This window comes from Schistocerca gregaria, chromosome 1 (genome assembly GCF_023897955.1).
Source record: "Schistocerca gregaria isolate iqSchGreg1 chromosome 1, iqSchGreg1.2, whole genome shotgun sequence".
Classification (NCBI taxonomy): Eukaryota; Metazoa; Arthropoda; class Insecta; order Orthoptera; family Acrididae; genus Schistocerca; species Schistocerca gregaria.
In genome coordinates this window covers 555,051,208-555,195,386 of record NC_064920.1, presented here as the reverse complement: position 1 = coordinate 555,195,386, position 144,179 = coordinate 555,051,208, and the positions used below count along the sequence as shown (strand labels likewise).

The window sequence follows — 144,179 nt, the reverse complement described above, 5'->3', positions numbered from 1 at the left end:
TCTTGCCTTGAAGCATGAATGCACCAATAATTCTAATATTTTCACTAAAAGGTGAAAAGTTCTTCTGACTCTGCTGTGGTATTTACAAAACGGGGCATTCCCATTACAAAACAGAGTGGAACAATATTTTCTGCTATTGATGAAATTGGGACACTACTGTTTCGCAACACGAAAAACCGATTTTTCGTCAAAAACAGAAAAGGTTGTTAATACAAATAGTGCACATAACTGGTGTAGTTTTCCGATTTTGTTAAGTCTGTTGTGGCAATGTCTGCTAAATAAAACGAAACAGTTCTTTTCGCTACTGCTGCAGTCGTACAAACGCCAATAAACAAGATTATTTTTGCACGAATCGTGATGTTAATGTGACCGACTTACATAAATAACACCCCTGAGTACTGAAATCAATTGCATATTTCTACAAATAAACAGTATCATTTAAAGAGACACAGAAATAGCCCCACCTTTGCGTCATATGTTCCAGATTCTCATGTACAATGTTGGCAGGACGAAGTACTGTTTCCTTTGATACACAAAATCTGGATATAAATTTGAAATTGGCGTCGTCTCTATTTCTTTTCCTTCATCATTCTCAAGGACAGTTCAGGCAAAATCTCGTCTACGCTACCTGTTCTGCCACTATCCCTCCAATCTTGAAAATTTATTCCCCGGTTATGTTCGCTAACAGGCCACAAATCGGCGATAAAGTTGTCTCGAATTATTTCTCTGGTTTGACGTTATTTCGGGGTTCCTACAACGCGTTTCTCGCACTATTACGAGAATAGAGCTTAACTGGCTGCTTACCCGAGATTGTACAACTGGCCCTTAATTTGATTAAAAAGTCTTGCACTCTCAGTTTTACCTCCGAGATACTTTTTTTCACTGTTACAAAGACAGATAGCGCCAATCGACGAAATTAAACTCTTTGTAAAAATTACCATTACAACTGCTTCCCTGCACACGGTTGGTAGCTCCGTTGGTAGAGTGGTGGATGATCGAATATTGAAAGACGAAATACATAGGTCACTTGTTCGAATCTACTCTGCAACAATACTTTAACTTATTTATAAAACAAATCGGCAGTCCTTTCAATATGAAAACCAAATCGCAATTACAAAACTTCACCACACCGATTAGTTAACAGACTATTATTTTGTTTTCCTTGGCATTTACATGCGCTTGCCAATTGCATTAGCTGTTCGCACATGTCATCTTCAAGGAGATATTTTCTAGTTAATGAAACCACACACTTTTCACTTTATTACAAACAATTTTTTTTTCGCCATGCAAAACTTCATCGTCTTTGTGATAAATCTTTTGCATTTCTTTTATGTTCTCGTCTTCTTTAAAGGCAAAGAGAAAAGATGAAGCGGTAGCCCATCATAGAGCCTATGCCTATCGTCAGGTATTTTTGATTTTCAGTTGTTAAAAAACAGAGGAGTTTTTCTTGTACCAGTATGAGGAAGGGAGGATTCGCGTTCAGCTAGTGAACGAGTGAGAAGCACGCCAGTTTTAGCGAGTAATTGTAGACCGCCATTTTGGGGTCGCTATGAATAAGTGAGGAGTATGTATTTCATATGTGCACCGTTTAGAAAAGTACAGTATTGTTTTATTTACAGAAAGGTCGTGTGAGCTGTTATTTCAAATAGTACGATGATTACAAAAACTGAAGCCCACCTGTGTACTTTGGAAAATTACGAAGATCCGATAAGCTTAATGGGAACACGGTCAAGACTTCGAAGGTGAACACGGCGACCAGACGTAGCATTATAAAGAATGGTAAGCACAAATTTATAGCGGAGAAAGAAACTACTTTGTCCTGCAAAATAATATGAACTAATACGAACTTATTTCCAGGGATAGCTCAGCTTATTGTGCTTGTCATTCATGCCGAAAAATTAATCTCATTAATTCAATACATTTTAAAAAGCCACACATTTCAACATTTTATTATCATTTCTTCCATTATTTTACTATATTATAAAGTGGCGACCGTGACAAGACGATACATAGTGGGCAAAACTGTGAGTACTAGTACTGTTAGGAAAATTAATATACATGTATGTTAACAATTTCTTTGTGTTCCATGTACGCTGACGATGTGACGGAGACTGTGATGTGTTGTTGTTGTTGTTGTGCTCTTCAGTCCTGAGACTGGTTTGATGCAGCTCTCCATTCTACTCTATCCTGTGCAAGCTTCTTCATCTCCCAGTACCTACTGCAACCTACATCCTTCTGAATCTGCTTAGTGTAGTCATCTCTTGGTCTCCCTCTACGATTTTTACCCTCCACGCTGCCTTCCAATACTAAATTGGTGATCCCTTGATGCCTCATGTCCTACCAACCGATCCCTTCTTCTGGTCAAGTTTTGCCACAAACTTCTCTTCTCCCCAATCCGATTCAATACTTCCTCATTAATTATGTGATCTACCCATCTAATCTTCAGCATTCTTCTGTAGCATCACATTTCGAAAGCTTCTATTCTCTTCTTGTCAAAACTATTTATCGTCCATGATTCACTTCCATACATGGCTACACTCCATACAAATACTTTCAGAAATGACTTTCTGACACTTAAATCTATACTCGATGTTAACAAATTTCTCTTCTTCAGAAACGCTTTCATTGCCATTGGCAGTCTACATTTTATATCCTCTCTACTTCGACCATCATCAGTTATTTTGCTCCCCAAATAGCAAAACTCATCTACTACTTTAAGTGTCTCATTTCCTAATCTAATTCTCTCAGCATCACCCGACTTAATTCGACTACTTTCCATTATTATCGTTTTGCTTTTGTTGATGTTCATCTTATAGCCTCCTTTCAAGACACTATCCATTCCGTTCAACTGCTCTTCCAAGTCCTTTGCTGTCTCTGACAGAATTACAATGTCATCAGCGAACCTCAAAGTTTTTATTTCTTCTCCATGGATTTTAATACCTACTCCAAATTTTTCTTTTGTTTCCTTTACTGCTTGCTCAGTATAGAGATTGAATAACATCGGGGAGAGACTACAACCCTGTCTCACTCCCTTCCCAATCACTGCCTCCCTTTCATGTCCCTCGACTCTTATAACTGCCATCTGGTTTCTGTACAAATTGTAAATAGCCTTTCGCTCCCTGTATTTTACCCCTGCCACCTTCAGAATTTGAAAGAGAGTATTCCAATCAACATTGTCAAAAGCTTTCTCTAAGTCTACAAATGCTAGAAACGTAGGTTTGCCCTTCCTTAATCTAGCTTCTCAGATATGTCGTAGGGTCAGTATTGCCTCACGTGTTCCAACATTTCTACGGAATCCAAACTGATCTTCCTCGAGGTCGGCTTCTACTGGTTTTTCCATTCATCTGTAAAGAATTCGCGTTAGTATTTTGCAGCTGCGACTTATTAAACTGATAGTTTGGTAATTTTCACATGTGTCAACACCTGCTTTCTTTGGGATTGGAATTATTATATTCTTCTTGAAGTCTGAGGGTATTTGGCCTATCTCATAATTCTTGCTCACCAGATGGTAGAGTTTTGTCAGGACTGGCTCTCCCAAGGCTGTCAGTAGTTCTAATTGAATGTTGTCTACTCCAGGGGCATTGTTTCTACTCAGGTCCTTCAGTGCTCTGTCAAACTCTTCACGCAGTATCATATCTACCATTTCATCTTCATCTACATCCTCTTCCATTTCCATAATATTGTCCTCAAGTACATCGCCTTTGTATAGACCCTCTATATACTCCTTCCACCTTTCTGCTTTCCCTTCTTTGCTTAGAACTGGGTTTCCATCTGAGCTCTTGATATTCATACAAGTGGTTCTCTTATCTCCAAAGGTCTCTTTAATTTTCATGTAGGCAGTATCTATCTTACCCCTAGTGAGATAAGCCTCTACATCCTTACATTTGTTCTCTAGCCATCCCTGCTTAGCCATTTTGCACTTCCTGTCGATCTCATTTTTGAGACGTCTGTATTCCTTTTTGCATGCTTCATTTACTGCATTTTTATATTTTCTCCTTCCGTCAATTAAATTCAATATTTCTTCTGTTACCCAAGGATTTCCACTAGCCCTCGTCTTTTTACCTACTTGATCCTCTGCTGCCTTCAGTACTTCATCCCTGAAAGCTACCCATTCTTCTTCTACTGTATTTCTTTCCCCCATTCCTGTCAATTGTTGTGATACTGAAGAAATACTATCAAAAAGAAAGAAATAAATTAGAAGGGAGAAGACGACATTACCAAGAGTCCACAACAAAGCACAATAGAGGAAGTACCATTTCCAAGACAGCAATCAGGTAGAACCGCGCAATGCATATAGGGAATGCGTTCCAGTAGACCTATTAGAAAATCCAACTACCTACTTACTAAAATGCAGAACCTAAAGCTTCAGAGATTAACGCTGTTGTAGTCAAGTAGAGACAATGACATTTCTTTATTAGTACGGAAAATATATTGATTGAACAACAATTGAAACTACAATTGCATACAGTTGTATATGCATTTTCTCGCGTGAGAAGTAGCGGGGAAGTAAAATCTAAAGGGAGAAAATTTTGATTTTTATAACTGCAGTGCCATAAGGATTTCTACAATGGAGGGACAAAACAATAAGGAAATGTCATTCGAAAATCAAAATGCCAATGTAGTCAATGTTGATTTGCTAAATGCAACAATGAGTGGTTTGGAACCGTTAATCGGTGATTATTTGGATGCTGGGCGCGACATGCCATTGTTGAATTCGACGCCCGTGAATATGGAATATTTAATTACAAGCAATACGTTGATCACAATAGACGTAACTAATGGCACCTCGAGGCAAGAGAATATTTTAAATGAGAGTAGTACGCGTAGTACGGACGCAGATGCTGACAGGCGTAGGCCGGAAGTGAATACGGAAGATATGCAAGCCTTATTTCGAGCCTTAACAGAAACCATACAAACAGGCATTAATACAATGAAAGCCTACATAAATTCAAAAATCTCGGGTTTAGAGACTAAAATGTCAAGTTTAGAAACGATACAAGCAGACATGATCACAGAAAAGTCCGAGATCGGGAAGGTTAATACAAACATGACACACATGTCAGTCGAGGTAAAATATTTGCGCACAGAACTCAATAGTCTGAATACGAAGATCACTCAGCAGATTTCGCAAATCTCCAAGGAGGTGGATAGGAAAATTAATGAACAAGTACAAATTTAGGTTCACGATATGGATGAGAAATTAAAAGGCATAATAGGAGAAAAATTTGAAACACTAACACACACATATCGACAGGAGCAATCTGGAATTAGAGAAACCCAAGAGAATTCACAGGCAATGCAAAAGAATACGCAGGTCAACTTAGACAATGTACAATCAGAAGTAGCGAAGCTACATTCTTTCTGTGACGAATTGCCAGAAAATGTAGAAAAAATCACATTGGAGATAGGATTACTCAAGTTAGAACACAAGAGAATTAACTCATTGTGCAGCTTTATGAATCGGTAAAGAGCAATGCAAAGGACGAAAATACAACATTCGCAGAAAAATGCGTACTTGAACAGGGTACTTATGTGGAAGCGGTAAAGGAAGTAATGGGGGACAAGGAAGACAGTAATATCATGTCCTCTAGTTTGTGCTTCATTTAAAAACAGATAAGGATATCGTACACTTCATGTTTGTGCTAAAGAAAGAAAATTCGACGAAGTTTATTGAAATCGTCTTTAAATACATAATATCGAGCACCTCCAAACGACACTGTACTGATTGGTCCATTGACATCTGCGTGAATTAATTTTCCAGTAATTGTGGAGCGGTTTGTTCGTTGTTTGAATGGTATTCTATGCATCTTTCCTAATGCGCAACCGTCACAAAATTCATCATTAGAACCTTCTACACTGATGTTAAGTTTCTCCAGAATGTTCTTGATGCGTTGCTTATTTTGATGACAGAATCCTACAGCCATAACTCTTTTATAATCGAATGTTATGCTGTAGCCGTTACCTGCAGCTGCTCTGGCAGAGAACAAATGAGCGGTTGCATCGGGCACATACAAAATATTTTCCAACCTGGCCCTATACCATTCATTGTTTCGTCTTATTTCGATGTAAACTGTGCCTTTACCAAGTGCATGCATGTTAGTACCTTGTATTCTTAATGAAACCACTTCAGGAACATCAAATTCGCTGTGCAAGACGAAGTATTTTTTAATCGGGGGTGATATGCTTCGTAGCACCACTATCACAATACAATTTATTTACGTCAATATAATTTACAGTAGATGAACCCATAGCACACGACGTAAACACAGCGTTTTCACTCACCTTCCCTTCTTGCCGCTCGTTATTGCAGTCATGCGGGTCCTGTAGACACTCCGCTGCCCAGATCCTAGTTGTTTACATTTGTTACACGGAAATTTTTGTTTTGCTCGCTCTTTTGACATCATCTTTTTTCGTGAGTTATACGCAACCAATGCAGTTACATCCATTGTACTTTGTTCATGCAGTTCAATAGTACAAAGTTTTCAATAAGTAAGTTCAAATCTTGGTTTTCAGCCGGTATTGTGTGGCAGAGATCTTTAAAATTATCATATTCCTTTCTCATGGTAGATAAAATTCGACCATTTAATATTCTTCCAGACAAAGTATTCTCTTCATGTTTCGTTGATTCATCATTTAAATCTACAATTAATTTTTGTAGCTTAGCAACATGTGAGCTCATATCTTCTGCTTCGTCACGTTTGACACGGAAGAATGTTTCAATTAACATGTTCCAGCGTTGTGTGCTACTACGTTCAAATCTCGCATGCAGTTTGTCTCATATTTCTTTAGCGTTTCTGCACATCAATACAAGTTCAGCTACTGGTTTGCTTAGCGCACTTGTATCAAACTTGCCGCTTTCGCGTCATTCTTTTGCCATTCTGCGTGCGCCGTCTTCTGTTCACTTGATGGTTCCCGAGGCAGCACCGCGGGTTTTCGCGTACCGATAATGATGTCTTCTAGTTCATAGTTAGATAATAGAATTTATGGTCTAAGAGTTCATATGAACAGAGTACCATAGAGATATGCCATTTCCACGCACTGAATTGAATCAAACTTGAAAAAACGTATTTTGTTCAGTTTTACGTAGCCTGGGCCCATAGCCTGTTGCAAATTATTAAGTCTGAACAAAACAGTTTCATTTAAAACGGTATATTTCTTTAGGATACAGATTTGGCACTTAACTGATAAAACGAACTTCAAGGAGATCCTGTATACACAAAATATACTTCATTAAAATACCAAGGAATACTATATTGAACGTTAAAAACATTTTTACTTTTTTTACAGCAATATATTTATATTTCCCAGATATATTTCAAAAATATGTAGCCTTTGTCTGTGTGAAAGTATACTAGGGTACTGCGTAAAAATAGGAAATAAATTGGTCAAGAAAGTCTCAAGATATACAATGTTTCCCTTTTATGTCCTCTACATGTATTAATGTACCACATATATTTCAACTATACACATCCTATGTCCACCTGAATGTTTATTAGGGTAAGTTATCATTCAAAATTCGAAGTAAATCAGTTAAGAACTTTTTGCTAACAACTTTTCCTCTTCATGTACTACACATAAATTTATATACTACATACATTAATGAAACATACAGCCTATTTCCATCTGAAAATATAATAGAACATTTGAATTAAATTGGTCAAGAACTGTTCTAGATTTTTTCTGTCTAAAGTTTCCCCTTTATGTATTACATATATATTTATATACCATATACATTTAAAAAGTGTGTAGCGTATGTCCATACAAAGATTATTGGAATTTGCGTAAAAATAGGAAAACGTTTCGTCAAGAACTTTCGAGATATATATTAACAATGTTTCCACATTGTGTATTACATAGATATTTATGTACCATATATATTAAAATATGTAGCCTATTTTCACCCAAATGTTTATTATGGTGTACCATTTCTGATTGTTTGGTAACAATGTGAACCCGTGACTTACATTTATATAGGAGTATAAGTGTATGCTTTTACATACCATATAATTAAACAAATGTGTAGTCTATGCCTGTCTGAATGTTTATTAGGGTACTGTGTGAAAATTTGAAGTGAATCAGTTATAAACTTTTGGAGAATTTTGCTAACATTTCTCTTTTATATAGTATATAAATATATATTTATTCACCATTTTTCTAAAAGTAGCAAATATCTTTCTGTGCATTTATTGCAGTTTCATGTAAAATTTGAAGTAATTCCATCAAGAACTTTTTGAAATTTTTATTAACGACTTCCACCATTTATAAAGTGTTTATATACATATATACCACATATATTATAAAAATGTAGCTTATGTTCGTCTGAGTGTTTTTTAGGGTATTGTGTAAATCGGTCCAGAACTTTCTGAGATTTTTGCTAGATTCCTTGGCTTTTCCTTTAATATGACACACACAAATATACTCTATTGGTGTTTTTGTTGTTGTGGTCTTCAGTCCTGAGACTGGTTTGATGCAGCTCTCCATGCTACTCTATCCTGTGCAACCTTCTTCGTCTCCCAGTACCTACTGCAGCCTACATCCTTCTGAATCTACTTAGTGTATTCCTCTCTTGGTCTCCCTCTACGATTTTTACCCTCCACGCTGCCCTCCAGTACTAAATTGGTGATCCCTCGGTGTCTCAGAATATGTCCTACCAACCAATCCCTTCTTCTAGTCAAGTTGTGCCACAAGCTCCTCTTCTCCCCAATTCTATTCAATACCACCGAGCGAGGTGGCGCAGTGGTTAGCACACTGGACTCGCATTCGGGAGGACGACGGTTCAATCCCGTCTCCGGCCATCCTGATTTAGGTTTTCCGTGATTTCCCTAAATCCCTCCAGGCAAATGCTAGGATGGTTCCTTTGAAAGGGCACAGCCGATTTCCTTCCCCATCCTTCCCTCACCCGAGCTTGCGCTCCGTCTCTAATGAACTCGTTGTCGATGGGACGTTAAACTCTAATCTCCTCCTCCTCCTATTCAATACCTCCTCATTAGTTATGTGATCTACCCATCTAATGTTCAGCATACTTCTGTAGCACCAAATTTCGAAAGCTTCTATTCTCTTCTTGTCCAAACTATTTATTGTCAATGTTTCACTACCATACATGGCTACACTCCATACAAATACTTTCAGAAACGACTTCCTGACACTTAATTCTATACTCGATGTTAACAAATTTCTCTTCTTCAGAAACGCTTTCCTTGCCGTTTCCAGTCTACATTTTATATCCTCTCTACTTCGACCATCATCAGTTATTTTGCTCCCCAAATAGCAAAACTCCTTTACTACCTTAAGTGTCTCATTTCCTAATATAATTCCCTCAGCATCACCCGACTTAATTCGACTACATCCCATTATCCTCATTTTGCTTTTGTTGATGTTCATCTTATACCCTCCTTTCAGGACACTGTCCATTCCGTTCAACAGCTCTTCCAAGTCCTTTGCTGTCTCTGACAGAATTACAATGTCATCGGCGAACCTCAAAGTTTTTATTTCTTCTCCATGGATTTTAATACCAACTCTGAACTTTTCTTTTGTTTCCTTCACTGCTTGCTCAATATACAGATTGAATAGCATTGAGGATAGGCTACAACCCTGTCTCACTCCCTTTCCAACCACTGCTTCCCTTTCATACCTCAACTCTTATAACTGCCATCTGCCCTCCGTACAAACTACAAATAGCCCTCCACTCCCTGTGTCCTACCCCTGCTACCTTCAGAATTTGAATGAGAGTATTCCAATCAACATTGTCAAAAGCTTTCTCTGAGTCTACAAATGCTAGAAATGTAGGTTTGCCTTTCCTTAATCTTTCTTCTAAGATAAGTCGTAGGGTCAGTATTGCCTCACGTGTTCCAGCATTTCTATGGAATCCAAACTGATCTTCCCCGAGGTCGGCTTCTATCAGTTTTTCCATTCGTCTGTAAAGAATTTGCGTTAGTATTTTGCAGCTGGGACTTACTAAACTGATAGATTTTCACATCTGTCAACACCTGTTTTCTTTGGGATTGGAATTATTATATTCTTCCTGAAGTCTGAGGGTATTTCGCCCGTCTCATACATCTTACACACCAGATGGTGGAGTTTTGTCAGGACTGGCTCTCCCATGGCTGTCAATAGTTCTAATGGAATATTGTCTACTCCGGGGCCCTTGTCACGACTCAGGTCTTTCAGTGCTCTGTCAAGTTCTTCACTCAGTACCGTATGTCCCATTTAATCTACATCTACATCCTCTTCCATTTCCATAATATTGTCCTCAAGTACACTGCCCTTGTATAGACCCTCTATATACTCCTTCCACCTTTCTGCTTTCCCTTCTTTGCTTAGAACTGGGTTTCAATCTGAGCTCTTGATATTCATGCAAGTGGTTCTCCCTTCTCCAAAGGTTTGTTTAATTTTCCTGTAGGCAGTATCTATCTTACCCCTAGTGAGATAAGCCTCTACATCCTTACATTTGTCCTCTAGCCATCCCTGCTTAGCCATTTTGCATTTCCTGTCGATCTCATTTTTGAGACTTTTGCAGTCCTTTTTGCCTGCTTCATTCACTGCATTTTTATATTTTCTCCTTTCATCAATTAAATTCAATATTTCTTCTGTTACCCAAGGGTTTCTACTAGCCCTCATCTTTTTACCTATTTGATCCTCTGCTGCCTTCATTATTTAATCCCTCAAAGCTACCCATTCTTCTTCTAATGTATTTCTTTCCCCCAGTCCTGTCAGTTGTTCCCTTATGCTCTCCCTGAAACTGTGTACACCCTCTGGTTCTTTCAGTTTATCCAGGTCCCATCGCCTTAATTTCCACCTTTTTGCAGTTTCTTCAGTTTTAATCTACAGTTCATAACCAGTAGATTGTGGTCAGAGTACACATGTGCACCTGGAAATGTCTTACAATTTAAAACCTGGTTCCTAAATCTCTGTCTTACCATTATATAATTTATCTGATACCTTTTAATATCTCCAGGGTTCTTCCATGTTTACAACCTACTTTCATGAGTCTTGAACCAAGTGTTAGCTATGATTAAGTTGTGCTCTGTGCAAAATTCTACCAGGCGGCATCCACTTTCATTCCTTACCCCTATTCCATATTCACCTACTTTTTTTCTTTCTCTCCCTTTTCCTACTCTCGAATTCTAGTCACTCATGATTATTAAATTTTCGTCTCCCTTCACTACCTGAATAATTTCTTTTATCTCATCATACATTTCATCAATTTCTTCATCATCTGCAGAGCTAGTTGGCATATAAACTTGTGCTACTGTAGTAGCATGGGCTTCATGTCTATCTTGGCCACAATAATGCGTTCACTATGCTGTTTGTAGTAGCTTACCTTTACTCCCATGTTTTTATTCATTATTAAACCTACTCCTGTATTACCCCTGTTTGATTTTGTGTTTATAACCCTGTATTCACCTGACCAAAAGTCTTGTTCCTCCTGCCACCGAACTTCACTAATTCCCACTATATCTAACTTTAACCTATCCATTTCCCTTTTTAAATTTTCAAACCTACCTGCCCGATTAAGGGATCTGACATTCCTCGCTCCAATCCATATAATGCCAGTTTTCTTTCTCCTGATAACGACATCCTCTTGAGCAATCCCCGCCCGGAGATGCGAATGGGGGACTATTTTACCTCCGGAATATTTTACCCAAGAGGATGCTATCATCATTTAATCAAACAGTAAAGCTGCATGCCCTCAGGAAAAATTAAGGCTGTAGTTTCCCCTTGCTTTCAGCCGTTCGCAGTACCAGCATAGCAAGGCCGTTTTGGTTATTATTAGAAGGCCAGATCAGTCAAACATCCAGACTGTTGCCCCTGCAACTACTGAAAAGGCTGCTGCCCCTCTTCAGGAACCACACTTTTGTCTGGCCTCTCAACAGATACCCCTCCATTGTGGTTGCACCTACGGTATGGCTATCTGTATCATTGAGGCACGCAAGCCTCCCCACAAATGGCAAGGTCCATGGTTCATCGGGGGAGGCTATTGATGTAAGGTCTGCATTTATCAATGTCATTTTGAAGTAGAAAATATGCATGTTTCAACCAGAGGGCATTAGTGATAGTATAGGAAGTGTGTGTAAATAACTGAAGGGTGTTTTGGGATTAAAGCAAGCCTCAGAATGCTGACATGAATGTCTCGCTAAATTTCTTACTGAATGTAATTGAGGAGAGAACTGTTAGATCCATATACATTCTATGGTGAGAACCTGGTACTGCTGCTTTATATTAATTTTGTATTTGCTATGAGCTCTATTGATGCAACTACAAAGTTTATTGAACAGTAGAGTAAATATTTTCAGATCACTATAGAAAACGATGGGCTTACAAATACAGAAGTCTGACAATTGTATTCAAGTAAATCACTCTGCATATGCGAAGAGAATTTTAGAGAAATATGGTATGATGGATGCAAAAACATTATATCTTTACTGATTGATCCAGGATGGATTCCATATGAGTCACCTCCTTTTAGTAATACTGAATTCTGTCAAGAAACTGTTCAAAGTTTTATGTATTTAACACGATGTGCAAGACCAGATTTATCATATGCTATTAATGTTACATCAAGAGTTCAACACTCACCAACACAGGCACATTTTGTATTGCTAAAATGAATATTCACATATCTTAAATCAGCAATTACCGATGGGATTAACTTTGAGAAGAATGAAATGCTGTAATACTGAAGCTTATAATGATGCTGACCATGGTGGGGACAGGAAACTGGCATCCTACTCAAGTTCTGTGAAGGACAAATTGTGTGGTAAAGTAAATTACAGCAATGTGTAGCTGTTTTTTCAATTAAGGAAAAATATGTGGCTACAAGAGAAGCCTGCAAGTCACTTGTACAGTTAGGTAAACTTCTGAAAGAAATTGCAGCTGTTGGTGAGTCCTCAGTTCCTATTTTGCTAATAGATTACTAAACTGCTATGAAATTTATTAACTGATCAGGATTTTATGAATATGTTTCCTTCATCATCTGCTGCTGAGTAAATGGCAACCCTTTTGTCAGAATGTGCTGCTTTTATTATGTGATGAATGTAATGATATCTTGTCTCTATGTGTTTTGATTGTTCAGCAATATTATAAGCTTCAATATTTCTTTTCAAAGTTAATCCCATCTGTTTTGAATCCATCAAACCATATTTCTCTAAATTTCTCTTCACATATACAGAGTGATTTATTTGAATACAATTGTCAGATTTCTGTACTTGTAAGCCCATCGTTTTCTACAGTGATCTGAAAATGTTTACCCTACTGTTCAATAAACTTAGTTGTCGCATCAATAGAGCTCATGTGGCAAATACAAACTTAATATAAAGCAGTAGTACCAGGTTTTCTCCACAGAACATATGTGGATTCTCCCCTAAATTACATTCAGAATGAAATTTAACAAGACATTTGTATCAGTCGTTTGAGGCTTGCTTTCCATCATACAGACTCAACAGTAATTTACACACACTTCACACACCATACCCATGCCCTCTGGTTGATACATGCATATTTACTCCTTCAAAATACCTCAGATAAATGCAGTCCTTACATCAAATTGTCTTCAACATCAATTACGTTCAGTTGCAACACTCAAGAGGGTTCTCAAATCTTGTAATGAGATTAAATCGCAAAAGTTAGGCATATCCTTTTGTCACCTATCAAGCCTTATAATGAACCTGTTGTGAATCTCCAATCTTTCAAAGTGCCGCCGTGCAGTTACGCGCGTCCTCTACATGCGGCGCTGTCTGCCAGCCATGCATCAGCAGTGCCACCTAAGCGGCCAGGCAGCCAGCGGCCGCTAGATTTGGACTCAGTTATGATTTAAATGTTGAATTGTACACACGTTTTACTCTGTTTACTTGATCTGCGACTTTCAAGTATTGCGTCTTCCTTGGAATATATTTGTTCAACTTGAAGTTATTACAATTGGCGATGAGGTAGTGATTTTTCTTTTCCATCGTTGACCCATATGTTTCCATGGATACTTTAGAGCAACTACTGCAAGGTCTCGTAGAACAGCAAACGCTTCTCACAAATGCGATTCATGATTTCGTTGCAGCATCAGATGTGGGTTGTCTCTCGTCATTGTCTCTACCTACTTTTCCTCCTTACAATGAGACAGCAGAAGACTGGTCTGATTACAAAAAACCGTCTTCGACAGCATTTCTTGGCATTTCATGTCGTGGACGAACAAACGTGTAAGTCTCTGTTCCTTTCATGGATTTCATGTCGTGGATGAACAAACATGTAAGTCTCTGTTCCTTTCATGGATTTCACCTCAAATGTATCGGTTGTTGTCGCAATTGGCTCCTTTGAAAGATCCTGCATCTTTGTCCTTCGCTGAAATGTGCTCACTTCTGTCCATCTATTTTCAAATGCAAATGCATGTGGTAGCCACTCGTGTTGCATATTACCATTGTCAAAAACAACTGAATCAATCCTATCGTGCTTGGGCTGCTGAACATCTAAACCTCAGCAGAAAGGGTCAATTTGTTACTGAAGTTCACAAAGAATCCTACGCCGATTCCCTGGTACGGGATGCTATTATCCGATCAGCGCCCGACAAAAAAGTTAGGCAATGTGCCCGTCAGTTGGCAAATCCAACTCTAGCCCGTCAGTTGGCAAATCCAACTCTAGATGAAGTCCTATCCATCGCTCAGTCTTTTGAAATTTCTCGTGCCACTGGAGCGCAAATAGAGGCATGGGGCAACGTCGGGGAAATACAACCTCTGTGCAATGTTGACGAAGCGTGTGGCATGTCCCCGCCGGCCGACGTGGCCGCAGTACGCTCCCAAGTGCAGCCTCGGCCTAACCATAAACAAACCTCTAAGAATCTGCAGCAAAACCCACGGCGACTTCCTTCATGTCCGCGGTGTTTTACGAAACATTCAAGAGAAGATTGTCCACAACGTTGGGCCATGTGTCACAAATGCAAAAAAAAAAAAGGTCATGTGTCATCCGTTTACAAATCCGACCACATACATTATGTTCATGAACATGATTCTGATTCTGTGTTGTCTGTCAATTGTACTTCTTCCTTTCAGGGAAGTTAGTCCTCACTGTCCAAATACTTGGTCGAGATGTTCGCATGCAGGTGGATACTGGTTCTGCTGCCACTATCATCAATTCTCAGATGTATCTTCAGCTGGGTTCTCCAATCCTGTCACTTGTCACTAGGCAATTACGGACTTACAATAAACACAAGATTTCTCTCTTGGGACAATTTGATGCTGAAGTATCTTACAAATCTGTCATTCGCACTGTTCCCATATTTGTGGTCGACCATAGTAACGTGGAGAATCTTTTTGGTTTCGATGACTTTCATGTTTTTGGCTTCTCCATAGATGACTCTGTCAATATCGTCTCTGGTGCTATTCCTTATGCTGAATTGGATTCCTTGTCAACGAGATTTTCATCCCTTTTTTCTCCTGGGTTAGGCTGTGCAAACAACTTTGAAACTCATGTCATGCTCAAACCCACTTCTTGGCCTAAGTTTTTTTGGGCTCGGCCCATTCCTGTGGCCCTTTGTGATCAGGTCAAACGGGAGATGGATCATCTCACTGCTTCAGGTGTCTTGCTTCCTGTCACTCCCAATGAGTGGTCCTCTCCTGTCATTGTCGTTGCTAAGCCAAATGGTCATATTCATCTCTGTGGCGATTTCAAAGCCACTGTAAATGCTCAATGCCTTATCGACACTTACCCTATGCCTTGACCTGAAGAATTGTTCACCAAACTGCTTCCCGGCAGTTTCAGCCTCTATCAATACCAATGATTGCCTTTCGGGGTTGCCAGCGCCCCTGCTCTCTTTCAGCGATTCTTGGAACAATTATTGCTCATTGTCCCTGGGTGTATAAACTACATGGACGGCATTGTTGTCACTGGCTCCACCACTGACGAACATCTTCAGAATCTCTACACACTTTTTCATGTCTTACAGACAGCCGGTCTTAAGTGTAATCTTCAGAAATCAAAATTTTTTCAGGCTATCATGTACTTGGGGTTTCAACTCTCTCGGGATGCTATTCATCTGCTTCAGCAAACCGTTGCTGCGATCGATGCCCTTCCTCGCCCTACATCTGTTAAGGTACTGCAGGCCTTCTTGGGGAAAATAGCATACTATCACAAATTTGTACAGTCTGCTGCTTCGGTGGGTCAGCCTTTGCATCGCCTGTTGCATAAAAATGTGACTTTCCACTGGTCCGCATCATGCGATGCGGCTTTCCAGAAATTGAAGACTATGCTAAAACAGGCCCTGTGCCTGACTACTTATCGACCTGGCCAACATCTTGTTCTTGCCATGAACGCCTCTCCGTACAGGATTGGTGCAGTTCTTGCGCACCGTTTTTCTCGCGGTTTTGAACAACCCATTGCTTATGCCTCCAAAACACTCATGGATGCCCAACAAAAGTATTCTCAAATTGAAAAAGAAGCTTTGTCCATTATTTATGCTCTTCATAAGTTTGGTGTTTTTCTCTACAGATCCAAATTTCATCTTGTTACAGATCAAAAACCACTTGTTTCCTTGTTTCATCCATCAACGTCACTTCCCGACAAGGCTGCACACCACCTCCAGCTTTGGGCTCTTTACTTGTCTCGTTTCAATAATGAGATTCATTTCCAGCCGACAGCTCAACATGCGAATGCTGATGCACTGTCTCGCCTTCCCATGGGTCCTGATCTGGCATTCAATAGGGATGAACTTTTGTGTTTCCACCTGAATGTTGCCGAGCAGCAGGTTGTGGACAGGTTCCCCATCATCGGGGACCGGCTGGCGGCTGTTACGGGTTCTGACCCTACCCTCTCCCGGGTTTTACCCTGTATTCAGAAGGGATGGTCAGATTGTCCGTCCGCTAATACTTCTGATCCATTGTGGAACTACTAGGCTTTGCATTACCACCTCAAGGCCAGGGGTGGTGTTATCCTCCTTTCCACCGAAAATACTTTGCCGTGTATCGACTCTGAAATCACACACATGGTCGCTGCAAGCGGCCCTTGTACATCACAGGCCGCCGCCCCAAAGTCACCTTTGTCACCGTGGCCTTCACCTGAGAAGCCCTGGGAGCATATTCATGCTGATTTCGCAGGACCTTTTTTAAGTACTTATTGGCTTTTCGTTATTGACTCCTACTGTAACTTTCCTTTCATTGTACGTTGCATGTCGCCTATCAACGCAGCAACCACAAATGCTCTAGCTCCCATTTTCTCTTTGGAGGGGCTTCCCTCTACTCTTGTTACTGATAATGGTTCGCAATTTGCCTCTTCCGATTTTGCGGAATTTTGTGCCCATCACGGCTTCATACACGTCACGGCCCCTCCGTTCCATCCACAGTCAAACGGTGAGGCTGAACTTCTGGTCCGTACATATAAGGCTCAGATGAGGAAACTCCTGACTTCTTCTGCTGCTGATGATGCGCTTCTCCAATTTCTGGCTTCTTACCATTTCACCCCCATGGGCGACCACAGCCCGTCTGAGCTCTTACATGGCCGACAGCCCCGCACACTACTTCATCTTCTGTGGCCTACCACGTCAGGTGCCTTCGCTTGGATGGTTCACCGCTGATGATCTTGTATGGGTACGGGTATGTGGCAGGCGGCCAAAATGGAGTCCTGGCCGCATCTGACGACACCATGGCCGACGCATGTATGAAATCAAAACGGACATGGGTGTTGCAGTGCATCATTCGGACCAGCTCCGGCCTCGTGTGCCGGCAACGCCTGTTCTGGATGCCGCTACACCACCTTCGGCTCTACCTGATGCTCGGGATACTGGAAAATGTCTGCTTGTGTCTGTGAATTTGTGGATAGATATGTGTGTGTGTGCGAGTGTATACATATCCTTTTTTCCCCCTAAGGTAAGTCTTTCCGCTCCCGGGATTGGAATGACTCCTTACCCACTCCCTTAAAACCCACACCCTTTCATCTTTCCCTCTCCTTCCCTCTTTCCTGACGAAGCAACAGCCGGTTGCGAAAGCTCGAATTTTGTGTGTATGTTTGTGTTTGTTTGTGTGTCTATCAACCTGCCAGCACTTTTGTTTGGTAAGTCACATCATCTTTGTAAGATTCCAAGACTTACCAAGCAGGAAAGCGCTGGTAGACAGGCACAATAAAAAAACACACAAAATTTCGAGCTTTCGCAACCGGCGGTTGCTTCGTCGGGAAGAGGGAAGGAGAAGGGAAGATGAAAGGATGTGGGTTTTAAGGGAGAGGGTAAGGAGTCATTCCAGTCCTGGGAGTTGAAAGACTTACCTTAGGGGGAAAAAAGGATAGGTATATACTCGCGCACATACACACACATATCCATCCATACATATAGACACAAGCAGACATATTTAAGCAGACATATCTGCTTGTGTCTATATGTATGGATGGATATATGTGTGTGTGTGTGTGCACAAGAGTATACACCTATCCTTTTTTCCCCCTAAGGTAAGTCTTTCCGCTCCCGGGATTAGAATGACTCCTTACCCTCTCCCTTAAAACCCACATCCTTTCATCTTCCCTTCTCCTTCCCTCTTCCCGATGAAGCAGCCGCTGGTTGCGAAAGCTCGAAATTCTGTGTGTGTGTTTTATTCATTATGCCTATCTACCGGAACTATGGGTCAAGCTTAAAACAATAGTTGACCATGAAGTTCATACATATGTACCCAGTACAACAGTTCGTAATGGGAGGGAACCTCCATGGTATACAGTCACTATGAGGAAACTTCTAAAGAAACAGAGATTGCTACAGAATAAGTGTAAAACCAAGTGTAAGGCTGTAGATAGAGAGATGCTGATTGAAATGCGTTTGGCAGTCATGAGAGCAATGCGTGATGCCTTCAGTAACTCCCACAGCAGAATATTGTCAAATGATCTCTCGCAAAACCCAAAGAAATTCAGGTCATATGCAAAGGCTGTTAGTGGTACCAAAGTTAAATTCCAGTCCCTAGCAAATGAGACAGCAACTGAAACTGAGTGAAGCAAAAACTGAAATGCTTAACTCCATTTCCTTTACAAAGGAAAACCCACGAGAACTGCACATATTTAATCATCATACCACTGAAAAGGTAGCAGTAGGTTTAATAATGAATAAAAAAAATAGGAATGCAGCTAAGCTACTACAAACAACATAGTGAACGCATTATTGTGGCCAAGATAGACGTGAAGCCCATGCCTACTACAGTAGTACAAGTTTATATGCCAACTAGCTCTGCAGATGATGAAGAAATTGATGAAATGTATGGTAAGATAAAAGAAATTATTCTGATAGTGAAGGGAGACAAAAATTTAATAGTTATGGGTGACAATAGTAGGAAAAGGAAGAGAAGGAAACATAGTAGGTGAATATGGAATAGGGGTAAGGAATGAAACTGGATGCCGCTTGGTAGAATTTTGCACAGAGCACAACTTAATCATAGCTAACACTTGGTTCAAGACTCATGAAAGAAGGTTGTATGCATCGAAGAAGCCTGGAGTTACTGACAGGTTTCAGACAGATTATATAATGGTAAGACAGAGATTTAGGAACCAGGTTTTAAATTGTTAGATATTTCCAGGGACAGATGTGGACTCTGACCACAATCTATTGGTTATGAACTGTAGATTAAAACTAAAGAAATTGCAAAAAGGTGGGAATTTTAGGAGATGGGACCTGGATAAACTGACAGAACCAAAGGTTGTAGAGAGTTTCAGGAGGAGCATTGGGGAACAATTGACAAGAATGAGGGAAAGAAATACAGTAGAATAAGAATGGGTAGTTTTGAGAGATGAAATAGTGAAGGCAGCAGAGGATCAAGTAGGTAAAAAGATGAGGGCTAATAGAAATCCTTGGGTAACAGAAGAGATACTGAATCTAATTGATGAAAGGAGAAACTACAAAAATGCAGTAAATGAAGCAGGCACAAAGGAATACGAACGTCTCAAAAATGAGATCGACAGGAAGTGCAAAATGGCTAAGCAGGGATGGCTAGAGGACAAATGTAAGTATGTAGAGGTGCATATCACTATGGGCAAGATAGATACTGCCTACAGCAAAATTAAAGGGATCTTTAGAGAAAAGAGAACAAGTTGCATGAATACCACGAGCTCAAATGAAAACCCAGTTCTAAGCAATGAAGGGAAAGCAGAAAGGTGGAAGGAGTGTATAGATTGTCTATACAAGGGTGATGTTATTGAGATGGAAGAGGATGTAGATGAAGATGAAATGGGAGATATGATACTGCGTGAAGAGTTTGACAGAGCTGTGTCGAAACAAGGCCCTGGCAGTAGACAACATTCCATTAGAATTACTGACAGTCTTGAGAGAGCCAGTCCTGACAAAAATCTACCATCTGGTGAGCAAGATGTATGAGACAGCCAAAATACCCTCAGACTTCAAGAAGAATATAATAATTCCAATCCCAAAGAAAGCAGGTGTTGACAAATGTGAAAATTACCGAACTATCAGTTTAATAAGTCACCGCTTCAAAATACTAACGTGAATTCTTTACAGACGAATGGAAAATCTGGTAGAAGCGAACCTTGGGGAAGATCAATTTGGATTCCATAGAAATATTGGAACACGTGAGGCAATACTGACCCTACGACTTATCTTAGAAAATAAATTAAAGAAACGCAAACCTATGTCTCTAACATTTGTAGACCTAGAGAAAACTTGTGACAATGTTGACTGGAATACTCTCTTTCAAATTCTGAAGGTGGCAGGGTCAAATACAGGGAACAAAAGGCTATATACAATTTGTACAGAAACCAGATGACAGTTATAAGAGTTGGGGAGCATAAAAGGGAAGCAGTGGTTGGGAAGGGAGTGAGACAGGGTTGTAGCATATCCCCTATGTTATTCAATCTGTATTTTGAGCAAGCAGTAAAGGAAACTAAAGAAAATTTGGAGTATGAATTAAAATCCATGGTGAAGAAATAAAAACTTTGAAGTTTGCTGATGGTATTGTAATTATGTCAGAGACAGCAAAGGACCTGGAGGAGCAGTTGAACAGAATGGACAGTGTCTTGAAAGGAGGATATAAGATAAACATCAACAAAAGCAAAATGAGGATAGTGGAATGCAGTCAAAATAAATCAGGAGATGCTGAGGAAGTTAGATTAGGAAATAAGACCCTTAAAGTAGTAAATGAGTTTTGCTATTTGGGGAGCAAACTAACTGTGATGGTCAAAGTAGAGAGGATATAAAAGGTAAACTGGCAATGGCAAGCAAAGCGTTTCTGAAGATGAGAAATTTGTTAACATCGAGAATAGATTTAAATGTTAGGAAATCTTTACTGAATGTATTTTTATGGAGTGTAGCCGTGTATGGAAGTGGAATATGGATGAGAAATAGTTTAGACAAGAAGATTAGATTAGATTAGATTAATACTTGTTCCATAGATCATGAATACGACACTTCGTAATGATGTGGAATGTGTCAGGTTAATGAAAGATGTCTGTACAAGAAATTACATTACACAAAATATTGCATGACACTAATGATTAAGTGTTTTTTTTTTTTTTTTTTTTTTTTTAACTTAGTTTATATCTAAAAATTCAGCCAATGAGTAGAAGGAGTTGTCATCTAGAAATTCTTTTAATTTATTTTTAAATGTTAGTTGGCTATCTGTCAGGCTTTTGATGCTGTTTGGTAGGTGCCCAAAGACTTTTGTGGCAGCATAATTTACCCCTTTCTGTGCAAAGTCAGATTTAACCCTGCATAGTGAAGATCATACTTTCTCTTGGTGTTATAGCTATGCACACTGCTATTACTTTTGAACTGGGTTGGATTATTAACAACAAAATTCGTAAGTAAATATATATACTGTGAGGTTACTGTGAGGATCCCTAGATCCTTAAATAGATGTCTGCAGGATGACCGTGGGTGGGCTCCAGCAATTATTCTGATTACACGTTTTTGAGCAATGAATACTTTTCTACTCAATGATGAATTACGTCAGAATATGATGCCATACGAAAGCAGTGAATGAAAGTAGGCATAGTAAGCTAATTTACTGAGATTCTTATCACCAAAATTTGCAATAACCCTAATAGCATAAGTAGCTGAACTCAGACGTTTCAGCAGACCATCAATATGTTGCTTCCAGTTTAACCTCTCATCAATGGACACACCTAAAAATTTTGAAATTCTACCTTAGCTACAGACTTCTGTTCAAAGTCTATATTTATTACTGTACGGAACTGTATATCCTGTGTTTTATCAAAATTTAAAGAGAGTACGTTTGCTGAGAACCACTTAATAATTTTGTGAAAAATATCATTTACAATTACATCACTTAGTTCTTGGTTTTTGGATGTTATTACTATACTTGTATCATCAGCAAAAAGAACTAACTTTGCATCTTCATCAATATGGAATGGTAAGTCATTAATGTATATCAAGAACAGTAAAGGACCTAAGACCGAACCCTGTGGGACCCCGTACTTGATAGCCCCCCAGTTTGAGGAATCAGTTGTTGTTTTAACATTACATGAACCACTTATTTCAACTTTCTGCATTCTTCCAGTTAAGTATGAATTAAACCATTTGTGCACTGCCCCACTCAAACCATAATGATTTAGCTTATCTAAAAGAATTCCATGATTTACACAATCAAAGGCCTTTGAGAGATCACAAAAAATACCAATGGGTGATGTCCGGTTATTCAGAGCATTTAATATTTGATCAGTGAAAGCGTATATAGCATTTTCTGTTGAAAAGCCTTTCTGAAAACCAAACTGACTTTTTGTTAGTACTTTATTTTTACAACTATGGGAGGCTACTCTTGAATACATTACTTTCTCAAAACTTTTTGATAGAGCTGTCAGAAGAGAGAATGGGCGATAGTTGTTGACATCTGACGTATCCCCCTTTTTATGCAATGGTTTTACAATGGTATATTTCAGTCTATTGGGGAAAACACCCTGCTCCAAAGAGCTATTACATACATGGCTGAGAATACTACTTATCTGTGGGGAACAAGCTTTAAGTATCTTGCTGGAAATGCTATCAATTCCGTAAGAGCTTTTACTTTTCAGTGAGTTTATTATTTTACTGATTTCAGAGGGAGAGGTTGGTGGAAATACAGTTGTTTCAAGCTGCACAGATATGGCCTCTTCTATTAGAAGCCTTGCCTCTTCTAGTGAAGATCTAGATCCTATTTTCTCCACAACAATCAAAAAATGATTATTGAAAATATTTCCAATTTCTGATTGTTTGTTAGCACACTTGTCATTCAGTTTTATGGCACTAAAGTCTTCCTGTGCTCTTGGTTGGCCTGTTTCCCTTTCAATAATATTCCAAATTGCTTTAATTTTATTATCAGAATTACTGATCTCAGACATGATACACATGCTTCTGGACTTTTTAATAACTTTTCTTAGTACGGCACAATAGTTTTTATAATATTGAACAATTTCGGGGTCAGTACTCCCTCTTGCTGTTAGATACAGTATGGAAGCTTTTGAAGTGTGGTGCTACAGAAGAATGTTCAAGATTAGAAGGTTGATCACCCAAGTAATGAGGAGGTACTGAATAGAATTGGGGAGAAGAGCAGTTTGTGGCACAACTCAACTAGAAGAAGGCATTGTTTGGTAGGACACATTCTGAGGCATAAAGGGATCACCAATTTAGAACTGGAGGGAAGCGCAAAGGGGAAAAAAAAAACCATAGAGGGAGACCAAGGGATGAACGCACTGAGCAGTTCAGAAGGATGTAGGTTGCAGTAGTTACTTGGAGATGAAAAAGCTTGCACAGGATAGAGTACCATGGAGAGTTGCATCAAACCGGTCTCTGGACTGCATCAAACCGGTCTCTGGACTGAAGGTCACAACAACAATAAACAACCACTGAAAAAAGTCAATGAAATAAGTGTTAGTGTCAGTGGGATTGAGAAACAGCTGAAATAATTAAATTTGAACAAAACTGCAGGACCTGATGGATTGCCTGTTAGATTCTATATTGAATTTGTAGCTGAGTTAGCCTCTCTTCTAATTGTAATCTGTCATAGATCCCGCAAACCAAAACCCGTGCTCAGTTTTTGGAAAAAAGCATAGGGCAGACCCGTATACAAAAGGAGTAGTAGAAGTGATCCACTAAACTACCGTCCAATATCCTTGATATTGATTTGCTGTAGAATCTTAGAACGTATTCTAAGCTCAAATACAATGAGATATAGCAAACAGTTGACCTCCTCCATGCCAAGCAACATGGATTCCAAAAACATCGATCATGTGAAACATAACTCACACTTTTCTCACATGACATACTCAAAGCTTTGTATTAAGGCAATCAGGTAGATTATCTATTTCTTGATTTCTGGAAAAGCATTTGACTCAGTGCCACATTATTGTCAAAAGTATGATCAAATGGGTTATCAGGTGAAAGTTGTGGCTGGATTGGGGGCTTTTTGGCAGGGAGAATGCAGCATGTAATTTAAATCGAGAGTCATCGTCAGACGTAGAAGTAACTTCAGGTGTGTCCCAGGGAAGTGTATTGGAACCCTTGCTGTTCATGTTGCAGAGTATTAATAGTAACCTCAGACCTTTTGTTGGTGATTCAGTTATCTATAATAAAGCACTGACTGGAAGAAGCTGCATAAATATTCAGTCAGATTTTGATAAGATTTCAAAGTGGTGAAATATTGGCAACTTATTTTAAATGTTCAGAAATATATTATTGTGCACTTCACAAAACGAAAAAATGTAGTAACCTATGACTACAACATTAATGAGTCACTCTTAGAATTGGCCAACTCAGACAAACATCTGAGTGTACCACTTTGTATAAATATGAAAGGGAATGATCCCACAGGCTCAGTCATGGGTAAAGCAGGTGATAGATTTGGTATTTTGGTAGAATAGCCCTCCCGCAATGAACATTGGACCTTGCCGTCGGTGGGGAGGCTTGCGTGCCTCAGCTATACAGATAACCGTACCTTAGGTGCAACCACAACGGAGGGGTATCTGTTGAGAGACCAGACAAATGTGTGGTTCCTGAAGAGGGGCAGCAGCCTTTTCAGTAGTTGCAGGGGCAACAGTCTGGATGTTTGACTGATCTGGCCTTCTAATAATAACCAAAACGGCCTTGCTGTGCTAGTACTGCGAACGGCTGAAAGCAAGGGGAAACTACGGCCGTAATTTTTCCCGAGGGCATACAGCTTTACTGTATGGTTAAATGATGATGGCGTCCTCTTGGGCAAAATATTCCGGAGGTAAAATAGTCCCCCATTCGGATCTCCGGGCGGGGATTGCTCAAGAGGATGTCGTTATCAGGAGAAAGAAAACTGGCATTATATGGATCGGAGCGAGGAATGTCAGATCCCTTAATCGGGCAGGTAGGTTTGAAAATTTAAAAAGGGAAATGGATAGGTTAAAGTTAGATATAGTGGGAATTAGTGAAGTTCGGTGGCAGGAGGAACAAGACTTCTGGTCAGGTGACTACAGGGTTATAAACACAAAATCAAATAGGGGTAATGCAGGAGTAGGTTTAATAATGAACAGGAAAATAGGAATGCGGGTAAGCTACTACAAACAGCATAGTGAACGCATTATTGTGGCCAAGATAGATATGAAGCCCACAACTACTACAGTAGTACAAGTTTACATGCCAACTAGCTCTGCATATGATGAAGAAATTGAAGAAATGTATGATGAAATAAAAGAAATTATTCAGATAGTGAAGGGTGACGAAAATTTAATAGTCATTGGTGACTGGAACTCGGTAGTAGGAAAAGGAAGAGAAGTAAACGTAGTAGGTGAATATGGACTGGGGGTAAGAAATGAAAGAGGAAGCCGTCTGGTAGAATTTTGCACAGAGCACAAGTTAAACAACCTCACTCCCATTTACTCTTCAGTCTTCTCCTCTCTCCCTTTCCTCTTTAGCCATTCATGCATCTTTTCATCATACATCTTTATACTATTTACCTCTTTATTTCTGTATGCATCTTCTTTGTTTTGAAGCTGGCTCACTACTTACAGTAGCATATCTTTGGCTTCCCTCTGACAACCATGCCTCCATCCTTGCTACCCTCCCAGTTTTCCTTTCCCTGTTGCTTCATAACCTGGGTTGTGAGTAACTAAATCCACTTTCCCTTCTTCCCTTTCTTTCCCCTCTCTCCTCCCTGATGAAGGAACATTTATTCCGAAAGCTCGGAACGTAAATTTCGGTTGTTTTTTGTGTATCTATCGGCTGTACTGAGCTGAGGTAGGTACTAGCCAGCCCCTCTATCTCTTTGTTAGTATTTGTTTCACATCTTTATATGAGATTTTCCATTAATTATGTAAATTATGATTTCTAAGATCAAATGCTGTGGAAAGGTCCAAAAACAACTCACAGATCAGTTCCTTGTCCTCAATAGCTTTGTAAACAAGTTTTAGAGAAACTTAAGAGCCATTTGTGTAGATTTGCCTTTTCTGTGCTTTTACAAGAATTTTATATTTGTTTAGAAAGTCTAGCAATCTGTCATACATTATTCTTTCAATTATTTTCGAAAATACAGATAATAATGATAGTGGGCTGAAATTTTTAATGTCAAACTTTTCGCACTTTTATAAACTGGTATCACTGTTGGCTGCTTAAGTTTACTTGGAAACTCACCAGTTTCAAAGGAGTCATTGATTATGTCCTCAAGTTGAGAGACAACATTATTGGTACTATATTTAATCATTTTGTCAGGGATAACATCAAATCCGCAGGTCATTTTACTCTTTAGTTTGCTGATAGCCGTTTGTACTTCTTTGGGTGTTATTGGAGTTGTTACATTTGTCTTTAGATTATATTTAGTGGTGATCAGTTTTTGGGCTACATTAATGTAATGACCATTAAATATATTAGAAGTGGATCATCATCAATTTCATTTCTGTTTTTTATGGTGATTTTATTACTTGCATTCCCATGTTTGCCTGTATGGTTATCAATAACTTTCCACATAGATTTCATTTTGTTGTTACCCTTTTTCATACATGAATCATCGTGCTTCTTTTTTGCAACAACTATAGCTTCTCTGTGCTTTTTCCTATAACACTTTACATATGGTTTCAATATAGTATTTTGCTTTGCACACTTATATAGCATTCTAAGGCTTTCTAATGACTCTTTGATTTCGCTTGTTATCCATGAATTTGATTTTTTGTTTATTTTCATTCTCTTCAGTGGGAATGAAATATACCAGTATTTATAATTTGACAAGAACTTGTTGAGTTTTATATCTATAGAATTATTGCTTTCCATGTCCCAGTTTACATTTTTTAACATTAGATTAAAGACCCTATGCTGTCATCATTCATTAATCTTCTCTCAATATATCTCCTGTTGTAACTTTCCTCATGAGATTTCTCTAAAGTCAATTCTACCCATTCTAGAATAGTACTCAAGTGTGTAGGACTCATACCAGATAGACATAATGGGAGATATGGAATGAATACAGAAGAGGGTAGCACGAATGGTCACAGGTTTTTTTAATCTGTGGGAGAGTGTCAGAGATACTGATGGATCTGAATTGGAGATAGACATAAACTATCATGAGACAGTCTATTAAGAATGTCTCAAGAACCATCTTTAAATGATTACTCTATGAATATACTATTATATGTGCAAATAAAGTGGACACTCAGCCCGATGGCTGATGGGAGTGACTGTAAATGCATTTCCCATTTACAGTCACTCCCATCAGCCACTGTGCCAAGTGTCATCTTTGCTTGCGCAAATATTACAGTCCCCTATGTATTGCTCTCACAGGAATCATGAATATAAGATTAGAGTAATTACAGCGCACACAGAGGCATTCAATCATTCTTCCCATGCTCCATATGTGAATGGAACAGGAAGGAACCCTAATAATTGGTACAATGGGATGTACCCTCAAGTATGCATTTCACAGTGGTCTGCACAGTTTTTAAGGTACAGAACACTATTGTGACCCAATCTTGAGTACTGTTTGAGTGTTTGGGGCCTCAACAGGTCAGAGTAAAGGAAGACATTGAAAAATACAGAGCTTTCTGCCACATTTGTCACCAATATTTTCGATCAGTACATGAGTACGTAGCTGACTGCAGAATGATTCGATTGCTAGCAATGCATTTCATGTAAGGACTGTGAAGCAAACTTACGGCTTGTATGAAGGCATGTAAACACCACCACCATACAGAGCCCAAAACCTCAACAGACTTGGAACACAGTCATGAACCTTTCCTCCAAAAGCCTTAGTTCCACATACATATCAACTGTTTCCAAAGGCCATACTTTTTGCCTCACTCCTAAATTCAGTCATGCTGGACTAGTCAAAGATCATCTCTATTTCTCCCAGTCCTACAGTGGAAACACTTTTTCGCCACCAACCCTACCATCAGTGTCAACCCAAAACCCATGCTGAACCCTGCCTGACTCAGTTCTTTCCTCCATGATCCATCCACACTGCCCGTAGATCACCTCCTGTTAATGTTCCAGAATTTCTTAACCTCAATCTCTCCTTACCATCATTACGCAAATTCTTCAACATGGAAGCTAACCTTCCGTCAACAGAGAGAACAGCAATCCACCATCTAAAAACTGATCCTGACTTCATAATCCTACCTGCTGACAAGGGTTTCACCAATGTGGTTTTCAACTGCAAGGATTATCTGATGGGAGGACTACACCAGATATATCCTCCTACAAACCCTGCTACAGTGATCCCATTCCAGAAATACAATAGGATATCCAGTCTCTCCTCAAATCCTTAGGAACATCTCCTCTGTGTCTATCTCTCTCCTCATCCCTATCACTCCCACACTTCTACCTTCTACATGCTTCCTATTTCCATAAACCTAATCACTGTGGCTAGTTACTATATGACCACTGAGAGAATCTCTGCTCTCACAGAACAACACCTTAAGCCTATTACCTGTAACCTACCTTTCTATGTAAAGGAAACCAACATTTTCCTGTACCAACTCTCCACAGTTCTGTTCCTTTACCACATGGTTCCCTGCTGACTGGTGCCACCACTTTTTACACTAACATTTCTAATGCCCACAGCTTTGCCATTATTGAACACTTGTATTTTCCAATGCCCAATGGGTTATAGATCTACAGCCTTCTTCCTGGTCACTATGACCAACTATATCATCACCCACAATTATTTCACTTTTGAAGGCACTACCTACAAGAAATCTGTGGTACAGGAATGGGCACCTGCATGGCACAATCCTATGTCAATACATTCATGGGCCATCTATTGTCTACACCTACAATTACATCTGTACTCTGCAAACCACTATGAAGTGCTTTGCAAAGTGCACATGTAATTGTCCCATTGAGAGGAATTGTTCCCAAACACCCAGAATCCCATATCCCTTATCTGGTTCAGATTCACCGATAACATCTTTGTGATTTGGATTACAGGTGAGGATACCCTATCCAGATTGCTCCAGAACCTCAAAACCTCCTCTCTCCTTTGCTTTGTCTGGTCCTCCTCAACCCAACAAGCCACCTTCCTTGATGCTGAGCTCTACCTCGAAGATGACTACTACATCAGCAGCCTCATCCATGTCAAACCTACCAACCACCAGCAACACCTCCACTTTGACAGCTCCACCCTTTCCATACCAAGAACACCCTTTCATACAGCCTAGACACCTGAGGCCATTACATACATAGTGATGAATAGTCCCTCTCCAAATATACCAAGGGGCTCACTGAGGCCTTCACAGAACGAAATTCCACTCCCAGCATTGTACAGAAACAGATCTTCTGTGCCTCATCTCTCGTCACACAACACATCACAAAGTCCCATCATCTTGTCACAAGGGAACATTCCTCTCATGACTCAGTACAACCCAGGATTGGAGCAAGCCTGTCACATTCTCCTTCAGGGTTTCAAGTACCTCTCATTGTCCCTGAAATGAGGAATATCCTACCCCTATCCTTCCCACCCCCTCCACAGTGGTATTTCACTGCATACAGAACCTTGTCTATCCCTACTCTACCATTGCTCCCTATCCCTTGGCTCGGAGCTCATGTCCATGTAATAGACCTAGATGCAAAATTTTGTGGTTGGCAGGAGGCCAACACCGTATTACTAAGGGAGGCCGAAATGCACACGTCTCAGCTCACGCAGGTTGGCGTGAGGTCTGGAACATGACAAGGGAATTAGAATTGAGAAAAATGTACGTAGCTGGTGGAATACTTAACTTTAATCCATTAATGAAGAACGTCACTCTTGTCGTTACATATTTCACAATATCAATAGTACTAATAATGGCGCCTTGCTAGGTCATAGCAAATGACGTAGCTGAAGGCTATGCTAACTATCGTCTCGGCAAATGAGAGCGTAGAAGTCAGTGAACCATCGCTAGCAAAGTTGGCTGTACAACTGGGGCGAGTGCTAGGAAGTCTCTCAAAACCTGCTGTGTGGCGGCGCTCGGTCTGCAATCACTGATAGTGGCGGCACGCGGGTCTTACATATACTACCGGACTGCGGCCAATTTAAAGGCTACCACCAAGCAAGTGTGGTGTCTGGCGGTGACACCACACAAAACCTGTCCCATACATCCTCCCACCACCACCACCACCACCTACTCCAGTCCAGGCACAAACATTACCCATCCCATAGAAGTCAGGGCTACCTGTGAAAGGAATCATGCGATCTACAAGCTAAGCCACAACCACTGTGCTGCATTTTACGTGGGTATGACAGTCAATAACCTGAATGGCCACTGACAAACTGTGGCCAAGAGACAGCTGGATCACCCAGTTGCTGAGCATGCTGCCCAGCACAACATTCTTCACTTCAGTAACTGCTTCACAGCCTGCCATCTGGACCCTTCCTACCAACACCATCTTTTCTGAATTGTGCAGGTGGGAACTCTCCCTGCAATATATTCTACATACCTGTAACCCCCATGTCCTCAACCTTTGCCCCTGTCCTTCAATGACCTAACCCATCCCTTAGTCTCACCCCAGCATTACACAGACTTCTATTCAGCCAAAGCACCCACGACTTTTTTCCCCTCATCTACTTCTCTCCTCTCCCACTCATCCCCTCTCCCTACCGCCTAATCTCCCAACTGCAACCTAGCTGCCCTACCATGTCCCCACTACATCCCTGCATGCTCCTGCAAGCGGTACTTGATCCCCCACTTCTACCCTGCTATCTGTCTCCCCGCCCCCCCCTCCAGCATCCTCTTTACCCCCATCACCCAGATTGTTTGCCACATCACGCGCAGCTCAGTGTCCAGAGATAGTCGTCATGTGTTTGTGAGTCATACTTGTGTGTGTGTGTGTTTTGTCTGCTTCAGAAGAAGACATTTTGGCTGAAAGTTCACATGTTTAGCCTCTTTTTGTTATAGTTGTCTGCAAGTCAACATCTCCTGTGTATGGTGAGTGATTAGTGTCACTTACTCAGACCAATGCCCTGTACACAACGATGTGCTATGGGGCAAGTTTCTGAGTGTTACTGTTGCTTCCTGGCACAATATAATTTAATTTGACTCTTAATTGTGCTTCTTCAAGGTGTTGTTCCTGTAAGTTGTCTCTTAACATAGTGACAAAGTCATTGGTTGTATTGTGTCTAGAAATCCTGCATACTCAGTTTGCTAGACAAACAATCAAACAACTCGTATTAATGAGTTTTATTACAACAAGACAAGTAAAAATACTTAACTCTGATCTGGGAATTCTTGTAGTTCTTTATACATGATCACAACAAGTGCAATTACACAGATGTGTCGCAAGCAAAAGGCGACATACAAAATAGTCTGTCTTCTTCAGAACAGACAAGCACAAGTAACACTCCTGGTCCTAGTGACCACTTCTAACAAAAGTCTGTCATGAAGAGGCTACGATGCATCGGCTAACGAAGTGGCTAATGTTGAAGCTGCTATCGAAGTGGGCTGCCACCAGTCGGATGCTTATGCCGTCTTCACTTAGGGGCCGCTACTGTCGCATTGTCATCCTGGAGGGAGGTTGGTCAGCTTGTGATTGGTTGATCTCTTCTCACGGCCTTCTCTTCTCTGTTGTTTCCAAGTGGTGCGCTGGCACTCACTTCATGCCATAACATCCCCTCCCCCCCAAAGCAATGGGCCATGATTGTATATGGAGCATGACAATGAGGGGGGGGGGGGGGGAGAAGTGTGGATGCTCTGATGGACCGGAAGCTGTGGCTACAGGGGACATCAGACTACTGGGCATACCCCGCCATCCATCCTTTGATGTGGTGGAAATGTCCATGCAAAACACGCATTGACTTCCTGAGGCCTATACCAAGATGTAGAAGGTGTCGGCTGCTACAGCGTGGGTGGGTTCAGCTCCATCGGTAGGATGATGGGTCCAGCTCCATCGCAAGGATGAGAGGAGGCAGAGGAGGTGAAGGCTCCACCTCCATGGGGTCATCGTGCTGTGTGATGATGACACCCTCTGGTGGTTGCTGTGGCTGCGCTGTCCTCAGGATCCGTGAATCTGGGGGAAGAGATACAAAAGGGTTACCATGGACATGGTAGTGGCGGATTTGATGGTGATGTCCATGCAACAATCCATCTGGGCCTGAAATAAGATACAGGCATACACCAAGTCAACGAAGGATCTCACCTTTCACCCACCGTCTGCTGCTGCTAAAAACCCAGAAAAACACAATATCGTGCAGCGCGAAGGGATACTTGAGGCCTTCCTTCAGTGCCAGATGCTGAGGAGGTTGAAGCAGGTGGAACAACGTCCAATGGTGGCAGCCGTGAAGCAATTCTGCCAGCGATGGTCCATCTTGTGGATGAGAATGATAGGAGATGAGAAGCAGTTGCAATGCTTGATCCCTGGTGGGTGTGATGCAACATTTGGCCATCTGCTGCTTGAAGGTTCTGACAAAACGTTCCACTTTGCCATTTGTCTGGGAATGGAATGGTGCACTAGTTAGATGCTGTATGCCATTGCATTCACAGAATGTTTCAGATTTATTTGACGTGAATTGAGGGCCATTGTCTGACACTATGGCTTCAGGCAAATCTTCGAGACAAAAAATAGAGAACAATGCCTGAACTGTGCTATGTGACATTGCCGAGTTCATTGGCACAGCAATAGGAAACTTGCTATAAGAGTCTACCACAATCAACCAACGAATGTTCCGAAAAGGACCCGCAAAGTCTGTGTGCACATGTTGCCATGATGATAGTGACTTAGGCCAAGCAGAGAATTTTCTGGTGGACTGATTTCCCGCACATGTATGACACTGTGATGTCATATGTTCTATTTGTGTTACTGTATCCTGCCAAGTACAGTGTCCCCCTCTCCGAGGGTACCACCTTGAAGTAGCATTGTCCATGCGGGTGGTGATGCTTGTGTTTGCATGCAGCAGAGGGCTATACTGGCTGTGTGAACCTATGGTGGGTAAGGTCTTGGCCAATGGAACAGACTAAGTGTGTCCCACAATGACCTGTCATTCCACATCCACTCCTTGTCCTTTCCCAACTCCTCAATACCCTACACAAGGTGTGACGCGATTTGTGCTGAGGGTTGTGTGGCATGTGGGAAGATGTGTCATGAATGGAGCCTCAGGGATACTGGGTGACTTCCTGAGTAATTAGACTTGCACCATGTGGGGTTCTGTGCTGTGGACTGATTAGATCCCCAACATTCATAGGATGAAACTGCACATGAGAGAAAATAGCAGTACTGAGTGGCAAGTTGAGAGCTGAGACACCCAAACATTGGGACTGGAACCAATAGAAAACATCCCCTCAGCTGAACTGGGGTACATATCTGTTCAAGAAGTGGGAATGGTTACTAAGAAGTTGGACCAGATTAAGATCAAAGACTTGTCTCGGGCTCAGAGGATGAAACTTCCTAGAGAACAAAAGCTAAAGGAAGGAAAAGTGTGGCTTCAAAAGACTGTCCCAGGGCAAATTGGGCATACAAACCTCTTCTACATTGAGGGCAGGCATTAAGAGAACAAGGGAGGAATGTAAGACTCCCACTTCTCAGGATAAGCATATCCAGAAAAAGCCAAGGCAAGAAATAGGGAAACAGACCTATAGCACTGCAGTCTCAGTTTTTAGGATGGCTTTTATGCAATAAGGCTATCCACTGGTCAAGATCATCTCGCAGCAGGAGGAGCTAGTGCAGATGGCTCTCTTTGAGAAGACGGAGGGAGGAGGGGGGGGGATGCTGATTCAGGACCCAAATTCAGGAGTGTCTATCTGGATCACAGTGCTCTTATCTTTTGTCTGCGAGGGGGTGGCTACAGTGGACTGGCTTAAGTAAAAGATGACAATAATATCACCTTGGGAAGATGCTGAGCTGCTGGTAAAGATAGTGGCTGAGCTCTTCAAGAACGCAAAGATATTAATCTGGGTGCCAAAACACTTTAAGGATACCTCTCTAGAGACTCTGATTGAGAAAATAGGATCCCAAAACCCGAAAGTCTTGACAGAGGATTGGGAGGTAATCAACTGGAAGGTTGCATCAAACAACCAAACCCTTGTAGTGGAAGTCAGATAGAAGTCCCTGAGGGCAATATAGAAACAGAACCTGAGACTATTCTTGGGGTTCTCACAGGTTGCCATCAGGATAATCAAAGACATCAGAAGTGACAATGGTGGCAAGATTGGAGACTGAATGTGCTGCAGATAAATCTGCAACACAGTAAAGAATGCTGCCCTGAGTCGTCTTCTGGGAAGACAAGAAGTGGTTGTGGCTCTGATTCAACCCTATTTCTATAAAAAGGGTGTATCGGGCCTCGGTGGCACTGAAGATAAGCTGGTTTATGCTAGAAATATAAGGAACTCCAGAATGTGCATTTATGTAAAAAATTGAATTCCCTTCAAGCTGATGGTGGACTTTTGTTACAGGGGCTTAGAGAGCATCAGGATGCGGCAGTATCAGAAAGGTATCATGAGGGAGTTTGTAATGGCCTTGACATACCTTCCTTACAAGCAGTGCTCCTCCTCCTCCGGAGGTTCGGAGACTGATGGAACCTGTGCACAATAGGGCGATCAACTATTGGTTGGATGCAATGCTAATGCTCATAACTTTGTGTGGGGCACCACTGACACCAACAGGAAGTGAGTACCTTCTACAATTTCTTTTAACTAATAACTTGGAGATCCTCAATAGGGACAAGGAACCTTCATTTAGGAATATAAGGGAAGAGGTAATTGATATAATCTTCGGTTCCACTTTGATGGGTAGTTATGTCAAACAATGGCATGTGGCTTTAGAGCCATCCTCATCAAACCAAATGTATATTAAGTTTGTGGTTGAAATGGGCATTAAACAGATCATGTGCTATAGGAATCCCAGGAAAATGGACTCTGAGGCATATAGGAGGGACTTCGACTCAAGCCTATCGGAAGTCAGTACTTTGATAAGGAATCCAGTAGCATTTGGGGAGGTGGCAGAGGTAGTGACCTCTGCCATCATGACCTAATACCATGACAACTGCTCAATCACCAAGAAGTGCACAAATACAAATGTATCTTGGTGGAACAATAACCTGGAATCACAGAGAAAACGTACAAAGACTGTTTAACCTTGCGAGAAGGAAAAGACAATGGGCAGAATATCAGGGGGCCCTTGTCGAATACAATCTTACAATTAAGCAAGCAAAATAGGCGCCCTGGAAGTTGTTCATTGAGGAGATAGAGGGTATGGTTGTTCAGGCCAGACTTCACAAAATCCTCACTAGTATATCAACTAACCCAGGAGGAACTTTAAGGAAAGAGAATGGGGAGTATACTAGGACAACACATGAAACACTGGAACTACGCCTCAAGACTTGTTTTCCTCAATGTACTCTGACAGGCAACATAGACCAGGACGAGATCCCTGTGAGATATTGGTTTTCAGGTATTGAAAGGAAGAAATGGGAATCTGCCAGGGAATGTGTTGACCATAGTAAAATGCAATGGGTGGTGGGAACATTCCAACCATTCAAGACACCTGGTCCAGATGGAGTTTTTACAGTGCTCTTGCAACAAGCAGGACGGAACTTAATAAGATTCCTATGCAGGTTATGTAGGTTTAGCCTAGCAGTAGGAATCATTCCCAACATCTGGGGGGCAGTGAAGGTTGTCTTCATTCCAAAGCCATGGAGAATTCATTATACCAAGACCAAGGATATGAGACCAATCAGTCTATCCTCCTTTCTTCTTAAAACATTAGAAAAACTGGTCAATGTGCATGTTAGGCAGAGGAGGTTAACTAGGACCCCTCTACACATAAGACAACATGCATACCAACCAGGAAAATTGTGTGAAACTACACTGCATCAACTTGTTGGGAAGGCGGAGCAAGCACTACACTTTCATGAAATCCCTCTGCATCTTCTTGGGCATTGAAGGGGCTTTTAGCAACACGACCTTCAAATCCATGGTTAAGGCAGCAGAGGTGTATGGCTTGGAGACCACCATTTTCAGGTGGATTAGAGCCATGCTTAGCAGTGGAAAGGTAGAAGTGACTACGATGCAAGAAAAAATGGTAATCAATACCACCAGAGGCTTCCCACAAAGAGGGGTCCTGTCCCTTCTACTGTGGAACCTTGTGGTAAATGAACTCATTGAAGAATTAAATTCTACACAATACTTTTGCCGAGGATATGCAGATGATCTTCAGTTCATAGATAACAGAACGCAGCATGTCATTCTCAATGGAGAGAAGTCTTCCGAAGTAAGAGTGATTTCAGGTGTGCCACAGGGGAGTGTCATAGGACTGTTGCTATTCACAATATACATAAATGACCTGCCATCAGTAGTTCACTGAGGCTTTTTGCAGATGATGCTGCGGTGTATCGAGAGGTTGTAACAATGGAAAATTGTACTGAAATGCAGGAGGATCTGCAGCGAATTGACGCATGGTGCTGGGAATGGCAATTGAATCTCAATGTAGACAAGTGTAATGTGCTGCGAATAGATAGAAAGATAGATCCCTTATCATTTAGCTACAAAATAGCAGGTCAGCAACTGGAAGCAGTTAATTCCATAAATTATCTGGGAGTACTCATTAGGAGTGATTTAAAATGGAATGATCGTCGGTAAAGCAGATGCCAGACTGAGATTCATTGGAAGAATCCTAAGGAAATACAATCCGAAAACAAAGGAAGTAGGTTACAGTACTCTTGTTCGCCCACTGCTCTAATACTGCTCAGTAGTGTGGGATCCGTACCAGATAGGGTTGATAGAAGAGATAGAGAAGATCCAACGGAGAGCAGCGTGCTTCGTTACGAGATCATTTAGTAATCGCAAAAGTGTTACGGAGCTGATGGATAAACTCCAGTGGAAGACTCTGCAGGAGAGACGCTCAGTAGCTCGGTACGGGCTTTTGTTTAAGTTTCGAGAACATACCTTCACCGAAGAGTCAAGCAGTATATTGCTCCCTCCTACGTATATCTCGCGAAGAGACCATGAGGATAAAATCAGAGAGATCAGAGCCCACACAGAAGCATACCGACAATCCTTTTTTCCACGAGCAATACGAGACTGGAATAGATGGGAGAACCGATAGAGGTACTCAAGCTACCCTCTGCCACACACCGTCAGGTGGCTTGCGGAGTATGGATGTAGATGTAGATAGTAATACTAGGCAAATTTTCAAGTACAGTCAGAGGTATGGCACAAGGAGTATTGAACATTGTGCAAAACTTGTGCAGGAAACAGGATTAAGGGGCTCAGACCTAAGAAGACTGTTGTAGTACTATTTACGAGGAAGCAGATCCAACACACATATTGGAATCTCAAGCTCCTCGATGGAACTCTATCAGTGAAGGGAATCTATGGGTAATCCCAAATGAGAAACTATTGTGGACCCTTCATGTAAGGAGCACTTGTTCCAAGGTGAAAGTTCCTCTAATGAGTACCAGGAGAGCTTGTGGTAAAAACTGGGGCTTAAACCCCAAGAATATGTACTGGATATCCACCACAGAAGTAAGACCTATAATCATTTATGGGGCTATAGTGTGGTGGAAAAAGGTAGAACAGCGGGTAGCTGCTAAGGAGCTTGCTAAGGTGCAGAGATTGACCTGCTTTGTCATTAAAGGCAGAATTAATAGCACTCCCTTTCCTGTGATGGAAACCATGCTGGACATGCCCCCATTACACCTATGAATAAAGAAAGAGGCAGCAGCTGGAGCACACAGGTTAAAGACTGGCAAAAACTGGAACTCACTGGGGTATCCAGGATCTCACACTAAAATACTGAGTGAGGTAGACATAGATATGTTTGGGGAAATGCCAGAGAACTATATAATAACTACCAGCTACTTCAACAAGTCTTTCAATGTAGTAACTGGAAGAACAAATTTTGACACTATACTGGGGACATAGTCTGGTTCACTGACATTCAAAAACAGACCAAGGTGTTGGGGCCAGGGTATGCAGGGTGCAGCCAAGGCTGGAGAGTGCAAACTCTCTAGGGAAGATGGCCACTGTGCTTCAAGCAGAAATATCTCCTATCAGGTTGTGTGTGGAGGAGAATTTGCAGAGGTGCTACAGAGGTCATAGCATTTTCATTTATTCAGACAACCAAGCAGCCCTGAAAGCTCTGGCAGCCTCTGCAACAAGATCAAACATTGTGGCAGAATTAGTGGTAATGAGTAAGCTGATAGGTTGGCCAGGATAGGGACGATGACACCATTTACTGGACTGGAACCTGTCCTGACAATTAGCAAGGCGATGGTCAAAATAAAACTACAAGACTGGACTAGGAGACAGCATGCAGAATATTGGGCTAAGGTCCAAAAGCAAAAACATGGCAAGATATTGATGCCGAAGCCATGTTCTAAAAGAAGTCTCTCCATCTTCGGCTTGAACAGGAAAGAAATGAAAGTCATGGTTGGACTATTAACAGGCCATCGGAATTTCAAAAAACACATACATACAATGGGGATAATAGAAGAAGACCCTAAATGTAGGATGTGTAGTATTAGCGAGGAAACTGCATCACACTTGATCTTCGAATGCAAGGAATTGGAGATTAAAAGACACAGAATATTCAGGCACTGTTCAAGGGCATTGGTTGGCTTCACTGGAGACACAGGGAATGATACTGGACAATACCGGTAAACCCTGTCTTGGCACAGCAGCAGCAGGCTTGACCAAAGTTGTTTTTGCTTCCCTGATAAAATCAATCAATCAATCAACAGTTTCATAGGAACAATCCCCCAGTGTCTTTGATGAAGTAACTGTAACACTTCTTTTTGCAAAGCTTTGGGGATCAACACCTGTGGCTGTTCACTGTCATTTTGAACAAGAATCACACCTTGCTGTATAGCGAGGCTATGCTGACGTGCAAAGTATCAGCACAATACAGAGTTCTTAATGCTATACAATGAGCGAGGCCAAGATGTGCTAATGTATTTTAGCAAAATGTTCAAAATCTGAATCAGCTTCCATGGCCTGTGCAATTTTCCTCGAGTTCAGAGGAAAGGATTGAAGCAATTCAGAATCGTGAGCATCGATGTGACAACAAGATGCAGCAGAAGTGTCATAGTCTGTATCAGGGCCAATTGGAAGACGTAAAAGTGTATCCACATTACCATGTTGAGCTGTTGGATGATACAAAATATAAGAGGTATTAGAGATAAAGTTAGTTAACTACTTATAGATGTTGACTATGAAATTATTGGTATATCAGAACACCACTAAAATAACTTGACAATTCAGAGGCTTCCTTTATCAGGCTACAGATTAGCTGGCTGTTTCTCAAGGAGTTCCTTGTGGTGTGGGGGAGTGGCTCTGTACATAAAAAACCGTATTCCATTTGAGTCTGTAGATGTATCTCGACACTGCACTGAGCAGATATTTGAATGTTGTGCAGCGGTAGTTGAATTTAGTGAAACTAGACTTCTTATTGCTGTTGTTTATAGGTCCCCTAACTCTGACTTCAGAGCATTTCTGCTCAAGCTAGAGGTGGTTCTTGATTCACTTTGTAGGAAGTACCAGAAACTAGTTATATGTGGTGACTTCAATATAAAGTTTGTATGTGATGATGCAAGAAAAAGGATGTTGGTAGATCTCCTAAATTCATATGATCTGATGCAAACTGTGTTTTTTCTAACTAAGGTGCAGGGGAACAGTAGCACAACCATAGACAATATTTTTAATCATTCTTCATTAATAGATAGGCATCCTGTTAATAAAAGCGTGAATGGACTTTCAGACCTTGATGCACAAATTTTAACACTAAAAGGCTTTTGTACTCAAACCAAGGTCATATTTAACTACAAACTATATAGGAAAGTTAATCCAACAGCAATAGAGAGTTTTTTAAACCTTGTCAAGGAACAAGAGTGGCAGGATGTTTATAGTGCTGATAACATCGATGATTAATACAATGCTTTCATTAACACATTTCTCATGCTCTTTGAGAGTTGCTTTCTATTAGAACATTCTAAATGGGGTACTAGTAGTAATGGGCAGCCCGGGTGGCTGACTAGTGGGATAAGGATATCATGTAGAACAAAGTGGGAATTATATCAAAATGTTAGAAGTAGTCACAATCAAGCTAAAGTAGTCCATTACAAACAGTATTCTAAGGTGCTTAAAAATGTTATCAGGAAGGCAAAGAGTATGTGGTATGCAAATAGAACAGCTAATTCACAGGATAAAATTAAAACCTTATGGTCTGTTGTGAAGGAAGTGTCTGGTGATCAGCACAAGGTCGACAATATAAAGTCAGTTCACAGTAAAAATATTTCTGTTACTGATAAATCAGATATATGTACAGTATTTAACAATCATTTTCTGAGCATTGCTGGTGAATTAAATAAAAATTTAGTTTCTTCAGGAAATCATATAACTTTCTTACCAAATGCCTTTCCGAGATGGATGTCTGAAATACTCTCTGTGTTACAGACAAGAGGGAGATCGAGTCAATAATTAAATCACTGAAGACCAAGGACTCTCATGGTTATGATGGAGTGTCTAGCAGAATAATAAACTACTGTGCTGCACATGTTAGCCCTGTATTTAGCCATATTTGTAATTTTTCCTTTAGGAATGGTCAGTTTCCTGAGTGATTAATGTACTCAGTAGTAAATGCTGCAGATGTTGAAAAAGTATTCAGAATAAAAAAATGAGCAAAGACACTAATATGAGGGGTCCCTAATGGGACATCTTGCAGAGGTCTCTTCAAATCTCTCAGGATACTTACGATCACAGGTTTGTATATATACTCACTGATGTTATTTGTCGCCAACAACGGGGAACTGTTTCAGAAAAATTGTGGCATCCACAACCATGACACAAGACACATAAAAAATTTTCATCAAGGCTCTGCACCTCTCACTAAAGTACATAGGGGAGTTACTGAGTCAGGTATAAAGGTCTTCAATAAGCTCCCCATCAATATAAAAAAGGAAATAAATAATGTACAGGTTTTCAAAAGGAAACTAAAATTATTTCTCATTGAACAAACTTTCTATAAAATGAATGAATACTTAGAGTTATGATGTACAAGAGTGGGGGAAACTGCTTAAGAAAAGCACTCCCTTAAAGATAAAGTGTTGATGCTGTTACTTGTAGTTTAACTGAAATTGTGGTGATAAAATGTAAATTTATCTGTTTCATTATGAGAAAATGTGAACTCCCATGTATCCCACTCTCTTGAGCATTCACTAAAACCTCTTCTTAAGGAATGCAGTTAAAACTTGTATTCATTCAAACCATGGCCATGAAGAAAATTTACTTCCTTATATATGTCAGTAGCATAAAAATATGCACTGTCACTTATTATACTATTTTAAACAATCACTTAAACTGTTTTTGGCATAATGCACGCTTTAATACTGCATGCAAGTAATTGTTCTTGTAAAATAAACCAATGTCTGGGCAATGTGATGTATAAATGTTAATGTACTACTGTAATGGCATCAATTGACTTGTCCTGTATTACTTGTACACTGGCTGTATAATATGTAATCAACAGGACCAAATAAAAAAATAAATAAAAAAAATAAAGCCAATTTATAAAAAGGGAGGAAGGGATAATGTAGATAATTTTAGACCTATTTTTATGCCATCAGTGTTTGCAAAAGTTATTGGAAAGGCTGTTATGTAAGGATCATTGATCATCACACAATTTGCTATCAAATGTACAGTTCAGCTTTAGAAGTCATTTAACAACTGAAAATGCTATATTCTCTTTTCTCTGTGAAGTACTGGATGGGTTAAACAAAAAGTTTCAAACGCTTGGCATATTTTTTGATTTAACTAAGGCATTTGATTGTGTTGATCACAAAATATTGCTCCAGAAGTTGGGCCATTACGGAATATGGGGAGTAGCTCACAATTGGTTCACCTCTTACTTCAGCAACAGGCAGCAATAGGTCACTATTCACAATGTTGATAGTGGCTGTGATGTGGGGTCTGAGTGGGGTACTGTCAATTGGGAGGTGTCCCAGGGATCAGTGTTGGGGCCACTCCTGTTCCTTATTTATATAAATGATATGCCCTCTAGTATTAGGGGTAACTCTGAAATATTTCTGTTTGCTGATGACACTAGCTTGGTAGTAAAGGATGTTGTGTGCAACATTGGCTCGGTTTCAAATAGTGCAGTACATGACCTCAGTTCATGGCTTGTAGAAAGTAAACTAACACTAAATCACAGTAAGACTCAGTTTTTACAGTTTCTAACACACAATTCAACAAAACATGACATTTTAATTTCACAGAATGGGCATATGAATAGTGAAACTGAACAGTTCAAATTTCTAGGTGTTCAGATAGATAGTAAGCTGTCATGGAAAGCCCACATTCAGGTCTTGTTCAAAGACTTAATACTGCCATTTTTGCTATTCAAACTGTATCTGAAGTGAGTGATCGTTCGACACAAAAATTAGTCCTCTTTTGCTTATTTTCATTCACTATTGTCATATGGTATTATATTTTGGGGTAACTCTTCCCATTGTAAAAGGATATTTTTGGCTCAGAAATGGGCAGTTCGTGCAAAATGGTGTTAGTTCATGAACCTCTTGTTGACCTCTGTTCACGAGTCTGGGTATTTTGGAATTGGCCTCTCAATATGTATATTCCTTATTGTCGTTTCTTGTTACTGATATTAGTTTATTCCCAAGAATAAGCAACTTTCACTTGGTTAATACTCAGCAGAAATCAAACCTGCATTTGGATCGGACTTCCTTAACTCTTGTGCAAAAAAGTGTGCAGCTTACGGCTGCATCCATTTTCAATAAGCTGCCACTCGAATTCAAAAATCTTAGCAGTAATACACGCGCTTTCAAATTGAAACTGAAGAGTTTACTCAAGGGCCATTCCTTCTATTCTGTTGAGGAGTTCCTTGAAAAATTACGCTGATTTTTATTGATTTGCCGATAGCGTTTACTTAAACTTATGAACTGTCTTTTTTAAAGTTCATGAAAATTTATTTTTAACTATTATTATGTTTATGTTGTAATTTCATGTACTGACATGTTCCATGACCTTGGAGATTTGCTCCTCAATTTGGTCCTATGGAATTTGACAACTAAATAAATAAATAAAAATAAAAAATACACAATCTCATACTGATATTAAGATAACAACAAAGCCCATCATTGCAATTTTTGGGCAGTTTGTACAGGAACCAGTTTCATCAGATGAAACAAGGACTGCAATGGCTTGTGATCCATTGCTAAGCAGAATTTTCTGTCATGCAAATAGTGGTGGAATTTTGTGTCACCATACACAATAACCAATGCCTCATTCTCTATTTGTGAATAGTTACACTGTGCTTTGGACAACACTTCTGATGTGAAAGCAGCAGGCCTGTCTTTATCACTAAATCTGCGCAAAAGCACTGCACCAATTTTGTAAGAGGAAGCATCAACTTGCAACACAACTGGCTTGACAGGATCAAACTGAACCAAGCATCGATCACTGAGCAATGCATCTTTAAGTTTTTGAAAAGCTTCTTGGCACTCATCTGTCCAAAAAAAAAGGGACGTTCCTGTGACACAAGTGATGCAATGGAGCTGTGATTTGTGAAGCATTTGGTATGAACTGAATATAATAGTTCATTTTCCCTAAGATTGACTGCAATTCTGTGACATTATGAGGAACTAGCAGGTCATGTATGGCTAACAAAGGTGACTGAAGAGGATGTACACCTTGATTGTTTATGACATGACCAAGATACTGCAACTCAGGTTTAAAAAAATTACACTTGTCCAGTCTACACTTTAGTCCTCCATCAGATAACACACGAAAGAAAGCACACAAATTTGCAATGTGTTCTTCAGGTTTAAGACCTGCTATGACAATATCGTCCAAATACTTTGAACAATTTGGTCAGTGAGCTGTTCCAAATACCATTGGAAAATGGTGAGTGAGGAAGCACTGTCAAAAGGCAAACGAAAATATTTAAACAAGCCCAAATGAGTATTCACAGCACACACAGTTCATCTAGTGGTATTTGAAGATATGTGTCGTGCAAATCAATTTTTGAAAAGTAGCGAACAGTGCCTAATTTATCCATGAGATTCTCTGGGTTTGGCAATTAATAAGTATCAACCCAGTTTGTGTGTTGATTGTAGAGTTAAATTCAACACAGAAGCGAATGCAACCTGAAGATTTGGGGAGCAAAACCAGTGGACTTGCCCACTGACAAGCTTGTATGGACGCAATGGCTCCACTATCTTGCAATTCTTAAAGTTCAGCAGCCAAATTGTGCTGTAATGCAATGGGAACAATTCTGACTGGCAAAATTTTGGTTGAGCATTGTCTTTCATAGAAATATGTGCAACAAAATTGTTAGCCTTGCCTAAACCTTCGGAAAAGAGTTAAGGGAATTCTTTCAGCAAGGGAGCTACACTGTCTTTGGCATTGAATGCAATTCACTGACAACACATTGTCCTGAATTTGAAATCCAAACAAATCAAATGAATCAAGACCAAATATGTTCTCACAATTGCATGATTGTAGCACTGTGAAAGTCACAGTATGTGTCTGCAATTGATATATGTCAGGCAAAGTACATTTTCTGAGAATGGGAATGTCTTGTTCACTATCAGATGTGCGCTAGTTTTAAGTAGGCGCAAGGAGCCTAACAGTTAATTTGTGTTTGACAATGTAACAGAGGCACCCATGTCCAACTGAAATTTCACACCTTTTCCCACTAAGATGCAATGAAACAAAAAGTTTGTTGGACTGGTGTAGCACTGAAGAAACTGTCCACTAAGATGCAATGAAACAAAAAGTTTGTTGGACTGGTGTAGCACTGAAGAAACTGTCTGCTTACTAGTTTTACTAATGCCTGCAGCAGGCTTTGAATACACTGCATTGATAATGTGGGCCTAGTGACTAGATTTTTGTTAGTGGGCGGAATTCTTATGTTTTTTCCATTGTAAACATATGGATTGTACGTGACCTTTTTTGCCACAGGCGTAACACTGTGCTTGTCTGGATGGGCAATCTTGGTGTTTGTGCCTTGAATAGCACTGAGGGCATGACTTAATTCTGTTCATTGATGTAGCTGCCTGTTTAGAGAACTGTTTACGTGGCTTGGCATGTACGTGCTGTTGCTACCTGCTGGGCTTATCATGAGCAAGGGATGACTCAACTTGACAAATTGGTGGCTGCTCATATTTATCGGTTGCTACAGCACACGGATCATACTGATCTAGAATTTGCACTATGTGATGAAATGATGGATCTGATTGTTTCAAAAGCTGTTCTCTAAGTTTGACATCAGTGACACTATACATGATCACATCATACAACATAACATCTGAATATAAAGCACCACAAGCACATCTGAATTTGCATTTACTTGTCATACCCTTCAAATCTGTTACCCACTCACAATAAGTTTGTTCCGACCTTTTCTTGTGATAAAAGAATTGGTACCTAACTGCCACCACATTCACTTGGTGGTCATAATAGTTAGTTAGAGAACCTACAATCTGATCACAGGAAAGACCACTTGGAGTGGCACTGGGATACAATTTCTGAATGAGGCAAAAGACTGCACCTCCTATGCTGACAAAAAGTAATGTACAGGTAAGAGACGGATACTGGCAGAAGTATAGCTGTGAGTACCGGGCGTGAGTCGTGCTTCGGTAGCTCAGTTGGTAGAGCACTTGCCCGCGAAAGGCAAAGGTCCCGAGTTTGAGTCTCGGTCGGGCACACAGTTTTTATCTGCCAGGAAGTTTCATATCAGCGCACACTCAGTGCACACTCTGCTGCAGAGTGAAAATCTCATTCTGCAAAGTAATGTAGTTTCACAGTATCTGATAGTTTGAAAGCAATGATATGGGCTTCATACTGCTGTACCCACTTGAGCCATTCCTCTTCTTTTTCGTTAAATTAATGAAAAGGCAATGTGGCACTTGGAGCTACAGTTGTTGCATGTTGGTCGGGTGGTGACGCTGCATTTGTTGCTTGCTGTACTGTGTTTAGAAGGCTTGCATTCAGCTATGTCTGAAACTGAAACATCTGTGTTAGCTGTGTTGCATCTATCACTTGCAGCTGAGGTGACTGAGAAGGGAGTGGGAGAGCTGGGTTGCTCATTTTGGAACAGGCAAATGCAATAAACAGATAATGCAAGCAAGAAAAATAAGCACACTAGCAAAGAAAGTTTCTGCAATGCCCACCTGAAAACACTGAATAGAAAAAACACTATAAGAGACACTGGTAAAAAGTAAACACACCCCCACAAAGAAAAGACAAAATAGAATTAAGGTGCCAGCAAAACACAAAATCCCACAACAAAACAAAACAGAGACAAGCTGTGTAAGCTGGATGGCTCTGGGTTTGAAGCATTAACAGGTTGTTACTATGTTATTGCTCCTATATCATCAGTGCCATGTTATTCGTACATTTCATCGCCATGTTGTTGTGTCTACGAACTTTGCATACTTGGTTCGCTAGACAAACAATCAAACAACTCATATGAATGAGTTTTATTACAACAAGACAAGTAGAAATACTTAACTTTGAACTGAGAATTTTTGTAGGTCTTTATACATGATCACCCACAAGTGCAATTGCACAGAAGTGTCGCAAGCAAATGGTGACCTACAAAATAATCAGTCTTCTTCAGAATAGACAAGCACAAGTAACACTTCTGGTTCTAGTGACCACAACTGAACTGCAGTGACTGCTGATCTCTAACTGAGCTGCATAGAGATTGCTAATAAAGAGGCTACGATGCATCAGCTAATGAAGTGGCTAATGTTGAAGCTGCTATCGAAGTGGGCTGCCACCAGTTGGGAGCGGCACTTATGTCGTCTTCACCTAGGCGCTGCTGCTGTTGTGTTGTCATCCTGGAGGAATGTCGGTCAGCGTGTGATTGGCTGACCTCTTCTCACAGCCTTCTCTTCTCTGTTGTTCCCAACTGGCGTGCGGTTGCTGACTTTATACCATAACACTTAGGATCCTGTTATACAATGTTTTACTTTTATAACCTAACTGATCTACACATTTTATTGTTAACATTTTCACACATATAAACTGCTTAATGCAGCTGGCTGTTGAAACAAGCTGAGGAGCCAGATGAAGTGTGTCCCACAACATAGGGCAGGGAGGGCTCTAGAGACGAAGTGAAGCCAGCTTCTCTAGAGGAGTAAACCTAACACAAATCTTGGTCCTCCAGGTTAGAGGTTGGGCATGGGGCTAATAACACCACACTGTAAAAAAAGAATGTTACAGAAATTCAACAGAAGCTTTGGAAACTGGATAGAAAATAAGTATTATTACCCCAGCAAAGGAAAAGAATGAAGGATCTGACAGTAGCATGATGGAGTGTGAGGACATTGCTTCAGCCTGGAAAAATGAAAGAAATAGCCAATGAAATTTTGAAATTTAAATATGATGTCGTACAGCTACAGGAAATAAGACAGCAAGGGAATGGGCAGAGAGATAAACTGGAGTACTCATTGGTGTATAGTGGACCAGAAGAGCGAACAGGCCAACTTGGAACAGGATTTATAGCAACTAGGGAAATTAGAAAAGCCTATTAGAATTTGAACCCATAAATGAAAGGATGTGCAGACTCAGACTAAGAGGGAGATTTAAGAATATATCAATAGTGAATGCACACACACCAACAGAGTAGAAAGAGGATATAATTAAAGAATTGTTCTACGAAGACTTGAAAAAAGTATGCTGTGCAGTACCTAAATACGATCTGATGCTATTAATAGATTTTGACACAAAAATAGGGAGGAATGAACATCTATATGGAGTTCCTGGAAAATATTCACTATATGAAGAAAACAACAAGAATGGAGACTTACTATGCCAGTTCACAGCAAGAAATAATATGATTATCAAAAGTACCTGATTCCCACACAAAAGAATCCATCTGGGTACTTGGAAGTCTGCAGTTAATGGAGTAGTCAATCAGACTGACCACATTTTAGTGACTGCATGTCACTCCATGTCAGTTATGGATGCACAGAGATGCAGAAGACCAAACTGTGACTAAGACCACTTTGTGATAAAATCAATCTTGAGAGAGAAACTGTCACAAATAGATGGCAACAGAATAGGACAGATGTTGAAGTGGAACACTGACAAAATGAAATTCCCTGATGAAGTAAAAAAATACCAAGTAACACTTACCAGAAAGCTGAGCACTGAAGAGACCACAGTAGGAGTAGACAAAAGGTGGAGGACGATTGAAAAAGCCATGAAAGATGCTGCAGAAGAAATAATAGGCATAAGAAGAAACAAAAGACCCCAGGAATGGTTTGACAAAGACTGCATGTCAGCAATAGAGGAAAAGGATGCAGAAGTGCACAGAAGACACACTGGGAGAATATCAATGTGGCTTTCAACCAGACAGAGGGAACTCTCGATCAAATATTTGTGATAAGACAAGTGATGGAAAAGTTCTATGAATATGATATAGATCTGCATTTCCTGTTCACTGACTTCAAACAAGCCTTTGACAGCATAAACCAGAAAGAACTTTACAGAGTACTGGAAGAAGTTGGTATATGTGCTAAACTAATAAGACTAATCAGAATGACAATGACAGACATGTCAGCAAAAGTAAAGGTCTTAACAGAACAAGTGAAAGCTTCAATTTTTAAAAAAAAGCATGAAGCAAGGTGATAAGTCTCTTGACTGTCCTACTGAATATAGCTCCACATAGTGTAGCAAATTGTTGTGACTCGCCGATCTTTCAATGTGCCGCCGCGCAGTTACGTGCGTCCTCTACATGCGGCGCTGTCTGCCAGCTATGCAGCAGCAGCGCCATCTAAGTGGCCAGCCAGCCAACGGCCGCTAGACTCGGACTCAGTTCTGATTTGACTGTTTCAGTGTACACGTCTTACTTTGTTTACTTGATCTGTCACTTACATGTATTGTGTCGTCCTTGAAATATATTAGTTCAACTTGAAGTTATAACAATTGGCGACAAGGTAGTGAATTTTTCTTATTCATCATTGACCCACAGGTTTCCATGGCTGCTTTAGAGCAACTGTTGCAAGGTCTCATTGAACAGCAAACACTTCTCACAAATGCGATTCGTGATTTCATCGCAACATCCAATGTGGGGCGTCTCTCATCGTTGTCTCTCCCTCCTTTTCCTCCTTACGACGAGATGGTGGAAGACTGGTCTGATTATGAAAAACGTCTTCGACAGCACTTCTTGGAATTTCATATCGCGGATGACCAAACATGTAAGTCTCTGTTCCTTTCATGGATTTCACCTCAAAAGTATCGGTTGTTGTCGCAATTGGCTCCTTTGAAAGATCCTGCATCTTTGTCCTTTGCTGAAATGTGCTCACTTCTGTCCGTATATTTTCAAAAGCATACGCATGTGGTAGCAAATAGAGGCATGGGGTGACGTCGGGGACGTACAACCTCTGTGCGCTGTTGAGGAAGCGTGCGGCGTGTCCCCGCCGGCCGATGTGGCCGCAGTATGCTCCCAAGCACAGCCTTAGCCTAACCGTAAACACACCTATAAGAATCTGCAGCAAAACCCACGGCGACTTCCTTCAAGTCCGCAGTGTTTTACAAAACATTCACGAGAGGATTGTCCCCAACATTGAGCTGTGTGTCACAAATGCAAAAAGAAGGGTCATGTGTCATCCGTTTGCAAATCTCGCCACATACCTGATGTTCATGAACATGACGCTGATTCTACTTCTGTGTTGTCTGTCAATTGTACTTCTTCCCTTTCAGGGAAGTTATTCCTCACTGTCCAAATACTTGGTCAGGATGTTCGCATGCAGGCGGATACTGGTTCTGCTGCCACTATCATCAGTTCTCAGACGCATCTTCAGTTGGGTTCTACAATCCTGTCACTTGTCACTAAGCAATTATGGACTTACAATAAACAGAAGATTTCTCTCTTGGGACAATTTGATGCTGAGGTATCTTACAAATCTGTCATTTACACTATTCCCATATTTGTGGTGGACCATAGTAATGCGGAGAATTTTTTTGGTTTCGATGCCTTTCGCGTTTTTGGGTTCTCCATAGATGACTCTGTCAATATCGTCTCTGATGCTATTACTTATGCTCAATTGGATTCCTTGTCGAGGACATTTGTGTCCCTTTTTTCTCCTGGGTTAGGCCATGCAAATGACTCTGAAGCTCATATCACGCTCAAACCCACTGCTCGGGTCTCGCTGCTTCAGGGGTCTTACACCCTGTCATTTCCAGTGAGTGGTCCTCTCCTGTCATTGTTGTTACTAAGCCATATGGCCATATTCGTCTCTGTGGCGATTTCACAGCCACTCTAAATGCTCAGTGCCTCATCAACACTTACCCTATGCCTCGACCTGAAGAACTGTTCACTAAACTTGCTGGAGGCCAGTATTTTTCTAAACTTGACCTGTCAGAAGCTTATCATCAACTTCCTCTCGACGCTGCTTCCCGGCAGTTTCTGGTCCTTAACACACCTTTCGGCCTCTATCAATATCAAAGATTGCCATTCAGGGTTGCCAGCTACCCTGCTCTCTTTCAGCTATTTTTGGAACGATCATTGTTCACTGTCCTTGGGTTACCAGGACGACATTGTTGTCACTGGCTCCAACACTGAAGAACATCTTCAGAATCTCCTCTCACTTTTTCATGTCTTACAGAATGTCGGTCTTAAGTGTAATCTTCAGAAATCAAAATTTTTTCAGGCATCTATCACGTACTTGGGGTTTCAACTCTCTCGGGATGGTATTCGTCCACTTCAGCAAACGGTCGCTGCGATCGATGCCCTTCCTCGCCCTACCTCTGTTAAGGAACTGCAGGCCTTCTTGGGGAAAACAGCCTACCACCACAGGTTTTTACCATCTGCTGCTTCTGTGTCTCAGCCGTTGCATCGCCTGTTGCATAAAAACATGCCTTTTGTGATGCGGCTTTCCAGAAAGTGAAGACTAAGCTAAAACAGGCCCCATACCTGGCTACTTATCGACTTGGCCAACATCTTGTTCTTGCCATCGACCCTCAATATGGGCTTGGTGCAGTCCTTGTGCACCGTTTTTCTGACGGTTTTGAACAACCCATTGCTTATGCCTCCAAAACACTCACGGATGCCCAATGAAAGTATTCTCAAATTGAAAAAGAAGCTTTGGCCATTATTTATGCTCTTTATAAGTTTGGTGTTTTTCTCTATGGATCCAAATTTCATCTTGTTACGGATCACAAACCACTTGTTTTCTTGTTTCATCCATCAACGTCACTTCCCGACAAGGCTGCACACTGCCTCCAGCGTTGGGCTCGTTACTTCTCTCGTTTCAATTATGAGATTCATTTCCGGCCGACAGCTCAACATGCAAAGGCTGATGGACTGTCTCGCCTTCCCATGGGTCCTGATCTGGCATTCGATAGGGACGAACGTTTGTGTTTCCACCTGGATGTTGCCGAGCAGCGGATTGTGGACGGGCTCCCCATCACCGGGGACCGGCTGGCAGCTGCTACGGGTTCTGACCTTACTCTCTCCAGGGTATTCAGAAGGGTTGGACAGAGAGTCCATCCGCTACGACATCTGATCTGCTGCAGAACTACTACACTTTGCATTACCGTCTCAAGGCTACGGATGGTGTTATCCTCCTTTCCACCGAAAATACTTTGCCGCGTGTTGTGGTACCTGCGTCTTTGTGTGCTTTGCTCTTGCACCTCCTTCACCAAGGGCACTGGAGTGTCTCTCGCACAAAATCTCTGGCACGCCGGCATGTGTACTGGCCCGGCATCGACTCTGAAATCGCACACATGGTCGCTGCCTGCGGCCCTTGTACATCACAGGCCGCCGCCCCAAAGTCATCTTTGTCACCATGGCCTTCGCCTGAGAAGCCCTGGGAGTGTATTCATGCTGACTTCGTGGGACCTTTTTTAGGCAATTATTGGCTTCTCGTTATTGACGCCTACTCTAACTTTCCTTTCATTGTCCGCTGCACGTCGCCTACCACCGCGGCAACCACAAATTCTCTAGCTCCCATTTTCTCTTTGGAAGGGCTTCCCTCTACTCTTGTTACTGATAATGGTTCGCAATTTGCCTCTTCCGATTTTGCGGAATTTTGTGCCCATCACGGCTTTATACACGTCACGGCCCCTCCGTTCCATCCACAGTCAAACGGTGAGGCTGAACTTCTGGTCCGTACATATAAGGCTCAGATGAGGAAACTCCTGACTTCTTCTGCTGCTGATGATGCGCTTCTCCAATTTCTGGCTTCTTACTGTTTCACCCCCATGGGTGACCATAGCCCGGCTGAGCTCTTACATGGCCGAAAGCCCCGCACGCTACTTCGTCTTCTGCGGCCTTCCACCTCACGGCCACGCGCGCCTTTGCTTGGCCGGTTCACCACCGGTTACCTTGTATGGGTACGGGAATATGGCAGGCGGTCAAAATGGAGTCCTGGCTGCATCTTACAACACTGTGGCTGACGCCTGTATGAAATCCAGATGGACATGGGTATTGCAGTGCGTCATTCGGACCAGCTTCGGCCTCGTGTGCCGGCAACGCCTGTTCTGGATGCCGCTACACCACCTTCGGCTCTGCCTGATGCTCGGGATCATGGAATCTCTCATTACTCGCAACGCAGTCCTCTCACCACCATCTCGATGCCAGCACAAGAACTGACGCCAGCAGGAGACGTGCCCATGCAGGAACCAGATGACCATCATATGTCGGAACAACTCTACTCGCCTCCTTCTCCTACGGACGTGCACACATCGTCCATGTCTCCTGTTATAACAACCGGACTTGCCACAATGGGCAGATTGGTGCACGGGGCCCCAGCAGATGCGACCCCCACGTTTCCTGTCATTTCGACCCGTTATCATTGGGGACACGTATGTCCATATGGGAAGCCTCCTACTCGAGACTTTACGGCCAGTCAAACAACACCTATGGACGTTAGCCATCTACAGGCCACCTCCATCAAGACATGTGCAAAAACTTCAAAGGGGGGAAAAGTGTTGTGACTCGCCGATCTTTCAAAGTGCCGCCGCGCAGTTACAAGCATCCTCTACATGTGGCGCTGTCTGCCAGCCATGCAGCAGCAGCAGCACCACCTCAGCAGCCAGCCAGCCAGCGGCCGCTAGACTCGGACTCAGTTCTGATTTGCCTGTTTAAGTGTACACACGTCTTACTTTGTTTACTTGATCTATGACTTACATGTATCGTGTCATCCTTGAAATATATTAGTTCAACTTGAAGTTATAACACAAATAAAATCAACAAAAGAGGCATCATATTTACGAAAACTAGCCAGGTATATGCATATGCTGATGACATTGCTAGAATAGGAAGAAATATCACTACATTCCAAGAAACATACTGGGCAATGGAAACAGAAGCCTTAAAAATTGGCCTCATAGTAAATGAAAACAAAACAAAATATATGGTAATGTCACACTCTGAGGCCAGACAAACCCCTAAAGACCTAAACATCAATGGGAAATGCTTCAAAGGAGTGTCCTCTTTTTAACTACTTGGGAGCCCTAACAACAAATGATAACAGTATTGGAAAGGCTATAAGAGAAAGAATACAACTAGGAAACAGAGCTTGTTTTGCAAATATGCAATTTTTCAGAAATAGCCTTGAAACAATAAAAACAAAACTGATAATATGTAAGTCCCTAGTCTGCCCAAGTTATCACATATGGGACAGAGATATGGGTGTTGACAGAACATGACAAAAACGTACTAAGAACCTTTGAGCAGAAAGTACTATGCAAAATCTATGGTCCAATATGGGAGGAAGAAGGCTGGAGATTATGTTACAATGTCGAATAATAAGTATTAATACAAGGTAGAGACACAGTAAAATTTGTGAAATCACAGTGAATACAATAGCTAGGACACATGGAGGGAATGGCAGAGGATAGAATTCCAAAGAAAATCATGAAAGGTGTGATCCTTTCAGCTAGGCGAAAAGGGAGAGCTAGAAGAAAATGTATTGATGACATAATAGTGGATCTCACCAGTATGGGAGTCCACGGGTGGAAAAGAGCAGCAAACAACCGAGAAATGTGGAGGAAGATCATTAGACAAGTCAAGGCTCACCAAGGGCTGTAGTGCTACTGAACAAGAAGTGTTAACACTACGTCTAAATTGCTTAATGCAGCTGGCTGTTGAAACAAGGTGGCCATGGCTACTATGTTATGACCTTCAGCCATAAGTGGGAACACGATTGTGAAAATGAAGAACAAATATTCTAGTTGTCTTCAATAAGTACTAGTACCTGTTAGAAAGTCTCCACAAGTAACGAGTCTTTAGTTCACTCTGAATAATCTTATAGGTACTCTTTCTCACTGATAGTATGTTTTTTAGCTTCTAGCTAAGTTAACAATTCCTCAACTTAGCTAAAAATAAAAATAAAAAAACAAATACATGCCATCAATCTATGGCATTGAGACAACTTCAGAAATCAAATTCTGCAACTGTTTAATGAGATTTAAGATAGTTCCTGCTGGCGACTTGTAAAAATTCAGCACTATAATCTTGTGTGTTTGTAAACCTGATGCTGTGGAGTAGAATGTAAAGAGTTGTTAAACACAATATTCCTGATCTGTAACTTCTCCGACTTAACTGCAGTTTTTTGTATATAAGTTAGTGTCTCTTTCTTTTTACTGATTCTATAATGGCATTCTATTAGGTCTTGTCCATCCATAAATAACTGTTCAATTTCAGTTACTACCAAGTGATGTTCAGAGTATACAGTACCTGTTAATATTCTCTTTGCACTAATATTTCTTGTATTTGTATTAGAAGTTCATCTTTTTTATTTAAGAATACTTCTTAAGTTTTGATGAAAAATACTTAATTAGATTCTTTCTGATCCACAATTTCATCTTACTGTAGGACAAGTGACTGTTTTAACTCTGACTACATTTATTTTTCAGTTCGTCTTTCAGAAAAATTTATCCCAAAAACACAGAGTGAAAACAACTGAAATTTCTGGGATATGATGGCTAGCACTTTGATCAGACCAGATGCTTCTGGGCAATTAGGCAACAAACAGACTCTTACAAGAATTATTCAGATACAGTCTATGCTGCATGAGATGTGACCAAATGAGAGGAGAAGAATCAATCTCCCTGTGTCTGAACACCCCTCCCTTACAAAGGCTTCATAAAAGGAATTGGAGGTTCCTGTTAGCTACATGGCAAGTAGCGAAGTTAAATGTAAATTGACCTGTGTTGTTATAAGTGTAGTTAACTATTCTTCCATGGTAAACATAAGTGTGGTGATGCAGACATTTACACCTATGGGGTGGGTGCAATGAAAGTATCTATTCTTAATACTTTTCCCCTTGTAAAATGGTGTAGGCTTAAACACAGTTTTTTCCACACTTATAGTTTATTATATGTCATTATCATTCCAAAAGGTAAAACTCAATATATGCTTCAGTATTTTCTAGACACTATCTTAAACGAACAGGTTCATTTGCTACTACCTTCCTCAAGAACCTTGTGAAGAATTGCACATACAAACAGGGTGAAATGCTACTTCCTCTTGCAGCTTGCCTTATTGATTTTGAAGAGTTTTGCTTGAACTTTCACCTCATTGTGGCCACCTTCTCCTCTGATACCAAAGTTGAGGACATCCCTAATCTTTTCATGACCACAACACTTCTGGTAGTCACTAATGTTCAGTGGAAATTTTAAACTGAAATTTTGGCTTTCTCCTCAAGGCTTAATCATCCTGACCTAGGCTTCAAAAGCTTCACATGATCCAAGAAAAATGTGAAAAAAATGACATATTTTAATCTCTAAAACAAGGTAACTTTCATCGCTATCTACACATAGCTCATAAATGGAAATTCAAAATAGGGAGCTACATTCTGTCAACCCTGTATATCTATATTCTATAGGCCACCTTATGCCATGTGGTGGAGGGTACTTTGTGTATCACTGTCACTTCGCCCTTTCCTGTACAAGTCACAAAAAGTTTGTGAAAAACTTTGTTGGTAAACCTCCACAAGAACTTAAATTTCTCTAATTTTACATTCATGGCCTTTTCATGACATACATGTAGGAGGAACCAATATACTGATTGACTCTTCTAGTACCTAATTTATGGAACAACTTCACCAGATGCTAAAAAGTTCTTCATTTTAGTTCACAGCTGAGTTTGACTTTTGTACTGAAGCTATTTTCTAGTGGATCTGAAAATTGTGCTACGGTAATGCAATAATAAATAATTCTCCAAACATGAAGAAATTAATAATCTTCTAGAAAATATGCTTTTGGAATTTTAATTGTAAACCACAACATGATGCAGAACACTTCTCTTCTAGTATCTGTGACTGGAGTTGGTTGACCATCTCCATAACACTTTTGCATTTAGTAAATGATCCTGCAATGAAAAATGCTGCTCTTCTTTGGATCTTCAGTCTCAGACTGATGAGCAGTATCAAGTTTTGGTCTAATAAGCTTTTTTAACCTACTTCCTTTGGGGTACACTATCTGAGAACTCTTCCATAAATCTGTCTGGCATCTGCCTTACCTGCAATCATTGCCACCCCTCCCACAGTGGTATTCTGCCATCCACCGAACCTACACAATATATTCATTCTTCCTTACACAATCCCTGCTCCCCATCCCTTGTAATCAACCTAGATGCAAGACCTGTCCCATACATCTTCCCACCCCCACCTACTCCAGTCCGGTCACTGACATCACCTATCCAATTAAAGGCAGGGCTACCTGTGAAACCAGTCATGTGGTCTACAGGCTAAGCTGCAACCAATGTGCTGCATTCTATATAAGCATGACAATGAACAAGTTGTCTGTCCACATTCAATGTGCTGTGTTCTATGTAAGCATGACAACCAACAAGCTGTCTGTCCACATGAATGGCTACTGACAAACTGTGGCCAAGAAACAAGTGGACCAGCCTGTTGCTAAACATGCTGCCAAACATGATAGCCTTCATTTCAATGACCGCTTCACAGCCTGTGCCATATGGATCCTTCCCACCAACACCAGCTTTCTGAATTGCACAGGTGGGAACTTCCCCTACAATACATCCTACATTCCCGAAACCTCCTGTCCTCTCCCATCCAGCCTGTTCCCATTCCAGCACTACACAGCCATCATTCCACCACCACGCCCAGTACTTTTTATTTCTTTCTTTCTATTGATCTCCTTTTCCACTACTTCCTCCCCCCCACACCTGCCCACTGCCCAACCTGCAGCACTTCACTGTCTGCCAGTCCCACCATACTATCTCTCCCCTCCCCGCCCCAGCCTCCTCCTTTGCCTCACCCAGTCGCCATTCGCATCATGCACTGGTGCTGCTGCTCGCAGTGTGGTTTCAGTTGCCTGAGACTGCAGCTGTGTGTGTGAGTTGCATTTGCACGAGTGTGTGTGTGCGTGTATGTGTGTCTATTGTTGACAAAGGCCATTGGCCGAAAGCTTTAAGTGCGAAAATCTTTTTGTTGTGCCTATCTGCAACTCAGCATCTCCACTATATGATAAACAGCAATTTTCCTTCTCTAATATTGTTTCATTACATCCTGGATTTTCCATTGTTTTATTTTTACTTGCAAATAGTTTTATGTGGTTGTTCCACTTTAAATTGGTTCATACACATAATCCTAGATATTTTAAAAACAAAGATTCCAAGACTTACCAAGCGGGAAAGCGCCGGTAGACAGGCACAATAAATAAAACACACAAACGCACACACAGAATTTCTAGCTTTCGCAACCGACGGTTGCTTCTTCAGGAAAGAGGGAAGGAGAGGGAAAGACGAAAGGATGTGGGTTTTAAGGAAGAGGGTAAGGAGTCATTCCAATCACGGGAGCGGAAAGTCTTACCTTAGGGGGAAAAAAGAACAGGTGTACACTCGCACACACACACATATCCATCCGCACATACACAGACACAAGTAGACATTTATAAAGGTAAAGAGTTCGGGCATGTCTGCTTGTGTCTGTCTATGTGCGGATGGATATGTGTGTGTGTGTGCGCGAGTGTACACCTGTTCTTTTTTCCCCCTAAGGTAAGTCTTTCCGCTCCCGTGATTGGAATGACTCCTCACCCTCTTCCTTAAAACCCACATCCTTTCGTCTTTCCCTGTCCTTCCCTCTTTCCTGAAGAAGCAACCGTCGGTTGCGAAAGCTAGAAATTCTGTGTGTGTGTTTTATTTATTGTGCCTGTCTACCGGCGCTTTCCCGCTTGGTAAGTCTTGGACTCTTTGTTTTTAATATATTTTTCCCATGTGGAAGTTTCTTTATATTTTATTTAATCCTAGATATTTTGTAGATGTGATTATTCTGCTTCCATGTAATGCAATAAAGGGTCTTTCTACCTATTTATGCACAATACATTAAATTTATTTATGTAGAGGGTCAACTCTCAGTCCCTACACCAAGTGCTGATCCTTTGCAGGTCTTTCTGGATTTCAGTACAATTTTGTAGTGATGACTTCGAAACAACAGTATCAGACATGCAACATCTCACAGAACTATCAATGTTATTCACTAGGTCATTTTTATATACTGTGACCAGTGCTGACTTACCTCAGGTTAACCCGAAGTTACTTCTATGACTGTAACTTATTCTCTGTTAAGACTGACATGCTGTGTTCCAGCTACCTACAAAACACTGCTACCAAAAGAGGAGCAACTCCCTTTGCATACACTATGCAGAATCATACAAGTATGCCATCACCCATAGTCTTTTCTCCATTGAGTGAGGTCACTCCAATTTCTTTCCGTAGTCACTTAGTTAGATATATGTCATTTTGAGGTTTGTGCAATGATTTAGAGGAGGAAATGCCGTACAATGTTCTTCCTTGAAACAGTTTTGGGAAAAGGAATTCAGTATTTTGGTCTTCTGTCAATCTTACACAATTTCAATGCCATTATGGCAACAGAGTGTCTGGATATGTGACTTTGATCTGTTTATTTATTTAACATAATATCAAAATGTCTTAGGGTTTTCTGTCAGTAGAGAGAATTTTACTTTCAAATTCACTGAACACTTTATGCATGGCTCTCCTTATGCTAATTTTGGCTTCATTCAGTTTTTGTTTGTTTATGGGACTTTGGCTGTGTTTAAATCCCTTTGCTTTCAGAAGCAGCTCTGTAATGCTGTCGAACCATTTTGGATGCATCCCAAGCAGAATTAGTAGGAGTAAGTGGTGTTGCAGGTAATTGGCTACTGTCATATCTCCAAGACAGGAAACAAAAAGTTGTCTTGAATAGCTCAGGTGGAGTATGTGATGTTTCTGCACTTTCTTACGGAGTTCCATTACATGTGTAGTGCCTCAGGGCTCAATTCTTGGGCTGCTATTATTCTTGATTATTATAAATGATCTACCATCATGTACAAGACTGCCATGTAAATTTACTTTATTTGATACAACACCACAATTTTTATGAGCAGTAGAACAAATAGTAATCTTGAGGGATCCATTACTCACATACTCTCGGATGTGGTTAATTGGTTCAAGGTAAACTATCTCTCATTAAATTCCAGTAAGACCAATTTTATTAATTTCTGTACAAAAACAGAAAAAGATAGAGAACAAGTGTAACATGTGGTAATCAGCCAATAGAAAGAATGGAAACAACAAATTTTCTTGGAGTGCACATTGACAAGAAAATGAACTGGTCTTGGATATTATAGATCTCTGTAAGAGGCTTACCTTTGCTACATATGCTTTATGGGTTGTCATTACATGTGTTGAACTTAACATTGAAAAAGTGGCATACTATGGCTATTTTTACTCACTCATTGAATACAGCATTATTTTTCGGGGTAACCAGCCATTAGCAAGGAAAGTATTCATTTCTCAGAAGTGAGCTTTAAGAGTTATATATGGACTGTGCTTAAGAGACTCATGTAGAAATAGCTTCCGAAAACTTAAAACATGCACAACTACATGCCAAAATATGTTTTCTCTTATTTGTTTTGTCTTTAAAAATACAGATATGTTCCAACCAAACAGTAATTATCATGAAAAGAATGACATACACAGCGTGCCTAGAATGTCCACTACACTGGAACAAAACTCTTCAGTGCTCTTCCTCCTGAAATAAGGACAGAGATTTATAATAAGAATAAGTTTAAGAAAGCATTAAAAATATTTCTGCTAGAAAAAGCTTTTTACATTATAAATGAATTTTTAAATAAATTAATTGTAAGATTTTAATATTATATAATACAAGTTGAAATAATGCCACTTAGAATGTTATTTAACTTGAGCTCTATATCCGTTTGATACCCTGTATCTGTTTTTCTGTTGCACTTTAATGATTCTACGAAAATATGTATCTTCTTTTATCTGTACTGCTGCCCAAAGAAATTACCGTGTCAATTTTTATATAATTATATACTCAAATGTCTGTATATGTTATAAGATCATAATTTTGTATCTGTAAAAAACTGACTCATTCCATGTCCTAGTGAACCCAACACAGTTGGACCTATGGAACACAAAATAAAATAAAATAAAATCATAACTTTGATCGGCACATTGTATAGCATTCATGAACTCTGCTAACTTCAGTATCTTCAGTGCCAGAGGTGAATGTTTTATGTTAACTATTCAGGTAATGTGTCTTTTTTTTTGTGACAATTGCTAAGCAAAAATATCTTCCTACCTTTCTTAACATTCTTATTTACAGTTGCATTCAGTGATAAAATAATGACTTTATAATCACTGGTTCGGTGTTCTACAATGAGTCAGGAAGTTCAGGCCTATTGGTAAACAGAGATCTAAGAAGTCACCTACTTGAGTTGGTTCTCTGGTTAATTGTTTAAGGTAATTTTCTGAAAACAATTTCACATGATTCCCAGTACCGCCTACTTGCCAGATGACTCTACAAGTCTATACCTGGTAAGTTGAACTCTCCCCTTAATATCATAACATGACCAGGAAATTTATGTGCAGCTTTCTTCAAGTTTCCTGTGAAATGTTTGCCATTTTTGATTCCCTTTAAGATTTACCTTTACCCATACTGCTTCACATTCAAAATCTGTACTACGTTCACTAGATATTTGCACATTATTTACATGCTATATACACACCTCCACAAATGGTGTCCAACCCATCTTTGCCTTATATGTTCTAACCAGAATTTAGAATTACATTGCTATCAACTTCTGGTTTCAGCCAGCCTTCCATCCTTAGTACTATGCAGGTATTATTACCGTTTCCCATTGTGATTAGTTCTGAGACATTTCATGGACACTTCTGCACTTAGCTAATACAATATTAACACTTTCTTTCTCCAATCTGCCATGAAGAATGTTACTCTCTGCAGTTAATGAGGCTGATATTCTTCCCTGTCTGAAAGGCAATGGAAGGATTTCCCTAACCTAAGAAAACCCACTTAATCATGCCATGCATACTCCATTATTCTAGAACTACTTCCTGTGTGTTGTGCATGCCTGACCTATTAGGGGGGTTCTACAATTCTCTATCTGAGAGCAGAGGCCAAGAAATCCACAACCCCGATTGCCTCTGGCTTAAGCCTATCACTTAGCTCCAAACCAGGACCATGCTCAGTTCTAGGAATGACGTTGCAAAATACTAGTTCTGCTTCCATGCCACAGCCAATGTTAACTGTCTTCATCAATGCAGCCAGCATTTGAATCCTGGCAGCAGGTGCCATTCGTGCCAGCATTAGTCACGATTTACTGCTGGGTGCACTCAGCACGTATTACCAGCAGGGCCTATACCATGTCTTGAACAATACGGCTTCCCCCCCCCCCCCCCCAACACGGATGTAAACAGTGGCCTTCCTTCCCAACGTGCCCACTAATACCCTAACAGGTTCCATCACCTGCCTCAAAAGACATGGTGTTCTGTGCTGCCTCAGATGTACTTTAGGCATTAGGCAATAACTCAGACTTGTTTTTAAGGCGGAAGGGGTCACCTGTGTAGCCAGTACTTATTTTGATCTTCTGCCCAGAGATTTGCAATCCCATCACTGTTTGCCATTCACAGTGACTTTGCATCTACCAGGACGAGTACATGAGAACGAAGACTAGTCTAAATGCTGAGTATAAACAGGAACTGTGGCTGCCGCTCGCATATCCACTTGATTCCACAGCTCCATTACACAAACTGTAACAAATAAGCAACAGCTTTTTAAAGTAACTGAAAAAGCAGCAGCTTTTTTTTCAAAATAAGATGTTATGTTTAGTCTCCTAAAGTAGAAATAATTTACATCAGTTTAATGACAGTTGATCATTGTTACAGTTCCTCACAGTAGCTTTTTCTTGTTAAGATACAACTTAACCCATTCCACATTTTTGGAGGCATTTCTTCAAAATCTAGATCTAGAGCAGACGAAGAGTCAGTGACATTGATAAACTTATGTCATAAATTTTAACATTTGGCAACCATTTGAAGCAGAGGTTTCCATTGCTACGCTTTGCACAGTGAAGATGAAATGGCAACATGCCAACTTGATTATATTACTCTTGCTACTTCAAAATGTATTCACTACCAGTACATATGTTTCCCCTAATCCTCAAAAAAGAAGGGTCACTCTCATCTTGTGTAAAGAGTGACCTTCCTTCTTTTTAAAATTTTTCCCTGTCTGTCACTCTTTGGCCCTGAGGAAAGAACAAATAGTTCCAAAGCACCGAGGATAAAATTACGTTTTTTTCACTTGTAAATGCTCTAAGTAGACTACCTATTCCGTTTCTTTGTAACTTTCTCGAGCATATTTTCCCTAGGATACAATGTGGTGTTGAGTTTGTTATAAAACTAGGGTATCGTAATTAGTACCGCTCTTCCTCTGGGAGGCAGTTATCCACATCCAAGTTTCAGGTTAGCACACAACATAAAAGTAGGCCCTCTCTTACTGTGAAAACAGCCGGAACAGGTATTAATGATCTTCACAAGAGATAATTTAAATAATGCAATTCCTGTTCAGAGAATGATTGATGAGGATGTCCACTGAACTGTTACCAACATAGTTATTCTTCTCACTCTGAATACATTAAAAGACTGGGAAGAAACTCTAATATGTGGTACACTGGCAAGTATCCGCTGTCATGCAATTCACTGTACCTTGCCAAAAATGGATTTAGCAGGGCCTACACATTCTAGAGCCACACATTATTCCTCTACTTCCAAAGAAGACGGCTTCTTGTAATTTTACAAGGCCGACGTGAAACAGTAGGAGTATTTCCTGGAGTTCTTATCAAGCCAGTCTTTTCAGCATTTGTTGTAACTAACGTCCAACAAGTTGTGGTAAAATTGTCTTCCTGTCTCATCGACATTTGGATCGCAAACCGTCATACCTGAGCACTTTCTCATTTACAATCAGGTCATCGACGAAAATCTTCGGATTGCAAATAGTTTTAAGTGCCAAGTTCCAAAGTAATTGCTGTGCAGAAAAACGCCAAAAACATAATAGTTTCGCTGGTTCCTCCATCAGAATCCCCGCTCCTACCTTATGAAGAGGTCTTTCTCGCACGACAATGTTTCCCCTTTATTACATGGTGCTTTACTGCTCCTTTAATATAATTGACACCAGGCAGCTGCTCATAGTATTATTTCTCGAATCAATTAGCAATATATTGTTACTGGTGTTGTGTTAAAAATTCAGGTACTTCTATCCACATCTCCCTTTCTTTTAACCCAGCTTAGCGTTTGGGAAGCAGACATCTTGTGAAGACAGAGACTTTACTTCCTTGAAACGCATATTTACTTTATTTTGTTCTCAGGATATAATCATTCTAGAATTTATTCTAAAACAGAAAAATAATTATTTTCTTCCTGATATTTGTCTATTCTTTAATTTTAACTTTAGTAATCGATAATGTTATATTATGGCAATCGATACGAGATCTCGTTATTTGCCGGTTAACATTGACCCGCCCAAATTTTGAATCTGGCGCCCGTGTTTGTCAACGTAGACGCCATCTTGTTTAGTTTGTTTACGAATCAAGTGAGTGTGATACTGTGATGCAACGAGAATGATGCGAAGCAGCTGAAGTGCAAGTTTTCGGTATTTTTCTTGTAAGTTTGCTTTATCTCAAATGTAGTGAGGTGCCGTAATCACTGTTGTAAATCCATGTCTACTTCAATTACATAAACGATAACTGTATTTTGTGTAACAATTAGGCGCCAAATACGTGTTCACCAAAGTGTACGAAAGATTCCAGGTGTGCATTTAGGATAAAATTATGTCGTGGTTTTATCTGTATTCTGGAATTAGTATTGGCAGCTGAAGTGAATGTGTTAAGTGGTATGTACAAGTTTATGTGGCAGTTGTAAGTAGGAAAGTGATGTTACATTTTTGAACATCCTGATCAGCGTTACATTTTAATAAAGTATTATTTTAGTATATATCTCTTTATTAGATCGTGTAATATTCGCAGGAAGATAAATTTATAGCCCTATTAAAAATTTCGATGGTTAACTTGTTCAGATTTGATAGAACATTGTATATTCTGTTAGTGTTGGAACGAGGAAGTGCCCGCAAGCTATGAAATAATTCATGTTTACTTGCTGTAGCTACGATCAGTGAATAATTTGAGCGCCCTACAGGAAACATAAGTGATGAATTTCAGTGCCAAGTCAGGTGTGTTGCTTCTATGGCAATTGTTCGGTCAAGTCATGTGGTTTTCCAGCAAAACGTTATAAATCTTTTGTAGCTCATTTAGAATTATTTACAAATAAAAAACGTAAAAAAATTGTTGTCGCCCTTTGTTTGTGGCTATTATAAATTTTAGTTGTTGTTTGTTAACTATAATTCTCACAAAGTACTTAATGTATTGACAATGCCCTTAGTTGCATGCTTCTCCCCAGTAACCCCCTTTCTACAGATCCGATTTAATAGCATGGTGCATGTAATGTACATGTAGCTTATCTGCTGTAGATATATAACTACATGTAATGCGTGTGATGAGTTACCAGTGTAAACTGTACACAGGTAATTGCTATCCGTGATAGATTCCTCAAATATTTTCTTCAAACAGCCCTTATTATGTTATTTTTTATGCTGTGGGAGAGCATTTATGCAGAAAATTTACATAAATGTGTTACTAACTTTTATTGTGTTTTGTTTCAGTGTGAGAGACTAAGTGGCAGCCACATATTTTGCTGTCATGTTTTACGCTCATTTTGTTTTGGCCAAGAAGGGCCCATTGGCCCGCATATGGCTGGCAGCGCACTGGGACAAAAAGTTGACAAAAGCTCATGTATTTGAAACTAATATTGAGAAATCAGTTGATGGAATTCTACAACCAAAGGTATGCTGTTTGACAGAGGAACGAAATGTAGTGTTGTTTATCTGTGATTATTTTCTGAATTAATGCCAGTGTTGCAAACTTCAGCAGAGTCCCCCTAATCCGAATCCCGACAATCTGAACATGAAAAATGTTACTGTAGATATGGAAAACTGTGATGTAAACTGTTTTAGTTTGAAGTGTACAGGGAACATGTATTAGAAAAATTGGCAAGAAAACATTATGTTCAAACAATGTAAGAAAAGCTGTGAAACTAAAATACAGTGGGCATTTATCCCTACTTTTTTAATGACAAAAGCTCATTGTTTTTTGGCATAATGAAGACAGTCTGTTATATGACACATAGTTGTGCAATCATCTCATAAACATCAAATCAGCAAGTGTTGCAATGCGCTGTCGCTCCAAATAACGTAGTGCAAGGTCAAGGGCTTCTGTTGTGGCACTGTATGGCACTAGCTCTCCTGTGTTGCTTTCAGCCTTATTGTCACAGCAGTCCACTTCTTCCTGGTCTTGAACCACAGCAGCAACTAAATCAGCATCATGGAGATCCTCCACACATGCCCCATACACTCATCTATGTATCCTTCATTAGGTTCTTCACATCCAGGGGTTATCTGTATCATATTCAAGAGATGTCCACAGTTTCCTCCACGATTTTCTCAAGAGTATTTTCTGAAATATTCAGCCATGCTTCAGCGGCCCAATAAACATCTTTCACATTGGTCTTTTTTTTTGTGCACTAAAGGAATACTGTCATCCTGGATCAGCATTCTTAAAAATTGTTTTCTGTAAATTAGTTTTAATGTTTGCAGTACACCCTGGTCCATCGGCTGTAGAAGCAGTGTAACATTTGGTGGTAAAAACATCAGCACTATTTCTCATCACATAATTCGTGCTGGGGTGAGATGGCACGTTATTAATCAAAAGGATTGCACGGGAAGACAAATGATTTTCCTTAGAAAACCATCAAACAGAGGGAACAAACTGGCCGTGAAACCATTCTTTCAGCAGCTTACAATCCATCCATGTTCTTTTTTGGTTGCAATAATATACAGGCAGGGACTTCATGTTGCAGTTTTTAAAAGCACTGGGCCTATCAGATTTGCCAATCAGCACACTAATAAAGTCACACAATCTTTGCACATTTTAAAACCAGGAGCATGGTCTACTGCTTTTGGTGCCAGGCTTTTTGTTGGCAATGCCCTAAAATTAAGGCCAGTCTCGTCAGCATTACAAATTTGTCGGGAGAGTACTTTCCCTCTCTGATCATTTTTTTCAAACTCACCCAAGTATTCCTTCGCTGCATCATGGTCAGAAGAAAGCTTCTCTCCAGTAATTGTTAGCTGATGGATTCCATGACGTTTTTTTGAATATGTCCAACCAACTCGTACTCTCACTAAAAGACTCATCACCATTCTTTAACTTATTCAGGTAAACAGTCGTATCCTGAACCAGTGCTCCACTCAAAGGAGTCCCCCTTTCCTGTGTAAATCAGAGGAAAAGAGCTTCATCCACTTTATCGTACTGGGACTGTTTCAGAGTCTGCCGAATTTCGAGTTTTTCCCCAGAGACATTGTACAAGACTGTTAAAGCTTGACTCGGTTCTTCTTCCAATCACAAATGGTTGCATTACCAGCACCCAGTTCCTCAAAGCATTCAGTTTTTCTTTGCAAGTTAACGTTGTATGTTTCCGTTTACTCGTGATTAAAATATGTACACCACTACACCTGAACTAATACAATACAACTGTTATGCATGCCAGCGATTAATAGGTAACATAACCAAACACTTTGCGAGCCAACTGGCAGTCCAGTGACCTCAGACACTACAAAGGTCTCAACAATGCACAACCTCAAGGGCAGGGAGTGAGAGGGAGCCATTGTTCCTACACTTGTTCCCATTTGTTACCATGGTGTACGTACTTATCTGCTTGGTATATTTGATTCTAGAAACTTGTCACCGTAATTCCGGCTAATCCGAACAAGGTACAGATCAAATTATAATTTCATATCTTATTCTTCTTTCGTGATTATGATCTGCCTTGGTAAGAAAAGAGTTATCGAATTTTATTTGTGGTGTGTTTTGCTATTTTGTGTCATGGATTTACAAGGAACACTCACTATTTTATTTTGTTTGAGCAGTGTGCTTTTCCAATGTGTATCTGGTTGAGACTGTTTTTTAGTGCAACTGCTCTCAGTCAGTTGTAAACAGTCAGTTCTCTGTTTACATCCATAATCTGCAAGTGACTAATGCACGTTTCAGAGAAATTAATTTGTTTTTGGGTAGGTTTCATCTTGAGGAAGCACAATTTTTTCTTCTTTTCACCCTAGCGATGTTTCACAGAGGTTGCAGAGTCTTAAGTTCTCGTAACCACATGTCCGAGAGTAGTGCCATTCCATTCTCAGTTAATACTGTGCCAGTACCAGCAAAACATTGCACTTGAAAGTTCGCATTATGTCACTTTAGGTTCGCTGTGCTGCAATATCAATGTCGCAACAGGAGCCTCTGTACACATAACAGACAATATGGTTTTATGTTCCATCTCTTAAATGTAAGCTATTGAGCAATGATGGTATATATAAGATTTATTTTTTGACTTGCTACCATAATGACAGCAAATAAATAATTGAATAATTAGTAGATACAATAATAGTGAAACACGTGCTTTTGATAATGGAGGAAAGAAATACAGAAAATAAACATTTTATAATGACTGATATGTCGAAAACAATACGATAAATAGTTTGCAAAATAAACAATAACTGAGATTGTAACTTCTCGTTCTATGTTTTATAGTGACAATGCCACAATAAATAACTGATATTCATAGCTTTCCACTCACCACTATATGACGACGATGGTGCAATTCCATCTAACTCATCATTGTCACTGTAATAGGAATCAGTGCCAAAACCGTCTTTACAGTCGTTATCACAAACACAAATCGAATTGATGTGTTTGGGAGCAATTTTGTGCAAGAATTTGCTTTGAGCCTTAACAATATTAGCCATATCTAACAGGACTTGGAATTTCTCTAGCACTTTGTAATATAGATCTGTACTTCTCAGCATGCTGTTTGGTGATGTTTTCCTACCCCTGAAAAGTTTGTTGCCGTAGATACTCTTTCCTGCTGTAGTAAGCTTAAATATGCCTACAAACTGCACCAGTCTTAAAAGAATCTTAAGTGGGTGACAGGGTGAAGCTGGTGTTTCTTCTTTCCTTGTCACACTTAATATATATTATCTTACCCACCCGGCTCAGAATCTCAGCAGCTCACATCCACATCTTTCAACTTTTGAAATAACACTCCATTGCTTACTACTGTTTTTGTTCCAATTTCAAGAGCTTTTGATGTTCGTTCGTTTGTCTATGAATACTTGCGTAATCTTTCTCCTGCTCTTAAAACCCACGAGTTCTCTGTAGTAACTGCAATGCATCGCTTTCTAGCGGCATACCTTGATGCAAAAGATTGTCAGGTATGCAAACGAAGTTTTTCTTGAGTATCAGAATTTCTAAACCACAGCGAAACATATTACAGTACAACACAAGCACACAGTAGACGCCATGCTTAATGCGTGTTGTTTTTGTTCACATAAAACAAAGCCAGCAATGTGGGAGCTTTGACATTACGACTGGCTGGGATTAGTGCACACCCCACACCCAGTGCCTCGTTCATCACTTGTTTAGCTGTTAAGCTGCCAACTTGAAACGCTTATGTCAATTGAAAAGTTTTAGTGGCCTAGGTATGGTTCTTAAATTTCCTTGACACAATCCCTGAATCAAACAAACCAGGGACAATTTGTGCTGCCCTTTGTATGTGTTCAATGTCTCATGTTGATATCGTTTGGTATGGGTCCCAATGCTTCAGCAATATTCTAGGATGAGTTGCACAAGTGTTTTGCAAGTAATTGTCTTTGTAGGCTGACTGCATCTTCCTAGTAGAAGTCTGCCACTTTGCTTTACCTAAGTTTAGCCTATGTGATCATTCAATTTGTTATACCCAAAAAAGTTATAGCCAGATATGTCTCTGATTTAATGCGTTTCCAGTTTCAGTCATTGGTACTATAGTCACAGGATACTAGTATTCTGCAACTGGGTAAGTGCGCAGTGGTAGGTTTCTGTGCTTATAAAGCAAGTTGCCAGTTTTCATACAACTGTGAAATTGTTGCTAGATCTAGCTAAATATTTCTAGAGCCTAATTCAAATAGTACTTAATTTTAGATAACTGCATCATCTGCATAAAGTTAGAGGTTACTGTTAGTGTAACCTGCAAGGTCATTAACGTACAACAGGGACAGCAAGGGCAGCAATACACTTCCCTGTGAGACACTTGTTACTTTTACATCTGTTCATTACTCTCCATCGAAAGTTACTTGCTGTTTTCTCAGTATCAGGAAATCTTCAATCCAGTTGCAAACTTTGTTTCATACTCCATTGATTGCACTTTCTTTCTGAGTGATGTACTTTTTTTGAAGCCAAATAATACTGCATTTCCTTGATCCTCATGTTCTGTGAGACAGTGCATGCTCATGATTGGTAATGAGCACCCACACAGTTTTCTTATTATTCCCATGTTAGTTGTAGAGGAAGCATCAATCATCATTATGACTGCTAAAATTGTTAGTTTTTTCTGGTTTTACTGAGTTAATTTTGTTTTCAAATATTGAGTACTTAGAACATGAATTTTTTTTCTAGATTAAAACCGTTTTCTTTGTGTATTTACTGTTATCTATTACTTTCATTTACTTCTTAATGTTGTCATTTACATCTTAGATCTACGGACTGGTTTTCTTTTGTAGAAGATGTGATTCATTACTATAACTCTCTCCCCTGTTTCGTTGTGTGTGGTACAATATTTGTTAGTAAAAAAGTGAGAGAGCCACAAGACAATTAATTTAGTTTACATCTAACAACTTTCCTGGCTTATGCTGCTGACAAAACTTTCTCAGGCTTCCATCCAAGTGACTGTGTTGAAATTCTGCAACATTTTAATGAGCGTGAATGGAACATCTCGCAGCATTTTTATGAGTGCCATAAAATCAGATTAACAGTAAAATATGCAAAGTGCGACAATATCATAAAGAAATCAATGCAACAGCTTCAAAAAACACACAGTAACAGGAAAACACTGTAACTGGTATCGTAACATTGATTGAGCTATATTGTTCAACTTGAAAGACCAATACTAGTGGAAAAACTCTTAAAACAGATTGCACTACAAAGTGCCATGTAACAAACATACGTATAAGACTCCTTACCCTCTCCCTTAAAACCCACATCCTTTGGTTTTTCTCTCTCCTTCCCTCTTTCCTGACGAAGCAACCGTTGGTTGCGAAAACTTGAATTATGTGTGTGTATTTGTGTGTCTATCGACCTGCCAGCACTTTCGTTTGGTAAGTCACATCATCTTTGTTTTTAGATACAAAAATAGTGTTACTAGTACAGGAACCCTAAAATATGTAGCACAGCAACAAGCCAAAAGGTGAGGCCAATACACATAATGAGCCAAATGGCGAGAGCAATACACATAATGAAAGCACGAAAATTAACAGAAGGCAGTATCAAAAACATCAGTTAACATGTCTACAATACCACGAAACCAAAACTTGCTCAGGTAACTAATACCGAAAAGCTAACTTTGCTGTTGTGGGTAAAGCAACTCCTTGATACCTACCAATCACAATCCAAAGCAGTTATCAGAAATGTAACCCAAAAGTTCATTTTAAAAAATTACATGAACACTAGTTTCAGTACACAAGAAACGCAAAGTTAGGTGTATAAAGACACATACCATACATACAGGGTGCGTTCCGAAAGTAATGCAATTATTATTTTTTTTTTAAGTAATTTATTGAACAGATTTGCACAAACACTTAAAATTCTTCAAAGTACTGTCCTTGGGCCTCTACACATTTTTTCCAGCGACTCTGCCATGACCGGTACGCGCCCTGGAAGGCGTCTTCTGGGACCTCTCGCAAGGTCTTCATCATGGCGGATTGGATCTCGTCTATGGACGAAAAACGGGTTCCTTTCAGGGCTGACTTAATCCTAGGAAACAAAAAGAAGTCAGCTGGGGCGAGGTCAGGACTATAGGGGGGGGGTGGGGCAGCGTTGGCACCTGGTGTTTGGCCAGGAACTCGCGGACTCGTAGCGCGTTGTGGCAAGGCGCGTTGTCGTGATGGAGTTGCCAGGTAGCGGAGATGTCCTTTCTCGTCCTGACGACCCTTTTGCGGAGTCTTTCCAGCACATCCACGTAGTAGGCAGCGTTAACTGCCTGTCCTTGAGGAACAAACTCCTTATGGACCACTCCTTTGCTGTCGAAAAAGACAATGAGCATTGTTTTCACTTTTGATTTGCTCATTCTTGCCTTTTTGGGCTTGGGGGATTGATCAGTGTGCCACTCAGAGCTTTGGCGTTTTGTTTCTGGGTCGTATTCAAAAACCCAGGTTTCATCACCAGTGATGACGTCCAAATAATCAGGTTCAATTTCAACACGTTGCAAAAGTTCACTTGAAATTTCCGCTCGGTTGGTCTTTTCGTCGTCTGACAACACCTTGGGCACGAGCTTGGCGCACACTTTCCTCATCGCTAAATCTTCAGTAACAATGCGAAAAACAACAGTAGACGACAAGTTCAGTTCATTGGCAACCATCCTGATACTCAATTGAAGGTCAGAGTCCAACAGTTGTCGCACACGAGCCACATTGTTGTCGGTTTTGCTGGTTGACGGCCGCCCAGAGCGTTGTTCGTCGTGAACCTCTTCCCGGCCTTCCTTAAAGGCCTTTAACCACCTCGAAACTTGTGAGCAGGACAGAGCAGAGTCCCCGTAAGCCTCATGAATCATTTTGTTAGTCTCCTCAAAAGATTTGTTCAGTTTAGCACAAAACTTAATCGCGTAACGTTGCTCGATCGTCGATTCCATTTTTTCCGTGACACGGTCGGCGCGCAGAGGTTTACAATAACAGACGTCCTGCTGCTTCCACAGCTCGGAGAGCACTGAAACCGGTTTTGCGGCAAAGCTTAGCTTTCCCCCCCCCCCCTCCCCCACCTACTCCATGTGGCCCGCTCCCACTCCGACTACTAGGAGCGGCGCGGGAAATTCAATTGCATTACTTTCGGAACGTACCCTGTACACAGTAAAAAATTGCAACCACAAATATATACTTACCAACCAGTGCCATCCAACACATCAATCTAATGATAGCAAAAATAATGTGTCATCAACACAGTCTCTCAAATAGCAAGCCTAGACATCTCAAAACAGGAATCCCTCCAGATAGAACTCCACACATTCTCTTATCAGCAACACCACACTCTCTGGCCCAAGGTTTTTGGTACAACTTTGGTCAATCCCATGCCTTCTCCACAAAAATACCACTTCATGAACTTGGCAATTAAATTCCGCATAGCTATAGGAATTTAATTGTTCTCAGTATCTCATCCCCATATGTGGCATGCAGCACCATACTCGTGAACTTCGTTGTGATATCCTTGATTAAGAAAAAATGATATGTGAAAGTAAATATCCGACCGTAAGTAATTCACCTAACTAATATTCCAAATGCTAAAACGAGTCTAATGCCCTCAACTGTCAACATCAAAGTAACTCACTAAAAAACTGCCACAAACACTTCCAACATCATCATCACAAAGAGGATTCAAGGCGTCTGGTATAACTAAAAACACACTCAAACAGTTTAGAAAGACAAATGTTGTACACTAGAGAGTTCTGCTGCATACATGAGCCATTTCAAATACATATGCCACCTCGATGTTACACAATGTAGTTACACTATGAGTGTTATTGATCAATCGAGTTGACACTTTATTGTTTCTCCTGTGAATGAAGAGTAACTTCTGTGTCGATGATTAATGTTTCATGTTGTCTGCTAACTATGGGGAAACAAGCCAAAATTTCCTGTAGTGCAAAGATGTACAAGCAGTTCAAACTGCATTCATGCCAGAACTAAATTACAGATTATCACATTCTGTGAAATGTCCGCAAATTTTTAAATCTACAGGTACCTTTTCCTAAAGTGATTGGCTGTTATTTCTCTTACATTGGCTGTTGCCTTATAACTGTATGATTTTTTTTATTTTCTATTTAACAGTAGGCCTGTTTGGTTTGTCAACTGAGAATTTTTGTGCAGAAAGTGGAAGCTTTGGTCGCAAACACTCAAAATATTACTCTGTTTTTATCGGTTGTACTTAATCTTTTTTGCTCACATGTGGTACAAGCATAAAAGCTTTCACAAAATGAAAAACTCTATCAGTGGAGTTAGCAGTGGGGATTAAGGATTTAATGTTGTAATGTGAGAAATTACTTGTAATTATTATGCTGTGTGTTATGCATGCCGAGTGTTTCAGTGCAAGTACCTTATTTTAAAATAATGAAACCATTGTTTTACACAATCAGTGCTGTGTATGTCGGTGCCTTCAATATTTCAACTGTTATTTAATTTCGTGGACTTTTTCTTGTTCCCTTTATCAGTATTATTTCATTGAGCTAATCCAGACGTAAATCATTTGTTGTATTTGTATGAATGTCGTTATCCCCCCACCCCCCCCCCCCCCCCACACACACACACAAAATTTTAAAAAAATCAGAAATTACACTGTAAAAGTTAAAACTGTTTCACAGGTAAAAATGGCGTTGCGAACTTCTGGTCACTTGCTTCTTGGAGTAGTTCGAATTTATTCACGCAAGGCAAAATATTTGCTTGCTGACTGCAATGAAGCTTTTGTGAAAATAAAGATGGCTTTCCGCCCTGGGATGGTGGACCTACCTGAAGAACATCGCGAGGCTGCTGTGAATGCCATTACATTACCTGAAGTTTTCCATGACTTTGACACTGCAATGCCTGAGTTGAAGTAAGTTTTGTATTGCATAATTCTCTTTACAGTTTCTTGTTATTTTTTCCTTTTTTAATGTTAATTTACTTATTTTAAGTTAGTGTTGCCATATCTAGATATTACTGACTGAGAATTATTTATAATTTTAGTTCGTCCTTTTAGATGGTATAGCTTTCATTTTTGTGTACGTTGGTGAGTTGTGATATTTCTTCTCTACTGTCATAATGATATTAGACAGCAACATGAGGCAAGTGCAGTTGTACATAGGTGTGTAGCTGTCTAGATACCATTTGAAAATTGGTCAGTACTTCCAGCTGCTGAAAGTCTTTTGAATACTTATGACTGGGAGCCTCTGTATATACCAAGGAGGTTAAAATAAAGGGAGATGGTGTTACATATGTAGTTACGACCAAGGCAAGAGTTCCTTCATTAAAACCCTATGTGAAACTTGCCCTCTCTACGTAGAGCCTAGTTCTTCTTATGCAGGATCATTATCACGATTCAAATGAATATTTTGCTGATTGAGGCGAGTTCAGCTGCAGAAGAAACTTGATTTTTTCCCCCGTTTATTGCATGCATGTTCCACAAATGCTATACAACTTTTTCTTGATAAGAATACCATGCCCACGAAGTGGTGTGTCTCGATTGAGGCAAACATCTTTTGGCAATGATAGAAAATAAACAGATGTATAAAATAACAAAATTAGCAGTTTATGTCAAGTTTGTGATACATAGAAACTATTACTACTTTCTGGAACAGCAGTTCCCAAAAGTAAAGAAAAGTCTTCCAACACAATTAGCACAGAACGGGATAGTCATGCATGAATGAAAAAGAACCGTAAACATTAAAATCAAATATAAAAGATGTGGACAGCTGCTGTGACACCAGCTGCCAACAGCAAAGGAAACAAGTTCAACATCAAATTCTGCCAAATAAATAGGTATCATACATGGAAACATTAAAATCATTTATTATAAATCAAAGTGCAAATAGCATTCTGTATGTACGAGACAAAGAGTGAAAAAATAAATTGAGCTTCACGGGAATGCTCTCAGCATATTGCTACATTTGATGGGTGTGCTGTATTTCATCACAATGCCTTTGTGCACCAGCTTTTCCTTGCACAGTCCTTTGTGAACATAAATATTACATGGAATTGGGGACCTAAAAACGACGGAGAGGCTTCGTCCCTGCTGTAGCCTCAGTGGTTCACAACTGCGCAACAGGCTACAGCAGTCCACTCACCCCACCGCTGTCCCACACTATTCCCAGGGTTATTGTGCAGTTCGGCCCCCAATGGACCCCTCCACCTCCCACAGGAACATCTCACACCATATGAGTGTAACCCCAATGTTTGCGTGGTAGAGTAATTACGGTGTGTGCTTACGTCAAGAAATGGTTCGCACAGCAATCACCGACATAGTGTAAATGTGGCAGAATAAGGGGAACCAGACCACATTCGCCGAGACAGATGGAAAACTCTTAAAACCGTCCAAAGACTGGCCGGCACACTGGACCTCTACACTAATCCGCCAGATGGCTTTGTGCCGGGGACTGGCACGCCTTCACGCCCAGAAAGCTGTGTGTTAAATTGCACGGGTAACCGGGCTTGCAACCTACATATTTTTAAGCATCAAAGTTTTTGAAGCCAGTTGAAAACATTGAAGTGAGTAGTCCACATTTAAACCAAAAGTATTATTTTAGCTTAAGCATTTACTGGTAGAAACAGCAGGCATTTCACTTCCATTTGTGCATCCTTAGATAGAGCAAGTAAGCATTTCTACACAGATTTACATTTTTATTTCAGTGAATGACACTATACAATATGTGTGTGCTACTCACAGTGTTCTGGTCTCCACAGTATGATGGAGTGCAGGGCTTTATGTCAATGGGACTAGAACATCCCGTATATTCTAACCTTCTTGGTGTAAACTTAAAAGTCTCTTTGCTGGGACACTGAGAGCAACTTGCTAAAATACATTTTGGCTATAAACTGATGATTTGCCTCCAGCAGAAATTATGTTTGTTGTGTTGCAGTGTTTTACCTGAGTTTCTAGTACACTGTCCGCCTCCGTAATGTTTCGCCCATCATGCAGGGGGCCCGGGTTTGATCCCCGGCAGGAGACTGGGTGTTGTGTGTCTGTCATTTTCATCATCATTGACCCGCAAGTCGCCAAAGTGGCGTCAGCTAAAAAGGACTTGCGACAAGGCTGCCGAACTCCCCCACATGGGGCCTCCTGGCCAACAATGCTATACGCTCATTATTTCAGTACACTGAAATAATCTATATCTACATAATACCCCACCAGCCAATGTATGGTGCATTGCGGAGGGTATCTCATACCATGGCTTGTGATTTCCTTTCCTCTTCCACTTCCAAAATGAGCAAGGGAAAGGCAACTGTTTATGCGCATCTGAAAGAGCCCTAATTTCTCTTATCTTAGTGGGCCTTTTGTGAAATGTTTCTTGACAGCAGGAGAATCATTCGCAGTGTTTCAAATGCCACTTCCCTGAATTTTGACAGTAACATTTCATGAAAAAAATATTGTATTCACTTCAGGGATTACCATTTGAGTTCACAAAGCGTATCCACAATACATGCATGTCGATTGAACCTACCTGTAACAAATCTTCCAACACACCTCTGAAACTGAAACTATACTCAAGAATAGGTTGCACTAGTGTCCTATAAACAGGCTCTGAATTGCTTTGAGAGTTTCCTTTAATCCGACCTCGTGGGAATCCCAGACACTCAAACTAACTCAAGAATGGGTTGCACTAGTGTCATATAAACAGTTTCTATTGTAGATGAGCTGCACTTCCCTAAAATTCACCCTATAAACTGAAGCCGACCAGGTGCCTTCCATGTTACCATCCTCAAAGTGCTCATCCCATTCACATTGCTTCACCAAGTTACACCTAGGGATGTGACTGAGTTGACTGTGTCAAGCAGCACCCAACTAATGCTGTATTTGAACATTATGGGATTGTTCTTCCTACCCATAAGCCTTAATTAAATTTTTCTGCATTTAGCATGAGCTGTCATTCATAACGCCAACTAGAAGTCATTTCATATCCTTCTCCTGTCATTTTAATTGATGACACTTTCCCTAGCACGACATTGCTGCTCACCCTCTTTCAAGTAATTTACATGTCTGGAGAACGAAAGCGGTCCTACCACGTGTCCCTGGGTCACTACTGATGATATACATATCTTTGGGCACTCGCTGCTGAGGAAAACATACTGAATTTTGTTACTTAAGAATTCTTCAAGCTACTCCCATTTCTGGGAGCCTAATCCATATGCTCTGAGACCTTCGCTAACAGCCTGCAGTATGGCACCGTTTCAAACACTTTCCAGAAATCTAGGAATATCAAATCTGCCTCCTGCCCTTCAGCCATGGTTTGCAGTACGTCATGTGAGAAGGGACAAGCTGAGTTTCACACAGGTGGTGCTTTCTAAAGCCATTCTTATTTTGTGGACAGAAGCTTTTTCATCTCTATGTAATTTATTATATGCAAACTCAGATATGTTCAACAATTCTACAGCAAACCGAAGTTAAGGATTTTGGTATGTAATTTTTCGGGTCCATTCTTTTACCCTTCTTATATAAGTACACTTTTTTCCACTCCCTTGGAACTTTGCACGGGGTGAGGGATTCGCGATAAATGCAAGCTAATTAAGGGGCCAATGACGTAGAATACTCTTTTGTAAAATTGAATTGGGATTCTATCTGGACCTGCCGAATTTGCTGTTTTCAACTTTTTCAGTTGGTTCTCAAATCTGGGACACCTATTATTATGCCCACCATGCAAGAGCTTCTATGTTGTATGATCCTCCTTGGTGAATGATTTTTTAAATGTGACATTAAAACTTCAACCCCCCCCCCCCCCCCCCCGAGTCTTCTGTTGCTACTCCACACTGCTCAATGGGTGACTGTATAGCAGTCTTTGACCCACTTAGCAATTTTGCATAGAAACGAAATTTTCTGTGGTTCTAGGCAAGCTCTTTTGCTAAGGTATGATTGTGGAAGCTGTTGTATGCATCACACATTGATCTTTTAATCTGCTTCTCCTCAATACTTCTCCAGAGTGTGAATTACAGTCAATTTTAACTTTGCCTGTAATTCCACTATGCCCATTATGTAGGTCTAACTGTTGTACATTAACCCAGATAGTCCTCTTTTTTTTTAATTTTTTAAATTTTTTTTAATCAAAATTGATTTATATCTTATCTACATTTATTCACAAGGTTGTAAGGAAGAAGTGAAAACAATTTTGAGTATTTATTTTTATTTAGTATTTCCAAAATGGGCGTCCTTCCAGAAGGACGTCAAGACAATAAGGGAACATGTTTTTAAAGTATATGACATTGCACAATTAACTTGTTTCGGTTTTTATACTTTCAAATAAACATAAATAAATTTGAATTATAGGCTAAAACAGCTAATAAATACAAAAAACAAAGAAAACAACCTATACACATATTTTATGCACTAGTATGATAAGACAAAAAGCAACAAAAATGAAGTGGTTCGTCACATTTTATGCACATAGTAGTAGTTTTATTGTGGCAACATCGACATTTCAGCTGCTTCTTCTTTTTTGTTTCCGTTGGTAATTCAGCAACATAATGTTCTCTTCCATCAAATTTAGAATCTTGTTTTGCCATCTTACTAGGATGTTCTCTGCTGGTAGTGACTCTTTTGTGACTTTCAAGAATTGCAGTGACAATTCGGTCGAAATGTCAGATGATCTACGGGTTCCTCGTTGTGCTTGTAAAGATCCCAGGCATTTTTCTCTGCAATGTCTATAAAATGTGCAGTGATCGGAAAATACCACTTTTTCCCTGTTATAGAGCATCTATATAGGGATACATTTTGGTCAGCTCGATTTATGTCTCCCATATGAGTATTGTAGGAGTGTAATAAGTTAGGTTGAGGCACGCTAATCCTTTTCTTTTGTTCCATGGAAAATCTTGCTACAGAGCGTAGTGGTTGCACTCTGTCAAAGTTGGTGCCTACAGTAACAAAATTGTTATCATTCCAACGTACTATGGAAATCCCGGATGCTGAGTCAGAACAAACTTCATATGATCCTCTATTTTCTTTTATCATTTTTTCTACAGGTGATAGACTACAATTCTTAACTCTGTTTCCTCTTATTGTTCCTGTTGCTTCCATGCCCCTCTCTTTTAGGTCATGTAGTAATTCAACGCTGGTGAAGAGGTTATGAAAGTGTATTCGATATGGAGCATGTGGAAGTAACTGGTCAACATAAGTCATTACCGCACCGTGCCCCATACCTTTCATTTTATAATCCTTACTACACATGCCAGCTCCTTGGTAGAGTTTGAGCCAAATAATATATCCACCACTTATGCCTCCACACCAAAATTTGAACCCGTATCGGATTGGTTTCCCTTTTATGAATTGTTTGCACCCGTGACTTCCGAAGTATGGGACCATCGATTCATTGACAGAATGATGCCGCATGTGAGGCACAAATTGTTTGAATCTATCATTCAGCATACACAGTAATGTGCGGATTTTCCCAAAATGATCTGATTTATCTAAATTGTCATTGTTGCATACATGCAAGTGGAAAAAGATGAAGTCAAATCGATGTCTGGACATGGCATTTGTTACGAGGTCGTTGTGACTGTCTTTATCTGATTGCCAGTACATCTTTCTGCGTGGCACTGTTACATATCCACTTAGCAGAAGTATTGCAATAAACACCAACATCTCATCTTCTGAACAATCACCTAGTCTATTTCTCTTGGCTGCGTACTGATTTGTGTAAGTGACCATCATTAGAAGCACTTCGTTATCAAAAAACTGTTGGAAATATTCAAGTGGTGTTCGCCCTTTCTTCATTCCAACTGTGAACATTAGAGGCCATACAGGTGTTGGGTTAACTATTTCACCACTTCTCCAGTTATACTTCTTGAGGTTTAGAACTTTATTCTTCGATAGCCTTGCTGGTTTGTTTGTGGTTGTTGTAGTTATTGTTGCTGTTTTTGTACTGCTGGAGGGTCCTGGAACAACTTCAGAGGTGAAGGATTGTTTCCTTGAAACTTCCTGGGAGATTAAAACTGTGTGCCCGACCGAGACTCGAACTCGGGACCTTTGCCTTTCGCGGGCAAGTGCTCTACCAACTGAGCTACCGAAGCACGACTCACGTCCGGTACTCACAGTTTTACTTCTGCCAGTATCCGTCTCCTACCTTCCAAACTTTACAGAAGCTCTTCTGCGAACCTTGCAGAACTAGCACTCCTGAAAGAAAGGATACTGCGGAGACATGGCTTAGCCACAGCCTGGGGGATGTTTCCAGAATGAGATTTTCACTCTGCAGCGGAGTGTGCGCTGATATGAAACTTCCTGGCAGATTAAAACTGTGTGCCCGACCGAGACTCGAACTCGGGACCTTTGCCTTTTGCGGGCAAGTGCTTGGTAGAGCATATGAAAGAAAATATACGAACCCATCAATGACAAGGGCAGTCAGTTCGTCCATGGTAAAATCGGCCCTATTTTCAAGACACAGTTTCTCACTCACTATGAACAACACCGTCAGACTGACTGTCGCAGCGCGCAACTGACTGTGCCTACTTCATATAACAATGCGTCACAGTCTGTTGCAACAATGCGTTATTCGCAAAAATAAATAATTTCAACAGTGAGTGACGTCATCCTTCCAGAAGGGCGTCAGGGTTATCTGGGTTAATTGTCTTAAATGGGATGCTAACAACTGCTTATCTGCTCTAACAAATATACCCTTCTAGCCTTGTTGGTGTTTTTTTAAGTGACCATCGTTGCTTTCTCGTAATCATCACTAAACTGTTTCTCAGTATTGACATAGTCTAGAAGATAAGGCCTGCTTGTAACTAAAATGTTTGAAATATTTCCTTGCATATGGGCATGTTGTGCTAGCTCCTCAAGACTGTTTTCGGAAAACATGTTCATAGCTACTTCACAAAACTGTGTGTATGTGCCACATGCATTGAACTTGTATGTGTCCCAATCTCGAATCGCTAAGTTAAAGTCACCACCATCTAATATTGCATGATCTGTATACTTCCATGTTACTGAGTGTAGACTCACTTTGAATTATTCTAAAACCATCACTTGCCTGTAGAAATATCCGCTTGGTCACTTGTCTTCAAGGAGTATTCTTCACTGCCATATATGCACTGCAAATCAGAAAAAGTTCTCTCACCTTAAGCTGGCCCCTCCACAAATCAGACTTCTGTGAGCTGACTTGTGCTCATGTGTCAGCAGTGAGCAACCAGCACCTGCTTGCAATAACTAATGGTGGAGGGAGGGATTGGAGCATGGTAGTTCAGCAGGAGAAACTGTTTCCAATGTGAGCCCAATTCTACGATCACTAATGGAATTCTCTGGGGAGATGTATGACTCCACAGTGGCTCATTAATGCATTTCATGGCAAATTTATTTTCCAATGACATGAAACTTATATCTCTCTTAATATTCCCTTAAAGTCAAGAACTTTGGGCAGCTAAGTACAAAATATGATATTGCCTACAACCGATGCAGTCTGATGTTGATTGCCATTTTCGAAAGAAATTTACATTGACAACTAGTATTTCATTACAGTCTTACTCAAACATATAAACACAGGAACCCAATGAATACTGCCCTTTTTTTTTTTTTTTTTTTTTTTTTTTCCCCCTCTAAAGTATCAATGTCTGTTTCCGCTTTCTGAGCACTGCTAATTCAAGCCCGCATTCTCGCTTCCCACGCCCGGGTTCCCGGGTTCGATTCCCGGCGGGGGTCAGGGATTTTCTCTGCCCCGTGATGGCTGGGTGTTCTATGCTGTCCTTAGTTTAGTTAGGTTTAAGTAGTTCTAAGTTCTAGGGGACTGATGACCATAGATGTTAAGTTCCATAGTGCTCAGAGCCATTTGCTAATTCAAAGACAGTCTTAAAGTTGATTTATGTCAGTGAGCTTCTGTGGCAGATACATTTCTCTTCATTTTGAAAAAAGGTGGTCATACAAGTATGTAGATCCCAACATTACATCATCATAGCTGCAAAGTCATTAAAATTGGTTTTGAGGAAAAGTCTTATAAAATTCTAACAGATTTCGTTGTTGTGAAACTTACCATGCTGCTGCTTGTCGCATCATAAGCTCCAAGTGTCACTTTAGTTTCCACATTCTCAACATCAACTGAAAAGGGAAATGAAAATACATGAAAGTTGTCATTTAACTTTTAAAAGTCCTAGAAACAGAATTCATATTTGTGGAAAAGATCGATGAGCATATTTTAATTCTGCTCCCGTTGTTAAAGATGACATCTTAGAGAAATGATTTGTCCCATTTCCTAGCTGCCCATTCCACAAAGAAAGTTGTGTCTTGAATCCTTGGATGCAATCATACTCCTGACTTTTAATGTGTTTTTACTCTGCAATGATAAATTCAAGACATTCATGCAATTCGTAATGTCATGGGGTAAGAGTAAATCTGCTATCCAAAGTTCATTTTTCAGGTCTGTGACAGGCTTACAAGTCATACCCATAATTTTACCTATTTCGCCCCAAAGCTCAAAAAATCTCTCATACTTTGAATCAGCCAGTGTGTTTCACTATGATGTGGCACATCACCACAACTACTTTCTAAATCTTCCAATAAGGCTTTGAACTGGTGATGTACGAGTCACCACAAACGTCAGTTATCTTTTGTTCATATTCTTACTGCATAAATTCTATATATATTTCAAAAATCTCTTGTGGAATGGTTAACTATTTTAGTGTTTCCCGTAAATGTGTTAAGAATCAGTCCTTAAGCAAAATGGTGCAATGCTTTGACAGTGTGAAAAGCAAGTTGCTCGAATTGGACATACATTTGTTGAATGTTCATCCTAGGTGGAGGGAATAATTTCATAGTGAAAATATTGAGGAAAATTATTCAGACATATTTTTCTCTCTCAAATGATTATGAATACTTTGGTCGCATCATCTATCCTTTCTTTAGTTTTTGCACCTCTGCTGCTTGCTCTTTGCCTTCCAGATGTTGATAATGTTGTACATGGAAGGTATAGTAATGTTGTTTTAAACTGACTTTTTTTGTTGTATTTAGAACCTTGAAGCACTGGCATCCCAAGACATCATTTCATACCATAAACATATAGGCATCATGCTCTGCCACATTGTAAAATGCTGTTGGTATGTCTGAAATTCACTTTGAAGTTCCTTATTTGCTCATCCTCCTACTTTTCACCAATTTAAAAAGAATTATTCTCTGCTTCAGGCATTGCACCTTACACATTTGCATCTAAGGCTATGCGAATTGTAACAATGGTGAATCCTCAGAAGACAACACTTTGTTTACACATATTATGGTGTCTGACCACCCTATTTCATTATGAGTGTTCAATTCCCAGGCGACGAGCAAAGTACAGCTCTCTTGCTTGTCTAGCCATTCCGTAAACAAGTCTGACGTACACGTTTATGGATGTACGTTGATGTTGGAGAATTATATATTCACTTAAATGTTAATAATTTCATAGCATATTACCTAGAAGTGTACATTTTTACAGACATGAAATAAAGGTCTTCATGTTTCACTACAGCTGTGTTGTGCATCACCAAGAGCGTTTTAGTTGTAAATAACTCTTAAAGCTCAACATATTCTCATATGGTGTGAACAAACTGGGTGTATTTTATTAACTCATATACATAAATGTTTAAGCTTTTATATAGTAACTACAGGCACCACAGGAAAACAAATAATGAACTAAAGTCACATAATGATGTTTCCTCAGTGGTGAAATAGTTTCACACGTAGGAATTTGTAGATTCGAATCTCGCCAGGCGCAGCGATGTTTTTTGTTTTTAAATCTTTATTTTTATTCAGTTAATTGATTTAAATGTATTTTTTATTTCAATTCCTTGGGCACATAATTTTAATCATAATATCAACTTCTTCATTTACTCTCATTTTTGTTCCTATCATCTTTTTTTTCCATCTTTATTCATATGTTTTTAATTAATTTTATGCATTAATTTAATTTCTTCTTCTTCTTCTCCTCCTCTCTCTCTCTCTCTCTCTCTCTCTCTCTCTCTCTCTCTCTCTCACACACACACACACACACACACACACACACACACACACACACACACACACACCCTCCCCCACATTATTGTGTTCATTATATCTATTTCTCATTTTGTTTGAATTTCGTTTTAAGCAAAAACCCTTCTTTCATTTAAATCATTATTTTGTCCATAATGCAGTAGGCATTTGGGTTATGTTTTAAACGTTTATGTGATCATTACCACGAAAAAAAATTGCACAAATGTAAATAGTTTTCACACCACTGCACAGTCAGTATAAATAGATTATGCAGTCTTTTGTTTTTTAACTGATAGATAGGAATTTTCAAATGATTGAATATTATAATAGGTAAATATAATTAAATTCCGATTGAAAAAAGAATGGTATGGACAAAAAATGAAAAAAAGTTTGCATGATGATTAAAATAATGTGGCAGAGGAATAGAAAGAAATAAAACATTACATTAAAACCAATTAACTGAATAAAAATGATCAGTCATTTCGATAAAGATTTAAAAATAAAAAGAATTACTGCACCTGATAAAGTTCGAACCCCACAATCTCTTACATGTGAAGCTACTGTCCTATCCATTAAACCACACAACCAGACTATTTGATGCAACTTTTATAACACTATTGACACAAATCCATTCCCCTCCCCTGTCGGTAACTTGCAAATGTGGGGCAACCAGAGTGACTGGCAGCAGTGTGTGATACCTGGGATCTTAACCTACATAACCGTGTAAATGGTCTCGAAAAGTTGATCCTACTGCTGGGGACCTCTGCTTCTTAGATGAGGTGTTGTAATAGTGGGCTGCCTCACAGATATAGCTTGAAAGAAAGAAATTAGTTAAGCAACAACATGAGACAGATTTTATGTTTTGGAATTGAATGATGTGTAAAAGGAAGAAAGAAAGTCATACAACTTTTAAAAAGACAAAATATTCATAATATGCCAGCCGGTACTTTTATTTCAGTACTTGCTTTTCTACTACTGTAGGCACTTAGGCACTCTTTCATATGATAGTTTCTGATTCACATGTCATGGTTGTTGTGTATGTATTAATTTCTTTTACCTTCTGTTTCTTACATTACTAATTTAAATATATTAAAAAAATTATGTACAATACACCTTTAGCCAGTATGTGCAGAGCAAAGTTGTGTAGATGAGAAAGACTCGTGTTGAAAAGTCGCTCCGAAAGGACAGATAATTTGAGGTCAGTACTAAAGGCGGCCAAGTCCAATCAACCCCCACCCAAACTGACAGCGATATTTTCTTATAGCATTTTTTGCGCTGAGTCAGACAGTAGCCTCACAGAGTGTCAAAAATTCATAAAATTGCTTTAGAAAGCAGTTGGAAAGTGCAGCTTTCCTTCAAAAGTGGCTAATTCCTAGCAAGTATTTGAAAAGTGACCCATTCCATCAGTAGCAAATCATAACTTAAGACTTTGTATGTGGCACCCATCTTGTTCTCTTTGCTTGCATACTGTGTGTGTTTTTGTTAAATCTTGAATTGGTTTTTTCTTCCGAAAATGGAAATTAATGCGTCAGATGTTCTTCCAGACAAGGCACACGAAAGAAATGTAAATGTATGCAACTTATTAAGTATATCTTTTTCATTCAAGAGCAACCAGTACTAAGATTCATGTTCATGCAATGTTTTTCCTTCCTGTATTTTATTTTTATTTTGTGTCGACTGTCAATAGGGTCATTCTTAAAACAAAAGCACATGAGACATAAATTGTTAACTATTTACTTAAAAATTATAGCAAAAACTAATGTAAGAAGTATGTCGATACAGTCTGTTTTAGATTCAGAAGGGGTCAGATCCAGTAGTTAGGTTCAAAACTGGACAAGTCAAGCTTTTAACCCATTTTCATAAGGCAACTATTGATTTTTGCCCCGATTTCGAATGGGTCTATTTTGGACCACACTTGTCCGAAGGAACAGACGCCATGTCCATTTAAGTACATAGTTCTGGCAATACTGGCCATGACCTTCCTCTTGTGTGTGGATGCACACACATTACCCGAAGTCTTACAGGACTTGGTAAGAATGTCTTCCACGAGTAATGAGTGTGTTGGGTAGGGACACTACGAATGTAGTGTGTGGACATATAAAGTGAGAATATGGGTCTTACAGGAGGCGTGTGCAAGATAGTCCCTGCATTCGCACTGCCCTCGGTGGCTGAGATGGATAGAGTGTCTGCCATGTAAGCAGGAGATCTTGGGTTCGAGTCCCGGTCGGGGCACACATTTTCACTTCTCCCCATTGATATATATCAACACCCGTCAGCAGCTGAAGTTGTTAATATATAATTCTAATTTAGTTCTAGACAGCTGCAGGTCATCAATGGCGTCTGTTCTTTTAGACATGTCCGAAAGAACGGACACTATATCTATATAAGTATATAATTATGAAGGTGGTTGGCTGATATTTAGAGTATTGCTTCTAGGGTACAGACGATAGAGAAAAATATAGAAGAGTCGAAAGTCAGCACATTTTATCCACGGGTTCATTTAGTAAGTGTGAAAAGTTGATGGAAATGCTCATCAAATTCCAGTGGAATATGCTACACAGAAAAATGTTGTTTATTATCATGGGGTTTACTTTTAAAATTGAAAGAAAAAGTGTTTGTAGATAAATTATCCAACATATTTATTCCCCCAATATATATCTCATGGAAAAACCATGAAGGTAAAGGTAGTGAAAATACTCTAAAAGGATTTTTGTACACATTCTGCTGTGACAAATTTATGTTCTGATCAAGTTGTTTCCATTTGTTAGTAAGGTGGATATGTATTAGATTTATGTACAGTTGTGTATGTATGTGTTAATTCATAGCCTTTACTGTTATATCAGTGTTCCATTAGAAGCAGTAATTTATTTATTTATTGCAGTGATGTTGACATAGAGGCTCAGTTTAGTTTGAATCAGTCACGAGCTGAGGAGATCACCATGCGAGAAGATTATGGGAGTATTACCTTGGTGGCCAGTGATGAAGGATTTGGTGACATGGGATTTGATGCTGAACCACCAGAGTTAATGAGAAACGTTCCTAGTCTCGAACCATCTCTGGATCAGGTCTGTGGCAATGGAAGAAACAGTCATTTACATAAAATAATAGTGGTATTCTTGAGATTTTGAATTGCCCATTCATTTGTTAATCAGTAATTTCAGAATGATAAGTCCACTCAGTCATTAACTTCTGCTTTTATATGTAATTGTTCAACAAAATGCAAAATGTTTTGTTGTACTGCCTACATTTAGTTTAGTGAAGATACCATGAAATGAATTTTTTTGTGTTATCCAGCTTCTCACAGGAACCACATTACACAGTTAATTGAATGGGCTTTCTCACAAAGTAAAGTAAAACTGCAACAACCTTACGGTTGATTTAATCACTGCTGGCCTGGTCCTGTTGGAGTTGATATGCCCTTGCCTTCCTCCAACCTTTGTGCTGTCTTACCCAGTCACTTATAGTAGGAGCCATGGTTTATTGCAGACTCCAAAACACAATGCAGTTTGCTGTTTTTCACATTTTCAAATGTTGCCAAAGGCAGAAGATGTAATAAGTGACAAATAAAGAAATCCCAGAAGTGACCAGGGATTGAACCAATGAGCTTTGCATCCATAGTCTGGCACTTTACCACTGATTGAGCCACCAAGACAAAAATAAAAAGAATTGTGTAGACTGAGTAAAATGTTCATATGATACACCATGTCTAAGGGATCAATTCAGAATGAAGTGAAATTTTGGCAAATGGTGAAACACTTAACTTTACCCCCCTCCCCACCCTCACTCTCCCTTTTCCCATGTGAGGTGGAGTTAGCTTTGATAGTATCAACATCATTAGCCAAAACTAATAGAGATGATGACAAAATATAATCTCATAGGAGGCACACAGACTGGGGGAAATCCATTGTCCATGTGAGGATTATCTTTACGACCTCAGATAATTTCAGAGAAAATGTAAACACATTGGAGAAAATACAAGTCACCTTAATTCTTGAAGTATATTGCATTTTTAATGTCAACAGAGAAGTAATGGGCACTTGTCTTAAACTTTAAAGCCTTTAATCTGGCAGTTCACTCATCAAACTGTTAGTAAGCATTATATTTATCAGTGTGTTATTTTGGAAACTTGTTTCTTATTTAATATGCTGACACTGGCAATTACAATTAGCGTAAATTCTTTTAAAAGAATTTACTGCTTGAGTTTATTTTTATTGATAAGTTGTTATACTTTTTGCAGTTTGACAGCTTTTGCTGTCAGGGTAATTGTTGACATGGAGATACTTACTGTAGTCATATTTTTAGCGAAACATTTAAATCACAGCTTTTGTGATCTGTCTTTATTGAACAGAAATAGTTTTCATAATATATAAACATCTCTTGGTAGATCAAGCACAAGGGGCATAAATGAAAAGGCTGGGGATTTCTTTCTGTGTCGCAAAGTAATAGTGTAGGAATCTTTGTTTGTTCAAGCTCACAGTGATCAATAATGTTTTGTTGTAGGCTTATGTGTTACATCTGTACAACAATGTTACAGTCTGCGATAGTTTCCCAATGCTTGTGTATCATCTTTTGTACATTGCCCATAACAGTTGCGATTATATTTTCAGGCAAATTTGTTGTTCAGTGATGGTCCTCCAGTGGAACATTTACCAATGGAAAAAGAAAAGGAACCACAACCTTCAACATCAGCTGGCCAGATTGAAGCCCCAATTAGAGATGACGGTTTTGGCAGAGATCTTGGGCAAGATATAATTGGTATAGTTTCATTTATTTTTACCATGTGTATTAGTTATGTAATTTGCTTAATGTTTGTGAGAAGTGAATGCTGAAAATGAAGATTTTGAAATTTTGATTTTCTGTTGTAAACAATTTAGCTGATTCGTTATGAAAAAAGTATGTTTAATCTTAGGAAAAGAGAGAATATTTGTTTCATCACATCTTATTAAGACTACAGATTCTTCAGAATTATTCAAAATTTTTTGTGTTTCACATCATAAACCATTTTTAGGCACAAGTTATTTTGTGTTATTCAGTAGTACTAGTATCACTCAAGTTCATCAGTGTTGTACGTTGTTGTGCATTGAATTGTGTTGGCTCTTCCAAGCATTAAGTTCACGATGCAATCAATCAATCTTAATCCATAAATAAGAAGAATAACAGCTGCAATCACGTCTTGTATATGTGTACAGTGACCGATTGTTAAGTCATATCACATATTGTATTTTATCCAGGCTTTTACATTATTGCATTACCACAATTAAATGCAAGCCAGAACAAAAACCAATATATTATCACAGTTATACTTTCCAAGGTAGCATAGGAGCCATTCAGTATCAGTACTATCCACTAGTTTGTAAGATGCATTTGTTCATTACAGTTTTCAGAAAATGTTTGTCTGTAATGAGTGGTAAGACCCCTTAGTCACATTTGTGAGGACAGTGGTTCGGATCGCTGTTTGACCTTCCGTATTTCTGTATTCTTTGATTCCCCTAAATTGGTTTGCCAAATAGTGGGATGGTTCCAAGGAAGGTGACAAGCCAATTTCTGTCCCCAGCCTGAGTGCGCTCGTATCTAAGGATTTAGCTATTATTATTTATGACACAACTTTAAACTTTTTAGTGAAATGAAGTATGTGATTTGTTTTTTGCTTTGTTGCAGCTGGTGGGCTTTTTGAAGGAGGCCTGTTTGATGAGGCACCCATGCCTGCAGAAGTCCCTGCAGTTGAGACAAGTTCACTGCAGCCACCAGAAGAGCCTCCGAAGCCACCAGAGGTTGCTGAGCCTCAGGATAGTGATGATGACATGGGTGACCACTTCGGAGGACCCCCTTCAGTGGGTGGCCGCAGGTAAGACCTTAATTATATCCTGAAGTTCTCTTATTGAACATTCTTGTTATTTTGGTGAAAAATCATTGTACCACCAGCTGAGAGTAATTATTGCAGTCTTGGAAACTGTTTCTGTGCACACACGGCGGCATCGTAGTGATAATCACGAAGCAGTACTTGATTGGAAGCCATCCAGTATGCACATAGACAGAAGAAAGCAGGTATTGTTTGCTTATTTTGTTTATGAACACATTAAGAAGTGCAACAGGATGGTTTGGATTCACCCAACGTTAAGTTCACAGCTGATGAAAAGAACATTTGCGACACTGTCTATAGATTTAATAGAAATTTAAACTACAGTCCTTGTTTTGAAATGAATGTACAATCTTTTGTGAATTAACGCTAAAGCAACAGCAGTAATGCTAACAGTTCTTCTTTTCTAATTATCTGAGTAGTGGCTGTACACAGATTGATCTGTATTAACCCTCGGGGGGGGGGGGGGGGGGGGCAGCTCTCTTGTGGGTATGTGTGTCGCATGCACGGGGCCCTGCGTTATTGCCACCGCTCTTCCTTTCCAGGCTGTTTTCTCATCCTCATGTCTACCCGCTCCCATCCTAGTTGCTCCCACTCCACCTCCTCTTTCTCCCTTGGGTCTCTCCCTTTATGACAAGCCCAGCTATTCCCTCGGTACTGCTGTGTATGATCTTATCTTGCTTTTCCATTCTCCCTTTTTTTGAAAAAAAAAAACTTTTCTGATATCCCTTGGTAGTTTAGCCTCCCTTTCAAAATTGTTTCCATAGTGTGAGCCATTTGGGGAAGAACTCCCAACCTAGCATCTTTGGCATAGATTCCTCTCCTGTCCCCCTTCTTCCTCACCTTAGCTCTGACTCCTCCCCCTCCTTCCCCCCTGCCCCAGCCACCTGCTAGGTCACCAGCATGGTACACAGTAGCTAGCCCATGTGGTGGGGCTGTTATGTAGCCTTCTGGCAACACAGGGATCATACTTCTTGTACCTGAGCTGTCACTGTCCCATGTATGCCTAGAAGTATTTTTTTTGTAGAAGACATTGAAGATAAGTTTGGGGAAGTAGCCTCCCTTAGTAAGATGTGATCTGGTTCCCTGCTGATCAGAACCTCTTCTGCCAGTCAGTAAGCTTCTTTGTGATTGTGAGCACTTAGGAAACAAAAAGGTGAGCATTATTCCTCATGATTCCTTAAATATGACACAGGCTTTTATTTTCCAGAAGGACCTCCTCCTCGAATCTGATAAGGAATTTTGATCTAATCAGGCACGGTGCAGCATTTATTTTGTCCAGTGAATCCAGATAGGTCCTAAGGACAATTGTATTGGTACCACCACTTTCATCCTAGATTTTGAGAGGGGTACCCTTCCGGAAAAAGTCAACGTTTTGGTTTACTATTGCGATATGAATCCCTATATCCCACCTGCCATGTGCTGTTGCTGGTGTGTCTGTTTTAGTCTCATATCTTCATGAGTGAGGTGACTCCTATTTGCGGCAGCTGCAGCTGCTCTCATTGTGGGGAGTCCTTGCACACCACCGCCCAAGTGTGTGAACTGTTGCAGTCCATATTCTCCTCGCTCTATAAAAAGGAAAGGAAGATTCAGGAGGCCTGACAGAGTTTTGGCCATCTCCACCTAGTATCTTTGAATGTCTGCCTTTGCTTCTGTTGCACACCTTCCTCCTCCTTCTTCCAACTTACCTCCATCCTGTCTCCCTTCCTTTACTCCTCCCTGGTAGTTCCTGCACCCTCCTTTCACAGAACTGTTCCTTGCTCTTGGCTGGAGAAGAAAGCTTCTTCTTTGCCGGGGGCAAGAAGCTTGTTACTTTAAGTCGGATGCAGGACTCATGCTCTGTGGGCCTCACAGCCACTTATGCCCTTTCAGATCCCAATATTGCTGTGAACACTCTCTCTCTCTCTCTCTCTCTCTCTCTCTCTCTCTCTCTCTCTCTCTCTCCCCCTCTCCCTCTCCCTCTCCCTCTCCCTCTCCCTCCCCAACCACACTTCCTCACACCCTCCAAAGGAGAAGAAGATGGCAAGCCACCCCCATCCTCCTCTCCTCCTAACATCTGAGTGGGTATCGACCCCTCCATATCAATGAGAGTCTGGTCTCTTCCATTTGTGCATGTCACTACACCCTTACTGGTGATGGATACTGACTTAGCACAGTAATTGATTCTGGCCTGTTCAATGTCAATTTTTACTCTAGTACTGCTCTCCTTCAAAGGAACTGTAATTGTTACTATTGTCATCTTCCAAAATTGCAATCCCTTCTTTCTGTCTACTTTGTGCCTTGTGTTGTATTCCAGCAATCTTATTTCATGGATACCCATTTGCAAATCTTCATGTTTTCCAAGTCTCTTGCCAGAACCGGGTCGGCCCTTTGTGAGCCTCCAGTGGTTTCTATATGTTTGTCTGCAGGGAAATTGTTAGTTTGTGGGTTCGTTTTCAAACCACACTGGAAGTGGTGGCCGTAAAGATCCGTTTAGATTCTGAGGTAACAGATGCAATCGTTATCTGCCTCCAGATTGGCCTCCTGTGCTTCATGCTCTTCTTACCCTCCTTACACAGCTGCCACGTCCCTTCCTTCTCCTTGGAGATTTTAATACCCATAATCGTGGTACTGTGATCACTGACGGGTTGGATCGTTGAATACCTGCTGGCAAGGCTTGATCTTTGCCTCCACAACACTGGACCTCCCGCACACTGTAGTGTGGAACACATTGTTGAAGACCTGCTGGCAGGGCTTGATCTCTTCCTTCACAACACTGGACCTCCCACACACGTGTGGGACACGGCACTTTCTCAACCATTTATCTTTCCATCTGTAGCCCTAGATTCCTCTGAATGGGGAGTTCAGAATTCAACAGCTGCTTCAGTGATTCCCATTTCCTTAGGTTCTCCCAGACTGAAGACTGTCTCTCGTGGATCCCAGAAATTTCTGTGGCTATTAAAGACTGCTGTTATGCCCTCTAACTCCCTCCTTGCCTTTTAACGTCTTTGTGCCTAGGCCCGTTATCTTATGAAATGCCAAAAACAGAATTATTGGAAACAATATGTCACTGCCATCGGGCCGCATACTTCCTCTTTGCAGGTATGAGAAAAGATCAGACACATTTTTGGGTGCTATCCTCCTACAAGTGTCTTGGGAATTTCCCTGAATAGTGTCATCCTCACCCACCCAGACTCGTATCGCTGAGCATTTTGCTCAGGCCTCAGCATTGGTCCAATATTTGCCTGCACTCAGTCTTCACAAAAACAGTCTGGAACAACTCCCTTTATCTTTCATTTCCCACTGCCCAGAGTCTCATAACACCCTGTTTAGAGAGTGTGAATTCACCAATACTCTTGCTCTTTGCCCTGAAACGGGCCGTGTGCTCAACCAAATGCTTCAACACTTTTCAGTGGGTAGCCAACGGCATATACTTGCCTTTTTTTAACTGTTCCTAGAGCAAGGGGCACTTCCCTTCCCACTGGTGAGAAAGAAATGTTATTTCATTTTGCAATAGGGTCAACTGCCTCTTCAGACAGACAGCTTTGTCCAGTCAGTTAACCAGTGCCTTCTGCAAATTACTTGAATGTGTGGTGAGTCAAAGGCTATATTGGTCCTTAAATCCTATGACCTTTTGGATTCGACCCAGGGTGGTTTTTTGCTCAGACCTTTCTATTGCAGATAATTTAATACACTTGAAATCTGCAGTCCGAACAGTGTTTGCCTGTTGTCAACGCCTTATTGCAGTCTTTTTTTGATCTGCATAGAGCTTAAAATACTACATGGCACCACAACATGTTGACAACATGAGTGGGACCTTGGTGGCATGCTCCCTGTTTTTATCTGGAACTTATCAGCTACAGGCTGATGCCTATCCAGAACTTTCTTCATGTTGCACTTTTCAGGTTGGTGCCTCCTGTAGCACTTCTCATCTGCAAGAGAATGGCATTCCTCAAGGGTCTGTTTTGTGTGTCATTCAAATTTAGTTGCTATTAGTGGTCTTGTGGCAGCTGTGGGACCTATGTTCTCCCTCCTTGTTGTATACTGATGACTTTTTTTGGTTCATTACCGATGGGTGTTGCTGAACACAAGCTGTTGGAAGCCATACAATGAGCACAAGCTCTCACTCATGGTTTTCAGTTTTCGGCTGCCAAGACCTGTGTTATGTATTTCTGTCACTGGCATATAGGGCTTTCCCTGCGGGTCTGTGCCTTGATGACCAGTTCCTGAATGTGGTGGACTCTCATTGTTTTTTAGGACTGGTGCTGGTGCCCGGTTGACATAGCTTTCCCATCTTCGTCAACAAAGCAAACATATTGGCAGTGAAGCACACATGTTGGTCACACCTCAACACTTGTCAGTGCCTCAGCAATACCAGCTGAGATGTGGGCCACCCTACTCTACTCTACTTTGCTCTGACTGTACAAAACATTGGTCCAGTCATGTCCAGATTATGAGAGTCTTGCATATGACCCAGAATCACCTTTGACATTATATGTACTGCACCCAATACACCTTTTTGGAGGACGACTAGCAACAGACGTGTTTCGGACTAGCCCCATAATCAGCCTGCTAGCAGAGTTTGTGGTTCCACAGTTGTGGATTTTACACCAATAACAGTTGATCACTTACGTGTTACACATTAGCTGCTCCCTGGAGCACCCGAACTACCGTATCCTGTTCTCAGATACAGAGGCCTGCCTCCCGCAACGACAGACCAGGTCTGGGGTTACAGTTGCAGACGCCATCTTCATCCGGTCCCTTTTTTCAGATCTCCTGGTTTCCCCCACTACCATCTCTTCTTCTCTCGCACACCACCCTGATACATCCCCCGTCCACAGCTCTGTCTTGATCTCTTACAAGGTCTGAAAGACCCAACTCTGCCTGAGGCCTTCCGCTGCCAGTTCTTCTCCATTCTCTGCGCATTTTGGGGTTCGGAAGTAGTGTACAGTGATAGTTCAGTGGTTGACAGTCACATTTGCTTCGCTTACGTTCATGCAGGATGTAATGAACTCCACTCCTTGGCAGATGGCTGCAGTTTTTTCATTGTGAAGTTTGTAGTGATCTCTCGTGCTTTTGACCTTATCCATTGCTGTACAGGTGAGTCCTTCCTTATCAGTAACGACTTCTTGAGTAGTTTACAAGGTCGTGACCCGTGTTACCCTCATGATCCCTTGCTTCTGACTATCTAGGATTTCCTTTTTTGCCCTCAAAACAGTGTGGCTGCTCGGTGGTCTTTGTCTGGACCCCAGGTCACATTGGGACCCCAGGGAATTAACTCGCTCACAGGCTGCCCAAATTGGCTTCTGGCAAGCCACTTCTTGACCTTCAGTTATAACACGAAGTTATAAGGATTTTGAATATGAAATTGCATGTTCTGATTTCGCCGAACAAACTATGGGTTATAAACAAGATCACGTAATTGTTTAGGTGCTTCATGCAGACCCCTCGCAAGGACTTCATTGTCCTTTGCTAGTTTGGCATTGGCCATACTTGGCTGACTCATGGTCATTTCCTCTGTCGCAATGATCCACCTCACTGTCAGTATAGTGCACGTTTGACAGTAGCCCACACTTTTCAAAGCCGCTCTGCAGCGCATTCGTAATATTTCTGACTTGATACCACTGGTGTTAGCGAGTGATGGCTCAGCAGCTGACTTGGTTTTATGGTTTATTCCTGTAGAGTGTTTTTACCACTGTGTAAGCCCATTGAGGGGCTTTTAGGATGTGTTGTTACCTCCTCTGGCCCAACCAGGTAATGGCTGGTTGGGCTTGGTGGTGTGCTCCAGCCTTGCCCTATCCTTTATTTTGCTCTTCTTCACCCTTCTTGCATGTTGTGTTTTTACTTGATGTTCTTTCTGTGTTTTCTGGTGCTTCTCTCATCCTGTCCATGTCGCTAGTCTTTTCTGTGTATCGTTGGGTGGTACCTCTATTAAGTGGTTGGTGATGTGTCTCCCCATTACATTTTCTGCCTTTGAGGGCCTCCGGTAGACATCAGGGTTTTCTTTCCATAGATTTTGCACACCTTTTCTGTGTAGTTTTGGTGACTCGCCTGCTCAGATAGGAGGATATGATGACCTCATAGTTTGGTCCTTTAAATTGTTGAACCAGGCAATCACCTGATTTAACACTACAGAATCAGCCACACCACAGTTTATAAAATAGTAAGGGAAGTTGGTAAAGCTGCGTAGAAAGTTTTACACTAAGAGTCCATACTGAAATTCACAGAGGAAAGGTGGTTGAAAAATGCCAAGGGATTTGAGTAGCAGACTGTGTAATCTGAACAATGAAATCCAATCAACCCAAGAGAGGAGTTCTCTTAAAATTAGAGTAAATGTACTGATTACTTTATAGACATAGCTGGCAAATTACCATTGCAAGACAAATGTATCTAAATCTGTTTCATAACAGTCTTAGTGAATACTGGATCGATTTATCCCCAAACATGGAAGACTATTCAGTTTTTATCATTAATGAAATGTGTACAATTATGTGTTTTGTGGTTGTAGCACAGTAAAGCATTGATTACATTGAATGAGCCACGGTAAAATAATTTACTTTACACTGTAATTGTTAATTGAATGTTTTCACCAAGCTGAAGGGTTGTTCACCTGAGAGCAAAACATTTGCTGCTTAGTGCTGTTTTAAGTTTTAAATAGCCACATTCAATAAAAAACACCACCACTAGAACACAGACACAAAATAGTTTACCTACAGTATATAATTTCTCTCCTGATTTGATTTCACAACAACGCCCTCACAAAACTTGACACACGTGAAACCATGCATCTCTATTCTTAATCTTATCCTGATACTCCTCACGAGCTGTATCCCATGTTCTAGTAGGGTATGTTTTCACCCCTTCAATGAAAAATTTAACATCCGAACCAGTTGTATCCATGGCTGGTTGCAATCGCATATGCACTGCCACATTCACCAATAACAACAGATGATTCACGGCAATCGGCAAGATCGCTGCAATGCAGCGATGGCTGGTGAGCACAATCCTCTCACTGCGTTACTGCCATGGTGTGTGTGGCTTCATTGTTGCGCCAACACTGCTGTAACGTGAGAAAATGACATGAGCTGCCAGTAACATATTGTTTGTGTGAATGAAGCCTATGATGACTATGCACATACTTGTAAAGTACTGACTGAAATGTAACTTTCTGTTGAATCACCCACACAGCGTCGGATCACGTTATGATTACCACCTAAATAATCTTGCAACTAAAGTGTGTCATTTGCTGCACTGGTGAATTAATAGGAAACAGTGTGTACATATTGCTCACAGCTGTCTTTTATATAATACCCCCTTTGTCAGAAAAGTTCCTGGACAGGTTTTCTTTATTTCTGAGTTTGCGGTACTAAGAAGGAATAAATGTTTACATGTTACATGGTATGTGTGCATCCTTGAAATTACCTTGGCCATGTTTACACACACACACACACACACACACACACACACACACACACACACACACACACGATGACAGGGGTGTGCTTATCAACACACCATTTGGGTTCTTGGCACATTAGTTACGGTGACACAGTGGATGCTAATTGTGAGCAATGAGTGAACATTAAGCTCAGGAAAACCCTTAGCGAAACATGGACAATGGTTAAGCAAGCATGTGATGGTGTGGAAGTTTGAATAAGTTGTATTTTCGAATGACCCAAAAGGTTTTGTGAATTTCAGAGATTCAGTGCAAAACAATCCCAGAGCTGGTCACTTGTCTACATCACACACCGATGCAAACGTGGTGCATGCAAAGCAGTTATTGCATAGAACCATCATGTAACTGTCCGTGCAATATCAGAAGAACCATGATGTATGTCATAAAATTTTACACAAAGATTTAAGAAAGCAGAAATTTAATGCAAAACTCGGTCCTCAAAGACGAACAGAAAGAGGAAAGGCGAAGAAGTTCTGCTGTACTACTGGATAGAGCCAGGTGTGATCCCACATTTCTGTTGAAGATTATTGCGTGGTATGAAAGTTAGTGCTACCACTATGACCCTCAAACGAAGTTTCAGAGTGCTGAATGACGGAATTCGTGGATCACCAGCCTCAAAAAAAGCGTCAAACGACAACCTTCAAGAACAGAGAATACATTGATAGCATTCTTTGATGGGAGAGGATTAGTATGTTCCTCCAGGTCAGACAGCGAACTGAACTCTACATTGAAGTCTTGTGACAAGCAGTTCGTTGTCTCCACCGTGGTTTGTGCCACACTCAGGACCGGTTCTTACTGCATTACAATGCAAGACCCCCATACTTATTTACCAAGTATCTGGCCAGACATTCTGTTATTGCCATCCTGGATTCACCCAACCTCTGGCCCTGCAATATTTTCTTGTTTCTGGGAGTGAAAAGTAGAGTGAGAGGAAAGCATAATCAGGATATCATAGATATACAATGGCCTGTGACAAATGAGCTTACAAGTGTTGCAGTTGAAAATTTCACTGCTTGCTTCCAAGACCTCCTAGAAATGTTGTCAAGTGTGTATAGATAGCCAAGAGGACTACTTTGATAGGAGCTAGGATCATTATTTGATAAATGCAATTTTTTTAACTCACCTGGAACTCTTCTGACAACTGGAATATGATCATTGGCACGTGTGCCATAAGCTTATATATGTATCGGAGCCAGATGAAAATAACTGTTGGAGTTTGAAATCAGCAATGATCAATAAAATTTACTATCACATCAGTTTTTTGTGTGGCAGCTGTTCCAAAAACTTGATCATAGCAAGCTACCATGGTCTCCAAGTGTACAGTTTACGGAACAGCTTTGGACTACCATGTACTTAATTGCACTGGTCTCCAAATTTCATACATCTTTATCCAGTTTGACATTTGTAGAATATCCTTGATCAATGTTTTATTCTGTGTGAATCCTTCATCACATAACCTCCAACAGCTGTGGGACGCACTACAGACGGCTTGGCTCCAGATAGATGTGGACACATATGAGAACATGATTGTGACTTGCAGCGTATCAAGTGGTTCAAGCTGTTATTACTTTGGATAGTAACTGGCAACCCTAAAATGTGACTCAAGAGTATACAGTTAATGCAGCATCATTGTAGATTGAAAATATGGCTTTTATTATTTAGATACTCATTGAATGGTTTTGCAGTAGCTCTATATTTATGTCCCTGCAAAAGCTAAACTAGTAGTTTTTTTTACTGCAACATTTTGTGATTTTATAAATGCATGTTACGTGTATTTTGATAACCTACGCTGCCGACACTTGAGGTACACTTAATTAAAAGTAAATTGACAGTATTTTTATTATTTTTAATTCATTTTCTAGGGTGGTGTTTGATTCTTATGTGTGTACATTGATTTTTGTTTTTGCTATTGTAGTAGTATTGGTGGGGAATCAAGGCCAGCAACACCTGTCCCTGGCCAAGTGCCAGAAAGGCCTGCATCTGCGGAGCCTATGATGCAGCCACCACCTGTACCTGAACCATCAGTTTTCCAGCAGGAAGCTGGATTGGAAGACGTTGCTGGTCAGCAGCAAGATCAAACAACTCTCCTGCATAACGAAGAAGAGAGCTTTGCATTAGCGCCTGTTGATGCTTCTGCATTAAAAGGCAAGACTTTTGTGTAATTCCAGAATAATTAGTAGTTGTGGAATGTTTGTGTGATTGGGGAGGGGGGTTGAGCTCAAACTATTCCTTATCCATGGTGTTTTGTATGGCCAACATACTGAAATGTGGACATTCTTGATTCATTACAGGTTTTACTAAGACAAAGCGGAAACGGAAGCTGATTGTGGATGAAATTAAGAATATTTCTGGAGAAGAAATGAAAGCTCAGCTTTCAGATACAAGTGACATAGTCACTACGTTAGATCTTGCACCACCAACTAAGAGATTGATGCACTGGAAGGAAACGGGTGGAGTGGAGAAGTTGTTTGCCCTACCAGGGCGCCCCATTCCAGCACGTGTTTTGTTTAAGGTAGTGTTTGAATGTTGTATGTTATTAATTGTTTCCAGGTTTGACTTCTGTTAAAGTTCATTTGCTTTGTGTTCACAGATGATGTTTTAGAGTATATGTATCTCTTTTGTGGTACATAACTTATTTTCTGGACTTGAGAGTACATAGATGCATTTTCCCACAAGTCTCATCAAATTTGTGTACTTCTAGAGATCGAGGACGTGTTGTGGAGGGCAGAATTCTAATACTTCATGTGAATGCAGGCTTTCGTGATGAATTGTGTTGATGAATTCATTTTGGGAAGTAAGTCAAGTAATATGTTTGTTTTGGATGTACAGATATGTCAAAAGTCCCTTCCAAACTGAAGCTATTACTTGGCTTATTACCTAAGAATTCATCAGTTGACTACTTCAGCTTCATATGTTTGCCAAGGTTACTACTTTTAGATGATACAAGCCTTATTTAAGTTATGTGAACATAAATGAAGAATTTATTTATCAGTAGATAAACAATTGTCTAATGACGTGCAATTTGGCAGTAAATAGCTAAACGCTATATTGTTGATCCATTGATAGGTTGATTTTCGTGTGTGTGTGTGTGTGTGTGTGTGTGTGTGTGTGTGTGTGTGTGTGTGTGTAGGTTGGGGGGCTATGTCTAGAATTTTTCAGTGAGTTAATCCAGCTGGTTTCATTTCTGCACAGCTTAATGTTATTGCATGAATTATTCTGTATGCTTAAAAAGTTTCTACTTTTGAGACAAATTTTGCAACTTTCTGCTCTTCATATACCTTTAAATACCATGAGCTTCGAAACTTTAAAAACAAATTGCTTGTCATTACAGAAACACATACACCGAAACACATCGGCAGCTGTATCTATTCACCTTCTACATTGCCGTACCTTATTCATTCACCAGCTGCATCCCCTCATCCCTTCCTCACCCCTCCTTCAGGTTCCCTTGGAGCCACTCCTACAACCCAGTATACGGAGAGGATGCTGTAGAAGTACCCACATCAGAACCATTGTTGATATATCTTGTAAGAATTTGTGTTCTGTTGATATGTCTTACTATTCAGCCTCACATCAAGACCAAGTCAAGCTTGTTGCTTGTCACTTCTGATCACTATATTTAAGGAATTAGTATGTTCATTTCACATGTACCATATAAATTACTTTAGTTGCAGAAAAAAATTTGTTGTTGTTGTTGTTGTTGTTGTGGTCTTCAGTCCAGAGACTGGTTTGATGCAGCTCTTCATGCTGCTCTATCCTGTGCAAGCTTCTCCATCTCCCGATACCTACTGCAACCTACATTCTTTTGAATCTGTTTAGTGTAGTCATCTCTTGGTCTCCCTCTACGATTTTTAGCCTCCACGCTGCGCTCCAATACTAAACTGGTGATCCCTTGATGCCTTGGAATATGTCCTACCAATCGATCCCTTCTTCTAATAAAGTTGAGCCACAAATTTCTCTTCTCCCCAATCCTATTCAGTACCACCTCATTAGTTATATGATCTACCCATCTAATCTTCGGCATTCTTCTGTAGCACCACATTTCGAAAGCTTCTATTCTCTTCTTGTCCAAACTATTTACTGTCCATGTTTCACTTCCATACATGGCAACACTCCATACAAATACTTTCAGAAAAGCCTTTTGACGCTTAAATCTGTACTCGATGTTAACAAATATCTCTTTTTCAGAAATACTTTCCTTGCCATTGCCAGTCTACATTTGATATCCTGTCTACTTTCACCATCATCAGTTGTTTTGCTCCCCAAATAACAAAACACATTTACTACTTTAAGTGTCTCATTTCCTAATCTAATACCCTGATTTAATTTCACTACACTCCATTATCCTCATTTTGCTTTTGTTGTTGATCATCTTATATCCTCCTTTCAAGGCACTGTCCATTCCGTTCAGCTGCTCTTCCAGGTCCTTTGCTGCTTCTGACAGAATTACAATGTCATCGACGAACTTCAACATTTTTATTTCTTCTCCATGGATTTTAATACCTACTCCGAATTTCCTTTTATTTCCTTTACTGCTTGCTCAATATACAGATTGAATAACATCAGGGATAGGCTACAACCCTGTCTCACTCCCTTCCCAACCACCTCTTCCCTTTCAAGCCCCTCAACTATTATAACTGCCATCTGGTTTCTGGACAAATTGTAAATAACCATTCGCTCCCTGTATTTTACCCCTGCCACCTTCAGAATTTGAAAGAGAGTATTCCAGTCATTGTTGTCAAAAGCTTTCTCTAGGTCTACAAATGCTAGAAACGTAGGTTTGCGTTTCCTTAATCTATTTTGTAAGATAAGTCGTAGAGTCAGTATTGCCTCACGTGTTACAACATTTCTACGGAATCCACACTTGTTTCCCCAAGGTCGGCTTCTACCAGTTTATCCATTCGTGTTAGTATTTTGCAGCTGTGGCTTATTAAACGGATAGTTTGGTAATTTTCACATCTGTCAACACCTGCTTTTTTTTTGGGATTGGGATTATTATATTCTTCTTGAAGTCTGTGGGTATTCCAGCTGTCTCATACATCTTGCTCACCAGATGGTAGAGTTTTGTCAGGACTGGCTCTCCCAACGCCGTCAGTAGTTCTAATGGAATGTTGTCTACTCCCAGGGCCCTGTTTCGACTCAGGTCTTTCAGTGCTCTGTCAAACTCTTCACGCAGTATTGTATCTCCAATCTCATCTACATTCTCTTCCATTTCCATAATATTGTCCTCAAGTACATCGCCCTTGTATAAACCCTCTATATACTCCTTCCACCTTTCTACTTTCCTCTCTTTGCTTAGAACTGGGTTTCCATCGGAGCTCTTGATATTCATACAAGTGGCTCTCTTTTCTCCAAAGGTCTCTCTAATTTTCCTGTAGGCTGTATCTATCTTAACCCTAGTGAGATAAGCCTCCACATCCTTACATTTCTCCTCTAGCCATGCGTGCTTAGCCATTTTGCCCTTCCTGTCGATATCATTTTTGAGACATTTGTAATCCTTTTTGCCTGCTTCATTTACTGCATTTTATATTTTCTCCTTTCATCATTTAAACTCAATATCTCTTCTGTTACCCAAGGATTTCTGTTAGCCCTCATCTTTTTACCTACTTGATCATCTGCTGCATTCACTATTTCATTTCTCAGATGTATCCATTCGTCTTGTACTGTACTTCTTTCCCCCATTCTTGTCAATTGTTCCCTGATGCTCTCCTTGAAACTCTCTACAACCTCATGTTCTGTCAATTTATCCAAGTCCCATCTCCTTATATTCCCACCTTTTTGCAATTTCTTCAGTTTTAATCTACAGTTCATAACCAATAGATTGTGGTCAGAGTCCACATCTGCCCCTGGGAATGTCTTACTATTTAAAACCTGGTTCCTTAATGTGTGTCTTACCATTATATAATCTATCTGAAACTGTCTAGTATCTCCAGGGTTCTTCCATGTATACAACCTTCTTTTATGATTCTTGAACCAAGCGTTAGCTATAATTAAGTTATGCTCTGTGCAAAATTCTACCAGACGGCTTCCTCTTTCATTCCTAAAACCCATTCCATATTCACCTACTACGTTTCCATCTCTTCCTTTTCCTGCTATTGAATTCAAGTCACCCACGACTATTAAATTTTCGTCTCTCTTCACTATCAGAATAATTTCTTTTATCTCGTCATACATTTTTTCAATCTCTTCGTCATCTGCAGAGCTAGTGGGCTTCGTATCTATCTTGGCAACAATAATATTTTCTTTAAATTTAACTGCTAGTCAAATGCATCTTGTATGGAGCATGATCTCAAAGAATCTTTTGTCATAAATTTGCGCTTGTATTTGTCAGCTTTATGGTGAGGTAACTTTTCGAATATTCTTACTTCAGTGTCACACTGTTACTTGATTTAGAGTCATCCTTTCTTCATTTGTTTTATAAGTGGCAAAGATAGGGTCTGATGTCACATAAATGAGCAAACAAATTAACACGTTCTTGAAACTACTTTTGCTTGCATTAAATATAGGTATGTTTGATTCTTCTTGTAATGTTGCCATTCAGAACTACCAAAGACACCTCACAAGTCGCCCAGCTGAGAATTATGACTTCGGATTGGGCGTTGATGAAGGGGAAGAAGATATGGCTCTTGAACAGGTCCGTGAAGGGGAAGCAGAGCTCGTCCAACAAGATCCCCGTCGGTCAACTCGCAAAAGAAAACTGGTTGAACCTGAAGAGTATCAGGTAAATAGAACAGAACATGTTGTTCAGGGTAAGGGTAACCTGCAATATTATTTCTGACTAGTTGCAGTGATTTAATGTTGTGTGTGTGTGTGTGTGTGTGTGTGTGTGTGTGTGTGTGTGTGTGCGCGCGCGCGCGCTCATTTTCTCTGTATCATGAAGCAGTCCACTGTTATAACGTTTGATTGCTAAGTGGTGATGTATTGTATCCAGATCATATATTTTCTTAATTATTATTTGATTCTATGGAAGAAACTTTTTACAGTTGGTGTACTTATGAGTTAGGTGTTGTTATTACATATACATGATCAAACTTATTACACATACAGTGAAACCTCTGTGTAATGTTTCTCCATATAATGTTTTCCTCCATGTTATGTCCATCTTCTCGGTTCCGACCAGAAGCCCATACACACAATGCTAAAGTTATCTCTTTAGTATGTTTCCTCTTTAGTAAGTTTCCTCTACACAATGATTTCCTCGATGCAATGCTCATATTTTTGGAAACCTAATCAATTATTTCCCTCTTTATAGTGTTTAAGCCACTGGTGTAGATGCTTCGTTTTCCTTTCTGTGGATTTGCGCAGGCTCCAAAAAGCCGTGCTCAGCTTGAGTCAACATCAGCTTCAGTGCCCAAGTAACGTGAGATGTGACGCCCATCATGCTCGTCATTTGTCTCGTTGGCACTATTCTTTTGTATCTCGTGTGAGCAAATGGTGAACATCTGAACAATGTTTTTAACACTGTGTCCCTATTACACGATACACCTAAGGGGTGTCCCAGGTGTACATGTTTGGAACTAGAGACTGGTTCACATCGACTGATTACACGATACACTCAGGATGTTCCTGGTGCAAATCTGCACTAGCGCATTATATGGAATAACGCTTGAAAATGGAAGGGAAATGTGTGATTTTTTGTAAAGTCATTCGTTTGAATTAAAAATTTCTGACAAGTGAGAGCTCAAGGATCCTATTTTATTAGGTGATTGTTGTTCTCTTATGTAGCTGTCACAGAATTATGTTGTTACTGTTCCGAATTATGGCTCAACTGTTTGTTTTGTACTATGACACTTGTTTGCTCAAGGATATTGTATGTAAATTTGTAACAATAATGAAAATTCCGGGATGGAGCAATACATAAAATAAGGGAAAGGCAACTACTCACCTACTATGTAATGGATCGGTGTGAAGAGCATAGAAAAACTTAAAAGAAACAGCAGTAGTATACACAGACCCTAAATTTACATTTATACACCAGTTTGCATATGGTGGACCCACCCCCACACCCCACCACCAAATATTTCCCTGGCAGTGTCTGTAACCATTAGATTAGGGCAGGATGAAGATGACAACAAAAAGACAGTTGTTTTTGCGTTCAGCCCTGGCTGAGAAAAATGAATGAAGGAATTCGAGTCCCGAAGATAAAAAAATCCTGGGTATGTGATGTTAAAGTTGTGCCAATCCAAAGATTTTTGTAGAAATTTGACTGAGGTTGTGTATTTTACTAATTCATTATTAAAATAATTGTTTCTAGCTAATTATTTTTTAATTTTTACCATTTACAGTATTTTTCTATATATTCTCAGTAAAATTTTACTACTTTTGTGATTACCAATACAGAGGTTTCACTTTATATGATCAAACTTATATTTTTTCACGCATATGCCTTGATAAAAAAAAAATCAGTGGATCAATTTTGTTGTAGTTAATTTTTATTTTTAAGTTTTTCTTGTTCTTATTACACTGTTGGCAAAACTGATTGTTTAAAAATTGGTGTTACATTCAGTCGGTTGTTAACAAGCTTCACACATCAGCAGACATGTACTTAGTGAAAATGGCTTCCTATGAAAAAAAGTATGAAAGCCATAAATAAAATGTTGCAAGAAGTACTAAATGCAAATTTAGATGATGACAATGGTACGGATATCTTTGCAGTGATAATGATAATAACAACAATCTACTGAGTGAACATTCAGATGTAGCAGAAGTGAATCATGTATCTGAGAATGAAGACAATTCTGATGAAAATGGAGAATCTGGTGACAAAGAAGTGGGAAAAAATTACATAGGAAAAATGGTAAATTATGGAAAAGTTACCTCCTCCTTAGTCACAGCAGACAGTATAACACTGTTATAGGTAAGCCTGAGTTGAAGGCTTACTGTTGAAAACATTTCAAAATTATGTGAAATTATCAAACTTGGTTTACTGATTGAGTTGTTGAATGAAATTTGCCTTCACACTAATTTGAGGGTGCTTCTAAAATTCTGTATTGATGGAACAATGTTATTGCAGAAGAAATGCTAGCATTTATTGAACGGTGTATTCTTGCATGTGTTATGAGTTTGAAGAAAGAATTGGTTGTAAATTTATGGTCCAAACCCTGCATTTTCTGGGACAGAATTTACTGCAACAATGGGAAGAGACGGATTTGTTCAAATTTTGCTTGTCCATAGTTTTGGCGATAAAGTCATAAGATGTGAATCTATAATGTCAGACCAGTTAGCACCAATCAGAAGACTTTTAGACAGTGTAATCAGCAGATATCAAATGGTTTATACACCAAATCATTACACTACAGTAGACGAACAGTTGACTGGATTTAGGGGAAGATGGTCGTTTCTTGTGTTCATGAATCTGGAATGAAAGTTTGGGTTGCAGCAGACGGCCAAACTTTCTGCACACAGTTTGTGCAAGCATATACTGAAAGAGAAACAAAGCAGGGTCTCCATTTAGTCGAGGATCTGGTAAATAATTTGTATGGAACAGCCAGGAGCGCCACTATTGACAAGTCTCTTTATTTGTTTTTTTACTAGCTGTAAGCTAGCAGAGTTCCTTTTAACAAAGAATACGACATTGGTAGGCACAATGTGACATAATATGAGAGCACTTCCAGAATTATTTTTGAAAAATAAACAAAGAATGATACACTCTTCCTCTTCGGTTTTACCAGTGAACCAATGTTGGTGTCTTATGACCCAGCAAAGAGCACAGCGCTAATACTACTCTCATGCCAACATCATGGTGATTCATAAACTAACAAAGTAAATGGCTTCAAGCTGGAAATTATCATGTGTTACAATACTACCAGCAGTGATGTTGAACGAATTAGTGAGGGAATATACATGCTCAAGAGCTCCTGGACAATGGCCTATGAAACTTCCTTCGATTTGATTGGTGTTGCCTGTGTGAAAGCTTTCCTTCTCTGGATGACAAAAAAATCCAACTGGGCAGCAAATGAAGAAATATCACCGGCATCTGTTCGTGCTTGCTTTGGGAGGAGAAATTGTGAGACCTAACATTGAACAAAAAGCAAAAAATGAAAATAAATTGGTCAGACATGTCCTCAGTGTAAGAAATTTGATAAGTGTATCTACAAACACCCAACACGCCCAAACAGTAGAAAGAACTCAAGGTGGCCAACATGGTAGATGCGTCTTACGTGAATTAAGAAAAGACGGGAAGACAGTCTGGAAGTGTGAAGAATGTAATGAATGGGTTTGAAAGGATCACTGTGATGCAGTAATCTGTGTAGCTTGCAAAATTGTTTCAACTCGTGTCACTGTTCTCGATTAAAATTTCTCTTTGGTAACAAAAGAAGTAGACTGTCATGAAGTGCTATTCTCAGTAACCCACATCTGATCTACAACAGAATGTATCTTGTAATGATAATAAAGTTTAGGTAATAATTTACAGTATAAAATATGGCTCAAACTTTGAAACAAAATACCTACTCAATAACAGCTGAAAATGTTTTAACCCAGTGGCTCAAAGATTAATTATAAATATTTGGTGATTTTAGCCATCAAAAAAAGTTGACCTGGCACAAGAAGAAGAGGTACCTGATGTTGGTCAGTACTTACCACAACCTTCAGTGGCCCCTACTGTCACTGATGCACTGACTGCGACAAGTACAGGTGCAGAAATTGCTGTGGGTGTTGTTCCTATGGACACAGGTGCCCATATGCCACCTCATACTCCTGCGCCAGAGGTTTCAGATGTTCAGCAGCTACCTGTTGTGCCTCAGCCACCTGCAACACCACTACAAGTTCCTGTTGACTCAGATATGCCTCATCTACCACCGGAGCAGGTATATGTAATTGATTACTTGTTGTCACATACATTATTTAACTTGTGTAGCTTCATAACAACAGGATTGCCAACTTTGCAATACAGTCTCCATTCAAATCCCTCCTGTCCTCATTTAAACATATTTGATTGGATCATTTGTGACTAGAGGAAGTATTAAATGTACTCATGCTCTGTAACAAAAAATTGACCATGTGCAGAGTGAAACTTACATGAAATGCCATTCTCAAGCAGAATAACAGCTATATTGTGTTTTAATAACTGAAGTCGTTTCAACCCCATCGGATGATTACTGCACTAAATCTGTTATGGGATAATTTCATGTTATCAAACTTTGTAAATTGTTCTGGGGTGTTAGGGCATCTCTGTCACTTTATCAACAGAATACACTCATTTTTGTTACTTCAGGGAATTCAAATTTGTTTGACATTTTTGCTAGGAAGTTTCCTCAAGCCTGCATTACTTACATATTATGTAAAGAGGTTTCTGAGTATCATGATTCTTAGAGCAGTTACTGGTGTACCTTGTAGCTATGGTATGTTGTGATTTAGTGTGGAAATAAATAAAGAAAATTGGAGTGGATAAGTTATCACGCAGAATGTGATGTGAGTTGCAATATTAAAACTGATTTTGTTCCATCCATATTTGTGAGATACGGAGCTCTTTCACGCCATCCTACATCAACATTATCTTTATTATTCTGTGTAGATTAAAGAAAGCTTTTTAGAACATATTTAGGGTATTTTACATGTGAGGAAAAGATACTCTGAATTATCTATAGTAGAAAAATAGCTAATTAAAAGCCAGACAAATTGTGTACCTAAGAGCAAAATGAAAAGTTCTCAACCTAGTAGCTAATGTAGCAGACCCACATCTTGTATACAGTAACAAGTGTACTCACAAACTTTGTTCAGTTCTTTTTAAACCAGTCCAGATATTGTTAGTAAATTAATTTTCCATTTTGCCAGTGGATAGCATTCAACAAGTGTGCCAAGAATATTGCACAACGTGTTGTAATTAATTCTTCATGTGAAATGTACTGTATTATTTTTCTGATAGGTCAGTGATCCTGTTTGAATTTAGTTGCTCATTTTGTAATTGTTGAAGATAGAGTAAATTTTTGTTTGTAGTAAAAGTCCAAACAAAGAATTTTACATCAGCCAATATCCAGTTGAAACATTCAAACTAAATAAACAAAACATGACTACTTTAGGAAGCTACATAATAAGAATTGTTCTAACAGATTACCAAGTATGTAACAGCATAATTTTGTTGATACCTTGTAACAATATGCGAGACCAAGAACCTTACACATTCCCCTCCTTTGCGGAAGGCTTCAACTGCTAAATACTGAGTGAAATCTTCGTTCAAAGATTAGGCTAAGTACTCTGGTACCCAGTGCTCACATTTTACAAAGATATGTATTGGGGGCTATTTCTTAATTGCAAAATTAAGACCATGTTGTTGTCTTGAGCGTATTTCCCCATATTTACATGAAAAAAGTCCATACCCATTTTTTTAAACAAATATTAATCTTTATGGGTTATGGTAATTTGCACAAACAGCGTAAATAAAGAAGCAAAATCAACTGTAAAATTTTCTCATTTAATTCACTGACTATTACTATTTCATTTCTTGTAATGAAACTCTTCATTAAGATGAACTTTGAGGTATAACTTTGTTAAGGATTCAATATAAAGATTCACAGAAAATTACTAAATGTATAAGGAGTCTCAAATGGAATGTAAATATTTCCGTAGATGGCAGTTTGGTCAAGAGTTAAAAGGTTCATAACAAACAAGTGTTCAGTGGGTATAGAATAACAGCTACCTCAATATTACACATGAAATATGCCAATATCAAAATTTAAAAAAGTCAGATAGAAACAATAAGCAGAAACGATAAGCAACCAGTTGTTGTGGCATGTACACACATATAAGATCACAATCTTTTAAGCTACTTCTCTTTCTTCTGTTTTGAAGGTGGCCTGTGCATGCATCTCCTCCCCCCCTCCCCCCCCCCCCTACACACACACACACACACACACACACACACACACACACACACACACACACACACACACACACAATCAACAAAAATAATCAATTTTTGAAAATCTAATGTAATTGGATGGACAAAAGATTTACTCGCCAAATGGTGACATGCACAAGGGTTTCGTAAATGGTTTAGGAAGTGGGGAGAATTTGGAAGAATTGCCCAGAACACTGGGTCTGGGGAGACTTTCCAGGCAGGATGAAAAGGAAAGGCTCTATCCCTTTTGTTAAGTCTCCCCTAACTCAGGTTTTTTGATGATTTTTCTGGACTTTCCCAGTTTTTTTAACCCTTGCCAGTCCTTTTTCTACATTATCCCTTTCCTTCAGTCATTTTGCCAAAAGAAGGAGCTACTGGCTCCGAAAATGAAACTGGAAAAATCTCCAAACTGGTCTCTTATTGTAGTCTTAATCTTCCTTGCTTATGTATACATTGGTGTTGACTGCCATTTATGATGTTCAGACCGTCTGTTCCATGGATAGAAATGCATCCCTAGATCATCTGTCCTGCTGGGTGTTTGACTGTTTGTGTTAAAAACGAAGGTAGAAATTCTTCACCTAATGTGCAACATACAAAAACTTTGCCATCAGAGCCACGCAGAATAAATCTAGACTTACTTGAAAAGATTACTCTGGTCCATGTTTTTGGCATGCATTTCACATGTACTTCTGCCCATTTTAGCCATTGTTGTCGCATTGTTTTGTCAATAAAGGCTACTGTTGTAATGAGACATCACCAATTTTTTCCCAGTCTCATTTTAGTCCAGTTTATGACAGGCAACAACCTATGAGAGAAAGTTTGTTGATGGTTGTTTGATAGTAAACATCCTTTCTCTACCTCTACCTCTTCCTTTTTCACTATCATCATTCCCTGTCTGCTTGTATTTTTTCAGTAACCTCATATTGTAGGCTGATTAACCCTTAACTACTGTGGATGTTCACAGGAACACATTTACTATGGAGGGGTCTCTTAGATGGCCTATTTATTTTTATGTTTGGTGAATATATATTTTCATGACTTCCTGTTGTTCATTACACTTCTTGGAAGCAGGCTTTATGGAAATTTGCACTTTTCAAACAATGCTGAATTTAAAACACTTTGAAAACTAGAACACAGCAAAATTTGCAGTTTATTTTTATTTTATGTATTACTAAAATAACAGCACATAGTTAGCGCTCTACTCAGTCAGATTATCATCAGGAACATGGTATTACAGATTCGCAACATAACTGTATGGAGAAACACATTTCAGTTATGACAAATTGTCTTTGGAATCAACTTTCGGTTTGAAACTTCCTGGCAGATTAAAACTGTGTGCCCGACCGAGACTTGAACTCGGGACCTCTGCCTTTCGCGGGCAAGTGCTCTACCATCTGAGCTACCGAAGCACGACTCACGCCCGGTACTCACAGCTTTACTTCTGCCAGTACAGCTGTGAGTACCGGGCGTGAGTTGTGCTTCGGTAGCTCAGATGGTAGAGCACTTGCCCGCGAAAGGCAGAGGTCCCAAGTTCGAGTCTCGGTCGGGCACACAGTTTTAATCTGCCAGGAAGTTTCATATCAGCGCACACTCCGCTGCAGAGTGAAAATCTCATTCCGGAAACTTTCGGTTTACTTCTCATTGTTTCAGCCTTAGAGCGATTACTCCACCCCATAATTCTATCAAGCGCGAAATTTCACCAAATTTTTATTTTAAACGTGAAGAAGAAAGTTGATAGTTGTTTCACCTTATGTATTCTTCTGAGGCCATGAATAAAATTTTAATTGCTTTCAGCCTGCATGCATTTACTCAGATTGCCTTACCATTCTCCAACCAAATCGAAACACCACACTGTTGACATGAATATCTTGTTTTCTACTTCAAACATGGACAACAAAAGACTGATGTTTTTCGTTTTTCAGAAAACTATTTATGTATTTGAGGCTCATATCTCCAAAACAGGAAATTTTCCAAGAATTTTCCTGAATCTGTTGCAGTCCAATTAGCTGCAAGATAATATTGAGTTGCCATGTCCTTACGTTAAGTGACGGCTTCTGTTTTCTCCATCGAAAACAACTTAATGTTCTTACCGAAGAAGTGTGGCTCTCTGAATTAGTAACGTGATTGCTAAATACTGAGAATCAGAGTCATTATCACTATTGTCAGAGTCTTCATCTCAGAATTTGCTGAGACCTTCTCGAACACCTCCATCAGTCTCTCATAGAACACATTGCATAGAAGGTCTAACTTTCCTCATAACAGAGAAACGATAACATTCAAGAGAAACATGACACGCAAAGAGTATGGTACGTCTGTGAGACCTCTCAAGGCCCAAAAATAAGAAACAAATTGCAACAACAATGCCAGATTTCTGACATGTGTAGCTTGCCCTCCAATAGCAAGGTACACAGAAGAGTCTATTTCATCTCACAGAGCTGTGGGAAATATCACAAGACAACAAACTGTAGCAGTCTGAGAGACCATCCATAGTAGTTAAGAGTTGAAACCTATCTTTAAAGAAATCTCTCTTGTGCTGAGGCCATCTGACACACAAGCAAGTATAGCATCTTTCTTTTTTCTAATTAATTCCACTGACCTGCCCATCTTTTCACTTCAATGTGTCAACATAAAATGGACGTAAGTTGGATGTTGTTGGGAAAAATGTGATAGAAAGTAAAAGAATAAAGGCAACAATATATAACCAGTGGCTTAACAATAAACTGGTATAACCTGAAGCAAACAGCCACCAATGACAAAATTATGAAGCAATCTTAGGTGATGCAATAAATAATCTCACCACTGTGTGTGTTTATGGCGGCGTGGACACAGCCATTTGTAATTTCGTTTTCACAGTGTATCGCTGGAGCTAGCCCAAATAAATACTGCTCATCACATGTTTCAGCAGAAATCGTCTGCCTGTTTCCTATTACAAAGAAAATAATTTTTAAACTGGAATTTTGTGTGTCCATACGATAGTGCTGTCTCAAATTAGTCAGTTGTCCAATTAAAATTGCTTGACAGTTGATTTCCGTCACTTGCTGCTACAACACACACACACACACACACACACACACACACACACACACACACACACACTGGGTCACTTCACAACTGCTGTTAATGTGTAACACGGTGCAGTGTTGGAAGCGGCCGCTGGAAGGTATGTTGGGAATGCGGGATACTCAGTCGATAGCTGATTTTAAGTGACCACCGACTAAACTGCGGCAGATTATGCGTTTTGTTGCCCTGAATTTAATAAACTCGTGTGCTAAGCTAACCACAACCTCATGATGTGCAGTGTATCTGAGAAAACAGCAATCTGCGACAGAACAAAAGTCACGATCACTTTGTTCACGTTGTGTAAGCGTAACCTCTACAAGCAAACTTGAGAGAGAGGGAAAAAAATCAGTTTCAGCACTAAAAGCAAACTAGTTTCTTGCTATCATTGGTTACTTGAAACTAACCTCACACGGGCTACACAAGTTACTGCATTACCAACCAATTAGCTGACCTGGTTGGCAATTGGTTGCAGATTACAGGCGACACAGACAGATTTCCAACAAAAAAAGAATGATGGGAAAAAATAAGATCAAATAAAAAAGTCAGTACAATTATGAAAATGACGCGGCAAACTATTGGAAGTAAAAAATTGTATTTAAGCCAGTTAGATGTGATTTGAACCTTTGACCATCACGTCAGGTGTGCTATGCCAGACTGCTGAGTTAAACAGACATAACCGTGGTGCCCAATCAGAACAATGAATTGCAGGTTTTAAATATTTGGCTTCATGCAATGTTGTGTGGAGCTTATGTAATATAATCTGATCTGAGATTAAACTGTATATGTGATGCTGAATCACGTCTTATGTGGAACTATCCAATAATGCATGGTTCATAACGCATATGAAAAGTGTGTATTTCATTACCATCAGTTTGTGTGTGTGTGTGTGTGTGTGTGTGTGTGTGTGTGTGTGAGAGAGAGAGAGAGAGAGAGAGAGAGATGAAATAATAATGCCAGCCCTAGGATTTGGGATCCAAGAAAGCAATCTGGAAGAGTCATTTGACCAGTTGTTGTGGCAGTTTGGCAGCAGCGAATGGTTAGGGGGTGACATTGAGCACTCTTGAGTGGAGAAAATAACTATAATTTTAATCAGACTATAATACTGCATTTGTTTCATGGTATACATTAACAAGGACAGTAAAATATGAAGAATAACCAGTACTCCAGTAGTGACAACGCTGCCCAGGCCTACTCAGACTGCTGCAACGGTACAGCAGCTCTGTTCAGTCACTGCTGTAGTACTGGTTATTTGCGTTTCACTATCTATTTTAATATGTATCAATAAAATGAATATCACACTAGACTAATTTGAGACCCCTCTATTGAATCACCACACTAAATTCTGCTTTTAAAAATAATTTTGTTTGTAGTGGGAAATGAATCTTAAATTATCTGCTGAAATACCAGAGACAGCTCTTATTAGAGACATCTTGTGTGTGTGTGTGTGTGTGTGTGTGTGTGTGTGTGTGTGTGTGTGTGTTCATAAGGAAGCCTTTTGGCCGAAAGCTTACTTGTTTAGCAGTCTTTTGTTGCGCCTGTCTATAACTCAGCATCACCACTATATGGTGAGTAGCAATCTATCCTTTCAATAATATTGTCATTTTCCAACCTGGATTTTCCATTGTTTCATTTGTGTAAAAAGGTATGTCTATTACAAAAAAAATGCTACACTGAGACTTTCAGCATATGTAAAGGTATACTGCATTGTTTTAAATGCTGAGGTTGAACCTGTAGTCTTCTGTATGTGTCAGCTTGGAGTAGGTTCTGTGCCTTCACGGAAAATAGTGTGCATATTTAAAAGCACTTTTAATTTAATATTATCAGTACAACAGCCTTATAAAATGTGTAATTTGTTCCCGAGCACTGTGCTTGCTTGGTGACTAGCAGTGTAAAAGTATGAATGCGAATGATTAACCAGAATTATTAGTAGACCTATGTTGGATTCAGTTGTACCCTAAATTATTGTGTTTTCACTATAAACCTGATGTATGAACGTTTTTCTTATCTGTAACAATGATACACTTTCATTGATGCAAGTGATTAAACTGGGGTGCTAAAAGTTATTGCTTACATAATTTTGCCTTAAATAAATTCATTTTTGTGCATTTAATTAGTGTTATGCCTGATAAATAATTGTGTGTATTTAATAAAATAGTGTGTCGTCTGTGTCTACACTTTCAGGTGCATTCTTTACTGGTGCAGCATGAGCATAACCTGGTTAACCCATTAACACCCGGAGTTCCATCAGTAGCAGCTCCCATGACCCCGGGGCCACCACCAATGACGCCAGGACCCCCACCGATGACACCTGGACCACCACCGATGACACCAGTGCCACCACCGATGACGCCAGTGCCAGCACCGATGACGCCAGTGCCACCTCCAATGATGCCAGTGCAACCTCCGATGACACCAGTGCCCCCTCCGATGACACCAGTGCCCCCTCCAATGACGCCAGTGCCGCCTTCAATGACACCAGTGCCTCCTCCCATGACACCTGGTGCCCCACCAATGACTCCAGTGCCTCCCCCAATGACCCCAGGGCCCCCACCTATGACACCAGTACCTCCGCCGATGACACCCATGATACCACCATTGACACCGGCCCCTCAGGTCCCCATGGAACAGGAGGAAGCAGTCACAGCTCATATATCTGCTGCTGTTTCTGTACCTACACCAGCTCCAGTCCCTGAACATTTGTCAACAGAAGCACCAGGGGAAGTGTTACAGCCAACTGAACAGCATTTGCCAACAATGGAAAACATGGGTTATGACCATGTAAGTAAATTCTGTGCTCACAAGATAATTGTTACATTTGTATTAATATCAAAATGAATGTGTACATGCAAAGTTTGAGCCACATTCACTTAACTATTAATTATTACTTTTATATTTCATGAGACTTGTCATAAAAGTATTAACTGGAGCATTGTTATGGAAGTGTTAATTATAAGAAAAAGAAAATTCGAAAGATAAAAATATAAAATTAGGATTAGACGGATACAATAGTCAGTACTTGCCCTCAGGACATGAAATTTCTTATACTGTCAGTAGACAGATCAAAAGTAGAAAAAAGGAACAGTGCTAGAGAATTTGAAAGTGAAACTTCATTATGGAGGAAAGGGTGGAAATTTGGGAAGGAGGGATAGGTCACCCCAGCCCTATTTAAGAAGGTACCTCCATTGAGAAATTGAGGAGAGAAAATGATCAAAATTCAGCTTTTTCTCTGCAGTGGACCTCTGACTTGATACCGGATATTTCTACCTTATTCCTGATAAGTTAGTTTAATATTATTTTGCATTGATGTTCCTTACTCCATTGTTAAATGCAAACAACATTCATCAGTTCTCTATAATATGATAAAATGAAATTGTAGGTAGAATAGAGGTAATGGAGGGAGTGAAGAAATCCCTCAGAACAATTGCCAACATAAACACCAGAGAAACAAAACCGTGGATAATGGAAAGACATGTGAATAGGAAATTTAATTTGTAGCTTATTTAAGTGGGCTTGACAGAACATATTGGAAGAATTTAGAGGCACACTATGGATTGTAACAACTCAGTGTAATGCATACGCAGAGATTCTCATATGACACAAGCAGGTGCCATTTAATGAGAAAGGTGACATTGTCATGAAACATACTTGGATGAGCTTGGAGAGACATGGTCTGACAGAGAATTAGAAAACCGTTCTACAGCCACTGTCAGACATCTTGTATAGGTTTCGGGATAATACAGCAGGGTTGTTCCAACACTACCGGAGAAGGGAGCTTTTGGGTGCATTTTCTCACCCTCACAGGCAGGTGCAAGCAATATAGGCTACCCGCAAGACGGCCCAATTGCATGCATTCTGCACATACTTGAGCTGCTTGCCCACCTCTGCCCCTGTGCTCTCAGTGTGACCTGGCTGCAACACTGCCCAGGTTTCCACTGTATGCCCATCTATGTCCGTGTCCACCCAGCTGCCTCGGATGAGCACCAGAGCTGGAACATCCTATAATAGAGGTTAGGAAGCAAGTGTAGGCATCCATGGAGCCATTTTTCATTTCAACCCATATGCAAATTATGTATGACAGCAAGAAGCTAATATTTACAGAAACTACACTACCATGCATTGTCCAATAACTTGTGGAGTATGTGTGTAAGGTGTAGAAGGAAATGTGGAAGTATTGAGGCATAGGTCTGAGTGATGGCCAAGGAAAGGAAGCGGAAGTGGAGAGAAGAGATTAGATGCAAGTCAGCGAAGCTCAATATAGCATATTAATAGTGGACTGGAGGGTTAGGATAAGAGTAGAGGCAAGTGTAGGATGGACACTGGTGAAGGTTGAGTTTAGGAGTATTTTGGTACAAAAGAATATTGGAAAGACAGTTTGAGAATATTCTGCTGGAAGGGTGATACAGATACAATGGATTGTCGATGTCATTCACATGCAGCTGCCTCCTAAGACCTTTGTGATTTCTGGACAATGGAAATTAATATTGCGTCTGATCATTCACCCAGTCAGGTCCATGTAGGCTTAAATCAGTTTTTTCCACTCTCCATTTACAAGTAAAATAAATGATAAATAAGTACACAGAAACACTTCACCATGTACTGTACTATGCAGTGTTACGAAGAAAAGTAACTCACCAATTTCGGAGTTAGGAAGCCTCCAATGTGCAGAGGAATTCCTTTGACACATGAAGGCTGCTTATCCATTAAATTGGCAGAATTAACACTCTGCAAGTATACGTCCACTCTCGTTGAAGGTCAGCAGCTCGTGGCCTAGTGGTTGGCGTTGCTGCCTGTGGATCACGGGGTCCCGGGGTTCGATTCCTGGCTGGGTTGGGGATTTTCTCTGCCCCGGGACTGGGTGTTTGTGCTGTCCTTATCTTTTCATCATCATTCGTGACAGTGGCTAAATTGGATTGAGTAAAAAATAGGGACTTTGTACGAGTGCTGATGACCCCGCAGTTGAGTGCCCCACAAAACCAATCTTCATCTTATTGAAGGGTAGTCGGGGTGATATTTAAACCTGAGAACATACATCTGCATTTCTCTGACACTTCCTATTTGAATAGCGAAGCGTAAGTTGGAAATTATTGTTGGCAGTGTGATGATAGTAACTGGTGTTGAGCCTGCACCTTGATCGGCTCATTGTTAGATTTTGTTTCACATAATGCATTTCTATTTATTATGTTTTAAAACTAGGTGCATAATTTATATAAGCTGTTTCAGAACTTAGATTTTAAAAAATGCCATTCTTACAGTCCTTGTAACTAAGTGTGAGCAACTTAGTCTCTTGTATGCAGTGTAACAGAATTTTAGTGGCAGTTTGAAAATCTGTTTTACATATGTGTGTTATTTTGGATTGTGAAGTATAACTGTTTATGTTGTTGTGGTCTTCAGTCCAAAAACTGGTTTGGTGTAGCTCTCCATGCTTGTGTATACTGTGCAAGCCTCTTCATGTCTCCAATAACTAATGCAACCTGATTACTGTATTCAAACCATGGTATTCCTCAACAATCCTCCCTCCCCGGCTTCCTTCCATTACCAAATTGGCAATACCTTGATGTGCCTCAGGATTAATCCTGTCAACTGATCCCTTCTTTTAGTCAGTTGTAGAATAAATGGTTTTTCCCCCTTTTTTTCAGTTCAGTTCAGAACTTTGTCATTTGTTATTTGATTACCCAGAACTGCTTATCATCCGTGGTTCACTTCCACACAAGGCTACACTCTATACAAATACCTTCATAAAAAAAACTTCGTAAATTTATATTAGATGCTAACAAATGCCTCTTTTTCAGAAATGCTTTTCTTGGTATTGCAAGTCTGCATTTTACATTCTCTATTCTAGGGCTGTCACCAGTTACTTTACTGCCTAAATAGCAAAACTCATCTACTACCTTTAGTTTCTCATTTCCTAAGCTAATTTCCTCCGCATCACCTGATTTAATTCAATTACACTTCATTACTCTTATTTTACTTTGATGATGTCCATCTTACAATCTCTGCAGTCTGTGACACAATTGTGGTGTCATTCGCAAAACACAAATTTCCCCCCACCCCCACCCTTTCTGAACTTTAACTTGCTTCACAAATTTCTGTGTGGTTTTATTTGCTGCTTGCTCAGTGTACAGATTAAGTAACATTTGTGTGTGTGTGTGTGTGTGTGTGTGTGTGTGTGTGTGTGTGTGCGTGTTCTATCTCTGATAGAGGCCTTGTTGGCGAAAGCTAATTTTCTGACAGTCTTTTTGTTGTGCCTATCTGTGACTCAGCATCTTTGCTATATGATAACAACTATCCTATTCATAATATTGGTATTAAACTAATGGCTTGATAGTGTTCGTACCTGTCAGCACCTGGCTTTTTGGGAGTTTGAACTATTACGTTCTTCTTGGAGTCTTAAGGTTAATTCACCTGCCTCATATGTCTTGCACCTAGGTGGAATGGTTTTACCATGGCTGGCTCTTCAAAGGATCTCTGTAATTTTCTGAGGATGTCATCCATTCTCCGTTCCTTGCTTCCACTTAGGTCTTTCAGTGGTCAGTCGATACTTCTCGCCGTATAGTATTTCCCATTTCATCTTCAATTCTTCTCTCTCCAAAAAATAGTTCTCAAGTCCCACATTGCCTGATTCTCTTTCTAGAACTCTCAACAATCTCTAGTTCCTTCAATTTATCCAGGCCACATCTGCTTTGTTTCCTACCTTTTTGCAGTTTTGTTCAGTCTAAAGTTCATAACCGATAAATTATGGTTACAGTCCACATCTGCCCCTGGAGATCTTAATAGTCCAAAATCTGGTTTCAAATTCTCTTATCTTACTGTTATGTAATCATTCTGAAACCTCCCAATGTTTCCAGGTCTGTTCTGTGAATACAGCCTTCCTTCATCATTCTTAAACCAATTGTTATTGATCATTAAATTATGCTCTGTGCAAAAATCTACCAGGTGGTGTCCTCTGTTATCCCTTTACCCAGTCATCCTCCTATTTTTGCTTCTATGAAATTCCAGGCAGTCATCACAATTTAATTTTCATCTCCTTTAACTGTGTGAATAATTTCCTTAGCATACATTCTTTCAATTTCATTACCATTTGTGCAGCTTGTTGGCCTATGGACTTGTACTACTGTGGTTAGTGTTGGCATTCTGTCTTTCTTGCCTATGATAATGCATTCAGTATTAGACCTGCTTCTGCATTATCCGTATTTAGTTTTGTGTAGGTAACCCTATACTCACCGAACCAGAAGTCCTGTTATACCTACCATCAAACTTCATTTATTCCTACTGTACCTGATTTCAAACTATCTATTTCACTGTTTTTAATTTTCTAATGTACCTACATAATAATAATCAGTACTCTGACCCACAGAATGCCAGTCTTATTTTTCCTGAGTATACACCCTCCTGAATAGTCCCATCTCTGGAGCCATATGGGGGACTATTTTGCATCCGGAATATTTATGGAAGAGAATGCCGTCATTAAGCCATTCAGTTGACCTGCCTGCCCTCAGGGGAAATGGTGGGAGGGGGAGGGGGGGATTTACAGCTGTAGTTTACCCTAGCTTTCAACCATTCAAAGTACCAGAACAGTAAGGCCTTGTTAACCTGTGTTACAGGGCCAGATCAGTCATTCATCCAGAATATTTCTCCTGTAACTACTCAAAAGGCTGCTGTCTCTTTAAGGGGAAGTGGAAGTGATGCCTTCACAATGTAAAATTGTATGTAGTATAAGATATATTTTTTTCAGGCTCAGGCTTAATTAGATCACAAATTTTTTGCAGGATATGCTCACATGTATTGTCAGCATTGAAACAGCAATATTGCACTGTCTTGTTTGTTCATTTCACCTGTTTTGGGGAAACCTGCTTTGTACTGTGTCAAGAGGAGGCAAACATGAAGTATAGATGCCTATTAATAATTGGAAATTCAAATGTACAGTGATTAATGATAACCTTCAGGTAAATGGCGATAAGGTACAGGAAGGAACACCGAGTACTTTTATTGCATATACCCGGGGGGCTCAGTCAATGTGTTTAAGAAGCTATTCCAGTGGCCATTGAGGGAACAGGCTGCAGCCAGTGGATTTAACAATAGTACAAAGAGTGGTTTAGGAATTCAATTTATTATGAAACAATTTCCACTAGCAGTGACTTGATAGTTCTAGTGAGTGTTCTACCTGTGTGCCATAGCTGTTGTTGTCGTTGTGGTCTTCAGTCCTGAGACTGGTTTGATGCAGCTCTCCATGCCAATCTATCCTGTGCAAGCTCCTTCATCTCCCAGTACCTACTGCAACCTACGTCCTTCTGAGTATGTTTAGTGTATTCATCTCTTCGTCTCCCTCTACGATTTTTACCCTCCACGCTGCCCTCCAATGCTAAATTTGTGATCCCTTGATGCCTCAGAACATGTCATACCAACCGATCCCTTCTTCTAGTCAAGTTGTGCCACAAACTTCTCTTCTCCCCCATCCTATTCAATACCTCCTCATTAGTTACGTGATCTACCCACCTAATCTTCAGCATTGTTCTGTAGCACCACATTTCGAAAGCTTCTATTCTCTTCTTGTCTAAACCATTTATCGTCCATGTTTCACTTCCATACATGGCTACACTCCATACAAATACTTTCAGAAACGACTTCCTGACATTTAAATCTATATTCGATGTTAACAAATTCCTCTTCTTCAGAAACGCTTTCCTTCCCATTGCCAGTCTACATTTTATATTCTCTCTACTTCGACCATCATCAGTTATTTTGCTCCCCAAATAGCAAAACTCATCTACTACTTTAAGTATCTCATTTCCTAATCTAATTCTCTCAGCATCACCCGACTTAATTCGACTACATTCCATTATTATCGTTTTGCTTTTGTTGATGTTCATCTTATATCCTCTATTCAAGACGCCGTCCATTCCATTCAACTGCTCTTCCAAGTCCTTTGCTGTCTCTGACAGAATTACAATGTCATCGGCGAACCTCAAAGTTTTTAATTCTTCTCCATATATTTTAATACCTACTCCAAATTTTTCTTTTGTTTCCTTTACTGCTTGCTCAGTATAGAGATTGAATAACATCGGGGAGAGACTACAACCCTGTCTCACTCCCTTCCCAATCACTGCCTCCCTTTCATGTCCCTCGACTCTTATAACTGCCATCTGGTTTCTGTACAAATTGTAAATGGCCTTTCGCTCCCTGTATTTTACCCCTGCCACCTTTAGAATTTAAAAGAGAGTATTCCAGTCAACATTGTCAAATGGTTTCTCTAAGTCTACAAATGCTAGAAACGTAGGTTTGCCTTTCCTTAATCTTTCTTCTAAGGTAAGTCGTAAGGTCAGTATTCCCTCATGTGTTCCAACATTTCTACGGAATCCACACTTGTTTCCCCGAGGTCGGCTTCTACCAGTTTTTCCATTCGCCTGTAAATAATTTGTGTTAGAATTTTGCAGCTGTGACTTATTAAACTGATAGTTCGGTAATTTTCACATCTGTTAACATCTGCTTTCTTTGGGATTGGAACTATTATATTCTTCTTGAAGTCTGAGGGTATTTCGCCTGTCTCGTACATCTTGAGCACCAGAGTTTTGTCAGACTGGTTCTCCCAAGGCCGTCAGTAGTTCTAATGGAATGTTGTCTACTCCCGGGGCCTTGTTTCGAGTTAGGTCTTTCAGTGCTCTGTCAAACTCTTCACGCAGTATTGTATCTCCAATTTCATCTTCATCTACATTCTCTTCCATTTCCATAATATTGTCCTCAAGTACATCGCCCTTGTATAAACCCTCTATATACTCCTTCCACCTTTGTGCTTTCCCCTCTTTGCTTAGAACTGGGTTACCATCTGAGCTCTTGATATTCATACAAGTGGCTCTTTTTTCTCCAAAGGTCTCTTTAATTTTCCTGTAGGCAGTATCTATCTTACCCCTAGTGAGATAAGCCTCCACATCCTTACATTTCTCCTGTAGCCATGCCTGCTTAGCCATTTTGCACTTCCTGTCGATATCATTTTTGAGACGTTTGTATTCCTTTTTGACTGCTTCATTTGCTGCATTTTTATATTTTCTCCTTTCATCAATTAAATTCAATATTTCTTCTGTTACTCAAGGATTTCTACTAGCCCTCGTCTTTTTACCTACTTGATCCTCTGCTGCCTTCACTACTTCATCCCTCAGAGCTACCCATTCGTCTTCTACTGTGTTTCTTTCCCCCATTCCTGTTAATTGTTCCCTTATGCTCTCCCTGAAACTCTGTACAACCTCTGGTTTAGTCAGTTTAGCGAGGTCCCATCTCCTTAAATTCCCATCTTTTTGCAATTTCTTCAGTTTTAATCTACAGTTCATAACCAATAGATTGTGGTCAGAGTCAACATCTGCCCCTGGAAATGTCTTACAATTTAAAACCTGGTTCCTAAATATCTGTCTTACCATTATATAATACCTTTTAGTATCTCCAGGATTCTTCCATCTATACAACCTTCTTTTATGATTCCTGAACCAAGTGTTAGCTATCATTAAGTTATGCTCTGTACAAAATTCTAACAGATGTCTTCCTCTTTCATTTCTCAGCCCCAATCCGTATTCACCTACTATGTTTCCTTCTCTCCCTTTTCCTACTGTCGAATTCCAGTCATCCATGACTATTAAATTTTCGTCTCCCTTCACTACCTGAATAATTTCTTTTATCTCGTCATACATTTCTTCAATTTCTTCATCATCTGCAGAGCTAGTTGGCATATAAACTTGTACTACTGTGGTAGGCGTGGGCTTCGTGTCTATCTTGGCCACAATAATACGTTCACTATGCTGTTTGTAGTAGCTTATCCGCACTCCTATTTTTTTTATTCATTATTAAACCTACTCCTGCATTACCCCTATTTGATTTTGTTTTTATAACCCTATATTCACCTGACCAGAAGTCTTGTTCCTCCTGCCACCGAACTTCAATAATTCCCACTATATGTAATTTTAACCTATCCTTTTACCCTTTTAAATTTTCTAACCTACCTGCCTGATTAAGGGATCTGACATTCCACACTCCGATCCGTAGAACACGAGTTTTCTTTCTCGTGATAATGATGTCCTCTTGAGTAGTCCCCGCCCGGAGATCCGAATGGGGGACTATTTTACCTCCGGAATATTTTACTCAAGAGGACGCCATTATCATTTAACCATACAGTAAAGCTGCATGCCCTCGGGAAAAATTATGGCTGTAGTTTCCCCTTGCTTTCAGCCGTTCGCAGTACCACAACAGCAAGGCTGTTTTGGTTAATGTTACAAGGCCAGATCAGTCAATCATCCAGACTGTTGCCCCTGCAACTACTGAAAAGGCTGCTGCCCCTCTTCAGGAACCACACGTTTGTTATAGCTATAAAATGCAATTTAAAAAATGCAAAATATTTGTTACTTACCTCTTTATTGAGGAAACGATAAAAATCAACTTAGTTGCAAGGTTAAATTTTAATTGTTTATGAAGACACTTGCAGAGTAGTATTTAGTCAAGAATCTGTCTGTCTAATTGTGTGTATGCATATTTTTATTTTTTTTTACAAAAAACGTGGAGGTAATTATATCTTACATTTTTTTGAGGAACAAAACTTCGAATTAACCTTAATTTTACTGTGTGATAACTGTATCTACCTCCTTAAGGAACCATGGATTAGTCTGGCCCCTCCACAGATATGCCTCAATTTTGGTTGCATCTAAGGGATGGAATCTGTATCACTAACACAGGCAAACCATCTCACGTCAGCGAGATCCTTGGTTCGTGGGGGAAGGAACAATGTTTGTATGAACATAAATTGTAGCAGATAAATATCTTTACATATGTATCTATTTTCGTTCCAGAATATTCCTCAGATGGCAAATATGGGCTATGATGAGCAACACCCACCAGCGCAAACTCCAGGAGCGCATTCCGAGAGAGGTGTCTTAACGCCTTGGAATGGTGAAGAATATGAGTTTCCTCAATCTGTTGGACCAGTAAGATATATTTCATCACTTTTTAGTTCAGTATTACACACAATATTTACTGGTGTCCCCTGTTGTGGAGAATTTATTAATTCATGACGTAGCTATTTTCTAAATGGAAGCACTCAATACAAAAAATTATAATGTGCGAGAAGTTACTCATTAAGCTTAAACTAATGATTTCAGTTTTCTGAGTACTGTGCTGAACTTGAGTGTACTTGTTCTGGAATGGACATCCATGAACAGACAGGTTTAGGTTTTCATAAATTATTTAGTAGAGAAAATGCTGGGATGAGTGCTCAAAAAGGTCAAGTTTGTGCACATCTCTTGTGGTCTGTGTGAGGGTCCTTTTTTAGTTACAGGAATGAATATATTTTGAAATGATGGTGACTAAAATGGAGAAATTTGAGCTCATAGAAAGGCCTGTAGTCAGATTTACAAATGAGGGCAGTTCGCCCAGATTGAGGCACAGATAAGAATTCTAGCGTTACTGGTTCCAAGCAGCAGTTAGTGTAGGCCCATGTGAGTGCTCTGTACTTGAAGAAAGCTTGAATCATATAAATTGTCTCTCTCGTTTATGTAGCATTTGTCACTTACCATCTTAAGCCATGTCTACTTGCAATAAATCAAATAAAAATTCATTAAATTCGTTAAATAACTCATTACGATCATGTTTAATGCTTGCAGTGGCTATGATATTCAAAGCAGAGGACTTGGAACACTCAGTGCTCATTGGCTGACAGATAAGCGTGATACTAGGTGTGCAGAAAGAGTGCAGACTTATCAATCATCATTCCCGCAATAGGAACAATCGCACATCATTCATATGTGGAACAGAAAAGACTGAAATGATGATCGTACACCAAGTGTGCACCACCACTTGCTGTAGATTATAAATATAAAATGCTGGTTAAAGAATTTATTTAGAAAGATTGTTTTGACTATGCACCATGAAAAAATAATTAAAGGAAATGTCTTTATTGAGGCCCAGTGGATATATATGATCGATTCACAGACATTGCAATTTTGCTTCTGTTCATAATGATCCAGAAAGATGTGTTGATTAACTCAGCTGTACACAGTCTACCATAAGGCACTTATTTTTCTCTCCATGTCCATCTAAGAACAGCATTTTGACAACGTTTTACACCTGTGATCTTTTTTTTTAACAGCAAGAAGAACAGCAAGTTGATGAGACATATGAGCAATTTGAGGAACGAGTGCTGAATAAACGTGCTGCTCATATGTACCACATTGTGAGGAGTAAACTGGAACGATGTGACAAGCTTTATTTTTCAGATATGGTGCATCGAAATAACAGAAAACAGGTAAATGTGTTTTTTATCGAATTTGCTTTAGCTTGTATGTGGAAAATTGTTGTAGCCAAGAGTTTACATGTGCCAAACTAGTAACACAAGTGCCTCAGTATTGCATTATATCTTTTGGGCTTGCCTATAAAAAGGTCAACCATCAAACATGTGTGTACAACATATCGTGGAGCAGTTGTCAAGCTGTTACGCTTTCTTACGAATCAGCTGCACAATGATTGGGATTCGCGATATCCAGTTTTATGGCACTATACGATAAGCTCTTTGATTCGAAAAAGCATATGAGGCCTGAAGATGGCAAAATGAATTGTCGAAACTGGTTGCTTTCAAAATAAAATAAAATAAAATATCTTGAAGTGTACGTCTCTTGGTAAAGTTTATTGAAGAGCATTCAAATAATGAATCTAAACTGTTTTCGTGCTTTCTGTTGACTTTACTAAACAGCAAATGACAACTTCATGTGTAAACAATAGAAGAGAGCCACTCAGATTATCTACTGAATCATTTTTATTGATTGAGAATAGAAAATGGGTATATAACAGTTCCTTTGGGAAAACACATGTAATATCAGCTTCACTTGATTTTCCACCAATTACTACATACCTTTCTGACAGACGTGATAGTTTAGACCAGTGGTGTTTCAAGTTTGCTGCAAGGGGACAGGTGCCTATCAGGTAGTCTGCAGGTAGTATTGGCTGCCCAGTTGTATTGTATTCACACCTTAGTCTGTCGCTTGAGTGAATCATTTGCCCGTTCTTGCCTGTAGGTGCTCACCCTGGCCGTATAGTTGTGTAAGCTATGGCACAACTGTCTGCAAATGGATGCTTGAACTGGAACAGCCTGGTTTACCCGAGGGTTGGGTTGTTTAGGGGAGGAGACCAAACAGCGAGGTCATTGGTCTCCAGCCTGGCCTAGACAGCATATCATAGGCATGCCAGAGGATTAGAAGCTGCTTGTAAGGGACACTGTCCAAACCCTAATGGAAATTTTGAAATGTGGAATCAGTTTGACAGCTCGTGTCGATATCTCATTATTTTGTGCAAATAGAGAGCCAATTGGGTTTCACAAGAACAGTATTTTTTCTGAATCTCTTATGTGCCAGTAGACCATTGTCCTCAAGCTATCTGACAATAAAGAGTGGTATGCTGACCACTTGCCCATCCATATCTACATCCAGTGACATTTATTGGCTGAAGATGACACTGTAGTCAGTCAGTACCATTGGGCCTTCGAAGGCCTGGTTAGGTGTGTGTGTGTGTGTGTGTGTGTGTGTGTGTGTGTGTGTGTGTGTGTTTCAGTATTTCTGCTATAAATTTATGTATGCAACATGGATATATATTGCATCATCGTTTGTGATAGATGCTTGGAACGCCTTGTTCAGGAACCCAGCTTCAGTGATGCTGTAATCTGCAACACTGCCATATAGTAATCCTACTTCAGTGATGCTGTAGTCTATTGTTATCATTCAGTGAAGTTACTGATGCACTCATACAGTTCACCTACAACAAGAATTGCTTTCCTGCTATATTTCGAAACAGGGTTTTATTTTAAAAAAAACTCTTAAAGGCCTGAGATTGTAATTCCATAAACTGATTACCTTCTTGGAAATTTTGCATTCTTTCTGTCAGCAGAAAGTTTTTTTTTATCAGTGTTACATGAAATGGAACAATCCACTATAAGTGCAATACAAACAATTCGTGTATGTTCTTTGTGGTAGGGTAAGCTGCTATCCTCCACCATATCCGTTCCTCTGGCAAAGCTTTTTCAGAATAGAGAGCCAGTAATGTTTGTTCAGAAAAAATGGAAGAACACTCTGTGACAATTAAATTTTGAGTCAGGGTTGAATTGTGCTCACATAGTATTAACAGTTAAGAGAACTGCTCACAAAGAGTTGGAAATCTGTTTTTTTAGAGTTTCAGTGTGGCACAAATTATTGTTGTTCTTGTCCATTTTCAACTTTTTGTGACATAATGAATACTCCAATAAATTTCGGGGATGCAGCCGCGCAAATAAAATTTCTTCCACTCATTTTTTGGTCGGGTGTCTTCCGAAATTTAATGGGCTATAGTTGTTGTTGTGTTGTGATGCAACTCTTGATGCTATTCTATCTTGTGCAAGCCTCTTCATCTCTGAGTAACTACTGCAACCTACATTTGTTAAAAGCTGCTGAGCATATTCATCTCTTGGCATCCATCTACAATTTTTACTGTCCACACTTCTTCCAGTATTAAATTGGCATTGACTTGATGCCTCAGATTGTGTCCTACCAATCTATGCTCCATACAGATACTTTCAGAAGAGACTTCCTGACACTTAAATCTATACTCAATGTTAACAAATTTCTCTTCTTCAGAAACTCTTTCCTTGCCATCACTAGCCTACATTTTATATCCCATCTGCTTTGGCCATCATCAGTTATTTTGCTGCTCTGCCAATTAAAGTGTCATTTCCTAATCAAATTCTCTCAGAATCACGTGATTTAATTCGACTACAGTACATTGCATTATCCTCACTTTGATCTTATATCCTCCTTTCTAGACACCTCCATTTCATTCAGCTGTTCTTCCAAGTCCTTTGCTGACTAACAAAATTACAATGTCTTGCGCAAACCTCAAGGTTTTTATTTCTTGTCTCTGGACTTAAATTCTTATTCCAAATTTTTCATTTTGTTTCCTTTGCTGTTTGTTCAGTATACAGTTTGAATAACATCGGGGATGGGCTACAACCCTGTCTCCCGCCCTACTCAACCATTGCTTCCCTTTCTTGCCCTTCGACTCTTGTAACTGCCATGTGGTTTTTGTACAAATTGTAAATAACCTTTTGCTCCCTCTATTTTATCCCTGCCACATTCCGAATTTGCAAGAGAGTGTTCCAGTCAACATTGTCAAAAGCTTTTTCTAAGTCTACAAATGCTGTACATGTAGGTTTGCCTTTCCATAGCCTATCTTCTAACTAATTATCTTTAGTCATAATGTATTCAAAGAGAAGTAAGAATAAAACCAAGCCCACCTGGTGTAACCAGACATAATACAATTGTAAATTGTTCACCAGTTTAAAAAAAGAATTTTTTTTGTCTTCTTTGTAGAATTATAATTACTGCAATAGGCGAGTTGTGGCAGTATAAACAAACCAAGTAAAATCTTCTTTAGTGGAAAGTTTATTTATTATATGAAGTTTTTTGTATGAATAATCTGGCAAAGCGAGAAATGAATTTGATCAAAGCATGTTAGATAAAGTGCTGTCACATAATTTTGAAGATTTCTTGGATGGCTCAGTAACTAAAATGTGATGCTGGAATGAGTCAGTGAAAAACTATGCCTGAAGAAAGGTGTAGCTATATGTTAAAGATATTAAGAAGTCTTGTATTACTATCTACCATTTTAGAAGACGGAAATGCTAAGGAACAACTAATGCAGGAATGTGTCAACAATTTGTAGAAGGTTTAGGGCTTTCACTGAAAAACGTCTTCATAAGAAGAACTGTTGAAAACCAATTTCTGGATTGATTACTAAGAAGAAGAACCAAATCGGTTTTTAGGGGGGGGGGAAACTGATAGAACTCTTCATTATGTTGAGGTAAGAACATAGTAGGCTTCAAAAAATAAAAAGTGAGTTAATCTTGGACTCCTTTGAATCTGTTATTTGTGCAAATACTGATGTACAGGTGTCGTTTAGGATCACTTGAAGGGACAACCTGTTGTGACTACAAGGTGAGACATACTTGATAATCTGTGATGTCACTGCATAGATGTAATGAACAGTGTGAAGTGGGAACCAGCAGGAGGTAATTGAAATTACTTTTGAGTGCAGGAAGGCTGGCAGTCACTCACAAAGTGCAGTGTTGTTGTGCAGGAGCTTCATCCAATAGGTATTGGATGCTACACTGTAAGGAAAGTGCGTCCACAGAACTTGCACAAATGGGTAATTGTTGTAGTGACTTTCAAGCCCCAACAGGGCGCTTAAAGCAGGATAGGCAGTGATCTATGGTAGATGTGACAATAGATTGCAATGCTGGTGCAGGCACAAGTATTTTGAAGCACATCGTTCAGCTCATATTGTGGAACTCGATGCTTGCCAGGCGATGCCATGTATGTTCCCACATTGTCTCACTGACATCATAAGTTAGGATTGCAGTGGGCACAACCATTGACATTGGACCATAGACCAATGGAAATTGCCAACAGTTGGATGAATTACATTGCTTGTTGTACTGAGTTGATGGTTGTTTCCAGATATGCCATCATGCAGTCAAACAGCTCTTCGAAACCACATCACGGCCGAAGGTTTTTGGGGAGGGGGTTGGGCAGTATCATCCTACGGGGACATTCACCTGCGCTTCAGTGGGACCAGTTGTAATAATTAAACTCACTATGACAGCTGTAGACTATGTGAACATTACTGCAGACTGCCTGCATCTATTCATGCTTGATTCCTACCCCAGCAGCAATGGCATCTTCCAGTGGAACAACTGTTTTTGTCACAAGGTCAGAATTGTGCTACAATGGTTTTTAGGAGTGTGATATTGAACTCATGTTGATGTCTTTGCCACAAAATTTGCCTGATCTGGACCCAATGGAGAACACCTGGAATGCTATTAGGCACCACCTCCACGCCCATAAACCACCAGCTTGTAATTTACATGAATAATGTGACCTGTGCATAGATACATGGTGCCACACACCCATACCAAGAACTTGTCACACACATGCACACAGAATCACTGGGGTACTGCATTCTAGAGGTGGACCAACACGCTGTTAAGCAGATTGAATGTTTTGGCCGATTAGTGTATGATGGTGTATATTGAAGTAAATATAAACAGTTTGGGTGATGAACTGAGAATACTGTGTTGTATTCCACTCTGCTATTGGTGTACATTTAAATGTGACTCTTTCTCATTCCATTCCAGTTGACTATGTTTGCAATTTTAGGTTTTGTTATAAATGAGAGTTTTGAATTTGGACGACATAGTTTTACCATGATTTTCTGGTGTCCAAATGTGTGAAGCAGTCCAAATTACCATGAGGAACTCACAAGGTCATTGAAGTACTTTTAAACATCCTGGCACATTTTAATGTTGTTTTTTTCCTTTCTCTATTTTGTATTTTTTTATTTGAGATTATTGTGCTTTATCCCATCAAATTGTGTTCTGTCGAAACAGCAAGGAAACATTGTACATACATAAAACTACTATATTATACTTTAATATAATTATCTGGCACAGACGAACACAAGCCTTATTTTATTGAACACAGAATGAAAGGAGCATATCATGCTGCTCATTGAGAAAAGACTGATGTGAAAAAAAGTCAGTAGAGATCTTGTAAACTTGTTTTGGTTTCTTGTTCAATCATTTGCACACTATATAGAGTATGTACTGTATGTAACTCTGTGGTCATGGTCTCCTGCTTATATATATATATATTAAAAACAAAGATTCCAAGACTTACCAAGCGGGAAAGCGCCGGCAGACAGGCACATGAACAAAACACACAAACACACACACAGAATTACTAGCTTTCGCAACCGATGGTTGCTTCTTCAGGAAAGAGGGAAGGAGAGGGAAAAAAGAAAGGATGTGGGTTTTAAGGGAGAGGGTAAGGAGTCATTCCAATCCCGGGAGCGGAAAGACTTCCCTTAGGGGGAAAAAAGGACAGGTGTACACTCGCGCGCGCACACTCACACGCACACACACACACACACACACACACACACACACACACACACATACACAGACACAAGCAGACATATTTAAAGGCAAATTTGCCTTTAAATATGGAATGACTCCTTACCCTCTCCCTTAAAATCCACATCCTTTCGTCTTTCCCTCTCCTTCCTGAAGAAGCAACCATCGGTTGCGAAAGCTAGTAATTCTGTGTTTGTGTGTTTTGTTCATGTGCCAGTCTGCCGGCGCTTTCCCGCTTGGTAAGTCTTGGAATCTTTGTTTTTAATATATTTTTCCCATGTGGAAGTTTCTTTCTATTTATATATATCAAGAGTGTCTTTCCGCCGTCCACCTAACCTTCGTAACCTCTTGGTTCATCCCTATGAAATCCCCAAACCACCTTCCCTACCCTCTGGCTCCTACCCTTGCAACCGCCCCCGGTGTAAAACCTGTCCTATGCACCCTCCCACCACCACCTACTCCAGTCCTGTAACCCGGAAGGTGTACACGATCAAAGGGAGAGCCACGTGTGAAAGCACCCACGTGATTTACCAACTGACCTGCCTGCACTGTGACGCTTTCTATATGGGAATGACCAGCAACAAACTGTCCATTCGCATGAATGGACACAGGCAGACAGTGTTTGTTGGTAATGAGGATCACCCTGTGGCTAAACATGCCTTGATGCACGGCCAGCACATCTTGGCACAGTGTTACACCGTCCGAGTTATCTGGATACTTCCCACCAACACCAACCTATCCGAACTTCGGAGACGGGAACTGGCCCTTCAGTATATCCTCTCTTCTCGATATCCGCCAGGCCTCAACCTCCGCTAATTTCAAGTTGCCGCCGCTCATACCTCACCTGTCTTTCAACAACTTCTTTGCCTCTGTACTTCCGCCTCGACTGACATCTCTGCCCTTACTCTTTGCCTTTAAATATGTCTGCTTGTGTCTGTGTATGTGCGGATGGATATGTGTGTGTGTGTGTGCGCGAGTGTACACCTGTCCTTTTTTTCCCCTAAGGGAAGTCTTTCCGCTCCCGGGATTGGAATGACTCCTTACCCTCTCCCTTAAAACCCACATCCTTTCTTTTTTCCCTCTCCTTCCCTCTTTCCTGACGAAGCAACTGCCAGTTGCGAAAGCTCGTAATTCTGTGTGTGTGTGTTTGTGTGTTTTGTTCATGTGCCTGTCTGCCGGCGCTTTCCCGCTTGGTAAGTCTTGGAATCTTTGTTTTTAATATATTTTTCCCATGTGGAAGTTTCTTTCTATTTTATTTATATATATATATATATATTAGTAATAATGGTTTTGTGATAACTGAGAGCTGAATATACTACTTGTAGTAGTTTGTGGGAAACCCTCTTGTCATGCTGTTGAGGTGCTCATCTTGTGTATTTCATTTATTATTTTTAGAAAGAAAAAAGAATCTATGTGTATTGACCTAGAAAAATGTTACATAATCAATTACAATCTTACGTAACAGTGACTTACATTGGCACGTTTTTTGGACCAGTAGCCTCAGTGCATTAATTGTGTAATTGCTTGCTCTTTTTACTTATTATCTGTCATAATTAATTCTATCCTGTTTCCCTATTCTAGGTGGCACAAAAGTTTTACACCCTTCTTGTTTTAAAGAAGCATACCGTGTTGGAACTGACGCAGGAGTCATCATATGAGAACATACACATTACGAGAGGCAATAAATTTGAAAATCCATCCTTATGAGCTGAAGAGTGACTTGAAGTCAAGTGTTGTGTCAAAGACAGAAAAGCAAAAACTGTGTCATGTATATAGACCTATTGTTGAGCACCAAACATTTTATACTGTGAATTTGCCGTGTTCTTTTCAACTTAATATTTTTCGAAAAGGCAATGTTTTGCTGTAGGTTTATCACAGGCATTGTATATATACACATTGGAGAAAGGCAGAGTAAAGGTGTGCATCATAAATTACATTATCTCATTTTGCAGGTACTAATTTGTAAAGTTGACTGATGAGAGGCAGTGCAAATATAAATTTTAAGAACAAGTTGAGGCTGTGCAGTATCACAAAATAGTGAAATTTTTAAAAATTTTATCAACATATAAAGTTTACTGCTATAAGTTGAAAAGAAAGCATTTTATCATTAAAATAGTGTTTTTATGAGTGTAAATGCAGAAATGAATTTTGTATATATTGTTAGTAAGTTATTCATTTGAAATGGTGAATGTAATTTATAAGTATGAGGTCAGCTTGTTAGCAAATTGTTGGTTTATTAGACACAATCACAGATCGTTGTTCTTGTTAAGTGCATATGCTGCAACAGTCTGTTGACATTCTAGTTATTTGGTGATATATTTTGTGCTCATTTTTTATTGGACCAATACTCCACTTACATGACCTGTCAAAAATAAGGATATGCAGATACGTTTGTGCAGTGGGACATTTTACTCCATAATGGAGTGAAAAAAAAAAAAAAAAAACCAACTTGTCTGGTATAGAATTTTTACACATTCTCAGTCTTTAGTTAAATGATTCTGTGTCTCTCAAGTTAATATTCGGTTTTTTATTGCACCCATTTTTTTCCAAGAAAATTTGGAAGATCATGCTTCATTGCATTTTTAATACCTTTTTATGTGCCCATGGCAGACTATATTATAATCATTGGAGTTTTATCATATTTCCTCCCTTGTATTATTACTTTCTTTTATCTGTATTTGAAGGTTTTTATTTGTCTTTTAGCATTATTATTTAGAGATTTACAGCAAAATTCTAAATAAAAGCATAACGGGTAGAGCAGTATGCCAACCTGTTTACTACAGCATGACCACTTGAGATTTTTGTTGCTACCATATGGACCAAGTAAAAATGAGCCCTTTTGATCCAAAGATATATATACACACACCAACATTTGCTTATATTGTGACTTTCCGTGTATGTTGTCTGTTACAAGGAAAAGTGCTATATCAAACTGACTTTTTAGTCATGCTGTTCAGACAGCTTTTTCAGTCTCATTATTTTATTGACTAGATTTGACATGTCTTGGCACAAAATATTTCTCTAATTTTCACTTTTTGTATATTTTACAAGTCACATCATGTAAAGGGCATGTCACAAATAAGCTCATTACTTATACAATTGTATTTAATTTTTTATTGCTGTATAACTGATTTTCTTTTTGTGGAGCTTTGTTCACATATTTGCATGTATAATAATTTGGATTAAAATATAAAGGGTGTTATAAAACATTTTAATTTCATATCTGTGTTTGTAACCAGTCAGAGCCAGTAGTTGTATGCTTTACATCCTTTGTACTATGTTGTATTACATCTTGAGAAGGAGAGATTCAGGACAATAACAATACTTACATTCCAGTCACTTAATTTCTTTTTCTTGTACTCACCAACCACCAGTTTCACCGTTTGCTGCATACAGAAGTGTAATTTCTTACAAATCCTTGGAAACAGATTTTCACACTGTTGGAAGCTTCCTCATTCATGTTGTGCAATGTAAGTGAAAACTGTTGAAAGTACATCTTTTGGAGCAGCATTGACAAACCTGATCAATCTGTGATTGTGAAATGAACAAGGTAATAAGTCATTTGTGAAATCACAAAGTATTTTATTGTCTTGGCGGACACAGACTTTTATCATCATTGTCATTTGTTGCTTTCAAAACAAGTCAAATGGTTGATTAGTGTGTTTTGTGAATACCATTGATGATGAGATTTTCTGTGTCATAGCTCATATATTCTGTAAAAGATAACATAATTTTTTGTTTATTTTGTCCTTATTAGAAGTCATTAATGGCTAATATACTGCTGTGAAAATGTTCACAACTCTTGTACCTGGTCTAAAACGAATGTTTATGGTTGCAGCTCTAAATAAAGTAGTAGGTTCCATTCCTCTTTGCCCCTGCCCTTACCTACCCATTCTTACTTTGCCTGTGCTTCATGTGTTTATTGACCAGGTACATCGGATAGACACGGGTTTAAGTTGCTGACATCTATTTGGATATGTGAGTAATGTAATCTTTGTGGTGTGGAGTGAGTCTTGTGTATGATAATTTATTTATTAGTTAAATTGCTATCACATGGACTTTTCTTATTGTGTTGATAAAGAGTATGTTGCACTAGGGATACATGGATATGGCCAATAACACTTGACAAGGCATATTCAGTAACACATTACTTACATAATTTGTGTATTTACTCCTTGAGCAATGATGTACATACCTGTTGTCCAAAACAAGTTCAGTTCCTTTTATTCATCTAAGTTTAACATACTGTAATTGTTTTGATTTTATCTGTCCGTTCTTCTGTGATCTACTGTCTGAGATTCTTCCATTTTCGTTTTGATGCATCACTAATTGAGTCAGATTTTTTTTTTTCTCCTCTTAGTCTATTTACATATTTTGATCTTTGTTTCTTAGTGGTGGTGTCTCTTTTTTGCTGTTTTATTTGTGTACCTGTTTATCAACTTATTGTCTTCATTTGTGTATATTATTTAGTACGCACTCTATCAGTATTTACAACATTATTGTTTTCTTCCTAGAGCAAGATTGGCAAATGCAAACAGGAAATGTGGATGTATAATTTTTTAAGACATTGTGTCACATTAAAATGATGTGATGACATTTCAGTAACTAAAGGTATTCCAAACCCTATGTTCAAAATTATACAAATGGTAGTGGTTCCTACATTAAGTACTTTGAACTCTTAAAACTAATGGTTGGAAATGGATATTTGGTTTTTATTGGTACAAACAACTTGCACGTATTGACAACAACTTGAGCTCATAGCACCAGTTACAAGTGACAGTCAAGTTTGTCAATTTGTGCATTACAGTGGTGTATAAAATTTACTGAAGTCTCTGAAACATCCCTCTTGCACAGTGAGGACAGGCAGGGAGAACTCTTAACAGTTAGTTCATCAGTTTTTACTAGGGTTTCATTTACCAACTGTTCCATGTAACACCATTGCAGTGTGATTCAGTGTTTGTGCTGGATATGATGTTGGACCTCGTCTTCGAATCCAGTGATAATGATATCTCTTGGTAAGGTGCTCATGGTCATTAATATCAAAGCGGAATGTTACACTATCATGTTGAAAGCATCCTCTTGGAGACAAGAAGAAGAACCACCGTCAAATGTGATAGCATGTCTTTAACGAACATCAGGAAGCTGCATCATTCAAAGTGAGTTACAACAGATAAGGTCTACAATAGTTCTTTTTCAGTTCCAGTGTATTACTTTTGAAGGGATTATTTTTGATAATGTTAGCAGATGTTGCACTTCCCCATTCAACTTTCCAGTTTTCTTATATTTGTCTACATTTATTTTCAGTCATACGACCTAAACAATTCTACTTTAACTACTACTGATGCAATGTAAATAACCAGTGTGATCTCAAGAACTGAAAATGGAAAATACCATTGTCTGTGATGCTGCCAGCAGATCAGAACTGAAATCTGGACACTGTAATTTTGTGGTCAAGCTCTGCCTCAATTATCCAGCCACACCTTATTGTTTCATTCACCAGTACTGTCCAGAGCAATAAAGTTCTGTAACAGTATTTCACTATAGTGTAAAATATTCCTCTGGGGTACTCTTTAAGACATTGTTGCCTTTGTGTAAATTATTAATTATTATTCTTTCTTTAAGACACGATCCACTTAACTAATTCTATTACATCATTTTCTGCAAATTATGCATATCGTTGGCTGTTAATGCAGCAAACAGTGATCCATGCAGTGGACTGTAAAAACAAATGTCAGTGTGTCACTATTTCTTCAATTTAATATGTATGAAAAGTCGGCAAAGCATAACTGTTTGCGCGGAAAATGGTTAATTCTCATATGGTCATTCTCGACATGTAGAGCCACACCACAATTTGTGGCTACACTTTCACTCCATTAATGGCCATGTTGCGTTATAGCAGCAATGTATCATACCATTGAGATGTAGTGTACACCACACTGGAAATTAATGCCTGTTAAACATGGTGCACATAAGTGTAGGATATCGACAGCAGTCACAAAATGTTTAGCAATTTGAATAAGAGCACTACATTCGATCTGAAAGAGGTCTTATTGTTGCCAGCTGTTGTTGAATCAGAGTTCAATTTCACCATCTGGTCAATATATTTTTTTTGTTCTGTTGTGGTAGGTGACTGCCTTTCTGTGTTTGCTTCTCTTCTCTTAATGAGTACCACATGCTCAAATAATCAAAACACAAAATTTAAGGAATTTCAGCCCAGTTATTTTAAATACATTCATAATGTAGGAATGAGAGAATATTATTATGTTGAGGAGTATATGATTTTTAGATCAATCAGACTTCTACCAAAGTTTTGTCTTGTACAAAGCTCTTATTTCAGATGTAGGAGAGAGTAAGTAATCAAATAACTATTGAGTTCTATGGCACAAATGAAACTGGTAATTCCCTTTTATTCAGGAACACTAAAATTCACTATCGCTATCAATTTTGAAAACAGTGAGGTCCAAATTAAGTTGGCAAACAGAAAGCTTTGTCTGTATGCATAAAACTCCTCATGGAAGTAGCAGATAAGATGAAATTGAGTAAGAGAGAATGAATGTTTAACGATGAGTCTATAAACTGCCAAATTACAACTGTGCTGGGATAAATAAGTTCACCCATTCAACGTAATGGATCTGAATAAGATGTTTAAATTCTGTCCGACAATATCTTTTAAAATCTGGTTGGATGTGTACAACAATCCGAAAGTGACAAGCAGGTACAAAATTTAATGACCTTCCAATTGAAAGGACAAGCATAAAATATGGTTTTTCGATGAAATATACGGTTCGTTTCTTTGTAATTTTCAAGAAAAATAAAGCATTGATGATGTCAGTGGCCTGTGGGTACGAAACTGCAGACACCGCATTATTGGATGCACATCTCTTTGCCTTATTGCAATTAGAATTTAACTGGAGAGAATGACTGTTCTGATTTGACACTGGTTGTAATTTACCCAAGAGATACTGGCATTACCTAAAATGATTTTGAATGTAGTGGAAAGGTGCCTATTAACAGAGTGCTGATGTGAGAAAGCTAGACTCTGACTAAAGTAAGTGCTCAGTTATGTTGGGAGGTATCAGAACTTAGTTCTCACAGTGCCTGAGGTGTAGAGCAGTGACAATAAGACATTAAGGAGCTGGATATTGTCAAGAATACCTGATTTTAAAAGTGTCGCATTGTATGTTTTTTGAGTGTATGTGCTTGTAGGGCTTCAATATCTGAGCTGAGTAGCTGTTTCAACAGTATTCATATGATTATATTCTTCACAACATACTCTTTAATTCACTACAATGAATTGTCCTTCAAACTGATAAGCGTAACTACGAGGTTAGGTTTCCAGTTAAGGTTGATATATCTAATACACAGTATCTCGTATTAGGCTAACTTCATCTTGCCACACAAGCAGCTGGATTCAGACTTGTATTTTTATGAAGTACTTTGACGATTTTGTGAAGCTGTCTGTTGATGCTGTTGTGCTAATACTACATGGACATCATGTGACATTTGCATGATAGACAAAGCAAGAGAAGACAATGTCCACATCATCTGTTTATCACCCCATTCCACATATAAAATACAGCCTTTTGTGTTGGTTCATGGACCCATTTAAAACGTATTATCCCAAAAAAATAGAGACCTGGTGCAAAAATAATCCAGATCAAGTAGTAACTTCATTTTGGATTATGAGGCTATCTGCTGCGGTTTACTTGAGAGCCATAAGAATGTGACACTATAAAACAGCCACTTGAAAATGGGACACTTTGTACATAACAGGCATATACTTAGAGGCAATTACTTTTACAACACACCAGCAGTTTGACATACAAGATGCAAACAACAGAGAAAATAGGAGTCCAACTGATATCTGGACAGCTGTCAAAATCAAAAGCCAGCAGGTCTAGTAAAATCAGAAAATCCTGAATCTGTTAAGTAGCTAACATCGTTTTCGTACAGACGAGAGGACATACGCTCTCCCTCCCTGCCCCCACACAGTTCAAGAAATAGTCAATCTTGGCATAACCACAAGTTTTGCTTTCGGGTAGCATGTAATGGAAAGTTCAAAAATGCAGAAAGCCTGGAATTAATGGTATGTAAGTGTGAGTTGTGTTATGCATATTTGTTCCTTTTTTTGTCAGAATTTACTGTAAATGTACAATAAAACATGGCGTCACTTATTGTTTCGTAATTGCATAGCAGATAAATGAGCTATTGTGTATGTTTTACGCGCTGTGCAAGTAAAGTTAAACGTTTAACTTTGTGAAAAATTTGTCAATTTGTAGGGCTGCGTTCGAGCTCACACTTTCAGATGTTTTCAGGAAATATTTGTTTTCTCTGGACTCTTTTTCCCAGTTAGTAAGAAACAGTATATCCACATTTCGATTTTGCATCATTGTCAGGTTTCTTACAGTCAGTACATTTGTTGTTCTATGTGCCTTGACATTTTGCCAAAGTCCTCTTGTTGGCACCAAATCTGAAAGACACAAAAATGGTGATTGTGGGTGAACCATAAAAGTTAACATATGTTCTTGTGGAATTTTTTGGACAGCTTGTTGCCAAATTATGTATCATATACTGATTAGGCAGTATGTTGCTGCCGGAAAACATTTACTTTATATAGCAGATTACCTTTAAGCAGCTGAAAAACACAGAAAGGCTGTCACCTACCACAACAGAACTAAAAAAACACATTGGCCAGATAGTGGAATTGAACAGACCCAATTTTCAGACAGTCTATAGACAAGTTTAACCATCTGTCGGTGTTCATATCCATCCTCAGTCATTTGTTAAATGAAATGTCAGTAAGACGATCCACAAATCAGCTACAGGAACTCGGACTGCTATCCCAAACCTTTACCTGATAAAGATATAGTGCCTGTTTTGCAAAGTGTTAAACCAGACGAAGACGATCTGCTTTGTTTTTTAGCATTGAAGGGGGAGCCACAATTTGGCAACAAATGGAGAAAAATATCAAAGTCTTCAGTAGGGACCTATAAAAATACTAGAGCTGTGGGACTCTGATATGTAGTGATAGCAAATGGTAGGCAACACACTTTTCCATAGATACTTGATACATATAAGGATATATGACATAAGACACTTGATTCACAGAGCGAACTGAACTGCTACCGTCAACCATCAGAGATAAGACTACAAGTCGTATTCTGTAGCCAGCGATGCTAACATTCCAACAGAGTTCCCTCAACTCCCATATCTGTTGGAGGCTGAAGCGTGTAGGGATAATAGTCACAGAAATGGACTGCTGCATGCATGGCATGGCCCGCGTGAGTGAGCATGGGAGGGGGAGGTGTGTGAACTTTGGTTGAGTCTGTGAGGAGTTCACTGTCCAGAGTGGGAGGGCAAATTGTGGAGATGGACAGGCACCCATGAATGGTGAAACGTGTGGGCTGCTGCAGTTGTTCAGGAGGGAGCAGATGTTGTGCAGATGGCTTGTATGTAACAAGTTGCCCACTAGTCGGTGGTGGAACTGTGGTATGCTGCTGGAACATTTTGTTTAGTGCATTAACATTGTCCTGCAGGCAGAGCAAATGCTGCAATATGACATTGTTGAATGTGTTGTGTCAATAGGTGGTTGCCTTAGGTAGCATCTGTGACTCAACATGCACAGTGCGGATTGCACGACGCGGTGGCAAATCGTGCACAGCTATCAACACTTGCATGTTGAAGAGCCGAAACAGCATAGATGTGTGGCACCTAGTGAGAGATTGGTGTCCACCGCACAAGTTGTTTTGCTGTCCGGCAGTTGCTGTAGGGAAGTGTCATCTCCTCGTGAGGCAGTGAATGGACCTGCTGTTTGTCTTACCAAAACCTACCTTGGCCAGCGAGGTGGCGAGATGCCTCCTCAATTAACCCTCCCGTTACCAAGCTTTTACACACCTCTATTTTACCAAGTGGGGTTTTTGGACTACCCCAAAAGAGTTTTGTGTTTTATTGTAATATTTGTTCTCAGATTTCGTTATTTCCTTCGAATGGGTTTATTTAGTATTGAAAACAGCTCTTCAGGTTATTAGAAGTACAAAAATTTTTTATATCTTTCACCATATTCAGTACTCAATGAACAGAAAATTAATAATCTATGTACCTCAACAGTCACTGCAGCAAAATAACACAAGACTTTTTTCAACTTTTAAGTCAAGTACATTTTTGAACTGCATGCACTTCACAGTAACAGTTTCTTCTCTGTGTACATTACAAACAGGTTTCTTGCATGTTACACAACAGAATCTTGTTTTCTAATCTTCGTTTCTCTTGCAATCTTGACATTGTTGTGGCGTTGGTAACTTGGAGCACTGGGTCTGGGTCACTGCTGTAGGAATTGCAATACCACAAGCTATCAGTGCACCTTGTACATCTTTACGAAGACCATGTTGCCTTTGCTGAGTCCAAATGCCAGGTCAGTTGTGAAGAGTTTACGTCAGTTTCGATTGTTCTTCTGCCATTCAGGAAATCTTTTAGTGTACAGAATATATGCATTCGATGCTGCAATATCTATCATTTCCATGAAGATCCTTAGTAGCCACTGCCTCGTTCCTCTAACACAACTGTATTCTCTTGTCATTTTGTCCCCATTATCTACAGCATCTTTGGTTTTGCTGTAGTGCTGTATGATTTCTGGTTTGTGTTCACTTTCTTCACCACTCACTTGTCTCTCATTATGCTGAGTAGAGAGTAGTATTACTGCCTTTTCCTTCTTTGGAACATAGGAAACTAGGGTCAAGTCATTTGTGAAACCAAACATTGAAGAGTGAACTTCTCTCTTTCTGTTTGGCAAGAATTCCTAAGGAATCTCTTTCCTATTGGAACGCAAGATACCAACCTATGTCATGTTTCATTTTAGTAGTTCAGCAGCCAATGGAAAACTGGTGAAAAAATTATCAGTTGTTACACCATGACCATTATTCAGCAATCGTTCCATCAGATCCAAAACAACTCTCTGTCCTTGAATCACTTCATGGGTATTGTCCACCATTCCTGTTTAAATTCGGATCCGTAATAAGTAAGATGTGTTCACATCAGCACAAACCCAAATTTTAATGCCATACTTGTCAGGCTTGCTCTTCATATAAACCCCAAAAAGCCAGTTTCCTCGTTACGTTGCTAATCCTTCATCAATAGTCACATATTCGTAAGGATAGAAGTTCTTGCACAAGTTAGATTAAAATTTGTCGAACACTACCCTGATGGTTTGTAGCTTGTCCTCGGCTTCTTCAAGTCTCTGTGCTCTTGTGTCTCTGTTGTCAAATAGCAAGAATTTCAGTATAGACAAAAATCGGTTTCTTGACATGGCAGCAGAAAAGAATGGTTGCCAAAAGGCAACATTACCTCCCCACAGATCGGAAGCACTTGTGCGATGTCCATGAGTTCGACCAGCTCCTATTAGAACTGTTAATACAGCATACACTTCAGTTGCATTTATATCTCTCTATGTCGTTTTGTTCGAAGAATGAGCTGCTTTCCACAAAGAAATTACTCGTTTGGCTTCCCTGTTCGTTTCTTCTACATTGATAAACACGATTTCCGGTGAGATAAATAATAAAAATGACTCTGTTAT

The 144,179-nt window shown here is 39.7% G+C and overlaps 2 protein-coding genes across 6 annotated transcripts; one reads left to right on the top strand and one right to left on the bottom strand.

The window, feature by feature from the left end:
- Positions 1-31,544: 31,544 nt before the first annotated feature.
- Positions 31,545-63,934, bottom strand: LOC126356297 (uncharacterized protein K02A2.6-like). 4 transcript variants are annotated; one of them, XM_050007233.1, is made up of 4 exons: positions 63,714-63,934; positions 62,184-62,374; positions 60,277-60,332; positions 31,595-32,383 (listed from the first exon to the last, which is right to left on the bottom strand). In XM_050007233.1, exons 2-4 carry the CDS (start codon positions 62,246-62,248, stop codon positions 32,229-32,231), a joined length of 276 nt encoding a protein of 91 aa, XP_049863190.1. In that variant the 5' UTR covers positions 62,249-62,374; positions 63,714-63,934; the 3' UTR covers positions 31,595-32,228. The 4 variants fall into 4 exon arrangements, 3 of the variants coding, with proteins under 3 accessions (XP_049863180.1, XP_049863190.1, XP_049863170.1); XM_050007223.1 differs by having other exon boundaries at positions 31,545-32,383; positions 62,184-63,933; XM_050007213.1 differs by lacking the exons at positions 60,277-60,332; positions 62,184-62,374; positions 63,714-63,934 and adding an exon at positions 32,513-33,375 and having other exon boundaries at positions 31,601-32,383.
- A 216-nt stretch (positions 63,935-64,150) lies between these two features.
- On the top strand, positions 64,151-135,949 carry LOC126356290 (double-strand-break repair protein rad21 homolog). 2 transcript variants are annotated; one of them, XM_050007197.1, is made up of 14 exons: positions 64,151-64,282; positions 65,337-65,517; positions 74,156-74,385; positions 87,344-87,527; positions 89,070-89,217; positions 90,121-90,307; positions 99,670-99,899; positions 100,046-100,266; positions 104,296-104,475; positions 108,275-108,562; positions 115,834-116,430; positions 125,475-125,609; positions 126,770-126,925; positions 134,192-135,949. In XM_050007197.1, exons 2-14 carry the CDS (start codon positions 65,374-65,376, stop codon positions 134,315-134,317), a joined length of 2,826 nt encoding a protein of 941 aa, XP_049863154.1. In that variant the 5' UTR covers positions 64,151-64,282; positions 65,337-65,373; the 3' UTR covers positions 134,318-135,949. The 2 variants fall into 2 exon arrangements, with proteins under 2 accessions (XP_049863154.1, XP_049863144.1); XM_050007187.1 differs by having other exon boundaries at positions 64,188-64,511.
- The last annotated feature ends 8,230 nt before the right edge of the window (positions 135,950-144,179 follow it).

Coding starts and splice junctions, on each gene's coding strand:
- LOC126356297 (XM_050007213.1), bottom strand. CDS start 33,236: ATGGACAATGCTACTTCAAGGTGGTACCCTCGGAGAGGGGGACACTGT. Junction 32,384..32,512: donor CAGCAGACGGTGGGTGAAAG/GTGAGATCCTTC, acceptor CTCTTCCCCCAG/ATTCACGGATCCTGAGGACA.
- LOC126356290 (XM_050007197.1), top strand. CDS start 65,374: ATGTTTTACGCTCATTTTGTTTTGGCCAAGAAGGGCCCATTGGCCCGC. Junction 89,218..90,120: donor TCTTGGGCAAGATATAATTG/GTATAGTTTCAT, acceptor GCTTTGTTGCAG/CTGGTGGGCTTTTTGAAGGA. Junction 116,431..125,474: donor AAAACATGGGTTATGACCAT/GTAAGTAAATTC, acceptor TTTTCGTTCCAG/AATATTCCTCAGATGGCAAA.